Source organism: Empidonax traillii, unplaced genomic scaffold (assembly GCF_003031625.1).
Source record: "Empidonax traillii isolate 1590-97213 ecotype Southwest subspecies unplaced genomic scaffold, ASM303162v1 scaffold117:size1203958, whole genome shotgun sequence".
In the NCBI taxonomy this organism is placed as follows: domain Eukaryota; kingdom Metazoa; phylum Chordata; class Aves; order Passeriformes; family Tyrannidae; genus Empidonax; species Empidonax traillii.
In genome coordinates, this window is record NW_020955310.1 from 700,434 (window position 1) to 844,612 (window position 144,179).

Here is a 144,179-nt window from a genome sequence, read left to right on the forward strand (position 1 = left end):
CTGAGAAAAGTACTCAGATGATTTTCTATGGAACAGTTATTGAATACCTACAGGAGGAATGGGAGGGGTAAAAGGAATATTTACCAGACTGGTAAACACAGTATGTTTAAAAGTTTTTCTATCAAGAGGCAGAAGCAACAACACCCAAAGCAATTCCCACAGGGACCAGCAGAGACAGCATTCAGGAACCACCAGTTGTTTTTACAGGCCAACTAACAATGCTTTAGCGATGAGCAGCTGCCTCTAGATGACAGGCATACCTACACACTACACAGCTCCAGAACAGTCTCCCCACACTGGGCTACTGGACTGCAATGCAAAGAGCCTTTTCACACCAGATATTCTTCAAATACAATAAAAGTAGGACAGCATGTTGACACTCCAGCTTTTAAGTCCTAAATCAGCCATAGGTATGCAGAGCTGAGCTCTGTGCCTGTGGAGGAACACCCCAGAAATGAATGCATCTGGCCTAAGAAAATGCTAAATTTAGAAAATGCAATATTAGAAATTCCACCAAAAAACTCCACCTCAAAGCATGCTACTTATTTATCAGTTGGATCTCCTACTCTTCCACAAATTTCAGAGGCACGAGGTACTTAACGTGACTGAACATAAGAAAATACAGCAGCACACAGAGATATACACAGGACTTTATCCTAAGCTGCAGATTTCATCATCGTGAAGTCACTGCACTTAAAGTACTATTTGCAGTTTTAATACTGTGCAAAGTGATGAGAAGTAATTAAGATAAACACATTGTATTTTGACCCACCTTCTGCCACAAACAGGATAACACTTCTAAAAATTAAAAAAGATGAGGTCTTCATAACAATGGATTTTATCCCAAGACAAACTCTGAGGGTAAGCAGTTCTACACATCTCACAAAGCAGGAAATCAGAGCCCAGTGTGTTTCATCTTGGTATCAACTGAACTACACATCAATTCAGCGGCACTTGCCAGTAGACATAATTGGCACCACGCCTACATTACAAGAAACTCAATTTCAGCCTTTGGAGAGCCATGCCAAAGCACAGGATGTCTAGTAACGAGGCGGTTCAGAAAAACACACTAGTTCAGATTCCAGCCCTGCCTTGTGCAGGAAAAGCAAGGTAGACACGTGACCCCTAAGAAGCAAAGCCTAAGTGACTTCAGGGTACCTTATGCTTACACAGCCTAGTTGTACAGACAAGCTAAAAATAAAAATACACTTCTACTAAGCTATCCTTTCCATGAAACAAACATTTTGGATTGAGTTATTAATTTGCAGGACATAAAACCAGCAAGTGGTCTCATGCAGATGCCCTATTCCCCTTCTCCTCCTGCAGACTTACAGATGCTCAATTGCTCAGAACAAAGCTGAGGTCAGTTCTTGATGGTTGCAGTGCATGTTAAAGAGATGATTAGATATAAGACTCACATTCCTAATTTATGTATATTTTCCTTTTACTGATGTTTAAACTCAAGATTTCTTGAGCAAGAAGGACTACATAGCACACCTAGAGAAGTTGAAAGCATCAGATGCTAACAGTTCCACTACGATTTTAAAACAAACAAAAAATTTTTAAAAATCAGTGCATATCACAAAGCTGCTCAAAATTTCATAGTAAAAACTAAAACAAGAATGAATACCACCAGGTTACAAAAAGTGTACTAAAACATTTATAAAAGGCCATTACATATTCTCAACATGAAGATGGGATGAAAGAACATACCGTGCACATCAAGTATCATCACTTTGCTTTTCCTCTAGTGGATCCAAAACACTTTCTCATAGAAACTTGTTAATTCAGCGAGGCTATAATAGGAAACATCCAAAAGCAGCACAATAACAGCCAGTTATGGCTGTCTTAAGCTAAGTGAACTTAACCCCTCAATGTAAGGTGAGGTAGGTGTGTTTTAGCAGTTTGACGTTGATCTTTGCCTTCAAACTTTTCTGTTATTATCAACTTTATTAACAACTTATTATTATCCCATTTCACGTGCATAAACCAGCAACGCTGTTTCATTCCTTCACTTTTTAACATTCCTTCACTTTTTAACATTCCTTCACTTTTTAACATTCCTTCACTTTTTAACATTCTCCACACCCTGCCTGTGTCATCCAGTTGTAAGCAGTTACACGGAGTACTGCTGTTAGTATAGTTTCGGTAGTTACCCAGCTCTCTCCTCCAATTCTAGCCCTCCAGATACTTTGTTTCTCATGGCTTCTCCACAGTAAACAAAACTCCTTGGGCCATTCAAACAGCATGTCCTTCAAAAGGAAGAAGCTGCTTCCCCCTCAAAATAAAACAAAACAGAATAGTACTTTTCAGTAAAATGCAACTAAAGTGGGGAAAACTTGCATAGAAAATATGCTTGAAGACTTATTTTTAAAGAATTCTACAGCAGAGAAAAGGGATTTACCTTTCAGCAGCTTCAGTGTTGATATCCTCCTCTTTGACCCACCTGTACATTCCCAGTCCATTCTGATCTTGACAATGTTGTCCCTGTTCAGTTCCTACCAGTAGGAAACTCCTCCTCTTTTACTTCACATCACTAATATTTACTAAAGTTGTTCTCTTCTAGATGCACCTATTCTCTTCCCCTGTTCTCAGATACGACTACTTAATCAAAATTAAAAGCTCAAATAAAAAAAGAGCAAGTAAATAGGAGTCTTACTGGGCTGTGTTTTAAAGATTAAGATCTAACATGTGAAGGAAATGCACCAATACTTGTGGCTTTCAAGAAAACTGCACAGAAGAAAAGCATTAGCCCAACATACCAAAACTTCAGTCTCTGCTAACACAGAAGTTATGCCTTCAGTAAGAAGTCACCACAGACATTTACACAGATATTGCTCTTACACACCCTCTCTGCCCCCACTAAGTCTGCAAACAAAGCCTTCTACCCAACTTGCTGCCCTGCCTGGATGTCTGAGTTTGAGCCATGGTTTGTTTCACTTGCGTGCTGGGCTAGTTCCCTGGCAGGGAATCAAGGAGAACAATACCTGGCAGGGGAGAAGGGCTTCCCATTGCTCTGAAAAAAGAACGTGCTGACCACAACAGCTCTTCCTGCACCTCTCCTTCTCCTTCCCTTGTCCCTCAGAAGAAATCAGCTACCGCCCTACCACCTTCCATTGAGGAACTGACTGTACTGAGAATACAGGATAATACTTGCCATCTTCAATTTTACCAAAGTTCTCTTTCTGCCCTTCCCTCCCCCATTACAACCAACAACAAGATGATACTTGCACAGCACCCTGAGAAAGAAGTTTAATTTGTTGCAGCACAGAGAAGTGTGAAATATGCCCTAGAAATCCTGAAGGCTCATCAGTGGGCAAAAGGGATCCCTGCATACACAGCAAGCACCATTAAGAGGTTAAACTAGCATAAGCAGTTACCTGCTTATGGACTCACTAAAGTAGTTCACAATCCAAAATGGACTTACTTACCAACCCGGCTCCCGGGGATACTAATGGAAAAAAAAAAAAAAAATCACTACCTTGTGTAATGTAAAACAGATGACATGGTTCATGTGCAACCAGAGAGTCCTTATTTCAGATACATTCTCTTTTTTTAAACCTCAGAAGAAAAACCAACTTGTTTTTTTTTCCCTAGGAGAAGCCAACAGTTTTGGGAAATGCATTGATCATTTCTAGGAGAGAAGTCTAAGTGTCCCACAATTACTGGGTACTACATACCTGGACAGAGAGAGATTGCATGCCTGCCCACAAAAAGAAAAGTGGTCAAATCAAAATAAATGTCTACGAGTGGAGAAGAACTCTCCTTACTGCTCTTAAACGAAGTTGTTCAGAAGATTTCTCAGTAAGACTACTTTTTACTTTTTACTACTTTTAAAACTACTGTTTACCTTTATTCATTACAAGGATTCTTCCAATCAGCACAGACGTGAAAGTATCCTTAGTATTTCATGTCTGTGGAGTGCTTCCTTCCCAGTGTGTTCAGCTGCCTCCATTGATTCACACACAGCACTCCTCTCCAAGTTATCCCCGAGAACATCCTCATACTATCCTATTACATCTTTGCATTTTGAGTCAAGGTAATGTAGTAATACTATCCCAGATAGCACCTTTAAATAGCTCTGGTCCCAAAGGTAGCATTAAAAATCACTAGCCAAAAGAGCCAGTCAGGCCCATTTAACAAGAAGAAAATGTATTACTACAAGTGAGTTAGATTTGATTTGGTCAGAATATTTCTGAATCGTTAAGAAAAGCTGGAGAATTTTCATGATTTACAACTCAGTTATACTGTTTACAAGTAGGCTTTACAAAAGAAAAAAAATCTCTCTTCCAATCTCAGTACAGTTATGCATGGAGAGCAAGAATAGCTCACATGGCTTTGGCCACGTGCTTGTAGCTATAGTCATCCCACCCTGCTTGGGACCAGCAGAAAAAGGAATATGTAATGAAAGTGAAGTCTTCCAAAGTCCAACTACCTAGCAAGTCCAAGAGGCACTCTTCTGTATTTGCATTGATCCTTAATTGCCTACTTATACACAGAGTTTCAGTACTCGGTAGTACAAAGGTAACCATGCAATTGTACATGCACTTCTAAAACAATTTTAACTTAAAAACAGGCTTCTGCCTAAACATTAAATATAAATGACCTGCCAAGACTGAATAATTTACTATCTCCTTGTAAGACAATGATGTGGGGCCCTGAAAAATCTAAAAAACTTGGTTTATGAAGTATCACATCAGAATGGAGATAGTAATTACAGCTATATTTACAGTTAAACTGCAAGACCTTATTGATTAAAAGAATATAGTAACTGCTGGACTGTTATCCTAAACTTGTTGCTGAGAAGATAAAAAGCTATGGCTATTTCACCATCGGTAAACAGCTGCTATTAGTAGAAGTTTGTCAAAATAACAAAGAAACATTTTGTAAACAGAGAGCAAGTTCTTTTAACAAATGTCATATAGCTGGTTTGTTCTCATCAGTTACTCTGTTTTCACAGGAGATTTCTAATTTTAATAAGCAGAATTTCATTTGGCAACAAACTCTTGTCCCTCATGAGAATCTGTATTTATAAATGTTAGCTTATTTTTAAAAACATTAGGAGCTGGCAGACCTCAGATCCAATAATAGTTTCAACACTGCCCTTAACAATAAAGTCCAATCTAATACACTTTGGTCCAGGGATCTGAGCTGGCATGCCAAAGTTTCTCACTTCAGCAAGTAAAGAATATGGTCAGAAGGGTTAGTTTATATAGCCCAGGCCTATGGGCTTGGCATATCCACAAACCCCAAAATATCCACCTAAATGCCACTCCAGCAGCGTCTGTTGTAGCAACAGGAGCCCCTCCAAAGGCAAGTATGGACAACACCAGGCAAACAAAAAGAAAATGGCCAAGTTGTTACCAGTGTGGTTCTCTCTGAAAAACAGGTATGCCATGAAGAACTCTCACTGCTGAACAGCAATGAAAGCACCCTTCCAACCCAAGAGATACTTCTACTTGCTGTCAACAGTGAAGTACAAGTTGCAGAACAGGTAAGAAAGCTAACATAAGCAGGCATTTCAAACTAAAACATGATATTTTCCATTCTAAAAATTAATATACTTACTTTTTTTTTGGGGGGGAGGGAGTGTCTAACTTTTTTTAAAAATTAAACACCTAAAAGCTAAGAATTCTTCTAAGTTAAATTTTTGAGGTAAAAATGTAATAGAAGAGTTTATATTGTCATTTTTTGGGTGCAAGGACAGAGTTGCATTGAAAGCATCTAGACTATACCCTCAATTTAAAAAAAAAAAGGTTTATATTCCTGTTCACTCATACTTATGCACTGCATCTATATATTGTGTTATCAGGGCAGATCTGCTCTCCCCAAAGATTAGAGCTTGATGGCTTCACACCTTATATATGGAATCTGAGCGCAATATCCTGACCACCCGTCCGTTTGGTTGGGTTGGTTGGGTTCTTTCATCCTAAACAGTTTCAGCTCTTCTTTCTTTCAGCGAATAAGCTGAGTTTGTTTGAAAATAATCCACACGGGAAAAGCAGAGCCCCCCAGCCCTTCCTGCCTGTCAGAGGGAGCCTCCCTCCCCTCATGCCCCTTCCCGCACGTGCGGAGCGTGTTTGCCTGCACGGCTACCCCCGGGCCAGGCAGCAGCGTCACCTCCAGCTCATTAAGCACCCAACCTGCACTTACCTGTGGCAACCAAGCCCGAAGCATTGCCCAAACGCTTTTGGAGTGACAACTCCACTAAGCAGGAAGCAGCTCATTTCCAGTTTATTACTTTGTTTACTGGCTACAGCATTCCGCCATGGAAAAGTTTAAGTGCTTTGTGACATTTCACTGAGAAGAAACTATAAAATTAAAGTGTCTGTATCACAGTGCAATATAGGACACTAAAACAACACTCATTCTTTTTCAATATATATTTTCAGTTCCTAATCTGCATACTCTGTAGCACATTATTTTTGCTAAAAAGTTTTCCACAAAATCTTCCACGATTAATAAAGGGCATAAAACTAACTCTTGTTTTTAAAAACACGGGCCTTATCCAGATCTCCTAACTTAACAACCAGCTCCTCGACTGAACACACTGGTTCAACTCATTTTCCCCCAGTCCCATGCCTCCTCATCCCTCCTCCTAAGAATCTGAAGAAAAGCATTCCTTCAGCTGTTCATCTCCATTAATCTTTCCTCCATCTTTACCTACAGATATATCCTTGAATCCTTCAGCTATGTTTCCAACAGGAGGTAGCAGATAGACTTTTGCTGAAACAAGAGTTAGCTCTTTCCATACCAAATCACCAAGTAATGTGGAAGAAAGTCCCTTAATCCAGTTACTACAAACAGACCCAGAGGCACATTTCAGAGTTTGACTTGCAAAGAAGGACGGAGAAGAGAAAAAGCAATCTTCAGACTGATTGTTCCTCTCTTGTAGACAGAAAGCCATTTCTGTAAATTAGGATAATCTCAGGGAGGGAATTAATGCTTCAGAAAGTAAGAGACGACTGCTTTTTGCCTAATTTGTAAGTGAAAATAAAATAGTCTCTATACAGAGGACACGCAATAAGGAGTAAACAAAGCAAGGTAATAAAAAAGTAAGAAAAGACTAGAATACAGTGATAAAAACCAGCCAGAATGCATTTAGAGACAAACAAGCCTGTCTTCCTCCTTTAACTGATCATTCATGCAGTGAGGGGGAGGGAGAAGGAAGGAGCAGTAACTTCGAGCTATTTAGACTATAGTAAGACTTTTGATGTCTTGTAACATTCCCACAGTAAAATATGACTATACTGTAGATTCATCTAAACCACATGATTTTTTCCAGTTGTGCACCAAGTGTACTCTCAGAGTACATAACAAGCCTTCTGAGTTTGGCAGCAAGCTATCACCCTGACATTATGCAATGTTTTCATTAACTCTGATGGTGAAACAGTGTGTTTATACAGTTTATGAACAAAGCCGAGCTGGAAGAGTTTGCAAGCCCTCTGCTGCGAAGTCTAGTTCTGTCTTCCAAACTCAATAAACTGGTGAAGCGATCAGAAGTCATTAGAACGAAGTTCAATAGAAGCAAGAGCAAAGCTCTGCACTTGAGAAAGGAAACAGCAGTCCAAATATGCAGTGCGAAGCAGCTGACTAGGCAGCTGTACTGCAGAAACTAAATCGTGGTGATATCATGGATCAAAGCCAGGTAACCTGATATGTTGTTACTGCAGAAAGACAAAAAAACACCCCCAAAACGCAAACATCACTCCAAAAACACTGTATGTAAGAAAGGGAGATAAATCACTCTTCTCCCTGGCACTGGTGAAGCCTCAGCTGAAGTAACATGACCGCTGTATTTTAAGATGCTTCAATACTTTGCTTTAAGAATGGCAGCGCAGGAAAGGTAAAACCAAGCAGCAACCATCAGCATTTTAGTTCCTGCACTCTCTAGACACAGTACAGAGGTAGTTACAGGAATGTGCTCATGACTGTCCATCCACACTCACACCCCACCTGATGGGTAAGTCCTGAGTGATGCTCATGAGATACATCCTGGGAATGCCCCGTGCCTTAGAATGCCAAAGGAATAAGTCCTCATTTTGACCTGCACTTTCAAACCCCTCTTCCTGCTCTTCCTCACCTGCAAAACTGCTCTACAGGTCTGCTATGCAGAACTCCACGTTGCATCTCCTCCATATTGCTCTCACATATTACATGTTTATAACTGCAATTTTCAAACTTTCCTTACTATAAAGGCAGGTAAGTACCTTAGGGCCAAATTCCCATGTTTTCTTCAGTTCTTCTCCTCCCTCTCACCTCCTTAAATTTAAACATTCTATAGCACTTCCTACTGATAAAAGTGGTACACATTTAGATCTCCTCTTTCTTCTCTTGAACCATCCATCTTTGCTGGGGATAATAAGAATCTTATTGGTAGGATGACAAAGACTAAACCATACCTCTCCCAACATGCCTGGGCATCACAACCTGAAGTGTAGTGCTGAGTTCAATTCTAACAACACGAGCTGCATCCCTCTGCTCTGAATTGATTCTGATATAATTATTTATAAGAATGACAAACCCCAAAACATCATAAGTCTTTTTAAGTCTGTTTCTTTATGCTTCGCTTGGTCTGTGAATTTACACTCTTCTGGGGATTTTGAGGATCTATAGAGAAGTGACAAACTGAGCGCTCTGCTTCTCCTCTGTCCTTTGGTGTTAATTTGCGACGATTGGAAGCAGGTGACTGCACACTTGACTGCTTGTATCCTGTGGTACAGCTGCTATGCAGAAATCAGCACATGTAAACATTTCCATGATTCGTGCCTCCTAAGAGCCTCTGTGGGCCGCATGTGGCATTTAGGCAGCACTTTCACAACCCCCTTTGTGCATGGTATTGCTCTATTACATTAGCCCACAGTTAAGCTAAAAGGATCTACTGAAATGGTCGGAGACACCCTCCAATGTTTGGCAAAACCCATGATTTATTTCAAGATTTTTGATAATTATCTTAAAAGGATTTCAAGACATTGCTTCTGAAGGATTTTACCTAGCTTGTGGTAAACATGTTAGAATGGATAAAAATCATAATTTATTAACTGCCAGCTGGGGGGGAGGAGGGGAAACCACAAAAAAAAATACCCCAGCAAACTAATAACTTGCTTTCTGTACAAATTTGGTTCCCTGTACACCAGACTGATTAAAAAAAGGCATCTGATCACTTATCATACACCAGCTAAAAATGTCTCCAATGTTCTAACTTCTTCTGCCTGAAAGGTAAGGACAGGAATAGACAAAGGTCATATAGATGTTCTGAACTGCTAGAGCAGATAGATTTAAAGCTACAAAACTTGGGTTTCTACCTGGCTATTTTGAAATTTAATTTAATCTTGTCAGTAAACACTTAAAATTTTAGGGTCTGGTATTAAAATCTAAAGAGGTTCTAAAAACAATTATCCTTGCTGCAATCAATCGTGAAGGTTTAAGCAGTTGAGAAACAAGGAGGAAAGCAATGAGAAAAGTCTATTTCAAATCCTTAGTCTTTAAATCCCATTAATTTATGATCGTTTCTGTACTATCTGTGCTATCATCACACCATGTAATCCTCGCACCATATACTGACAAGAAATCCACCTAAGAGTGGTCATTTATGTGGTGTCGTTATTAGCAAACATGTCATTAACAAACCTAATTAATGTGTGTATGTCATGTGTTAGCATTTCATACACAGATATCTGAGCTATAGTGAAGTGTTTCTCAAAACACCAAAGTGAATCTAACATAAATAGAATGTGTTTCTAAACTGAAAGACACTACATAAATAGAATCGTCAAAACTTTAAGAAAGACAGATTACTGTTTTTAATTAACACTACGATGAGCACTCATCAGATTTGCTTAAAAAAACAGTCTTGCTCTAAGAGGAATCAATAATCACTGTTCCTGTGCATCAAAATAGAAGTCATGACATATTTCCAACTCCAGGGGCATCAGCAGCTGTTGCTATACAGCAAAAGAGCTCAAGTGTTATAAACATATACGTAGACTGCCGACTTTATTTTTCTGTAAAACCAGATGTCAGTAATCCAGATGAGATGTAACCAAATGATCGTGAAAAATGTATATTTCAGCATGCTTGTTATGCGATATCTCCATTAAAACGGGAGGGGGGGGGGAAGCATGTCAGTTTATAAAACAAGACAGATGTAAGTTATGGTTATTTTCAGGGTGGTTTTCAGCTATATTTGGACATTTCTGTACATCTGTTGGCATTGTCTGTGGATGCCCGATTTGCCTTTGACCGACTCTCGGCTCAGCACTGCAGGTCTGTGCTAACGAGCCGGCTGTGTCTGACACACAAACTGCAGCATTCCCACAGCTAAAGCAGTTCGCTACGGCGCTTGTCTCCCTTCCAATCAGCCAAGACAATGGAAAACCGAAGGGCAGCCAGGACATGGGGCTGTAACCCCCTTCGCGGGGCACCTTCCGCATCCCACTCCCACTGGCATTTCCCGAGTTGAGCCCTAGTACCTGGATCTTTCCCAGCCCTCAAAACGACAGGAGAGGGGGATAAGGAAATAGAGCGATAACACCGAAACAAAACACTGGGCTACTTCTAATCCTAGATATAAAAACAAGCAAACAAAAAGAAATATACCGATCAGCCGTTTACCTCGTTCCGGCTTCATCTTCCCTGCTGCCTCGGCGAGGTCTGGCAGGGCCGGGGTGCTGTGTCCCCGCGGGGCCGGGCTGTGGCTGCCCGGGCCGGCGGTGTGAATTATGCTCGGGGAGCGGGGACAGCGGGCGGGAGGCGGCCCCGCCACGGCAGCTGGGCCCGCCCGGCCGGGGGAGGCTGCGCGCCGGCGGCCTCTGCCCGCGCCCGGCCAGAGTGTCCTTCCGTGACACGGCGCCGCGCGGGGCTATTTATAACCTGCCGGGGAAAAAAATCCCACAACAACAGACCTCGGCTCACCCCCGGCCGCGCCGGCTCTGAGTCACCACGGCCCTGGGCGACGACAGCCCCTGCCGGAGTCCCCTCCCTCCCCGCCCCGAGGAAGGCAGCGAGCGGCCCCCCGCCCGCCCCGTCGGGGCCGCGGCCCCCGCCCCGTCACGGGCCGTGGGCTGGCGGCGGGGGGCGGCGCGGTTCCTCCATCCCCGGCCCCGCCGCTGCCGCCCGGGCTGCCGGGCCGTGCCCCCGCGCTGCGCCCCGGTCAGATAGCCCGCCCCGCGCCGCTCTCCATGGCTCTGCCCCCGGCCCTGCCTCCTCCTCCTCCTCCTCCTCCTCGCTGACTAACTCCCCTCCTTTCCGCCAGGCACTCTCCGCCTCCCGCCGCGCGGGGCACACACATCACAGCCCGGCGGCGGGCAAAGCACGGCAGGGTCGAGCAGGGCAGCTCGGCCAGGGACACCCGACCCGCCGGGCTGCCGACAGGGGGTAACGAGGCCCCCGCCCGCCAGGACCGCAGGCCCCTCTCCGCGCCCGCTCCGCCCCGCGCCGCGCTCATCCCGCCCCGGGGCGGGCCCGCTCGGCCCCCGCCCGCCACACGTGCCCACGGCGGCCAATGCCCCGCGCCCGCCGGGCAGCGCCGTTGTCACGGCAACGGAGCACGGCCCGGTCCGGCCCGGGAGCGCCCCGTGCCCTGCGCTCCAAAGGTGCTACTGGGTCTGTTGGTTCGCCCAAACGGCCTCCTGCCGTCCCTCCTAACTCCCCACCACCACTGTCAAGTGGTCGCGCCCCGTGGAGGGGAGCGGCCCTTCACTCACTCCCCCAGCTGCTCACCCGCACCTCTCCCGCACCGCCGTCAGCCGCTGCCCGGCTCCCCCTCTCCGCTCCGCACAGCTACACCGTGTGTCCTGCCACGCTGGCCCTCCGTCTGCCCGCGGGAGCCCTCACCCATGGCCGCAGGGGTTTATATGCGCGGTTATATCGGCGATTCTAGGTGTGAAGTGCCCGACCCGCGGGAGGCCGATGCTCTGCCCGCCCACACCCGCGGCTGGACCGGGGAGAAGGGCTGTGAACGTCCCTGGCCCCGGGGCAGCCCCTGCCCGCCCTGCCCGGCAGCGCCGTGCTCGGCGCTCACTTCACGCTGATAACTATATTGTGCGGAGGAACAATGGAGTCAGCTGGGCTGCGGTTACACAACCGCCTTAATCCGGCAGAAATTCAGGTTTCCCCGAAACGTCAGGCCTGCGCGGCTGCCCGGCAAAGCAGGGCAGGGCCGGGACTGCCGGGTGCGGATCTCCCCCATCGTCAGTGCCCCGCGCCCCTCCACCGCAGCAGGAGCACTGCTGATGCACCACGAGCCAGCTGCCGTGGTGATGGGGATCCCTGTTTCACCAAGGGCCCAGATGTAGGCCGGCTAACGTGGCCTCTAGACAGCAGAAGGAACTGCCGGAGACGGGAAGTTGTACTGCCAAAGAGCTGCACTGTTCACGGCTCACCTGGAGACTGTGGCACGGCCAGCAATGTTACTCGAATTTGGACTCAGTCAGAAAGACAGATGATCTAGGCTTCTCGTCCTTATATGTGATCCCCTAGCTGGGACGCAGACACTGCCACAACTCCAGTCGTTACACTGGCAATTCCCTCCACTGTGATTGTTGTTTACAAACGTCCCCATCTTACAGCCTTGAGCCCTACAGGAGGCACTCGCTCCCTACAACAAGGTAATTTATAAATACATATATCTTCTGCCCCCTGTACGTGGGCTAATCAACTCCCCATACTTTCTGGTGTGCCAGGATCCCTGCAGATGTGGGTACATGTAGGCTCTGTGTAGCCACTCTCTTTCTCACAGCTAGCTGAGCGGCCACTGAAGGTACTGCAAAGATTGTAAAATTCCAGAACAACTCAATTCTACTCTGTTCAGCTTGTATGAACTGCACCTATTTCCCTGTCTCATTTATCAGCTGTATATCATTACACTGGGAGGGTGTTTCACAGAATAAACTGTGCAGTAAACACCTCTCAGTTCAGTCATAGGCAGGTAGGAGGGTATCACACGCGGTGCTTTGATTTTACACCCATCAGTACATGAGTGTCACTTCTGTTGCTGTGTGACTGCTGTAAACGTGTTTGGTAATTACAGATCTCAGAGCTCTCTGCCGGATGCAATGTAATTGCAAATGTGGCAATCCAGAATTATAAAAGGAAGAATTTGACTGAGCAATAAATACTGTGGGTGCATGTATATGGAGTTCAGCATAACTACAGTGGGCATGATTCAGCCAGCTGTCAGATCCTCCTAGTCATCCTAATGAAAAGTCACATCCTTTAGGACACTAATTGTTGCTGTAAGACACTGCAAATTAGTTTGTACCTTGTTCTAATATTGGTTTTACAGCCAAAACCAAATCTGCCTTTCTACTATTTAACTTACGATTGTAGCTATTTAGCTGTTATGCTTCACGTAGTATTTTTCAATAGTTTTAGAAGTTTTAATCTCACTTTGGCACTTTTTTAAAAACAGCTCACCAGACAAAAATAGACACAACTTCCAAGAAAATGCTCTCTCAAAATGCTTTTTCTGTAGTGTTTTCTTAATTAATGAGCCAACTAACTTCCTGTTACCATATTGTTTTTTAGAGTTTAGGCCACTGTGAAATTAGATGCCAACTAGTTATTATTTAAAATGTTCTAGGGGATATAAAAGAGAAAGCCAGGCCTGACATGCAGTCCTACTCTACTGACCATGTAGGAGACTTCAGGTTCAGCTTCCCTCCTTGAGTTGGAGCGTTCCTGGAACCAGAGAGCCGTGGGTGTGTCTGCAATGTGTCTTTCAGGTCCTGCTTCACTTCAGATGAAGAATGTTTCTCTTTTGACCACATAGACATGTAACCGATCTGAAAAAAAAAACAATATAAAGTTTAAAATTAACAAATATATCTAATTATACAGTATTTCATGTATAATAATAAAAGCAAAATAAAGATAAACATCCCAAACAAATCTGTGGACTTTGTTTGGGTAAAATAGCTAAAAATGTCCTTGACCTCCCAGCCACCAAAAAAATGATGAGCACTGCATGAATACACAGAGAAAATATGGGATAAATGGCTTCAGCCATGGGAATTCGCTTACACATATTTGGAAATCTTATGAGAACAATGACACTACTAAAATGCATTTTTGACCTCAGAAGTTTAACATCAACTTAAAACATCTGAAAAGCACATAGCTGCATCACGCATCACACAAAAGCAGGATTAGCTTAGAAACACAAACAGAACTTTAACTGCCCTCCCACTGCCAAGCCCAGACCAACACACACTTCTGGGAGCACAAGCAGGGACAAAAACAGGTTTCTTATCAACTTCTGTCTCATAGTTGATTAACTTCAGTGTCTAGACAGGTGAGATCTTAGGCTGCAGCATCAGTGCAGACAAAGTGGCTCTGGCACATACAGCACATGAGTTTTGGTGGCAGCCTCTTTCTTGGTGGAAACTTTAATACGGCCATCCTATGTCCTTTTCCTGAAACGTCAGACGCATATTTCTCTTCTGAACAGTGACCATGTCTGAAACTTGCTTGTCTGAAACTGACCATTGGATTTAAAAATATGCTCAGTGTGGCACAGTGTTGTCATATAAGCCTTGTTCATATAGAAATGAAGTTAAAAACAAACAAACAAACAAACAAGATAAATGTATGGCTGTACTTTCTTCAGCAGTTTACACTTTTGGCATAGCCCCTGCAACTTGGAACTGAGTGTATTTTAGGTTACATCTCAAGTGCCTTTTCAGCTTTAGCTGTCAAAGAAGTGATGTCTGATGCAGCAGATCAAGATTTCTGTGAGTCCTGGAGACAATTACTGCCTGTTAAGTGATATGGCACAACTGCTTTTGACATGGCTGCCACCTCTGTGATATAAAGCCACTGCACTTGGGAGAATATTATTGTAGAAGAATGAAGACAATCAGAAATAGACTGGAAGGTACAGTACGCAGTGGAACAAATTTGAAGTGTGCTAAAAAAAACCACCTATGAAGAATCAGCTATCATTTAATTCTCACCAGCAGTAACCACTTTGGAAAGAAATGAGTTATGTGCTTATAGGAATTTATTAATCCACAAGAACTAATAAATTACTACAAGTTGTTACAGGAACAGAAAGAATTAAAATATCAGTATGTTCTAAAAAGTTTATTTTTAGGCATTATGGCCATTTTGAGTTTGGCTTTTAATTCAGCAATATATATAGATAAGTGGATCTAGTTGAATGGAAGAGAGTTTGTCATAATTCTTTCTCAAGATAGATACCTGTAAACAGCTTGATTTAAGTATTTGAATAGCATCAATGCAGTGAGATTTTAAAAATACCTAAAAGATAGTGAAACTGCATTTCCCACCCTTAGCATTTTCAGGTAATATGGCTCATTATGTCATGCAGAGATATATCAGTGGCATTAAAGCAGTGCTTCCAGAGCTCCTCGGCTTGCTTTGTTTCAGGTGGCTCTCGGAGGCAGGAAGACTTTGTCGGTGGGTGCTTCAGAGGAGGTTTTGTTCTGTTTTCATCTCCAGCCCAAGCAGAAGTTCCTCCACAAAACTTCTCACCTGCATCCTTTGGAGCAGCTATTAGGCCTCTCTTACATTTGTGTCTCGCCTCAGGATCAAAGAGAGGAAAGTGTATCCATCTAATGTTTTTGTTTTGAGTCCCCAAACACTGATTCATACCAGAATGTCTGTCAATATGGGACATACTCAAATTCTAGAATATTACATGATGAGAGCTCCATGCTTTGGGTACATGCTGATTCAGTTATACACTGAGATGGGAAATTAAAACCTTCAACCCAGGAGGTCCGACATGCCTGTAACAACATCCAGGCACAGCCTGATTTTCAAAGGAAAACTCATCTCCAACTGACTTCAGCAGAATTTATCAGCCCGCAGTGTTTTTAAAAAACAGTCCAACTCACTCAGGTTCCCAATTATGGAATTAGGCACCTAATTTTAGATACTTATTTTTTAAAATTTTGGCCTATGGACTTGATTATCATCTTACTACGTCACCTCTCCCTGGTGCAAATGGGTCAATTAAGTCAATGGAGTTACTTCTATAGGAAGCTTGTCCTGTGATTGGAAAATCAGAATCTGTGACAGAGTAGAAACAGCAACATTTTAGTTTCCTTTCTTAGAAATACACAAATTTTGGACATAGTGCTAAATGTTTTGAAAAGAGTAAACAAACATGGAAAGTGTAAACCAGGAGGTTCTCTACTGTTAGACCCTGTAGTTTTCTGACTTACAGGGATTTTTCTTTTCAAGCAGTTCCCACCAAAACCCTCTGTTGCTTAATTTCAATACTAACTGTCCCTTTCAAAGTAAAAACATATAGCTATTATCAGGTTCTTATGGACTAAATTCCCTTCTGAAATTAGTAAAATGACATCTTGGATTTTTTTGTTTTCCTCTCTGTGTTCTCTCAAAGTCCTTTGTTTTCCAAGTAGTGTTTTCTCACTGGAGGCACAGCCAAGTTAGGTTGGGAAGGAACTAGGAGAACAATAGAGAAGTAGTCGCACTTCTCTCTAAAGGAAAGCTTATCCTCCTCACCAGAAATACTTTCCTGGACTCAACACTTTGCTACTAAACCTTGTTTACATACAGAAGATTCCTTTAGTTGGAAGCAGCCTGGTCCATGTCCTGTGCTGCTCCTCAAGTTTCCCATGTCACATGGGATGCCTTGTGCTTTCTTTACTCTTCTGGCAGCAGCAACAGGAACTTAACACTTCTCAGGATGGAATCTCTTCTTCTGCAGCTCTTCCAGACTCTAAGGTCTAGCAGTCAGGCCTTCTTGCCCACAGAAATTATACCCTTCCTATAGTTCACCTTGGGAAAAGTAACTTGCATAATCTCTTCTCTATTTGGAGCAACTCCTAAACTGATATTTCATAAACTTTGCATGCTTCTTAAGTAGCTGATCTGTGGTGTGCAATTAGATACCAGCTCCTGAAGAGAATAGTGCAATCTCATCTGAAGTGGTGATTGATGGCAATGGAAATATAGAAGTATGATGATAAAACCAAAGAAAGGTTCTGCTTTACCAAAATGCTAACTACCTATCCTTTTAAAATGTCAGTCTAAGCAGACTCAGTAGATCATTAAGTTTAATTGCATCAGCACTTGATTAATCAGGCAATAATGCACTGAAAAGTGAATTATCGGCTTGTAAATAGATCATTAATTTCTGAAAGAGAGGGAAACTGTTCTCTTTTACATAGATCTCTTCTGTGGCTGTAATATTCATTCTAGACTAAAAGCAGGTTTGGGGGAATTTTTTTGGATGTTTTTTCAAGGGGATTGTGCAAGTTCACTGATGAATGCTAATGTTACACAATGTTTACCCAGGACTAAGCTTGATGAAAACATTAATCAGAAAATATATAGGTTTCCATGATAAAGTTGAAGTTTTTGTAGCAACAGCAAGGCCTGACATCCCCTGACCAGAAGCTGGAGATGTATGTTTGCCAAAAGAAACAGCAAGATGACGCTAACAGTAGAAGGTTTAGGGAAAATAGAAGCATAAGAACTGTTTCCAGTCTAGATCATCACTCTTTACTTTTGAGCAGCGACATCCAGAAGCTGTATCTTAATTACTCAGTGCAGTGATTTGTCAGGAATTCAGGCACCCCATTTGTGTTATTTCTATTAATTTCAGTGGAAAGTGAGTGCATAACACTTGGAAGGAGGTGTTTGGAGTTTTGCAATGCTGTTTTCCTATTGCTAATGACCCGATCTATCTCGCAATAATTTCCAACGCAGTTGTGTGCCAGTAATTGCACCAAATTAATTGCTGGTATAACTCCATCTAGTAGGGGTTCACAAAGTTCAACTTCTGATGCCTCCGCCAGCCCTGTTTACTTTCCCTGTCCTGCTGCAGCAGCTGGGTTGTGATTTAGCACTGTATCAACAAGTTGGTGGCACATCCCAGCCAGCTTCTCCTGCTCGGGCAGCTCCCTCATCATTTACAGCGGGACTCTCGTCCACAGCCTTTGCCCTCAAGTGCCTCCACTGCTTCTGGCTGCTCATCTGGAGCTTGTACCACAACCACAGTTTGCCAGGTTTTTCTGCATGGCTCCCATCCCATTTAGCCTGTCAGGAAGGCCTTTGGACTTTCCGTTTTCAGGAATGCTCATCTTCCATCACTTTAGTACCCATTTAATGGAAGAGGCCAGCAGTGAGCAGAGCCAGCATCCCTGCAAAGGGCCAGCTTATCATACAGCTCACCCTGCAAGCACAGCTGCTGCACCTGGGACAAAACCAACACAGTGAGCATGTTCACAGCATATTAAGAATTGCTACAGCTACACTGAGGAGAGCATTGAAATTGCAAAACAACTTTCCATGGGCCCTATAAATGAAAAGGATAATTCATTTATGTAGAGAAGCAATTACCTTGCTGGAACAACAAGTCCAGCCTATAGCTCCACCCAAGCTAAATTAAGGCCACAACTCCTACTAGATTTAGGAGAGTAGGGCAGGAAAGTAGCACGTTGTTAAATACAGGGCAATATTTAATGTAACCCCATGCCAGGTTTACAAGAGAAATTGTGTATCATTTACTAAAGTAGTCAGTGAGTTGGTGCTTATTAGGTAAATGCCAGAGCTATTGCAAAACTGCCATGGCCTTGTTCTAAAAATTTTAATTGCATAGTTACTAGCCACAGTCTTTCTAATATATTCATGACCATTTAGTGGCATATACTAAATGTTAATAGTAGATTCTGAATGGAGATGGCACTGAACAGAGTGGGTAGCACGTAGTCTCCAGGACTGATTTTTTTCAATACAGAAACATGGTATTTACCCATATTCCGGTTTAACTGGTTCCAAATTTTTGTGGGCTTACTTTTCTTCTTTTTTTTTTAGATAAAAAGTGTTCCCTAATATTCCACTCATTAGCTGTTGTCCTGTAATCAAATGTAATCAGCGAATAATGCTGTGGCTCACCTCACTTGTTGGCAAGGTCAGTTGTATCAGTCCTGGGCCCAGCTCCTCTCTCTTCATACACCAAAGTTCACTTGATACAGGCCAAGTCTATATCCCTCACCCCAAGCGTAGTGTTTGTAAGCTTTACTGTAACTAAAGCAAAACAATCACTCTTTTCAGGAGTTTGACATCCTCTGGAAGTGAGACCATGATAGCAATTATAGCAAAAATAAATGAGCATTAAATCTGAATACTGAAAGGCCTGATTGTACTTCACTCTGTAATAAACAAACAAACAAATAAATAAATACAAGATAATATGTCTATCTCCATACCTGCCAAATGTCATCAATGGTGAAATCCTTGTCCCATACACAAAGGTCAACTCCCCTTCCTACAGAAGGAGATAGGTTTTCAACTCAGGCTGTGTTGGGTAGTACTTTCTTTGCGACTTTCACTAGATCAATTATAATTTTAATCCTTACAGTAGATTTATTCTCATGTTGTATAACATTATTTGAGTAGGAAGGGAAGTTTGCATTCATTCAAGGATCTCAAAGGCAATAAAGTATGGTATGTATACTAAAAAATAAATAAAAATTGCAGAAAGTTATTAAATTGCTCACCTTTGCATGTCAATTAAAACTTGAAAATTAGAGAGATCAGTGTACATATTTATGGCAGAGTCAATCTTCCCTAGTTAGGGTAGGTATTTTTTTCAAAGTAACAATACAGTTGGAATATTGTAGCTGTATCTGTGCTTATATTGCTTTTGGCTCCTTCTAAGTTTCTTGGTTAATTTATTTTCATTTCAGTTGTTTAACTGAGTTTCTTTCTTTACACAAAACATAAGCAGCTTCACTGCCTAGAAAACACAGAGCCCAATTGTTCTTCTGCTTACACCAGTGCAAATCAGCAATGATCCCACCAGTCTATAAATTACATCAATGTAAGGTGACGTCAGAGATATAGCAATCAAAGCCTTGTTTCAAAGTTAATTTAATTGTTTCTGCTTAAGAAAAAAGAGAAGAAAATATGAGTACAGAACACATTTGTCCTTCTTCTCAACTGAAATGTCAAAGAACACTGCAGTTTTGACATCTGATCTGTGTGGGATTTGCATACATGGATCACGTTTCAAAAATAGGGCCCTGGTCACAGCCCGTCATGCTAAGGGTCCATTTCCCTGATCCAGTTTTAAGGAAGGGGAGGGTTTTTTCCTTGTTTGTTTGCTGTCATTGAGGCTGCTTATTCCCCTGTCCAGAGCTGGTAGCAAACTGCCATCAGCTATCAGCAATAAAGCTCCAACCAGGAATATGTGGTCCATTTAAAGTCATTCCTCAGCTTTGTTTTGCCAAGTCAAGCACTCTGCACATTTAATGCCTCATAATTTTCCTCGGCAAATGAAAGAAACATCATAAGACTTGCAATCATTTCCCTGTTTTAAATGCATAGATATGTTGCTTGTAAAGGTACTGAGTGGGGATTCTGGGAAGAGGATCCGTTCACATTGCTCCTGGGCTCTGGTCTGCCTTAGGAGACTGCTGTAGACCACAGCACTTTTAGGGCTGCTCTTACTTACATCAGGTACCTTCCTGCCACAAACCACGTGAAGTCGCTTTTCTCTGTGTGCTTTATGGTTCTTGTCACTGTAGCACTGAATCTTCATCCCTGCTGTGTTATCAGCCTTCTGGATTCCCCTCCCTTACCTTTAAAAATCTGGAACACAGGTCCCTGTAGCAATGGAAACTTGCCCTGGTGACAGCTGTCCGTTGCCAAAGCACTTCTAGCCATGCAGGGCAGAGGTGAGCTGGGCTGGTACGGACACTGTGGCAGCTCAGGCACAGAGGGTGCTGCCAAGGCACCTTTGAACTCACACCAGGGCCACTCACACTGTGCTGTGCACCCACTGGCTGCCTCCTGCCTTGCTGAATTCCAGTGCTGACCAGGGGTGCTGGTTCTACCTTGTGCTGGGGGACTTCCCCTTCTGATAACAGACTCCTTCAGCTGCACAATAGGCACCCAAAAGCTTTCCCTGGCAGCAGTTCCAGGTGGTTGTATAACAGTCTCGACAATGCTTGTCGGGCATTAGCAGAGATTAGGCCTGCACTTATTACACAAGTCAGAGCCCCACAACCTAATTGACATACCCTACCCCTCCATCAGCTTTCATTTGAAACTTCTGATGGAGGGCTCTGGAAATTACATCCAACTTGAGGTGCTGGCCTGATTTGCATCATTACTCAAACACCAAAAGTACTTGGGTGCTGATCAGTTCTTTACATACGTGTTATGTAGCAAAGCAGTAACTTGAAATTTATTTATAAAATACAGCACTTGAGCTGCCACATCATGTGGAGAAGCTACAGCAAATGTTGAAGAAAAAACCCAAAGATTGCATCACACTTCTTCAGAGTGAGGGAAGATATATTTTCAGTAGTATGATTAGAAAGAGAAAAATGAGCAAACCAGAGGTGAAGAAAACAAGGAGGAAACAAACTAAGTTACAGATGAGAAGAAGTTGCTGAATCTAAATGCAAGAGCAGGAGTGATTCAGCTCTGATCAGACAGTGGTGGTCCTCACTGGCCCCCAAAATTCTGGTCTTACCCACAGTTGCTTGGAATTGGCAGTGCAGCACTGCCATCATTGACCTCAGAACTGTGGAGCGGGAGAAGCCCAGGCAGTCAGGAATGCACTTCTACTCTCTTTTAATGGAAGCTTAACAGCATTTCATCCTTCTAGAGTATTTGTGTGGAACTCCCAGGCCATGTACCACACCAGCTATTGTAAAGCCAATCTTTGTTGAGCTAGAGGAAAAACAGGAATGAATACCTGCCTAGCACATATAGAAGCTACAGCTCTAGGAGGGTCCCTGAGGACATCTACATGTACAAACATGTAGTTTTGTCGTAAACTTCCTCCACCTTCATCTCCAGCCCAGCAGCCAGAGCAGGTGGTGGGCACCCACATCCCAACTGACCCCCCACCCTTTGCCCCAGGAGAGTCCTGGGAGTGACACACAGTGTGTCAGCACGTTAAGGTTTCATGCCAGAGGAGTTTGAGGAAGCTGAACTCCCAGGTGAGATCAGAGCCAGGTGTGGAACACTGGCTGCTTTATGCACAGGGGTGAGAAAGGCAGTATTTACCTACTTAAATAGCTTGGGTTCAGTTATTTATTTTTCATGGCGCACAGAGTTTCTCTTGAGTAATGAGACTCCATTGTGTGCCACTTGCAGAAGGCATAGAAGAGGAAATACTATTTCCATAAAGAGGCTGTATCCTGGAAAGGCAGAGCAGAAACACATACATGAAGAGAGAAAGTCATACTTAAACGGTCATACTTAAAAAATAAAATAATAATAAAAAAATCACTCATTCATAACTTGCTATTATTGCCTTGTCATGTGCTCTAGAAATTTGTTAAAACTAGTTTACATTGTAGGAATTTTAAAATTAATTAAACACAGAGTAAAAATAAAGAATGTCAAAGGAGGATCTATGATTCTCAATATCTCCTTTGTGGTAGCTTAAGTATCATTTGTCATTGAAAGAAGCCAAAAACAGGAAAAAAACAAAATAGGAAAAAACCTTAAGTTTAGTCAGAATATAGCATTCAGAAATATAGGCAGGAAATGAGGATTCACAGCAATTACCTATGAAGAATTTATGTTTTCAGTCATTTGTTTTTATCAGGGGAGACAATTTGGAGCAACACTTTTTCAATCACTTTTGCGAGTGTCTGTTTTTGCAGGCATTGCAGTATATTTGTATTTCAATGCATGAAAAGGCAGAGGTTAAAAATATATAAGCTGCTAGTGGTTAGCTGTAGTGATACCACTGAACCTTAAGGAAAATGTGTGTTGCCTCCAATACTCTGTCCTGAACAGTACTTTCAACATGTTTAAATGCAGAAGAACAATTAGAGGGTTAAAAAAAAAAAAAAAAAAAAAAATCCACCCTACCGTAACCTCTCCAGTTCTGGCTTCACTTGATGGCCTCTCCTTGGCAGCAGTTCCCTTGCCTTCAGTTAACTCTGGCTGCCTCTGAGGTCACATCCAGATTCTTCCCAATCCAATGATGAAAATTTGAAATAAGAGAGCAGTGTGAGAGTACAGTTTGCTAACTTACAAAAGACCAGAAAAACTGAAAAGTGACCAGTACAGGCCGTAAAGAAGAATGAGGAATAAAAAATACATTACTGGAGAAACAGCCCTTTTCCTGTCACTGCTCTGAAGTCACACGCATGCATGTTTTTGCACTAAAATGCCTTAAAACCTCTGACTTTTCCACCTTTTCAGGTTTGGATTTGTCATCAGATGTTAGCAGATTACTCGGACCACAAGCCTCCTAAACAGCCTCTTTTGGTTTATATACATTAATTGCTCCTGCTGTCAGCCAGAGGGAGATGTATCACCAGTAGGACAATATATAAAGCTAAGTGCTGTCTTGCTAGGGAGTGTAGAATAATATTCTGATTTTTATAGCACCTTTTCCCTAAGGCCCTCAAGGCACTTTACAAGTAAGACTGAATTAAGCTTGTCAGCGCTCTGTATGGGAAGTAAATATTTCTCTTCTATGTAGGAGAAGGGAAACTGAGGCATTAATATTAAGTCCTCAGCAAAGCATTTAGCTGCATGCTTTCAAGCCCTTTAAACTTCTCACATGATTTAATTAAGCACATACTCAAGTGTTTTGCTGGAATAGTGCCTAAGAAAGATGCTACAGCCACGCTGCCAATTCAGATTGCAGCTGAGAAAACAACACGAGTTCCCCATTCCTCACTCTGCAACAAGAGCTTTTTTTTTTTTTTAATCTCCTGGTTTTCCTTCAAGTCCCACCTATGGTGTGTTGTTGTCTGGGCCTGGTTGAGTCCTGGGATGTGACTTCCCAGGAGGAAGCCCAGTCTGCAGGGCTAATGAAGCACTGATCTCTGACACTGCTGCCTGTCCGTGGGCTGCAGTGGAGAAATGCACTTTACCCTGGGACAGTTTAGTGTCCACAACGCCAGGCTGTGCTGATTTGATTAAGCTCACAGATACGAAATTCTTCAACACTTTAGTACACAGTAGCATTTCTGGTCTGTGAACATTTTTGATGATTCAGGTTTCTGACCCTGGTTAAAACCTCGTGCAGCAGGACAGTAAGCACAGATCAGCTCTGTTCAGATGTAACCACAGACCTTCTCTGACTTCCCACAGCAGTTCAGAGGAGGCCACTGCGTCTCTCTTTGGTGTCTCTCTTCAATCCTGGTTCTCCCAGGTCTGCCTAGCTTGCCTCTGATCAGACAGATGTGCCTTTCCTCCTCCTGTTTGGCTGTTGAAGGTAAAAACAAGATCTAAGCTTCTCCTTAAGGCTGGTACTCGCCTGGAGGGCTAGAGGCATCTCCTTGAGGAGCAACAAACCCACTGTTGCCCCACCACACAGCGCTTCTGGGCTGAAATCCTTAAAAACCTGGCAGTAAATCTACATCCAAGTATCATATATGTTCTATCTGTTCTCACTTCCCAAAGGGTCTAATGGTTATTTGCAGGCAGCCTGGTGAGATTGTGGAGATGCAGAGTTTACAGCTGTGTATTAATGAAGACTGGAATCAGCTCTGGTTTTTTGTTACTGCACCAGGCTATGAAGAGCAGAGACTCAGGAGCAGCTACACTTGTGTGAGAAGGACAAAACTGCTGATCCATTTAAGTCACTCTGAACGTGAGTGGGAGTCCCAAGGCTCCCACACTGGGGGACAGGGCAACCACCAGTGTCACCACCCCTGCAGCTCAGTCAGCACCCAGAAGGTTCTCATTAGACACTGGATGTGCCCTTGAACTCACCACATAATTGCAGTTCTGAGCACATGTGCCCAGGCCTCCTCTCAGGGCATGGCAGACTGCAGCCCGCTCTGGAGTGCCCAGCAATGTCAGTGTGGGCAGCAAGGGAACACTCTGCACACCCTTCCTCCGCACTCACACTGGGAATACTTTCTGGAGAGCCTGGAAAGGATGGCTTTTCAGACAGGTTTTCTGGAGCCAGCCAGTATCAGCCTCCAGCTTAACATTGCTCTTGTCCTGGAAATGCCTCAAAACCCCTACTCAAGCTGGGGTTTTATTCTGCTGGCACAGGTGGGGCTGTCCCAGCCCCAAAGTACCACCTGCCGGGGATGCACCTCCTGAAGGATCTGCACTCCCTCAGCAGTGCCTGACTGGACCAGAGAGCATTTGCCTCAAGACGTGGTGAGGGGGCAGCAAACAGCTTATGAGCAACCCCAGGCTCCAAATGAATATTGAGCTTGAGAAAAACAGATCAAATGCTGAAGTGATCCTAGCTGAGGAACAGCTAGGCACATGTTCCTCAACGGAGGGAGCTCATCCTCAGATAAAGACTAAGGGTCCTCTCCAGCATTTCAGATGCTGTTACTCTCTTCCTCATCATGCCAATGACCACACTAACAGCCAAATAAAGTGACCTTGTTTCTGTCCCTTATTGCACACCACTTCCTGCAATTTAGTGTTTGCCAAGTGAGGCGTAATTTAAAAAATAAGTAAACATAAGAAAGGAGCAACCTACAGCACTTCTAAGGTCAAGTGCTTTGAAAAAAGCAGGGCTGTATAACTCTTCAGGGATTTTAAATCTCTTTTTAATGCATATCCTCATAGTGATGATCCTGCATAAGCAAACCTGACACCAAAACAACCCTATTAAATTAATATATAGATAGTACATCATTACTAACATTATATATACTCTAATTAAAGAGATAAGGAACATATAATTTCTCTTAGATGTGAATGACACTCCTTGTGAGCTAATTGCTCTAGGTAAGCCTCCTTTAGAAGCGAGTGGTGCTGAAAAAGCTGCCAACACCCAGCTGATGCAAAGCCCACTAAAGTTAGTTGAAAGCCTCATGTGTCACAGTCAGCCTTGCACTGGCCACTAATTTCTCAGAGGTGAATGGAAACCTCCATCAACTTGAGAAAACTATTATTAATCTCAGATGTTAATATCATTAAATAAACTTTAAAAGCTCACTGCATTGATTTTCAATCAGATAGAATTGCAGTTGATAGAATTTGGCATGTCTTATGTGCCTTCTGCTTCTGAAGCTTTTCTGATTTTTTCATGACATTTTTCTGATTTTCACAAACCCAACAACTCAAAGCATCATCCCAAGAGAAATTTACAGTATTCATTTGTCTGCTTCTAGCTCATGAGACTTCTGATAAAACTGGGAGCAGGCACTCATAAATCTGAAGGCAAGCTGTTCCTGTGAGCATCCAAAAAGGATTTCAGTGGAGCAGGACAGGTTTGGGAACAGACCACAGGCTGGGGTCAGCCCAGCACCTCATGGGATTGCTCTTCAGCCAGGCTTGTATTTTACAGTCTTTTAAAACCCTTTAAATAGAATGTATGTCATCATTAGGGATGTAAACTCATTGTAAAATGTTCCATAACTGAATCAGAGAAGTTTGGACCATACCAGCTGTACTCTGCAAGAGAAGCTGCTAAAATGTCTAAAAACATCCAAATCCCTTTTCTGAACTTGCTGGCAGAGCTGTGGCTGTGATTACAGCCCATCCCTTGCATCTCCCACTTGTGAGTCACCACCTATTTGAGCTGTTCCCAGAGGGATGGCTGCCCTATCTGCACTCCTGGCTTGGCAGAGCCATCTCCTCCATGCAGCCCTTTTTCCTTCTGGAAGAAGTAGGCATTGAACTGGGAAGTAAGGCTGGGAAGCAAACATTTGCCTTCCCAGTGGGGGCCTGGCTTCCACACAGCTCCCAGCACCCCAGCATGCTTATTGCCTCCACTGAGAAATGGCTTTAAGTTTAGCCATCTCCAGCCTGACTGCAAGGGGCAGGAGCCTGGCACTTGTGTACCTTTTCCCATGTGCCAAGGGCCTGATCCACAGCTTGGCATGGGAGCTCCTCTGTGGTCATAGAGACCCAACTCATTCTGCACTCATTCTGCCTAGCTCCATTAATCAGGCCCCAGAACACCTCATTTCTCCTCTAAATATTTGTGCCTTCCCCCTGCTGCCTTTCCTGCTTCTCTCTCCATTATTACCTGCACCTCCTCATCTGCAGGTTCCTATTCAAAATGAGCATGCAAAGTTTCCTTGCAGCTTCACAAAGCACAGGGGTGAGGGCTGCGCAGAAAGAAGAGATGATGGCTTTCCCTTCTTGAGTAAAGGAACACTTTCAGCCACATTTTCCCTTTGGGCTTTCATTCAGAATATTTTCTAAACAGATTTCTTGTCTCGTTTACTCACTCTGGGACTCCAGTGATCCAGACAAGCTGGGTAACTGGCAAAGTGAATCATGCTGATAACTGCACACTGCCTTACCACAGCATGTAATCCTCCAAGGACACAGGGACAGATCACCAGAAACCACTTGTACGTCAGGAAACCCAAGCCTGACTCTCAACAGAGGCCCTGAAGAACACCCCAGGGTGTAATAACCAGAGGATGAATCAACAGTTTGGGGTGCTGATACTATACACTTTTCCACTGTGACACTAACCCTCATGTGCATCATTTGAGGGCCATGTTTTTCTGCAAAAATCTGTTGACTTTTACTTTCTATATCTACCCTTTACCAGGAGTGCCTGGGCCCCATGGCTCAGGTGTGTGCTGGGCAGAGCAGCACAGACATCTGCCAAGGGTTGCTCCCAAGCACCTCAAACCCTCACCAGCAGAGCATCTGCGTGTGCCCCAGGGTGCCTGCCCACTCCCAGCCTTGCCAGGTTCCACTGGGAGTTGGCTCTTTCCAGGCTGCTGAGCTCAGCAGTGGAAATGGTTGGTGTTGTCCAATGCAAATCATAATGGCTCATTTTCTATTTTCAGCGATTGCTAAGAATATGACAAATTTTCTGTCTTATTCCTACAAATCCAGCAACCACATAGTCTTTCACTACCATAAACGGTAAAAAAATATCCAATCCGGGATTTAAATTAAATCCAGGAAACCTCTGCTGTCTTTTCCTGCATAAGAGAGGGTTTTAAAATAAAAAGCAGTTTGAACGTGGCTCTACAGTCCCAAACTGCAGCCCTAGATCTGTCATTATGAGACGTGTCAAATTTCACAGGGGTTTATTTAAAAGGGGAATTACTGAAGTTACTTGTATTTTTAGTAATACACCTACACGAAGCCAGGGTTTGTCCAGACGGGTGGGAGTGGGAGGGTTGCAGTGAGCAGGATGGCTGTGGGCTGCAGGCAGAGCTCTGCCCCTGCCCAAGGGACCAGCGGGGAGAACCAACCTCAGCAGCTGCATGACATGAAAACCGCTTGTGGGCACAGCCCTGTGTGGTGTCCAGTCACGTCATCTGGGAAGGAGACAGCCATGGGGCACCAAGTCAGTTCTGCTGGCTGGCTGCTACTACATCATCCTCCTTTTCATACCTAATTTCTTTTCCTTGGTGATGTATGAATATTTTTCTCAGATGAAATTAGGATATGGTCAGCAAGCTGGGGAACCTTCAAAACTTCTCACTCCCAGTACACTGGCAAATTCCTCCACAGTTCACTTGGCAAAAAAAAAAATCTGTTTTGCCTCAATAGATGATACTTCCCTACAGCTTGAAAAACTGGGGACTTCTGCAAACTTACCCTTGCTAAACCTGAGCCTGAAATAACACTGCAGCCTGTTCAGCCTGCTTTTGTGTTCCTGCAAATGATTTAATGTTTTGCTAACATAGTAAATCAGAAAACCTTCCTATTGTGCATGTTCATCCTAACTGGTGCTCACCTGACAGCAGCACTTGTTCTTGTTCTTAGACCTTTGCAAACCAATGATTTGCTTGTAACATTTTTCCAATACACATTTAGATATTTTAATTACTTTATTTGATACTAAATCTGTTTTACAAGTGATTGGGAAAGAAGAATTAAGCAACAGTATCTAAAATCCATATTAAAATTGCAAACTCCCTTGTAATCTCTAAAGCACTTGGAGACGACCGAAGGTTTTCAGAGTCTGCATAGCAGCATGTGCTTGTTCCTACATGGAATTTCCCTAATTCCTCAATCAATTACCTGGAAAAAGCAGCCATTTTAATCAAAACCCTAAGGGTAGATGAAATCATGAGAAAACACGAGCTTTATTGCAATGGATATTGACTGTAACTCATTAAGATGTTAAAGTATTGACATCCCATTTGATGAGAAAAATGTCTGATAGCGAGTGTACATAACTGTGTTACAGAGAATGCAGGCATCAACACATCATAATGAGTAACTAATGATGTCTGTGGCCTAACGAGGTGATTAAAGCAGTATCCTTTGATCTATGTCACTGACTTGATTTAATGCCATGCCGAGATTGAATCTCCGTGCACCACTGGGGAGATTCAAGTAATTTGAGTAATTCACTCACCTTGTCCCTGCATCACCAGGGATATTTGTGATGAACACAATTGCTTCTGTGGCTAAGCCACCCCAGGCAGCACACACTGCCAGGGGAGAGGCCACTGCTCCCTGCCTGCTGGTGGCCCCTTGCAGGACTCTCTCACTGCTGCAGAGCAGGGACCCACACAGCCTCCTGCCATGGCCACACACCTTCCTTTTGCCTCACAGTGCCCTCACGCCACTGGCAAATTTTGAAAGCATCCTCCACCAGGAGAAACTCATAGTAAAATGCTTTGTTACCTTTCACCCAACCCTGTTTGCCAAGCACAGCAGGGGAGAGTCACACTACACTAAAACACAGGGTTTTGAGCCTGCCACATGCTAAGCGTCCTGTTCAAACCACTGTGCTTGTCCAGCAGGAAAAAAGCTTAAGCACCTCTTATTTGGGACAAGAACCAGAGTGCCAGGACCCCAAACCTGCAGGTGACACCAGGGATGTAAAAGCTTTGACCATGTTCACAAAGTGACACAGCCTGGCTGGCAGCACCAGTTTAAAACCTGCTTCCACTTTCGAAGAGTGGAAAATCTTTATACCCTTGTTGGGGAAAGGAGGGGAAAGGACTTGTTAACCATGCCATTTTTACCACAGCAGCCCTTCCAAGCCTTTTTACCTTCCAAGCAGCCCTGACTACCTGTGCAGACAGACCTTGGCTAAGCAGTGTTGTCTTGGGGAGACAGTTGCTAAGTTTGGGATTGTACTTTTCTTGTGAGGGTACCAAAAGTGTGGCCACCTTCAGTCAGATCAGGTCTGTTTGCGTGACAGAGGGGACAACTGGGTACCCAGGGGAGAACACATGGGCTGGTGGACATGTGGCAATGGCACTACTTGGTACTCTTCCCACTGCCAACCATTTTCAGTAGATGTTCTGAGCTCTGTGTGGTTTGTGTATTAGCAGCCACTGTGGATTCACTTACATTAATTGTCTATACTTTGCATTGCAGTACTTCTTCCTAATGAAGCTGGTAACAAGGATTAACTTTCCCTCCCAATCATCTCTAACTTTAAGCAATAATTAGCACCAAAAGCATAACTGAGACTCAAGTTCTGGGCACCTCCCTTGGGCAGGAAATTATTTTGCTTGATGAATAGACCATTTTTAACAAAGGGCTTTTTCCTGTACATAAATAACTATACTGGCTCCCAGATGTGTGGGTGTGATACTGCCATCCCCATCCAAGCAGCAGTTGTCACCCAGGGAGAAAAATGGCCCCACAGCCCCAGCACAGGGGCCAGGCAGTGCACAGCTCCCTCTTCCCACAGCTGTGCCCTAAAAGGAAGAAGACTTCTCAGGATTCATCCAGATGCTGTCCCAGATTTCAAGAGCCCCAGCACAGCCACCCCTCCATGCCTGCTTGGGGACCTCCCTACCCCTGCTACAGAGACATGCCCTGCTGCAGGCCCCAGCCCTGCAGGCAGCACGTCCTTCCAGCTCTGTCCCCTGCCTCATTACCCACCTCCCCTCCATGACCCTGCTTTAGGCTTTTAGTGCTTATTGGTAATTTATAACGTTGACAGCCACCCTGCCCCATCCCACACAGGGCACCTGAGCCACCCCTACCGAAACACAAAACCCTAAGGAGCTCAAGTCTGAGCACAAATCAGCCCATATTTACCCCCAAATATGCCAGGCCCCCTTACCACGCGCAGCTCCTTCAGTTAGGAAGTAGGGCCCGGTTCAGGCAGCCTTTATTGCCCTGGGACCATCACATACAAATGGGCTGCAGCTGCTGCATCACCTGTGCTGCCAGTGCTGCCACCAAGAGTGGCCTCATGCCGTGGTGGGTGAAAGCAGCTCTCAGCTGCTGCTGTTGTCTTTGTCCTTGGGAAGGTCTAGGTGCAACTGAGGCAAAGAGCAACTCCCAGTTCTGGGGAGCTGGTTTCCTCTGCTTTGCTCCAGTCTCTGTGTTCCTTGCTTTCTGCCAGTGCTCAGGAAATAAAGTTTGGGATGCTCATGTTGGTGTTTGGGTTGTGGGCACCTATGGTAAGCCCAGCTGGCTCCCCTGAGCATGCTGACAGAAATGGTGCACACACCAGAGTTAAATGTATCTCAAATACAAAGTTCTAATATGATGAAGTAAATGGGAAACTGTGCACCAGGGCACCCCAGCTGTCCCTGCCTGCAACTGCCTGTTCCTACAGCACAGGCTGGGTGGCCAGGAGTGCCTAAGGACATGGGTTCCTGGTGCCTTTGTGCTTGCCCTGGCCATGGGTTCCTGGTGATGCTTTGGCTTCTGGCATTGTCTTGGGACACCAAACATGAGGGGAGCCCTCCAAAGGGGTATGCTCACTGCCTCTCAGATTAGCAGCAAAAAGAAATTGCACATCAGGGCACAGGCTGCAGGCACTTCCAGAGATAAAATATTGTCAGCAGAGTCCAGACCATCCATCAGAATAAATGTAGCTGATGCCATGATTTATGGGACAAAGATGAAGGTTTAATCCTCCTCTCAGCAGTGCAACCTGATTTGCTACAAAACCCTGTTAAATTTTGTGGCACACGCTTCATCACTTCATTAGGAGATAGAGAGAAAACGGTTCAATGCATTGCTGAATCTTTTATGGCTGGGACTCTCCTCCCACCACTCCCGAGTGATGGGTAATATCTCTGATCAGATCCCCAGGAAAAGACCCCGTGGGATTACAGAGCGCAGAGGCATTAACAACAGTGACAGGAAAGGAATACAATATCCCTTTAAACAATTAAATATTGATCCTGCAGGCCTGGGGTGGACTCCATCACACAGAAGGAAACACCTCTGTGAATTAGTTTGGTGACATCCATACCCTTAGATGATATAAAGGAAACCAAGATTATTTGCTTCACCTATTTTCTTAATGTTTTTTTTTCCTCAATTAGAGAAATGCATCTGGTATGAACCGTGCTCACCCCTCAGACACGAGGTGCTTGTCTCCCCAGAGCCCACCATGCCAGGATGGGACGGGACGGGCTGGGGAGCACAGGGTGCTTGCTGGGGGCTGCAGACCTCAGCACAGATAGAGGGAAGAAGACATAGTGCCGTGAAGCCTGAAGAGCCCTTTAGTGTTCCCCCTCCATGGATGTCCCTCCCATGACTCCACCGAATGCTGCCCGCCCCATGGGAGAGCTGGGGCTGCCCTCATCTCAGCCCAGTGCCCGGTGGCTGCACACGGAGGAACAAAAGAAGGCAAAGAAATGTCTAAATTTAAAGTGCTGGAAAATCCAACCTTTTATTTACTACATTTTTGTGACTACATAAACGCTGAAACATTGTAACGCTGAAACATTGTAACACTGAAAAGCATGATGACATCATCACTTGCTTTTTTATTTTTTTTCCTTTTTCTCTTTTTTTTTTTTTTTTTTTTTTTTTTTTTTTTTTTTTTTTTTTTTTTTTTTTTTTTTTTTTTTTTTTTCTTTTCGCTTAGCAAACACAGCAGATGATATTGCACGGCATAAAGTGAGAACAGTAGCAAAGCTTAAAAAAAGTAACTTAAGGAAATCTTAACGCAGTACAGGAGATACTCATACCCAACCCAGGGCAATGCCTAGCGCACTGCACTTGTCATCGCTACACACAAAAATACAGAAGAAGCGCTTGACTAAGAGAGAGAGTGAGGAAATATCAGCAATCAACTGTAATTAGGTACAATAATCACTTAGTCTGAAATGCAGATGCAACGCATAAACTACTGCTGCTTCCTAATGGGCGAACTAAAGATGGCAGCAAAGGGCTTTAGCAAAATCTTCGCTTTGTTTTCGTTGTGGGTTTTTTTCCTTTCTTTTTTTTTTTCCCTTTTTTTTTTTTTTTTTTTTTTTTTTTTTTTTTTTTTTTTTTTTTTTTTTTTTTTTTTTTTTTTTTTTTTTTTTTTTTTTTTTTTTTTTTTTTTTTTTTTTTTTTTTTTTTTTTTTTTTTTTTTTTTTTTTTTTTTTTTTTTTTTTTTTTTTTTTTTTTTTTTTTTTTGGTTTTGTTCCGTTGCTCTGGAAGAACTCCCGCTTGCTCTGGGAAGATTTCCTACCCCTATGGAGCTGGGACCTGTGATTGTCTCTGTCGCCCCCCCTGCGGCGGGAGCCGGGGGAGGGCGCGCCGGGCGGGGGTTCCGGGGGGTCCCGGGGGTCCCGGGCTGCGGGCGGGGGTGCGCAGACCCGAGCGAGTCAAAGACAAGGCTGTACCCTACATTCCCTGTTGTTCAGTTCAGGCTGCAAAACTAACGCGGCCCCACAGTGAGGATGCAGAAAATGCAGAACATTCCGTGAAATACCAAACTACCGGAATAGGACAGGAAACCGCGGCTCCCTAAGCACAGTTTGTCCAGGGCTCGATGGCTCATGCTGGATTCACAGACTAATACTTTGCCTCCCCCTCCACATGAAGCATAACTCATTCCACAGCATTAGCCCCTGTATTAAAAGCAGACACTGAGCCAATGCACAACAACAGACCATTTAATGATCCTGCATTTCAGAGCGTCTTTATTGCCCCATTTCAATACTTGAAGTATAAAAAATGTACCTAGAAAGTGTAACTTCTGACCAAAAGCTTAGACCCTGCCCTTGTCCTTCCCTCCCTCAACCCCTTCACTATCCCCTCAAAGGAAAATGAGGTACACCTGGGGTTCACCTACTGCACGGGAAAGGAAATATTTACAGCCATCACAAACTGTGTCAGTACACAACACTCATTTGAAACAGAACCTATTCTTTATCCAAAATAAAACACAGGCGAGTGGCATCCTATTCTCTGTGCCATGATGCCATCATCATCAGCTTTGCAGAATTACCATTGTCATTATCCTTTTCTTTTTGCTTTTCGACTCAAAACCGCCTTGTCGCCCCTCGAGCTGTGGGGGCACCGGGGCAGGGGCTGTGCCTGGGCCCCTGGGAGGAACACAGCACAGGTCCCCCTGTGCTCACCTGCCCCCGAGGCACCACAGCTCTACCTGGATGAAGCTGCAACTTCTTGGGGGACTCAGCTGCACCCCATGGACCCTGTCCCGTCCCCTGCGGGCCCTGGCTGGAGAGCAGGTGACCCGGTGGTGTCCCACCGGTGGCCCCAGCCCTGGAGAGCTCTCCAAGCCCGCGCCATCCCATCGCCCGCCACAAAGGCCTTCCCATAGCAAGGATTCCAGAGTCAAGTCAGCTTTTCTCCCAAGGCCTGCGCCCGCCGCTTGCTTGCGCTACCCGTGCGAATGGCGAAGGAAAACAAAAACTCAGCAAAATCTCTCACAAATGCCAGTGCTTTTTAAACATTAAACGACTTTTAAATTCTTTGGATGTGTGGGTCTCACCCACAAAGCAACCTTTCTAGAAAAAGACAAATAAATTAAAGGAAAAACACACTAATAATGCCTTTCTGCTTTCTAAGTGACGAAAGTACTACCTTGAAACACTCATTTTGGCATGTACAAGTTGGGGGGAAGGGAGGCCTGGAGGGGGTAACCTGGCAGTGTTTGTAACACAGGTGGAAGTGCATGCCAAGACAAGGCTGAAGATACACCCTGCAGTCAAGAGAAGCACTCTCCTTCAGTTCATCTCGGCATCAAGAATGAAAAGATTGTAACATAAAGCTTTGGCCATTTTTGAATCTACTATATACAATTTTTTTTTTTAAACTACATAGTCATAAATTAAAGCAGTGATTAAATAAGTGTATACAAAATGTAATTAAATTAAAAGTCACAGCACATTATAGAGAAAAAATAGGAACCATTTATCACAGCAGAGAATATTTTTTTTTTACCCTGTGAAAAGAACATCAACTAGCAAACACAAAGCATCCTAGTTGAAACAAAAGTAATCAAAGCCATGTTTCCCTTTCTTGCATTCATTGCAAACAGCGATCTTTACCCACTTTGAAACATTCCCAGGAATAAGACCTTCCTTGAGTATAACAGAGAAGTTATGCCCCAAAAAAAAGGAAAAAAGAAGAAACCCAAACCCAAACCAAACAATATAAAAGGAATATACAAACAAAACAACCCCTACAAAATAAATAAGAATTATAAAGCTTTTTTTTAAGTAACCTTAACAATTATCAAACTAGTAAGTTCTGCCTTATCACATAGACTCTCTATACAACATAACCCTAAAGATTTATTACTATGAGGTATTTGGAGGAATTGGTAAAAGCGATGCACGGCCTGTCTGGGCTGAGGGACTCAAGCTGCTTTGGGGGAAAGAAGAGGGAACCTTTGGTTTGTCAGCAAGAAAGTGGAAATAATCATTTTCCTTTGGTATCAAAGAAAGTTTCATTGCATGGTTGCACGGCAAAAAGCACCACGGTGAAGAATTATTCCTTTTTTTCATTAGTGGCCTTTCTAACAGGCTGAGGTATTCAAAGAGTATAAGGTGAGAGATAAAGAGGTCAACAGCGGTTTAACACTTTGGTTCAAGCAAGGCACTCGTCCTATGAGTTTACAAAGTTTGCAACATGTTTGCCTAGAGCTTTATTATTATTATTATTATTATTATCCTTATCATCGTCAGTAGTAGCAGTTGTAGCAAGAGAAGTATTCGTAAGGTTATTAGCATTACCACTAAGAATGAAGACAAGGTTACACACTGAGTGAAGGTGGGGAAGGGGGATCAGGGGAATGGGGTTAAGGAGGAGGATGAGTTCCCTTTCCAGACCAAGGCCGTGCATGAAAAATCTTTGGTATTCTTTGGTATCATCAATGTGATTAAAATCACCAATGGAAATCGAGTGAGGTAGCGTCTTTGGTTCACACTATAAATAGTAGATCTTTACACACTTTTTTTTTCTTTTTTTTTTCTTTTTTCTTTTTTTAACACGTGGAAGTAGCTATTCCTTACCTTTTGCTTCTTTGTCTTTAGCAAATAGTTACCAAATGTATTGTAAAGCTAACCACACCACAATAATAAACCAGGAGGCTAAGCAAAGTCTCAAAATTAGCCCCTGGGCCTTTGAATGCACCCAAACGCAGTGAGATAGAAAAGGGTAAGTGCTTTCTCTTTGTTTGCTAAATGCATAGTTTTCATCCCTATGTACAAAGGAGGAGGAAGAGGAGGAGGATAGGAGGAAAAGTAGTAGAAAGAAGGACTGTTTTGGGGGGTAAAAATGTCTTGTTTACAACTCAGGTGAGGAGAGGTGTCCTAAGACTCTTTGGTATAAGCTCAGCAGTGTTTCCGAGCCCTCTGGGCAGCAGCCCCTGGGGCAGCGCCCACCACCACCACGTCCTTATCCTGAAATTTCGGGAGAAGAACAGTGCCCATGGGCAGCCCTGGGGCTGGTCTCATGCCAGGGCAGCCCTGGCCACTCAGCTGCTTGGGAATTTGCTCCTGGCACTGGCTGTGCAGGAGCAACTTCTCAAGCGAAAGCCCCGTTGCTGGCTGGCTCGCTCTGGTTGGGTTTGCTTTACCTGAGTAAGGAGAGGAGGCTGCGGCCCTGGGAAGCCACGCAGGGCTAACGGAGTGGTGTGGGTCGGTCTGAATGGGAATTTTTTTGTTTGGTTTTTAGTTTTTTCCTTTTTGTTTTTGGTTTTTTTTTTTTGTTTTCCTGGAAATCTAATAATGCCATTTACAATGGGAATGGATGCGGACAGTTCACCTCTTGGCCAGCCTCCCCTTGTGGGTCACTGCGGTCAGTTTTGGATGCAGCCTGTGAGCTGAATGCATGTTCCTAATGCCCTCTTGCCCGTGGGGTCACCTTTGACTGAAGCCCCATCTCCTGATGCTCCCAAACTGTTTCAGGTTCTGCTCCCTCTCCTAACCCTTCCTGGCAGAGTTTTAGGTGCTTTTTGTTGCATTTGAAACTGATTTTCATTTAGTCAGGAATGAAATGAACCAAAAGACTGACGCTAACAGGACAGAGACAGGTTTCCTGTGCAATGTTAAATGCAGCATTAGGAGAAGCTCCCCTTCAAGGGTGCCCTGTTGAGTAATGGCACCACTCAGAGCCAGGGAGCACCAGGTAACCTGTGCATGCTTCAGTCGGTGCAGCTGGGCAGTCTGCTCAGAGGTAACACAGCTTTACAGATAGAATGAGCAGTTCCATAGTTATTTGCTTCATGTTTTGAGAGGAATCAAAGAAAAGTGTGTTCTTTGCCTATTCAGAGTATGAGGCGCATATTGCTTATGGGAAGAGTGGTTTGTTCCTAATGGCTTATAGAAAACCAAAAGGTTTATATATACTTAAATAGACATGTAAAAAACCCAAAACACTTAAAATCTATAACTTGTGCATCAGTTTTAGTGTGTGTGGACATGTGTGTGCACATGTATACATACATACACCCCACAAAAATGTGTGTGCATGTACATATACACAGTCCTACTTAGGGGCTTGCATGTGTGTGTATCAGAGATCCTGAAATTGCATATTGGGTGCAAATTTAATGCTGGTATGAAAGTTCTCTTTGGTTTCAGCAAGTAGTCTATAAAGACAATACAATGAAAATACTAAAAAATGCGGCAATGTACTTTGAATTTCCCTGCATTTTTAAATTCTCAAGTTTTAAATAAATAAGGCTTTCTTTTCTAAACTATAGGTACGTTACAAAGCAGCGTTTGCTGGAAAAAACTAAACCGTTAGTTATCACTGTCCTTTATTAACCTTGCACTAGTGAGACTGCATTCATAAGGTACTTTATAGGTGAGCTTACTAATGTTTCCATGTCAATGTGTCCGTGGGGATGGAACACTTCAAAAGAAAGCTTGCTAAAATTGAAGGTAAGCTAGAGACTCAAAAAGCTCCTAGATTAGATTCCGTTTTCCTAGACTATTGCTTTGTCAGTCTTAAAGTGGGTTTAATATACTGAAATATGGAGAAATATTCAATGCCAAAAACCTTGGTTTTATTTTACTTTATTTTAATAAAGAGATATTTCATCTGTAGTCTAAACACTTAGTGGAAATTACCTGTATATCCTGAACCTTGACTAGACCCTGTCCTCTCGGGAAGTAACTGGTGCTACAAAGTTGCTCAGCTTTGGTGTCACTGGTATTTTGAGTGGGCTTCATCCCCTAAACCAGTATCTGCTACAGTTAGTAGCGTTTGGATTCTAGTTTACCTTGAATTTTCCTTTTTCTTTTCTTGTTTTAATTAAAAAAAAAAAAAAAAGGTTGTAATTGAGATTATCTGTTTCTAGTCCTTGCATTGGGCCTATGACTGCATATTTGGTTACTTTGGAATTTAATATACCTAGCATAATTACTACAGTAATTTGAAACACCGGTTAGAAATCTAACAGGCACATGTATGGTTTTTAAAGTCTATTTTCCCCTTACACTAAAATTTAATACGCAGATGTTCCACGCTTTTCTTTTTAATTTTATCAGAGTAGGAATGGGATGATTTTTCTCCTATGGGTCTGTTAGCAACAGAGTATATAAAGCTTTTCAGCTACAAACTTTAAACTATTTCATGCATTATCCTGACTAATAGATGAGCAAGAAAGAATGCATGGGACAAAAGCTCAGCCTGCTACACACAGATACAAAGCCACAAAACATCAGGCAGTATCTCAGTATCATGGGAATTTTGCTCTTGACTTCAGAGGGATCACAATTTCTCCTTCCAAAAGCACTACTAGAGCTCCTCTTGGAGCTCTTCCCACCAACATTAACTGATGTTGTACCACTGTTTTCAACAGGAAAAGACCACAAGCCTTCAAAGCTATTACTATTCCTTTGCCTGGTAAAGTCAATAGGTAAAAAAAAGCTCACTAATGTCAATGAGTATTGATCAGACACTGAGCCCTGTGGTTTTGCATCTCTCAGTTCGTTTCATTTTTGCATACTGAGTGCCTCAGGTCTCCTGTTCGCAGGCTAGATGGCAGAGCTGAGCCACATTGAAACACAGCGCACGGTCCGCGCCGAGCTTGCAGCACCGCCAGCCTGGGAGAGCACCTGGGGATGCAGCGCGGCGGCTCCCGCAGCCTCACGCACGGCTGGAACTCGTGGCTCCTTTTTTTTTTGCTTCCGTTGAAGTCAGTGACAAAAGGGCCCACTGAGTTCAACGGAAGCAGCATCCCATCCCCAGTACCTGTGCTCTGCCAGGGGCTGCGATCTCCTCGGGTGACATTCTTTCTTGCCAATCATGGAAAGAAACGATAATGTGGTTTTACTAATTGCAAATAACAGTCTTGATTACAAGTTTTATGTGTTATACAGTTAGATTAGTTTATACCTATAACTCTACATAGTATTTTGTGTAAAAATAGCTTTGGAATATTAAAATCATTGCAATAAAATACCTGCAATATAATTATTAAATGAGTTCTTTGGTAGCTAGTCGATTTTTTTTTTTTTTATGGATGGAATAGTTTTCCTTTTTTAAATCTGAACATTCCTTAACAAACAAAGAGAATGCACTGGTTTAGGTACCATTCAAAATTTCTTTGCCTAGTTTGAACTTGTTCCTGGGCATCGCACCGGTTTAAGTTCAAACTGTGAAACAGCAAAAATCACACTACCGTTCAAAGGAATTCGGACGACTCCACGCTCTGTCAGCTGTGCCATGGCACAGCCCTTTCTGAAGACCAGCCCTGACTAAGTCCCTAACCACCGGTGTGTACGCAGTACAGATACACTATACACCTTCATGGCGATTGCTGTGGAAATGAAGAGCTGTATCCAAAGAGATGTCCGTTCAATGACAGGAAATCACTATGCTCCAAACCACTAAACAGCCAAGTACGGTGAAGATGATAATGGGCAAAGGTGTAAGACCAGTGGTCTGTTTCTCTTCTCTTTGCATTCTGTTTCGTTCCCTCCGTTTCGCTTTCTTCTTCCTCTCTGTTTTTTTGCAAGTCGTCATCCTACTAAAGTGTGTGTCTTAGAACAAAGTCATAATGCAGGTGAAATAAGTCTTTGGTTTCTTTGGACTTATAAATATTTTTTTTTTTTTCAAATAGTTCTAAGTATAAACCTGCTATTTTGAGGTCCTGGTCTGTCTTTATTTATTTATTTATTTATTTATTTATTTATTTTTAAAGCTTTTCCACCGAGGTTTAGTTCGTGGTTATTCCTTCATGCTTTGGTACAAGTGCTTGATGAAGAAGATGAGTTGCCTGAATTGGAGCTGCCCTCGTCTTGCCACTTATCCAGACTCCTCCTCCGTGCATTCATGAAAAAGTTGCTGACGGTGCTCAGCTCCAACCCGAGCTGCTGGGAAATGGTGATTTGTAATTCTTTGGACGGACGCTTATTTTCCTTGAATATTGCATGTAGAGTTCGACGCTGGACATCAGTGAAGACCAACCGAGGCTTTTTGGGTGTATTCCCTCTATCCTTCCCGTGCTCTTGTTCTTTCCTCTTGCACGCTGCAAGAAAGGGGAGGACAGTTAGAGAGGGCTGGCAGATGAGCGCACGGGCACACAGCACAGGACAAACTAGGGAAAAAGGACCATTCATGTCAGCTTCCAAATTTGAAGAGGATGTGAGACGCTGAATTTTCTAACTCATTATAAACTATAAAAAATATGAAGAATACAAGTTAGAAAATACCTTTGGTTTTGTCTGTTAAAACTCAGCAAATTCTGTTACTGAGAGCTTACATTTTGAAAGCACCCACTAGTGCTGGGAATTTAACTATTTAGTATCTCTATGAGGTAGAGTGGAAATTCACTGAACTCTAAAGTCAACCTTGTCCACATTTTTTACCTTCATTAGTTGCTTTTGATCCATTTCTGTAGCTTTTTGCTGACTAAGGAAAAAAGAACTGTGAGAAACCGGGGTACTGCAGGCCAGATGTATTCTGAACAAAATAAACATATTTTTACATGAAAAACAATGGTGTAGTAAATCTTATTTATAGAATTGCACCTTATTTCATCTCTCATCCCTCCTTTCCATTTCAGAATGTTACTTTGCTCTACATTATTGAAGGCTGCTTGCAATTTGAAATCTGCCTCACAGATCACCTGCCAGGCAGGATCTGATGGGATGTGAGAAAGACTCCCAGATCCCCCTGTCAGCCTTTGACTGTCTGCCAGCTCATCTTGTTAGCATTTTGCTAGATAAAGGCTTCCTTGGGAGGACAGACTCCTCTGTCTCACTTTCAGAAGTGTCTGAAGTTGCCTGTTTCCCCCTTTTTTTCTCTAACAATGTCCTTTAATAACAACTGAAAGATGTATTTCTGAAGGTAATATGAATGTTCTGTTTCTGTGCTTGTCTAGTCCTGGTTTCTGTCGAGACCAGTGCTGATCGTGTGAAGAATTTTGTGCAATATCTCCACCTATTCCATGGTTATTGGAATGAAAACGGCAAATTACTTTACAAAGGTTCTTCCTATAAATCCTATTGTTACCAAGTGCCAGCCTGCTCTGGGTAACAAAACTGCTCAAGGGAGAGGTGCAAAAATACTCATCCACCTTTTGTACTGAGAAATAGGAACTGCACAGATCAGGATCCAGAAGCTGCAGGGGCTCCTTCTGCTGGCCCAAGGAAACCAAGGAACCAAGACACCAGTGGCTCAGCCCCCTCTGAGGAGAAGCTTTTGAAGAGGTCCCTAACAATATATATTCCAGCTACACGTTCTTTCATAAGCAATGACACATCAATCAAATAGACTGGGATGCCAAACTCATATCTTCAAGAGTTATTTTTATCTGAAAACCTTTGAAGAGTGCTTTGAAGTTACATCCTGACCTCTAAAACTGTGGAGCTTCTGGGCTGAAAAACAGGTTTCCTCACGCACGCAAGCCCCTGCTGAAGTCAAACTGCTGAATTCACGGTGGGGATTGGTGCCTACTGAAATAATCTGCATCCCCACTGGAAGTTAACACTGGCAAATCATGAGTTAAAAATATTTTTGCAAGAATAGTCTGTCATTTACTGACAAATATTAAGAATGAGGAGCAAAGAAGATACCAACAGCATCTCAGTCTTTTATATACCTCTAACAATTTGACAATCAGAGATTCCAGGGGAAAGCAGCTGCAGGAGCTTGGCTCTGTAACGGCCTCAGCCTCCAGCTTTGACTGCCCCTTCTAACAAGCCTAGTGCTTAATTTCTGCTTATTCTGGTTTACACCTTCCTTTTTCAAAGACTAAACAAATTACATCTTCTACCTAGATACTCTGTCCAGATCATAATTTGTCACAAAATCCTAATGGCATAAATAGTGTGATCCGAGTCAGACCTGTGCAATCCTTCAGATTGAATCATCACATCCCAAATGACAGCACAGCAGTAGGTACAAAGCTAGCTCAATTAGCCATGTGAGCCTCTGTGGCTTCAATCACAAACTAGTACATGAATTCTCTGAAATAGTACAGAATAACAAAAAAACAACCATCTCTTGTGAAACTAGCTTGCATAACACAGTCTTCCTGAACTTGTGCTCATTTCCTGAAATATATTATTTCTGAACAAATATTTCCTTAGAAAATGTCCCAAGAGTTACAATATACCTTGTTTCTCAACTTCAGTTGTATCAGAGACCTCATGATTACTGCTAGAGACATCACAGAAGTAAGAAAAACGTGCTCACTGCTGAGGAGAAAAAAAATAAAACCTATCCAGTATACGATACAAGTAAGCCCATTTTAGTATTTTGTGAATAAAATTTCATTTTTCTCAAGCCCATTGGAAAGGGAGCATTGAGGTTCCCGTGGTGCTCCCCCTAAAAGCTGAGAGCCACCCCTTCCTACTGCAGACCAGAGTGAGCTTTATTTTTTTAAGAGACTGTCATGTTCGATTGTTGGTTTCCTCAGGCTTGGTTCACTGCTGGTGGGAACAGCTGGAGATACTCTCTGGCTTAGCCTCTGAAATAAGCCCGTTCTTGTCTTCACATCCAAGTTGGAGCAATTCTACTTCGGATTCAGGACCAGTGAAGCATTGGTTTAGAGAGAGAGACACTGGCTCAGTTGCAATGTGGGACTGTATCTGAGACACAGAGACCCACATGGCCTGGGTTCAGTGCTCTCTGGACAGAACACACCCACCCCAGTGGGTAAAGCTGGGGCTGCCAAGCACAGACCCCCAGCAGAGCCCAGCTTAGCCTTGATCCTCCCACCCCCTTGGTGCCTGCTGAGCCACATGCTGCACCTGTGCCTGCCCAGCACTGCTTGCAGAGCTCTCTTCCACCTCGGGGAGACTGGGAACACCTTTGGTATCTGGATCATTTTCAGGCAATGCAAAACTCTTTTGCTTCTCAGCTCTATTCCCATGAGCATTTGCCAGAGGCAGACTGAGGGCAAAAACTTTCCAATATGCTCAGTTGTTCCAAGAGCCCTTGCAGACAGTGCTGCCAGGCCTCAGGTTGAGAGCAGCAGGGGTGGATACCACCTCTCATCTTTTGCCTTGTCCAGACTCAGGAATATTAATAGCACTTAAAAATAAATAATGGTGATAATGAAAAACCATAATAGGGTTTCCTTGCGATCGTTTTCCCTGCACTGGAGCCAATCAATTTTAATAATAAATTGTAGCTTCCAGCTTGCCAGAGAACAAATGTACACCATGGGATAAAATCTGCTCCAACATGAGAGTGTATCCAGAGCAGGCACAGAGACCAGCCAGGTCACACTGCGAGGGTGGACAAACTGGGGCCATCCAGCCCGCTGACAGCAACCTGAGCCAGGTCACATTCAGGCACAGCAGCTATGCCTTCTCTGTCCAGGTCCTCCCCTCATGCCAGAGAGGGTGTCTGCTGAGGGCAGGCTCCAGAGATATCAACTGAAACAATTTTTGGAAAAGCACCAGAGCCTGTCTTCACAACAGTTTATCACACACTTCATCTCGGTTTTACTTTACGCAGGAGAAGATAATAACAGTAATTTGCATTTATGTCCTTCTATTGCCCCTGCCCTCGAGCACTGTGAACAGACCCCCTCCCACAGCACAGACACTGAATTCGAGTGCTTTGTGGGGTGCTGTGCTCCCCAGAGGGGTGCACCTCTCCCACAGCAACACCTGCTCGCAGGCTGCCCTTGCTCCCTGCTGCAGACAGCCCTGCTTTGTCTCTGGGCTGCCCTGCCTGAGCAATGCTCCATGTGGTGCCTTTTGAAAAAGCCTTTAAGAAAATCTTGTTAGGAAAAAAGCAAAGCAGAGGATAAAGTCACCCTGACTCTGGCAACACACGTGTAGATATGACAATGTAATATTATCAGTGCTAGAAGTAGCCTTATAAATCCACTCCTGAACTCTGGCCTCTTCCAGTCACTTCCATCTTCCTCTGCCCTGAGCAACAGAAATTTTTGACACTTGCAATTCTCCTGACACAGTCCATCAATCTATTTTTGTTCTCCCTTTGTTCCTTCTAAGTCACCCGAGGGATTTGGTGAAGTAAACTTGCCAAACCTTGTAAGGTCTGTACATCTCATTGAGGCCCAGCTGCCTATGCCTGGTGCAGATTTGTGGTCTCACCTCTGCAGTCTATTGAGGGTCTTCTGCAGCACCTGGCTGTGTGCAGCACAGTGGGATCAGTCCTGCTCTGCTAGAGGTATGATCAGGATTGTGTCCCCTATGAAAATGCACTAATTGCATCTTTAAGTTGAGACAGTGAAGAGGATATTTTGCCCACCTGTGAGGTGAACTACACTGTTCTGTCAAAGTCAAGATTACAGTAAGCTCAGGTGTTAACTCTGACACTTCATCTAGTCTTTCCTCCCTAAAGGGTGGATTTCTTTTTAAAATCTGAGGCAAACTCCCTGATTACCATAAATCAATTTTCAGGAACACTTGGTGTGTACACATGTGCCTAGCTGTTTCTGGCAAACACAAATTTTCCTTCCTAAAAACCAGAAGCAAAGAATGAAACTGGTAATACTCTCAATAAAACTGATATCTGCTGGTTTGGTTTGGGCATGTAATAAAGTATCACCACAAGTTCTGCTGGCTGCTCTTCTGGAAAACTGGCACTGGAGCAGGGGGAACAACAAGAGAAAATTCTACTTGGGCAAACCTTGCCCCAAGCCCTGTGGCTAGTGTTGATGGCAGAGGGCAGCTCTCCCTGTGAGAGGCACTGCTCAGGGGGTGGCCCACCGTGGTGCCATCACTGAGCGTGCAGACAGTGAGGAAAAAGGTGGATTTGGATGGTTTCAGACCTGGCAGAGCTGTGCCCTTACAGGCACACCGACAGGCACTCTGGGGGTCACAGTGCTCACCAGCTGCCCGCAGCAGTTCTAGCAGCTCCAGGACAGGTGCACACAATGGCCATGGTTGGGGTTTTGCCTGTTCAGAGTGGCTGGAAGAGGAGCAGGGATGCAGCCCAACAGGAGAGGAGTGTGCCTGCCTGAGTGCACCACAGCACGGCATCACAGCTGCTTTTGGAAGGGAAGGGTAGAGCCCCACTGGTGCCTTAGCATGAGTCTTCTCACCCTGTGGAGGAGGAAGCCAATTCACACGGTGGGTCTCTGCTTTCAGGGAGCCCTTTTCCCCTCTGTTTGCACACAGAGTGGGTCCAGACCAGCAAGGTCTGGACACCTGCACAGTGATGTCTCCAGCCATGCTGAATTCAGAGCCTGTTGACATGGAGAGGAGATGTGTGCTGGCCACCAGCAAGGGATACAGGACCTTTCACCCTGAGGTGAGGGGCCACATTTCCAGCTCTGGCCTAGGTCACTGCTGACCACAAGCCATTATTACTTGATGGCCATCGAGTGCCCTGTATGAGATGATGCAGTGGTCTTGGTTCAGCTCCCTGTGAGCAGGTTCACACCATGCTAATTTCCATCACATTTCACGCTGTTTGACACCAATTAGTGCTGTGGCTGGAAGGTTGAGCTGGACACTGTGGGGAGGAGGAGTCTGTAGGAAAACATTTCGTAGCTGAAATGTTCATTTTGGGGAACAAAGAGAATTGAGGATCACTTATGACTGTAATCTCAGATCTGTCTTGCTGAGGATGCACTTTCTGGTTGCTTCACATCAGAAGGTAAACTCAATACAGAGCCCTGGGGTCTTCACCACCACCCTCTCTTGACTGGTTTAGCTTTGAGGACTATCTCATCCTTAGCCTTCATCAGCACTATACTTGCTTCAGACAGGTAGGAATAAAAACCCAACTGCTTTATCCTTCTCTCAAAGACTCCAGTACAAGGTTCCTTGAAAGCAATGGGGAGCTTACAAGCCAACAGCTTCATTACTGTGGGTTCAGAGCAGTCGTCCTTTCTGTGAGTGGGAAAACCTCAAGAAATGATGCAGTCCAGCTCAAAGAATTGCCAGCAAAAGCCCTGCATTTCTACATGTTCCATAGAAGAGACAAGGAGACATATTTTAGGCTGACTTGAGAGTTCTCAGAAGTTCTGTGATGATCACCTTTTCCCCCTTCTCTTGCAAAACCTAGTTTTTTAGTTATCCAAACTTCATGTGTACAGGACTGTCTTAAAGACATAAAAAGCTCTTCTAGAAGTCTCTCCATATATGTATTTTCTAGTATCTCCTGTATCACGTCTATAAAGGCTGAGACTTGACTCAGCTACAGTCTGAACTGTGTCCAGACAGGAATCTCTAAATCATCTGCTTCCAGTTTTGAAACATCACACAATATCCAATAACATTCTTAGAGAGTGAAAATTCTTCACTGGTACAAACTAGGGGGTATCATGGAGAATATCCTTCTGAAGGAGATTCTAACTTGAGGTGGAAAAGGCACCAATATTTCCATAGGAGGCTGAAACTGCTTAAGGACTGTGACCACCAAAGATAGTCCTAATCACACTGGGTACAACAGCTCAGTGGAAACAAGTAGCCAAATTTTATGGTAAATTCATGGTGGCAATAATATATAATCAAGTGTGCTAAGTTCCATCCTTATCATGTGAATAACACCTCTAGAGTGTGCAGAGATACACACAAATGACAGGTAGATGAGGGTAGATGTCACTACATGAACTAAATCCAAGCAAATCTGTTTGACTTGAAGGAATAACTGCAGCTGCTGGGTGACATTCACTCTGATACGTCACCATTTGGTGGTTCCCTGCACTGCCCCATCCTTCTTGTCACTGCCCCGAGGCTTTCAAAGATGTCTGGAAAATGGAATCCCTCTGGAAAGGTGCTGCACGAGACAGTCTCCACACATGGGGGCAACCTGTGGCCATGTGCTCTTGATGTAGCAGGTAGCAGACAGCTTCAATGCTTCAAAGAGCATTCCCAAAAGCTTCAGCCCACCATGGGATAAGGCCCTTCCCACCCTTTTAGTGATGAAAGCCCAAATGGGTGACACAGGTCACTGGCTGCTTCCCAACTGATTGTTTTCCCCTTCCAACTCAAGAGAATATTGTCTATTCCGAAATGTCTGAGCCCACATTAAATTATTTCTTTTAACCCCAACATCATTCAGAATTTTGCACTTGTTTCTCTAGTGAATTGTATTTATGCCTAGTAAAAGTGCAGGTGTTTCCATATACTCAGAGATCTTTTGATTTGCGCCTCAGTTCTCTGCCATCAAATCCAGGGAATACTCTCGTTGTTTCATAACATAAAGAGAGATGAACATGTTCCTATATGGGAAGCTCACAGAATGACATCAGCCTGCCAGCATACAGATCCCAGCTGAGCCAGAATGGCAAACATCTCACTCCTGTGCACTGTATTAAAATGAGTGACCTTAATTTGCTGCCCCTGGAATAATGAAGTCAATCTGACTGAGGAGCGCTGACTCAGCATTGGGGGACCAGGGGGTTTACACAAACTTGGTGTTGATGGATCTGTAACCACTTCAGCGAGCTGACATCACTGTTATAGAAAATGTTGCTAAGTGGATCAATCACGGGAAAGCACACGATTTTCCTGCGGTATCATTTGAAGCAAATGTTAAATTTCTTTAGCTGGGTCTTTAGTTAACCATATTACTGTGACAAATATTTCTTTGTCTAGCATAAGTAATTAGAATTTAATCACTTAAACTGCATCTTAATTACCCCAAATGAATTGAAAGGACATTTAATAGCAAAGATTAAATTGCCTTAATGAACGATTTTTGCGACTACATCAATATTTTAATCGCGTCAGCCGGGTCCGGCCCCCCCCACCGCCACGCCGCAGCGGCACAGGCAGCCCCCGGCCGCTGGATGGCCCCCGCTCCCCGCCGCCCAAGGGAGGGGGCGCGCACCGCACTGTGCGCTCTGCACCGCACCGAACCGCTCCGTGCGCTCTGCACCGCACCGCACCGCGCCACGCCGCATCCCATCGCACCGCTCCGTGCGCTCCACACCGCTCAGCACCACTCCGTCCCATGCTCTCCGCACCGCATCGCTCCTCGCCTCACCGCTCCGTGCGCTCCGCGTCGTACCGCACTGCCCCGCACCCTACTGCTCCACTCCGCGCCGTGATCTGCGCAGTGCACCGCATCGCGCCGCGCCACGGGCTTCGCACCTCATCTCACCGCACCGTGGGCTCTGCACTGCATTGCACCGCACCGCACCGCATCGCATCGCACTGTGCGCTCCGCACCGCGCTGTAGGCTCCGCACCGTGGGCTCCCGCCCCGCGCCGCGAGGTCTGCATCGCACCGCGCCGTGGGCTCTGCAGCCACGCTGCCGCTCCGTACCGCACCGCTCCACGCCGCCCCGCCGGAGAGCGGCAGCCGCTCCGCAGCGTTCCGCTGCGCTCCGCACACCCCAAGCTGGAACATGCCGTCCACCCAGCACCTGCCCGCTCCGCTCCTCAGCCCGCTCCGTGCTGCCTTCACACCTCCCAGCGCCGACAGGGAGCGGCTGCCCCGCCCCTCCCCTCCCCTCCCCTCCCCTCCCCCGGGGAGCCCCCGCAGCCCCGCCCCGCCCATCTCCCGCCTGCGCGGGTTCGCGGGACAGACCCGGGCGCGGACACCGGCTCCGAGCCGTGGGACTGAATTCGCCCGCGGGCCTCCGAGGCGCCCGGGTGCGGGCTCGGCGTCAAGTTGGGTTATTCCGTCCCTTCCCGCGGTCCCAGCCCGGGGCTCTGCTGCAGCCGCCGAAAATGGAGTTTCGGAGCGATTGCAAGTCTGTTGCAGAACCTTCACTGGAACACTGAGGGTTGAACATAGTGAAAAACCTAGACTTCTTCCCTGGTTCCGTTCCTAAGGACCTGACTGCCGGCTCCCGCTTCCCCAGTTTTTAAGTTCTCGGATAATTCCAATATATTCAAAATAACGAAATATGTCTCCAGTGAAAGATAGATGTGTCAGTGATGACATAAAGGAGTTCCTCCGTTTTGAGGGGCATCGGGGCAGCCACATGGCAGCCTGTGACGGATAGGGGTTGGAAAGGGGGCTGTGGGAAACCCGTCCGCATTAACTGCACCACCTGTAGGTCCCTTCTTACCAACGGGTTTGTAATATATGCGACAACGTTTGCATTCTTCTGTATCCCAAAAATATCCAAAATCTGAGCGCGGGCTCACTTCAGCAGCTTCTGCACCCAAGCACTAAGGAAGAGTGCCCCGCACCATCTGATTTAATACTTTCTGCTGTGTGAAGCCGCAGCATTTCTAGCTCCACCAGTCAGCACCCGCACACGCCAGAGTCCCGCTCCGCATCCCGCAGCAGCTCGCGGTGCTGCCGCGGACACCAGCGGAACAGCATCCATCCATCGTGCTTTATTTGCCGTTTAGGCTGTACAGAAAATATCACAACTGAGACTTCCTATCGCCTTAAAATGGGAAAAAATGAAAACTACTGTTGAGCTAATAAATTGTTGCTATAAATTAATCTTTCAGCATCATAAAACTGACTTCTTCTTAAGCAAAACGGCTCAAGTCAGCTGCGTTTCCAAAGAGTCCGAAAGAATCGGTCACGTCTCTGTCCGTGTATGATTAATCCAGATAGATTTATGTTTGAAACGAGAATCAACATTTATCGATTTGACCGTGGAAGCACCCGACACACTGCCATGCTGGGTCCCGCTCAGTCCTCAGGAAAAACTCCCCTCGATGCCTGTAGTCTTCAGGTGAAAGTCACCAGCAAATCAGCAACAGCTCCTGCGCTTCAGCCACCTTAGGACTCACTCGAAACTAATTTGTCCCTTGTGTGGAGCTTATGCGAACCCTTCGGCTACACAGACAGGTGAAGACTACCTGAGGCAAAGCAGAACCTGTGGTTTAGTGCCAGGTACAGGCAAATCCAGATGCGTATCTGGCCTGCGCCTTTCCATATGATTTTGTCTCAATCCGACCATCGCGCTCCTTTTCGGCTGTGTAAAATGCAGACCGCATACGCCAGCACCCAGCTGCAGCACTGGCAGTGCCCATAATCCCCACCGGTGGGACCTGCGGCGGGCACAGTCCTTGTGCCACACACCCCTCCTCTCCTCCTGGGGCATCCCTACCCCTCTGCCTTGCAAACTACTGTGCTAAGGGGGAGCTCGCTTCTCCTCTGGCCACGCACCCGTTCGAAGGGACCCATCCCCAAACAGACCCCTCTCCAGCCGCCCCCGCCGCTGCAGTGCGGCCGCCCCCGCGGGCAGCCCGCCCGCTCAGCCCGCTGCGCCCCGCGGCACTAATTGCCCGCTGCGCCCCGCGGCACTAATTGCCCGCTGCCGCTGCGCATAATCGATGCGATGCTGCTCCCCGTCGGGGCCGGCAGCCAAGGGGCAGCTCACCAAGCACCTGCGCCCGGGCTGCCGGCGGCCCCGTCCATGAACTGGGAGAGGGGGCTGGCCTGTCTGCGGCCCGCCCGAGGCTCACCCGGGAGCGGGGCCGCCGGGGCGGAGGCGGGGCGGGGCCGGTCCGGAGCGCGGCCGGTCCGTGCCGGAGATCGCTGTCCGCGGTGCTGAAGCCAGGCCGGGCCGCGCTCCCGGGTAACCCGCGGACGTAGCCAGCAGCGGGCCCCCCGGCCCGGGGAGCCAACGCCGCCGCCCGGTGCAGGAGGGGTGCCCGGTCCGGTGGGGCCGCTCCCGCCCGCCGGCGGTCAGTAGATGGCGCAGAGGCCCCGGGAACAGAGGGGCGACGAGCGAGGGCTGCGGGGGACGCGATGGCCCCGGCCGGTCGGGGCGGGCATCGCCCCCACAGCTCGGCTATGTGACCCCCGGGGTGGCCCCGGCGGTGCCCACGGGCGAGAGCGGCCCCGCCTTGAGCCTGTTTCATGTAAACGGCAGCGAGGGTGGGAGGGAGGGAGGACACGGCCCCCTGGTGCCGCCCCACCACGCGGCAGGTAATTAAAACAAACAAACAAACAAACGAATGAACGCACGAACGAACAAACAGGCAGGGGCCGAGCCGCGCTGCGGGGGCGGGGGCTGCTCGGGGAAGGGTTCGGGCAGGCCCGGCCCAGTGCGGAGGAACGCGGCTCGCCCGGCCCCGCTTCTCCTCCTCCTCCCGCTGGGCAAACATTAACGAAGGGCAAACGCGGCTGTAAATCAATCCCGCCGAAGGACACGGCCAGCAAACAAGTGCGTCCCAGACTCCCCCGAGCGCGCACCGGGTGCTGCGGCGGCGGGCATAACGGCGCCGGGGACAGCACGGGGACTGTTCTCCTGCCCTCCGATCTCACCGGGACGGGGCACCTTTCCTCGGCACAAGAACCGCTCCGGCAGCGGCGGAGCTGCCGCTGTCACCGCTCAGGGTGCGCGGGGCCAGGCTCCAGCCGTCCCCGCGGCGTCCGGGCGGTCCGCAGGGCCAGGAGGGGAAGGGTCTGTCCCCCGGGCCTCGGGGGCGCTCGGAGTGTCGCCAGTGAAGGCCCCGGTCGATGCCCTCCGCCTCCCTGATGCAAGTACGTTTATGCAAAGTCCCCGCCGGGTAAATATTAAACAGCCCCTAATGAGGCCACAGGGGCCGGGGCGGCCCCGATCTTCCCGGAGAGCTCGGGGGCGGCGGCGGGCGAGAGGTGCAAACGGCGTCATTAGATTTCATACTTAATGTGGAAAACGCTCTGATTATTCCATCGATTTCTTTACAGTTAATTTGGTGAGAATTTCTCGCCGGCTTCCCAAGGCTTCAGCTTAGCCAGGATTCACATCGGGAGGGAGAAAGGATAAGAGGAGAGGAGGAAAGGAGGTGCAACGACGAAAAACACCAGTCAGGTCGCAGGCAAAGATCGAGGAGCTTTGGAGGAACGGACTAGCCCCCGCCTGAGCGTGGGTCCCTCACGGCCCCTTCCCCGCTGACACCCACCCTCTGTGGGGACCCGCCACGGAGGGGCCCTTCGGGACGAGCTCCCTCAGAGGCCTCATCTCAGCAAAGCGGCCACTCCCTGCAGCAGATCCTAAGGAGCCTTGGGGTCCCTTACACCCCTCTCGTCCGTTCCCGAAACGTGTCTTTGCAGCGTTTCTCCCTGGCCGCTGCCCTCCCTCCCGATCTGCGGGCAGCCCGTGCGGGGCCGGCGGACAGACGCGGTTCTAACAATAAATGGCTCAAAGCAAATTATTTTTCCTGAACAAGACAACTCGGTTTTTTTCCTTCTTTATCCCCTCTTGTTTCCTTTCTCTCACACACACACAAAAATAACCTGAAATAAATTCACCCTTATATTCTGGCAGGTTGCACAAGTGATGTAGTTTTTCTTTTATTTGTATTTATTTTTTTCAGCACCCTTTCACAGCCCTTCCAAATGTCAGTGAAAGAGGGGGGGAGGGAGGGAAGACTAACAGAAACGGTCAAACAGACAAATATTCAGTGATAGAGAGGAGAGAGAGAGAGTGGGACAGACAAAGGAAAAGAGAACAGAGAAGAGAAGGGAGATGGGATGAATAAGATGGAGGCTGGAAGAGGTCAGCTTTGCAATTAGCAGTTCTGCTTACATTTCAAGAGACAGCCCAGGAAGTGTCAAGACCTCAATCCTGCTTCCATGTAACTACCAATTTTTCCTCTATTTGTCGGAGCTTCTGTAATCTGGGAGGTAGGAATCCCCCAGGGATGGTTGGAAGGGGCAAGTACTCAAGATAAAGTGCTAGGCGAGACCGCGAGGCCTAAAATAAGCAGGCTCCATCCCCCGCACTGCCTCCCGGTTGTTGTCTGCAGGAAATCAGAAAAGGAAGAAATGAAGGCGGCTCTGGGTATTCATCTACCTGATAATTCTCTAAACGCCCTGGAGTGAGTTATAATTTGGACAGCGCAATTTAATTTGCGCCGGCCGCAGTAATTTATGTTATTTTGAATTGATGTTCATACATCAATATCAATCAGGGCAGATTTTTTTTTTTTTTTTACCACTTAGTAATATCATCGCACATTTAAAACCTGCACGAAAAATAAAATCGATACTTTATGCATTTACATACAGCGGATCTCCGGCAGCGCGGGGGCGCGCAGGCTGCGCGGGGAGGGGCGGGGCGGGGTCTCCCGGGCCGCTCCCATTGGCTGGGACGCAGCGTTATGCAAATATCCACGTGCTGCCTGCGCCCGGGTGGGCAGCGCCGGGCGAGGCCGCGGAGACCCCGGTACGCGGGGACAGCCCTGCGGGGCCCGGCTGCAAGCGTCCTTTCCCTCCCCCACCCGGGCTGCGAGCCCCGTTTCGCCCCGGGGAAGCCGTTTCTGCGAGGTGCCAACTTTCGGGTTTCATCGGAAAGGGAAGGCGGAATAATGAGGCTTTGTCTCTCTAACGGGATTACCGGGATCCGTTTATGCTGAGGTGGCTGGAGGAAGGGGCGGTTTGGGGGCAGAGGCGAACAATGGGACCCTCCGGACCCGGCAGCTGGGCAGAGCACGGCCACCTCCCTCCTGCCCGGCACTGCAGCAGCTGGGGCTGGCAATGCTTCCCGGCCGACAACGCCAGGGAAGGGATGCCAGCAGGCTCCAAAGCGAGGGGTTGTTTCCAGTATCGATCTATGCAAATGAGATTCAGGTCGACCGAACTGTCGTAAAAATACACTCCAAATCGAAGAAAGTTCGCCTTAGCAATCGTTACGGGGATATTGGAAACACAAAACTCCATCCTCCTCTCCGGGGTAGCACCAGCAAGACGAGGGTTTTCTCCTGGTGGGGTGGCTGCTGAGGAAGGGAAGGCGGAAAGGGTATTTTCTGAGAGCTCAGACCTTTGAAACTGACTAGCAGGAGTGGAAGCCGAAGAGAGCAACGTCCTCCCACCGGCGGGCACCGGGGAGGGTGGCCTTGCCCCGGGCCCTTACTAGCTCTGCTTTAGGTTTCAGGAACGAGGAGGTTAGCTGAAAATAGGCACGGAGCACGCTGGTGGCCCAGCCGCATCCTCGCACGCTCGGGAAACGGTTCCAAATTCCCACCGTCGTGGTAGTCGGAAGCACAAGACCAGTTGTGTTTTTGAAAGGAGAAAGATTTGGCCCTTCCCTTATTTTTGTCTGTGAAATGGATCAGTGACCTCGGCTCCAACTCGGATTGACTGTCTCGCGTTCTCCAGGGACAAATTAATGGAGACCTATCACTTAATTAACAAACCCTCACTCACAGTATATTAAACGCGAGCTCTGCACCGGGAGCGCAGACGGGCGGGTTTGGGACGGCGGAGCACAGGTACGGACCGGTACGGCCATATCCGAGCAGACAATACGGGACCCGCTCGGAACTACACCGGGCAGCAAGTGAAGAGAGGGGGATGAGGCTCTGGAGCAGCGAAGCCGCGACATGGACTGCTCGTCTCACGCAGAGACATCCACGCGAAACTCAAACGCCGCGGCCTAATGATAATTACAACCAGTTAAAAAAATTAATTAAAAAAATATAACGATTTTAACCAACAGCGGTTCTCAGCCAGCGCTCACCCGCCAGGTTCGAGTCGTTCGTGCGAAACCCCTGTCCCAGCTCACCTAACCCGAGCGGGACGCTGGCCCCGAGCCCCGCCAGCCGCTGCGACCGGAGCCCACCTCCCCTGACACAAAGCAGACACACCGAACGACTCCTCTCAGAGGGGCATTACCGGGGCTTCCCCGCACCCCGTCCGTGGGCCCGGCCCGGCTCAGCCGCCAATTCAAGCATTTCCGCCTCGCCCTCCGCGCTCCGGGCAGCGCTCCTGCCGGTGCGGCTTTCGGCGGCGCCCCATTACCGGCGGCGGATGCGCCCCGGCCGGAGAACGGACAGAGCGGGGACGCCGCAGTGCGCAGCCCGAGCCCCAGCTCGGCTTTGTCTGGCAGGCGGGAGCGCGGCGTGCAGGAACCGGACAGTGCCGGTGCGCGGAGCCGGGAGAGGGAGCGGGGAGAGGACAGAAACGGAGCGGCGGAAGAGGGGGTCGGGGCTGCTCTTCAGGGACAGAGAGGGACTGGGGCGGCCTGCCCAGGCCCGGGGCCCCGACGCCGCCGCCGTGCCCCGACCACCCCGCAGCGGGCTCACCTGCAAGCCGCAGAGCAGACATCCGCTGAAACTCCGGCTCCTGGAGCCACTTCCACATCCTGCGGAAGGTCTCCCGGCCGGATTTGAGCTTGCTCCAGGGCTTGGGGTTCCTCAGCAGGTCTGAGAGCGTCCCTTGAGAGCGGCACAGCACCCTCTGGGCGAAGATAGCCTGGGGGATGCTGTACCGTTTGAGCTCGGTGGTGATCCTCTGAGCTACTTCTTTGGTATTGATTTCTTCCATTTGCCCTGAATTACTTCCACTGTTGACCTGCGAACCAGTTACGGAAGGGTTTTGCTCCCTGGCAGAGCCTAGGATCTGCCCGTGGCTCTGGGCATTTAAGTGGGCATGAGGATGGTGTGGGATCCCGTTGATAGGCACCATGCCAGCGGAGGTGGGGGTGAGGTGTTGGTCGCCATGCCTGGCTAACATGGCAGGGTGGTGGGCTTCAAATCCATTTGGGGTGAGCATTTTCTCGGCGGGCATGGTGGCACTGGGGTGAGCATAGTGGGGCAGCCCTTGCTGGGAGTTGTGGATGCTTCCCAGGCCCGATCCAGACAACGGAGAGAGGCTCTGCCCCATGCCGGTAACATCCTTGTGGTAGGGGGTGTAGAGATTGTTCATAGACGCCAGACCCCTCTCGTCCCGCATGAGCGTGAAGCTGCCGCTCACGTTGCCCGGAATCCGCTGGTGGGGATGGTGGTGGTGGTGATGGTGGTGGTGGTGGTGAGGAAACTTGTCCGAGACCGTCGAGATGGGAGGTAGAGGCTGCAGAGGGGTTAACGTGGTGTAGGTGCTGCTCATGCTCATGCCGGGGGGTGTTTCGCAGGCCATGGTCATGGTGGGGTGCAGGGGGCCCGTCAGCGCGTGCTCGGGCGGCCGGTGGTGGTGGTGGTAGTCGCCGCCGTCGAGGATGGACGCCATGCCCATGGAGCGCGGGTGGGCCGGCAGGTGGCTGCCGCGGTGGGCCACCGCGCTCCGGTGGTGCGGGCTGCCGCTCATCAGGTCGGCGGCGGCGGGCACCGGCTCATGGCTCACCCCGTGCAGATCGCCGATGTTCTCCATCGCCAGCTGCGCGTTCATCGTCGGCCGTGCGGGCGGCGGGACCGCACATCTATCTGGTGGGCGGCGGGGCGTCCCGGAGCTCTTGGCGGCGGCCGGTGGCTCCCGCGGGCGGGCGGGCGGGCGGGCGGGCAGGCGCTGCGGGCTGGTGGCGGTGCTGCTGCTGCTGCTGTTGTCGGACTGGCTGGCTTTCCCTTTTTATTATTATTATATATATTTTTTTTTTTTAAATTTCGTGGCAATGTATTTATTTGGGTTTTTTTGGTTTGTTTTTAGTTGGTTTTCCCCCCCCCCCCTCCCCCGCTGCTGGCTGGCGCCGCCGGGCCGGTCCTAGGGCCGCCGCTCCCTCAGGCCGGGCCCCGCAGCCGCGGCCGCGGCGGGTGTGTGTCCGCGTCCCTCGCCATCCCCGGCCATGGCTCTCTGTGCGGCCGCGCTCCCGCTCCGCTCCTGCTGCTGCAGCGCCGCCGCCGCCCGCACCGCGCCTGCGCGCCGCTCGGCACCGCCCCCGTGACGTCACCACCCCTTTTAACCGCGCGGGCCGCGCGCGGCGGCGCCCAGAGCTGATGGTGCCGCTGCCCTGCGCGGGCCGGGTGGGTCCTGTACCCCCTCAGCCCTCACGGCCCCCGCAGCCCCCGCCCCGGGCACAAAGGGGCCGCCCCGCCTCCCGCCGGGCTGGCGGGGAGCAGGGACACCCGCCCCGCCCCTTCGGTGACTCCGCGTTTTTCCGTGAGCGCGGAGCCTCCTCACCTCACCCGGGAGCTTCCGGCCGCCCTGCCCCGGGGCGCCCGCGGGGGCCGTGCCCGCCGTGTCCCTCCGTGCTCCCCGCCGCGTCCGCCCGCGCTGTCCCGGGTGTCGCTCCCCTCAGGTCCCCCGCCGGGAAACTTCCCGCTGCCCGGCCTGAGAACGTTCATCGTTCCCGGGGCTGCGCCCCGAGTCCGATCGGGGTCACCCCCGCGGCTCAGCTCCCTCACCCCCTGTCCTTGGGGACCCCGCGGGGTCCGGTCGGGCGATGCGATGGGGGGGACGCCCCCCTGCAGTCCCCGCCGGGGACCCCGAGCGCGCCCGGCGATGCAAGGCGAACATATGCCCCGAGGCGCCCAGCAGCCGGACATGCCGCTGGTTTTCTTTTATTTTTTCCCCCCAAAAAGAAAGAAAAGGAGGCGGAGGAGAAAGGACAAGCGAGCCCACCCGCCGGCCCCCCTCGTTAGCTAAGGTGCCTTTATGCTGGAAGAAAGGGCAGATGTGCCTATTGTTCGCCCATTAACAATAACGAACCACGCTGGGCAGAGTGCGGCGTGTGCGCGGCGCTGAGCGGCGGGAGGGACGGGCCGAGCCGAGCGGCGGGAGAGCCGCGGGGCCGCAGCCGGGCGGCACCGGGCCGGCGGCGCACAAAGGCCGCTGCCGCTTCCCCCCGCTCCGCCGTCAGGGCCCGCGGAGCCGCCTGCCCCCTATATCGCCCTACCGAGGCCCCGGGATAGCAAGCGGGTCCCCGCAGCGCTGGGGCTCAGGCCAGGACCTGGGTGTCTTTTCCACGGAGAGAGGGATAGGGCTTGAGCACCTGCCCTGGCAAAGCCCCGGAGCGAGGGCAAACCGCTTCGCCCCGCGGGACCCTGTCTGTGACGGGAGCTGTCACGGTCCTTGCGCTCCGCCGAAAGCTCCAAGGCCCCTTCCCTGGTGAGGGGCAGGAGTCCGGGGCCAGTGAGCCACCAGCCCCACGGGGAACGCAGGCGGCAGGAACAAGGACGGGAGTTGGTCCTAGGGCAGAGTCCCCATGGGATAGAGCTGAAATCAAACCCTGGGGTTATTTTTCCCGGAGCTATTGCCCTAACTTTATGGACAAGGCCTGTGGAGATTCCCCTCAGTACGAAGGGGATGGCACTGCTCGGGCGCCCGTGGGGCCTCGCCGTTCACCGGTTTCTCGAGGCAGCGAGACTCCTCGCCCCGCGCTGTGCGCCCAAAGCACGGCAGCAGCGGCCGAAACGGGGGCCTCGGAGGGGCCTCGGCACAGAGCCCCGTCGTCCGAGCCAGGCCTGGCCCCACTCCTGCCCTGCTGCCCCTTCACAACGCCCGCGGGACGAGGTGTGTGTGGGGGGGACCGTGCCGCACCTCAAGACGTCCGGCCCGTCTTCCTCGCACTCCCGCCCCGCAGCCCAGCACGGCGAGACCCAGAGGTGAGCCGGGGCACCGTCTGCCTCCTCGCCGCTGTCTCTCGCCCAGGCACCGGGTACGTACCCTCGTGGGCTGCTCACGGCTGATCGTGCCCGGGGAGCCCTGCGTGGGGGCTGCAGCCTGGACCGACCATGTGCGTGGTTGCATATGCCCGCGGTCGGTGAGCTAAAAAAACCCACCAAACGTCGGGCAGGCTCGCAAGAAACTTCTAAAATCACAACTGTTTTCTGTGTTGTGCAAGTGTGTTGCGTGTACGGCCCTAGAAGAGAGTGTACTTTTTCCTTGTCTAAATTCAGAATTTCCAGCAGATTTATACGTTTCGCCCAGTTAACACACACACACACACACACACACACACACACACACATGTAAAAATTCAGAGTCACTGAAGCCCGTTTCCGAAATAAATCCATTGCTCAGAGCTGTTCAGGATGCTCCTTCGTATTTTATTTTTCACCAAAAATCTCCCCACATACAGATTCCGCACAGTTCCTACCGCTCCAGCCACCCCCATCCTAAACGCTTTCACAGTTCTCTGAATTTTTGTAACGTTAACAGTGTCTCCATTTCTGATAGCGAGGGATAGATAAGGAAAGGTGTATCTCCGAAAGAAGGAAAAATAGACCTGAAACAAAGACAGTGATCTCGGAAAATGTTTAGGATAAAATAAAATAAAATAAAATAAAATTATCGAGAGCATTTCGAGACCGAAATGAATGGCCATGATTGTTTCCCAAGCCAACGCGAGTTGATGTCACGGATCTAATCGAAATGTTGTCAGCTTCTTCATTATCAATATCTGTATACAATTTACAGTTTAATTAAAAATATTTCATCTCCGCACCTTTAGCGATTAGTTATCAAAGCAAACATCACAGCGAATATGCTACTCCCTCGAGTTTGTAGGAAATTGCAGCATAAAATTTTTCTTCAAGAAAGGAATACAAACCCGACCCCCAAAAACTTGGAGAGTCCTGTGACACGCCGCCCCCTCCCCGTCGGGGTTCAATCTCTAACCTTAGAAAAGGGTGTAGAAACGCACTCATCCCTCCCCAGCTATAAACACATCTTTTATTTTTAAAACATTTTTTCCCGTTGCTCTGGGGAGACCCCACGATGAAGCGGCCCTGGTGCGCAAAAGCCGCAGGCGCGGGGGACAGCGCAGGAGCCCGGGGCCGACGGCGCCCGGTCCCGTCTCAGCTGCAGAGCGCCTCGGGACCGCGCGATGGGCTGGCAGGGGCCCGGGGCCGGGAAGGAGAGGCCGGCACACCGCTCCGCAGTCTCGGCTCCCCGCCCTCGGGGGTGCCCGTCCGTGGGCTCCCCTCGGCGCAGACCCCGTCACGGTTCCCCCGCGGAGCCTCCCGCCCCACCGGCGAAAGGGGAGCACCGAAGAGAGCTCATTTCGGTGCGCTAATCAATTACTGTTTGTGCAGTCAAGTACCATATATTTAACAGAATAATCGTTACCGCCCTTAAGTCTTTATTTGATCAGCAGATACTCGGAGCGGACTTAAAACGCAACTTTGCTTGTTTGAATTGCGTGGCGTGTGTGTGCTTTTTAAATCCGAGCTAATGACACCATGAAACGGCCGTAATCTCCCGCCTGACGCCCGCAAACACCGCGCGGGCACCGGGGCCCGCCCGACGGGGCGGCCCGGCCCGGGGCAGCGATCACAGTGCGCTGCACCTGACCGGACAGAGTTGGTTTTCTTTTTAATTATTTATTTTTATTATATTTTTCCATTTTAATTTTTTTTTTTTTTAATGGCGTATGAGTGGGCTGCCGCAGCCCGCGCCCTCCCGCGCCTCCTGCGCGGTGACAGCTTGCGGCACCGGGTCCCCTCGCACGGGGAGCGTGTCAAAGGTGACGCTCGAAGGCTCCCAAAGCCAACAGCTGCCGGGGGGGATTAACTTTTCCAGACTTTCCCCTGTCGAGCTTCTTGGAAACTTGCTTGGCGACAAAAACATATACATCTGTCGGGGGCAGGCAGAGAACAGAGGGCTGCTCCGGCCGGGGCAGGCGGGGGAGGGCCCGGCTTTCAGGGGAAGCTGCTGCGCGGCGGGGGCTCGCTGCGGGTGCCCACCCGGAGGGGTCCTGGCTTTCCCCCTCCCGCAGCCCTCGCCCCCGGACCAGGACTTCTGCCCGACGGGAGCCTCGTGGAGCCTGGGGTCGGCAGCACGGTCGTTGGACTTGTTCGGTGGTGGCCCCCATCACCTGCCCAAGGGCTCTGGGCTCCCCGCTTTTTCCCTCTGGAGCTCCCCAGGGCGGAGGTCTGTCCTGCTGGGGGATGCGGGGCTGGGAGCGGGCACCGAGCGAGCCCCGCGGGCTGCAGGGCGCTGCCCGGCCGAATCGCCGCGGTCCCTCTGCAGCCGCGTTCTCCCGCACCCCCCGGTGCAAACCGCAGCGCTTGTTAATGAAGGAAACTTATGGAAGATTGCAAAACACTGTAAATAATTTAGCATTGTATTTCAGGAAAAAAATAGCTTTCTTAAATCATCTCCTCAGTATAACTTGCAGACTTACAGTATGGCCCTGGTAAGTCTAAATTTTTAAAGTAGCAATATTCAAAGAGACAGAGATGTCTGTATTAATTATTTATCCGCTGGTGCCTTCCTTCGTTTCCAACTTATTATTAATTAGGCGCCTCTAGTCTTTCGCAGAGAGCTCCACAGAGCCAGTTGCAGCTTTAAATATGAATTAAAAGCAAATCCAAGCTACTGTAATGCGAAAATTATTCCGTGTCTTCTATGGCAGAGATGAATAGCTGCGCAGATCAATACTGTGAAGCTATGCTCCAAACGACAGGGTTATTGATAGCTTATATTAATGATGTTAATGATGGAAAAAGGAAAACAAGAACCCGACCAACTTATAAACTTTTTATCTGCTGAAACCCCGCAATCAAGCGGACAGGAGCATGAATTAAGGGGGCTGGAGATAATAAGAACATTATTTATGAAACCGGATAAATGACTTCTGATAGTTTGATGCGTTTGAACTCTACACTGCCGCCTTCTCGGAGGCAGGCTGGGACCAGCAGGGCGCTGCCCCGCGCCAGGGCGGCCCCTCGGCCCCAGGGGCGTGTGCGGTCCACGCACAATCCACGCGTGACCCACGCGGTGACGGCCGCATGGGTCTGCAACACCAGAGTTGCTTTAGGTCCTGGGAAACCCTCAGGAAAACACTCCCGGGGTGCGAAGGACGTGGTCCTCGCTGGCACCGCCGCCATTCCAGCCCAGCCAGGGGCCCGCAAAAACCTTGCCCGCGACAGGGATGGCCCTGCTCCTCGGCCGGGCAGAGTTTGGGGTAACAGGAGGAAGGAGAAAGGGAAAGAGCCGCGCTCCTCCTCCCCGGGCAGCCTCCGCCCGCCACGTGCACCGGACACGAGAGGCCGGCCCGAGCTTTCCGGCCCGTGGAACGTGTGTGTGCGGGCAGTACCTGCTGCCGTCGGGGGGCGAGGCCCTTCCCGCGACGGGACGCGGCTGCCTTGACCCTCCGTTCCCGCATCGGCCCGGCCCCAGGAGGGTTGCGGGGGCTCCTGTTCTCTCCGCTGTCCCTCGCCCCCACGGACACGCCTTGGTACCCCGAGACAGAAATAATCATCGAGGTCACAGCGGCTCGGGCTGTCCAAACCCACGGACGGTAACACAATAGGGATCAAAAGCGCTTTGGTGAACACTATTCATCTGGGTTATTATTTAGGGAAAGGTGCTATTAAATCCCCGCCGGGTGCCCAGAGGTGACGCTCTGCCAGGGCCCCGGGAAGGGAACCTGCCCGCGCAGGCAGCACGTGGCCCTGAGTTAGCAATTAAGGCAGGAACACGTTTTAATCTGGCAGCGCTGCTCACAGCGCCCTGGGTTCCTCGGCTGAGGTCTTTATTAGTTACATGTATGAGCGAATATACTCGCTAACCTTTTTATTTTTTTAATTTTTTTTTTTTTTTTGCTTTTCCCCCCTTCCCCGGATCCCAGACCGAGGGCTCTGTAAACTGTTCCTCTCTGTAATTATTCGTATTCGACATTTAGCTATGCAATGCTCTCTCTGTGCCTATCTTAGCGCATTTTATAAAACTCTTTGTCTAGATGCCATCTCGGATATAGATGATCAATCCCATAGATAATTTTTTTTCATATTTTAAAAACCTGCTGCTATAGGAAGTACTTAAAAAAAATTTGTAATTATTATTTTAAAAAACAAGCTTCCGCCAGGAGAAAGTCGCACTTGTTTCCAAAAACAATTCACAGCAGATAGTGTAGATATCACTTAATTCCTACAGAAATCAATGTGAAAATTAGATTTATTGGCTACTTACATTGTTAAAAATGACAAAGTGCTCCCTTTTATTTTCATAAAACCACAGAAGACCGAAATCATTTAATAAAGAATCCACCTAGTTTAATTTCACTGTAGGTCTCTTGCATTGAAACCAATTCTTCGAGCCTTTCCCTCATAAACCTGCCTTCCATTCTAGTACTAAGGGCAAAAATAATATTCTCAAAGAGAGTTAAAATAGTAGCATTTGTTTGGTCCCTGAAAAACCTTTCACGCCGTTAGCCGAAAGAGATCGTGTAAATGAAATAGGATCCGCGGTTTTAAAGCGTTCCGTGTTCTCTATTAGCCCCAAAGGTTTGGTGATTTCCATTTGTATTTAAAAAGAAAAGAAAAGAAAAGAAAACGCCCCTTAAAAAAATATTTATTTAGTGTATTTTTAAAAAAAACGGAAGAAAGAAGAAGAGAGCGAAGGACCGCCTGGCCGCCGGCTCTGCCGGGGTAGGTGGCGGCCGAGGCGGTGCGGGGCCGGCGGTGCGGTCGCTTCTCCTCCCGCTACTTGTTGGGTTTCGCTGCGAGGGAACGAAAGCGGCGGGCAGGGCCGGCGGGCAGCCCCCCACCCGCGGGCAGCCCCCACACCGCGGCCCGGTGCGCCCTGTCGGGTGCGGGGCAAATTGGGGGTGCGCTGCCTTCCCCACACGGCTCGCTACCCTCTGCTCGCCAGGGCCAGTGCGGGGACAACGCTGCTGGCCCCGACAGCGGGCCGGGCAGGGGCCGGGACGGAGGGCAGGAGCCGCGGCCGGGCAGGGCCCGCGGGGCCCGGGCAGCGCCTGCCCTCCCGCCCCGCTACGCGGCCGCGCAGCACCGCACCTAAAGCCGCGGGGATTTAGGATCCGCGCCACGGCCTGGGAGAGAGCGTCGATAAAATTCTGCGTATCAAATGAGCAATCATTTGTTGTGGTTACGTGTTGGGTAATGAAAGATGTTAGCAGGATCAATAAAAATGAAAACACTTTTACTTACATCTTGAATTACTGTTTTAAGGAGTGAGCTGTGGTGATGCAACAAACCAGAGAAAGATCTACAGCCATCAAATGTCCTCAAATGAAATCAAAATGAACGCGTGTCACCCTGGGCTCACCCCGGCCCCCGCCCGAAAGCTCTCCTTTCTAGCACACCCCCCCAGAGGGCTGAGGGTCCCCCCGGCCGGCTCGGTGCCGGGCCCAGCTCCGCTCGGCGGAGTCATCCCACCACGTCAGTTTATTTCTATTTCGAAAGAAAAACTCTGCTATCTTCGGGGGTGTCTAAAGGTCAAATAACAGGTCGTAGCCCGAGGCAAATGGGAATTTTAGAGGGACGAGGAGCCAGCCAGTTCCACAGCATCCTAAAAGCTTTCCCTCGGCTGCCGCTAAATAATAAAATATCTACGCATCTCCATCGTTTATTCCCGCGTACAGCGGTCCGCCAGGCACATACTCGGGAATCCGTGCGACTGGGCTCCGCAGCGCCCGAACCTGCGGAGGAACCTGCTCGAAATCGATCCCCCAACCCGCCATGGCCGTCGCACCGCTGACTTATCCCAACCGAAACAAGAGCGGGGCCCTCAGTGGCAGAAAATTATCGGGGAGATCGATTTCGGGGTGAATTCACGGTGAATTTAGCAAGCAACAGCCCCAAACATGGAGGCTGGCAGAGCTCCGGGGGCCGCTCTCGCGGGCAGCGGCCGCACCCCTGCGCCGGGGCTGCTCGGCGGCGGAGCGGGCGCGGGGCTGGCGGGGCGGGCGGCGAGGCGGCTCCGAGCGGCCCCCACGCGCGGCCGCGGCCGCTGCTCCGCGGGCGCGGAGGCACCGGACGAAGCCTCTCCCTCCCCCGCACTGCGCGCACCCTTCTCCGCGGGCGCGGGGGAGGCCGCACGGCCCCCGCTCGCCGCCACCGCCGCCGCTCCGCGCCCCGCCCCGCCCCGCCCGCCGGCCCCTCCGCCCGCGCCGTGCCCCGCTGGGCACGCTTACCCCCGCCGTCCGCCGCACGCCGCCGGGACGGGCATCCGCTGCCTCCTAGATTTGCCCCCTAGGAGGAGAAAACTCAAAATAATAATAATAAAAAAATCATCTATCTGCATAATTTCAGATGAGAACGAGAGGAAGAAAAAGAAGAAGAAAAAAAAAAAGGAAAAAGGTAACGGCCGCGGCTGCCACGCCAGTCCCGTTAAAAAAAAAAAAAAATAAAGCATCAAACCCTCATAAGGTGTAGGAGAGATCTTTTATTGGACCAACTTAAACGCAAGAATTTACAGCCAGAATTACACGATCTTCATCAGCCCAACAGGCACCAGAGGCAGAGGCACAGGCAGCAATTTGAGTATTCCCTGGGTCTGCAGGAGATGAGAAGGTTTTGGTGGAGGAAGGGGGTGGGAGAGAGGAGAGACCCTCTTTCCCCCCAAAGAGCCTCAGTTTGTGGCTCAGGTAAAAATAAAAATAGGAAAAAGGAAAAAAAAAAACACAACGAAAAATCTCTTCAGAGCCCCATTTTGCTCCATCTTTAAGTCCAGTCCAGGATCAATTCTTTCCCTTACATCCCCAGTCATAAACCAACAGCTTCCAGCTAAATCTTTTAAAGGTTAAAAGGAACAAAAATAGAAATAATAATCAAGGGTTTTTTCTTCTCCTCCTGCTTGTAGGACAGCGCATTTTGGTCAGTCTAGCCTTGCATTTAGGGATGCTACTTGCATTTGAATAGCTGCCTGGCTGGTTATGGATCGGGAGGCTATGAGAGGAATCAGTATGCAAATTGTTTCAGTTACAATCGAAGGGTTCGATCTGGAGAAGGTGCCTGAGCGGAAGTCGCTGTCAGCCAGCGGTGCATTAGGCTGCCATTGCCTCCGCCGTCTGGGCCTGCTCTCCCTTTCCCTCACCCTTTTTTATGCTTGTGTACAGGTTTCTCCGGCGGTAATTAAAACATACACACAAATCAGGGGCTGCTGCATATCACGTTGGTGCCTTTTGCAGGCTGCGGGCACAGGGAGAGGGGGAGTGGAGAGAATATATCGCCATGCTGCTGGGGTTATTATTATGCAGCAAGGGTGAGGCGATCAGTGAAATAAAACATTTATAAATGGTTTCGTGCTTACAGTAGGAGAGGTGGGCCGGGGGGGCCGCCTGGGCGCTGATCACACAGTGCAGGCTGCAAATCGATAACCCTTTCCTTGTAATCCCAGTAATTGTGGGAATCACGGCTCTCTGTTAAAGGGACAGCGGGCTGCAGTGGGGGGTGCGGGGGCTGCACTTGCAAAGCCCCTGTCCCCCAAAGGCCCACCCCGGCCTCCCCAGCACTGCCTGGAAGGCAGCTGGCACGGCTGCGGGCAGGGGGCAGGGGCAGGCTCTGGCCCCACCGGGCACCATTTTCATAGCCCCCTTTACGGTTGCAGTAAAGCCCCTTCTGTCACCTGTGGCATTCTCTACCCAGGGCAGGACATGTCCAGCACCCCCAGCTGAAGGCACGGAGTGGAGAGAGAGCGGCCCACGGGGGCGCAGGCAGAGCAAGGGGCTGCTCACAGCCGTGCCTCCTCCGCCCAGGCTTCCCATGGCAGCCCCATATCCCCACGGAGCCTCGGCAGCTCAGCTCAGCTCCTTCCCTTCCTAGGTTTTGGCACTGCCAGGAGCAGCGGGAGGCCTTGAGTGTTCTGTACAGGTCAGATCTCCATGAAACCAGTGATGTTTTGTCGCGTGGCAGAGAAATGAGACAGACTGGTGAAGTCCTGGCTGGAATCAGACTGGCGTGGGCCACCCCTGGCCCTGGGGTGCCCTCAGGGCAGCACCCCAAGCCCAGCCCTGCCCCTGCCCCGTGTCCCCCAGGTGTGTGGCTGCGGGGCCGAGGTGCCCGGCAGCCTCCAAGGCGGCCGGCTAGGGGGGTGCATGGGCAGGAGGGCCGGGGGCATGGGGCCCTGCTCCTGCCCTCTCCCTGCCGCTGACCATCTGTCATTCAATTAGGGCTGGGAGGCAGCTGAGGGGCTGGGGGGAGTGGGGCTGGGGGTCAGCGACCCCGCGCACAACGGCCTGCTGCCTCGCAGACGAGAAGAAGTTCAAATGTTAAATGCTCTCCGGCCCCGGCTCATCCAGGGCACTCGCCTTTGGAGGCAGCGCAGGGGTGAAGGGCATCAGTCATTAGCACTTCGATTTCAGCTCCGAGGCTGACCCTGCCTTCTGTTGGGGGATTTTGGCCTGAAAAGCCTTAACCCTTCCAGGGCAGCCCACACTCCTCTCCGGCCCCCACGTGGGTAGTCCCAGGCTGGTGCTGCCTGGCCAGGCTGCTCCCGCAGCCTCCCCTGTAGCCTGGGGCTGCCCCCCTGCCAGGTGGGTTTGAGGGAGAGGAGGGATCCCGGCAGCTCTGCCCACAGCCGGCCTCTTCCCCGACCCTGCCAAAGGGGTGAGCCAGGGCAACAAGTCAGTGCCAGCAGGGAGCCACGCTGTGGCTCCGTGCTGGACGTAGCACACACACCCTGCCCACCCACGGCTGCATTTCCTGCAGGGCGCCCAACACCCCCTCTCCTTCTTACAAACAGACCAGAACAAATTGATGAATTGAGCTTCCACTATGCTAATTTGGACATTATAAATATTTAACTATCAACCCTAGCAGCCAGCCAGAGAGGGCTGCTCTCTCCTTTACATGCCACTTAATCTAAAGTAAATGTTTGCCCCAGAAGTGGCTAGGGCAATCTGAGCATCTCATTCCCTGCCCCTTCCTCCCTCAGGGGAGCCATGTGGATCCAAAAGAGGATCTTGTCACATTTGACTCATTTTACAGAGTCTCCCTGCTGTCCTGCCTCCGTGTTTTGGGTGTGTTAAGAAGCTAACCTGGGGCAGAGATCGAACTGAGGCACTGTTCTGGCTAGGAGGATTCTGACACTGTGCCTCAAATCAGAGAGGTCTCTGGCCACATCACCCAACACTGGGGCTGCTCTGCCTGGAGCAGATTTCACATGTGCCTGGAGATGGAGAGACTCCTGACTCAGGATCAAGGCAAAGAAGAATGAGTTTCCATGCTCTTTCAACAGAAACGCTCCTCTGTGTCATGCAAACCCACAACATCTATAATTTCAGTAGGATGACACCTATCAAGAGAACCCCATGGCCTTCATTTTGAGGACAGATTATATACCCCTCATGACATCAGCATTTGATAGTTTGATAGATTTTCATGTTTGATACACTTACCATTTGCTGCTGAAGGGGAGTAATTTTCTCTTTCAACGTGGGAGCACATCACAAGTGTTTGTTAATGATTTCAGAGCTTTGTTTTTCTGAAGGGCTTGAGCAGCTGTTTGAAACTCTTGGCTGTAACAGTTTTGCCTTAGTTATTCACCTTAGAGGCAAAAGAAAATGTCACTCAGAGTGGTGCAGGGGTCTGTGGGGCTTCAAACAGCTCAGCTGGGGCTTGGTCTGGTATTTTTACAGCATTTGTGTGGCAGCTGTGCCACTCACACCAAGAGGCAGGTCTTGGGAAGCTGCCTTTCTGCTTCTGAGCTCTGTCAATTTGCTAATGAGAAGCTTATGATATCTGTTACTTATGCTGACTCTGTCTCTCACCTGCTGGCAAAAAGTGAAGTTCTGCTCTAAGAAGGAGTGCCCTGGTTCTTTGGTACACCGCTGGGGTGGACGCCGTGTGCCCCTGCACAGCCAGGGCTCACAGTCCCTTGTGACAACCCCTGACCAAGCACGATGAAATGAAGGCTTGAACTGTGCCAGGTGTGTCAAGAAAATATGGGAATATGGGTTGTCATTACCTGAATACACACAGTGATTTGACATCAATCCCTACATTAAAATACACACAAAATCAGGAACCAATATCTTGCCTGTAAATTTGTGTGGCTTCCCTCACACCCTCATCCCCCAATTATTTGGAAACACAGGGAATGTTGGTGTTTTTTTGTGCTATCTTGCTCTCCTTTGCCTGGAACAGGCTGGCAGCAGGCTGGTATGGTCCTGGTAGAAGGGAAGGTCCAGCCCATCAGGCTGCAAAAGCAGGGTAGGTGCTGCACTGGAGATGTGAAACACTAGTTACTTTGCTATAGGGTCAGATATTGGATTATCAGCAAAAGTTGATCCCAGTCACATGGCACATCTTACATTTGCTGTCATAAAATCTATCATTATTTAATAGGCATGGAAATCAAATTCTTCTGTGGACTATGAAGCAGGAATCTTTTAAAAATGTCTGTTTACCACAACAGACAACATATTGATCATCAGTTTTGAGATTTCTCAGACAATGCGGAGGTATGTGTGAACACAAGCTGGCAGCTTGCTTTTCTGTGTTCACTGCCCAAAATCAAACCCCACCAAATGCACACACTCATCTTTCCAATCAGGTAGACTTTGAATTCTTTAAAGACAAATAAAAAGGAAATTACATAGTACCAACCTGCCTCTAGTGATGCTGCTGTTTACAGTCATACTCACAGGTACACACAGTGAGGAGATACACGTTTCTGCCTTGTGATCCCTGGATGGGAGCCGTGGGATAAAATGGAAAGGAAAAGTTGCAAAGCTGGTGTGGGGAATGTAGGAGTTCCAGAGGGTTACAGCACCATCCCAGAACCCAGGCTCCTCCAGGTGGTGACAGAGGCGTGCCTGTCCCTCCTCTGTGCCCTGGTAAGGTAGTTCAAGTCATGACAAAGGGCTATCCTGGGTAAGGACTATTAACTGCAGGTGACTTGTGATTGGCACCAGATTACCTGATAGAGACAGTAACTCATTTCACATGGACTGCAATAGAGTATTTGTAGATGTGTTTTTCCATGTTCGTGTTTATGGACACCCCAGGGCATTCCATGAGCTGCCACAGCTTCATGGTCCCCAGGCTGAGCCTGCTCTGTCCCTGCCAGCCAGTGGCACATCTGTGACACCCAGCACTGAGGAGAGAGGAGGGGGAGTGAGCACCCTAAAGCCCTTTAGCTTTAGAACTAGCACGGTCTTTAATCTGTGCATATTTTAAGGTGTGGGGATCCCATAAATCCTTCCACATCTGGGATCGCTTGTAATGGCCAGTGTCAGGAGTTTACAGAAGAGCTTTCCTAAGATCTAGCGCCCAGAATCAATAGCAGCTGCAATTCCAGGCAGGAGGATAGGCCGAATCCCGATTTGATTCTCAGGTGTTTTCAATTGTATTTCCAGCAAAAAATTATTGTTGTTAAGTGATTCCTCTGGTCTGGTTGTGCCTTTTGAAGTTGCCTTTATTTCTTTGAGCTCAGATTCCTTGAGATCCTCTAGGTGCTCCGTCCCCAAACCCGCATGTATCTAATAAACCTGACAGCTTCCCAGCAGATGTCTCCATCTTCTCCATTTTCTCCTTTATTGAGGAGACAGACTTCACTGGAGAGTGCATCTTAGCTAGTGTGGCCAAGCCAGGCTCTTTAGAGAGCTTGCTGAGGCCCAAGTCATCTAGTCCAGCCATGGAGGAGCAAGGGGACCTTGCTGGCAAGGCAGGGTTTGAAACGCCCTGCAGCTCACACTCCATTCTCCATTTTCTGCTTTGCCCTTGCTTTGTTCATCTGACACCATCAGCTCCCATCTCCCTGGAAGCATTCATGCTGCTCTGGGGTGAATTTTTTGAGGTTTCAGCCACTCCACCTTCCCAGGGGAATGCCCCTCCTCATTAACATCGTTACCATTCCTGTTTGTGCAAGCGCTGCCTGGGAGCACCAGGAAAATGGAACCCGGAGAAAAGGGCTCTGTTGTGCAGTGTTTGGCCCGGGTCACAGCACGCTGGCCAGGATTGCTGGCTGGACTCTGCCATCTCCATGAAGCCCTTCTGGGTCTGTGCTAAATCACAAGCAAGTTGAGGCCAGACTTCCCTTGGCTGTCCCAGTTTGCTCTGAAATGCCTACATCTGAATTCCTTGTGGGTGGAAGAAAGGAACATGGAGGTGATGGGCAGCATCTGTAATAGGAAATTGCTGTCTGCAGATGTGTGTGTGAAGGAAAGCCTGTGTCAGACAACGGTATCAAGGGATAAATTCCACAAGTGAGTGAATCCATCTGAGTGTAAGACACAGGTTGTGCATTTTCCTCAAGAAGGAGCTGAACAGCTTCAAGAATATCAATCCACTTTATGAATGACTTGGTTTCCCTACCACTGTCCCTGCTTACTCAGTAGGAGAGAAGACAACAGGCAAATAAACAGATGTTTGGCTCATCTTGGACTAGGTTTTGACCTTATTCCCTTTGCATTTAGGTGGAGCTATACTGGCAGTTTTGCTTGAGTAAAGAGTTTGATTACATTCCTCTTTCGAAGGAACAATGTGAGAGTGTCCAAGCTGAAACACCTTCTACAAAATGCAGCCTTCTGTCCTGGCTGGCTCTTCAGGTGGGTGGTGTGCAGTGGGAGATGCTCCAGCTCTTTTAAAAGAATACTTTGCCCATGGAATACAATGGGGAGAAGCTTGTTACCACCTCTAAGTATAGAAATTTCTCCCGCCTTTGCTTCGCACAAATGGAAATCTGACTGTTCCTTCTAATCTTCCCCTGTACACCTGGTGTTGCAGTGACCAGTGACAACGTGGCCCTGATAAAGACTTCAAGAGTGGACCTATTATCTATATCCCAGAAACGCTCTGATCATGTGGGAATAGTTAAAGGTAAGAAAATATATAACAGGTCATCTGTCTTTCAGCTCTAGTCAGCTCAGAGGTGGAAACAGATTGACACAGCTGGGTGCAGCCATCCCACTGGAGCCTGCAAATGCCGGCCAGCGGAGCTGCAGCAGGCACAGAGCGCAGCCTGTGCAGTTCCCTGGGAGGCTGTTTGTCCGCAGGGGGTTGGCTGCCAGCTTCGGGGCAGCCAAAGCACTGAAGCTGCTTTCTTGCCAAGCCCCCTCCGATGAGATAGTGAGACTCAAAGCTGGGTTTGGTTCTCTGTCCTGTAGGCACGTGGGGTGACTTGACCTTTTGCTGATCCAGCAGTCCCTGCAGCCCCAGCATTGTGCTGAGATCAGTGCTTGCTGGCAGAGGCAGGGAGCTGGCTGGCACCTGGGAGCAAGGGATCTTTGGCACATGAGGTAATGCAGACCCTCTCTGCCACCTGGCCCTGATGCTGGGGAAGCAGCTGGATGCTGAGAGCTGCAAGCCGGTACACTGCTCTCTGGGTATTTGCTCGTACACACTATTGTTGTGGGCAGGCTGTAACCTCTGCCCTCCAGTGCAGATGGTTGCATGAAAACAATTAATCTTTTGGAGAGCAGTGAATGGAAACATTAGTGCCTCGACCCCTAACACAGGTGAGCATCACTGCCCAACGTGAAGGCCTGTGTGCACAGGGAGCTTTTGCTGACTGAGAGCTTTTGGAGGCTTGTGAGTCTCTAAGAAAATGCAGAGAAGGATGGAGAAATGGAGTAAGGGATGCAGAGAAGCACTGCATTCTCCTGGACAAGCACTGGGGTAGGAGCCTTGAGAAAAGCCAGTGAGCCCTGATGGGTGTGGGCTGGCCAAGGGGCTGCGGGGTGGGCAGCAAATACCCCTTGCTCTTATTTGTGCCGTGGAAAAGGCAGCATGATGTGGCTCTTTGCTCCTGGCAGATAACCTGGAAGCCATCTAACAAATACCCTAGCTTCACCTATTTCTTATCCCAGGGGGAATCAACCATCTGCAGTTTTGCTGGCTGTGCTGGACAGGAAGGCATAGTTCATTAGCAATTTATACGTTCAGTTTGTCTCCTAAAATGGATCTTTCCAGCAGCAGGGATGTGTCATTTCCCCGTTGAGATGCTCCTGCTTTCACAGTGGTGACTCCCAAGCCAATCACTCTCAGTTTGAGCTGGAGTTACCAGTGTATGTAAATGACATAAATAAGCTGCAGGAGCAGGGTCACATAACTGTTTTGTTAGGTTCTGCCCTGTCAGTCCTATGTCATGGATCCTGACAGAATATTAACGTTTGCATATGTAAATGTGTTAAAGAGAGCATCAGCTGAGGGAATACATTAAACCCAGTCGTCCTTCCAAGTTGATTTAATCTGACAGCACCTCCATTAAAAAAATAAAAAGCATCAGTTTTCCCTTTGTGACTTGATGTACAGTAATTAGCTTGTTAGAGCAGGAAACACCTCCTTTCATAATTGATTTTGCACCCCTTTTACTTGGATATCTCTGACAAGCTGTTTCTTTCTCCCCAAGGACACCATCAGTACTTCCCATGTGTTTGGAATTTCATGAATGTGAATAATGAATATGATTTATCCCTCCCACACTCCCATGCACGGATAATATATGTAGCCAATTTGTGAACTGAACCTCGCATCAGAAGGATGGGTGTCAAAGTATTAATAGTGCAGTGACCAACTGTGCACAGGAATTGGGGCCCAGCTAAGCAGAGATTTTCTGGGCATCAGCGAGGTGGGAACAGGTTGCGCACGTGTTTGTCACCGGGGAGGAAAAAAAAAAAGAATGAAGATTTTCTGAATGGTCCTGTGTATCTAAGTTAGCATGCCAAATTGGTTGCTTATTACAGCTGGCACAGTGCCTTAGCAGGCTAATGTGTTAATAATGTGTAATGTTTCTCTTAGGCAGTGGCACCACTCTTCATTAGCGCGTCTCAAGCCCTGTCACTGTTGCTTAGCTCGACATTTTGTTTCTGATGTTCGAGTGAGGGTATTTGAAATCAGGGTTTCAGATCTGCTAATACATGTCACACACTCTTTAAAAATGGATTTTAAAAGGGCCTCAATAATTTTATGGCTACTAATAACATTTGTAGCTATGTGAGCTAAGCTAATGATAAGAGTAATCAAATTTCATGTTTCACGGCATAAAATGAGCAACTGTAGGGGTCAGGAAGGTATTCACTCCCTGCCCTCCTCCCCTGGGAACCACTGTCTTTTCCGGTTGGTTCAGTAGATGAGCAGTGTTTGGGATGTGAAATAGCACGGTGCTGCAGGGAAGTTCAGGGTCTCGCACTGTACATGGCAGGGGTCTTATTTATAAGCATCAGAATTCTGGTTTCGGTTGGCAAACGGAGCAAAACATTTGAATGATTGATTTGTTTTACACTAATTATATTCCACGTTGGCGTCAAATACACGAGGCTGAGTTTCCCCTTTTTTGTGGCTGTTTGCTCGAGTCCCCTAAATTGGACATATGAGCCTCATACATCTGAGTGGCCCCAGCACGGCCACATAACCTACATCCTAATTTTTCAATCAAATAGGGTGCTCGTTTAGGCTCTCCTCTATGTTTTCATTCTCTGTATTAGCAAGTTTGTTTAGAGCATTGCTTTAACACTGAGAATAACTGCGAGAGGCATCCGAGAGAGCCTGGAGTCATCAGCAAACACCTTCCTTTGCAGGTACCACCAGAAGACCACAGTGGGATTTGGCAAGGCAATAACCTGTTTAACTAATGTCTGGTTTTGATAATGACTTTCAGTCCCTTGTTTTGCCAAATAGTGCCTAGAGCACTTTCCAGCACCCATACTTTTAGTGTGATGTGTTTTCTAAAACCTTTTAGTGCATTGTGCCAGTGATGCAGTGATGAGCCTAAAAGGCCTCACTTAACACAATGTGTAATAAACCAGATAGGGATGTGCTGAATAAAAAAATCCAGCAGGGACAGTCAAAAAGCTCTCTGTGGTTTTTTAAGCAGAAAAACTGCTTTAATTAAAAAAAATTAAAACAAGAAAAAAAAAAGGAAAAAGAAAAGGAAAAAAAAAAAAGATATTTTCCAGAAAACCTTGGCATCAGGCTTTGCCAAAGAGCATTTCTTTGAGGCTTGGAGTAGATTGCCATGAGGAGGGGGCTTCCTGGTACATCAGGGAACATAATGAGAAAGGCTGAAGTTAAAGACCCTTTAATTGAGGCCTTCAGAATGGTAAGTATAACACTTCATTGCTCTGTTTAGGGGATTTTGAGTATCTCTACCATCAAGGCTACATTTGTCTGTAGGATTAATCACTTTTTGATCCAGAGGGTTTAAGACAGACAGCTTACTAGGAATGTGCTGCATGGCTCTCCCAGGCTGGCAATTAGCTTTGTTTCTTCATATTGTCTTGTTTATTATGCCCTTCTCCATCTCTCCATCTTTTTTTTTTTTTTTTTCCCTGACCATCATGTTAATATACTAATTAATTTTTATTCCATTTTTAGCTGTGCTTTTTGGGGATTTTTTAACAGAGGACTTTTATTAAAATCTCTGTGTCAAATACAGAACAAGAAAAACTACTGCTGAGCAGGGAACAGGTTTGTATGTAGATGACACTGTAAAGAAATCCTTGGAGAAACTCAAAGACATAATTTCGCTCTATTTAAGGGCTTTAACTCTTGAAGCTCTGAGGTTCTCCTACTTGCTGGAAAATCATCAAGAATCTGAACAATGCCCATTACCACTTAACTTGAACACGAACAGGCTTCTTTGGGACATTGTACCTCACAGAAAGAAAAAATATGTCCTGGAGCTGTGTGTGTGTGTCCACTCAGGAAGCTGTTCCCTGTTCTCAACAGGCTGTTTTCTCCTACATATCACTGGCCCTGAATGGCAGAGAAAACACATGCTCTTATGCCCATACTCCTAGTCCTCTATGGGCTAGCACAGAAGATGGAGGATGCCTTTATTTCCTTCTCATGTGTTCTGTTTGAATGGAGGGGTCAAGCATGGAGGGGTTTCTGAGCTCTAGACCAAAAATATCCATCAAGACCATGGCTAGGAGGTATCCATGTGCAGTTCTCACATGGGATTACACATGTATGGGACCTGTGAGCTGTCAGCAAATAACACAGCACTTGGCAAAGTCCCCCCAGACCTGGCAGCTTGCTTTGTGGCTGGAACCAACCCAAATGTCCTTGAACACAACGTAAGGGCTCGGATCTTTTCTGTTTCCAGATGAGCCTCTGCCCTGAATCTACTGGGTGGCCTTGGTTAAGCAAGTTCACTGCTCTGCATCCATTTCCCGCTTGGGAACCCGCAGGAATGATGCTGACCACTTTTATACAGCATTTTTTTATACCCTGAGGACAAGCACAATCTCAGGACTGCATATTGTTGTGTAGAACAGCGCTCAGTTGATGTAACTACAGCATACCAAGCCAAAGCTTATTGAAATACATGGGACTGCAATGAAATTACTTCGGTCAGTTTTGGATCAGATGCTCAAAGCTGTAAAATTTTTTTTGACCTTCTGACATCCCCAGTGTGAAGTTACTAGCACAGTCAGAGCTGGATGCAGCACGAGCCACGCTTTTCTGTCACAGGCAGTTTGTCTTCCTTTTTCCTGGCTCTTCTTTTAATAAATGTAACTTTTTCTCCTATGGCTCAGGCATTGTGTTGAACCGCCCCGACAAATGTTCTCAGGTTTTTAAAATATTCGGTATTAAAGAGATCAGGCCAGATGTGTTCTGCTGCCTTCATCACTCTAGGTTGTGTACTCTGTGTTGAAATGATTATTGTCATCACCCGGTGAAAGGCAGCTGATGAAAGACTCTCTCTCCCTCTGATGAGCTATCTCTCTGCCCCTGCCCAGTGCAGAGTGCACAGGTTTTGTTTTTGAATGATATATTGCTGTGTCAAAGTGGCTTATGTGCTGCTTAAACTTACGCTGGTGAATGATAGAGAGTATGCATTAAACAATCTCACTGCAATGGGAGCTGTATTTTCTCATCTCCATCTTTGGGGGCCAATCCCCGCTCTGTGAGCCCAGCAGGGACTCCCCGACAGGATGTCTGGGTATATCTGCCTTCACACTGGACATTTTCAAAGGAATACGATTGGATACCAACCATTTTAAGTCTTTCTAGACGACAAGATTGTCCTTTTTTTCCCCACTTTATTCTGTTGATGAAGCAAACTGCTCTACATAACACATTTTGAATGTTTTGGGTTTGAGTACCTTTCTCATAGAACATTTTCTGTTCTCAGGTAGTGTAGCTTTGCTTTTCCCACTTGTCCCCCTTTTACTCCACTATATTCCTATTTTTTCCAATTCTTTGCAAGGTTCATCAACAATAGCTAAGAAGGGATAGAAGAAGGGGAAGCTGTAATATTTCCATTTTGGGTCTATTGCCAGACTCCTAAATCATCTCCCAAGGAAAGGTTTGATGAACAAAACATATTAAAAACACCACTTTGCCTTGAAAATCTTTCGAATGGAAAACTCAGTTCTCAAAGCATTCCACACTTCCACAGTCCTCCAGTGTTTCTGGTAAATTCCAGCCTTGCTGAGCAGAGCTCATAACATGAATAAGACCTTTCCAAACAACTGAGAATAATTAAAAAACCCAAGGCGCAGACATTTTCCCCATGTAGTGACACAATCAAATACTTAACCAAAAATAATGTAATGAAAAGTCTAGGTCACAAAATGGAGTACTGCAGCCTGGAAAAATAGTTTTCTGACCTTCTGGATTTCCTCTATTAGAGCACTACAGTGCAGTGAGCAAACCCTATTTCTTACAACAAAGAAATTTAGCAATCTGCGAGGCTGTGTCACCTTGCTGGCAGAAACACTGAGCGGCAATAGTGCTGAAAGTCAACACTAATAGCTGACACCAAATTAAACTGCCAGAGTTTGTGTGATGTAGTTCTGTCACCCTTTGACACATTTGATGTGAATTCAGAGGCTTCTGCTGTAAACTCATCAGCAGAGCTCATGACGCATCATCTTTACATATCTGTCCATCCACATTTGTCAGCAAACCGTGAGCCTCAAATGACTCCAGCCATTGGGATATAGATTGCTTTACCTTCACGTATAGTAAATAGAGTGTTTTAACACTTGTGATACCCTCAGCTCCAGCTTTTAACTGACACAGTCTTGTTAGCTGCGCTTCAGCCTTTCTGTGTCCACGCTGAACATGGTGATTGATGAGGGCTGATTATGGCAGTGGGGTGGCCCATCCCTTCTTAACCTGTGGCTCAAATCATCTCCAGTTTGCCCATGCAGAAGAGCAGCAGGCACACTCCTAAGTGTCTTCATGAAGTGCCTGATTGAAAGGCCACAGCCAATTAGGTTGAGCTGAAATGGACACTTGCAGGATGTCTTTGCCTCTCAATTTGCCGCGTGGTGCCTGCAGAGAGCAGGCACTAAAAAAGTGCTGATAGCCCTCACGTCTGCTTCACCCAACAGCTCTCAAACCTGGGGCTGGTGTTTCAGCCCAGGAAACATGGCAGGGTGGCTGTGCCCTCACTGCGCAGTCTTGGACTAGAGTTGGCCCCAGCAATCTGGGGGTCAGATCCTGATGCAGCACACGGTGCTCACAATGCATGTCATGGTGTTGAGGCAGTTGTTCACTAATGACAAATAAATAACCTCCCCCCAGAATAACATTGCATTTCAAAACACAAACAGCCCCCCTTGTGTGTTTCTCTCTGGGCGATCTGAAAGGGATTTCTAATGTTTATTTTTCTGTAAACCATCTAGGGTTTTTGTAGTTCCAGACTGATGTCTTTTGGTTAAGAGTTCTAGTTTTTCAACTAATTTTGGACTTACTGAGGTCTCCTCAGAAGACGGGGGGGTCTCCTCAGGTGATAGTGTCTGTGTGAGCACTGGACTTGAAGTGATGGTCTGAGCAAATGCTGAAGAGACTCACCAGATCTGTGCCATACTTGTGTCTTCCCTATGTACCAGAAAGGAAAAGGAACTGCACTTTCTGTTTATGTCTCAATGGTATTTAACATACTTGCAAACTTCAATAGCATCTTATTTGCCACATATTGCCCTGGCATGTTTAATATCATGAGTAATTTTCTTCCACTGACTAGCTTTGCCATCAGTGTGAATTACCATGGTGAAAAAACTGTGCTGAGACTCACAGGAGGAACAAACACACCAAGAACAATAAATCTGATTTTTCTTTTTATAAGTCTATTTTAACATACAGTTTAAAATACTAGCTTCATAAAGTAGTATGCATGCAACCATTCTTATTCAAGTATGAGCTGTAACAGAATGGGAATAGAAGCATGATACACTACAATAAAAACCACTCTATTTTCACCCAGTGTCTCCAAATCTCCTGCTAGTGTAAAAACATTGCATAGTGTCCCATATTCTAATAACCCTTTGCACCACTAAAATTATTTCCAAAATATGGTAGTAGAAGATTACATTTGCTCTGGAAAATTCTAAACTCCATGAATTTGTAAAAAAAAATGAGAAACAAGTAAGAGCTTTACAAATATTTCCCATCAACTGCTATTGCTGCTTTGTGACCTGCTCCATTTGGACACTGCCGTGGAGTGCCACTCTGTGTGGTGGAAGCAGTTTGAGATCTCAGACCCAGCATCTGAGATTTAATTTGACGCCTTGAACATCATACTCTTGTCCTCTGGAAATGTCTTTCCTTGTTAGGATTCGTCTGCAAGAACTGAGTACTGCATCAAAACCCAACTTGGAAACAGACAGTTCTTTCCTTGGTGTGGAGTTGCTCCCATTCCAGGTTCCTCAGGAATACCTGGGTGGTCAGGAAGGGTCTGAGTGGCCAAACTGATGCAGCTGAGAGACAGAGCCACAACCAGCACAAGCCTTGAGCCCACTCTATCTTGGGGCATCTGGGGCTCACTCCACATGCAAAGGGGATTGCAATGGAAATGCTGACAGCTCTTCATAACTATATTACCCAGACACCTCTGTAACTACTGTACAGAGGCTTCTAGCATGCAAACAATATTAGGGTGCCTGACTTTGATCTGCCTGTGTGGCAAAGCTCCCAAGGACAGGAAATCATCGCTTCTCTTCACACATTTTAAAACAATTAGTTTTACTTTCAGCAGTTTGCAGTTACTTACAAACAGCAGCACCAATCAGACTAATTCAGTGCTTATTTTAATTTTCAGATTTCCTGTTTATAGACTGTAGCATCCTGATGCCCAGTGACTAGAGCTGTCTCTGCAGTGTCCCAGGGAGGAGAAACATTAAACCTTCACCTACAGAAACTATTTATAAATGCACCTGACTTGGGCTTTTGTGTCATGTCATCACTGGGACCAGGGCTGTTTGTCCTTTCTTGCACCTTCCAGGTCGCCAGCAGGGAAATGTAATTCCCTGTCTGCAAAGGGACTTGTTCCACCTGCTGTATTTGGCACCCTCTGAAGTAATAACAGTGTAAGTCTTATGAGTACATTTTATGGCACTCTTAATCAGGTGAATGTTTAAATCAGATGAGTTAAAATGGATCATGAGATGCAAAGCAGCCATCTCTGACATCACTTGGACTTGGCCAGTACACCACAGCATCCCTGCAACTGCACTGCTTGTATGAGCAGTAACTACTTGGAGATAACACTACATGACAAGCAAAAACACAGCAATTAGAAACAGTCCTCTACTCCCCCTAAACCTCACCTCCAAATGCTAAACCATGGGAGCAGTAAAGGGCACAACTCGTGTGAGGCAGGCAGTGGTGACCAGGGAAGTGATGAGGCCCAGGGAGGTGTTCTCCACTCAGCCTTCAGCTCTCAGTGTGGTAACTCTACCCTGCATTTTCTCCCCCTTGGATGCAGTCTCCAACCCAGTGTGCAGCAGCCCAGTAACAGTTGTCTCACACCCAGCCACGAGGTAACTGAATTCAGGGTGGTTGCCTGTCCAGGACCAGTTGGGTTGTGTGCATGGCAGATGGAGGGCTTCACAGCCTTGTCAGAGAAATATTTTAAAAAAGTAATTTAAATAAGTTTTCTGGATAATTAGATATCGTAGCACCCTCTTCTGGCTTTCTGCACTCCCTGGATTGTGGCCGCCTCTCTCCTTTGAGACCATTTGGCTCACCTGGGTTTGCTGTTCACGGTTTTGGAGTTGCATCTGTCCCGGTCCTCTCCCAGTTTCTATAACCACATGACTTTCTAGGAGAACCACTCCTCAAACGTGTGTTTCTCACACCGAGTCCCTTCACAATTAACCTTTTTGTGCAACCTTTTTAGAGCAAAATCTCCTTTCTTATTTTTTCAGTTGGTGACCACGGAAAAAAAAACCCCTTACTTGGCACATTTTGTACAGTTCTGACTGTACTGCTGTGGAGAGAGTAACTGTAAACCCACAAAACCAGAAGGAGGGATCCTGTGTGAGGAGCAGGGACTGCCACAGCTGGCAGAGTGGCCTCAGAGAGCAGCAGAGTAGGGAGGGCCCCACCACCCTCAGTGCTGCCACTAAGTAGTTGGGGGCCTTCACACTGGTTTTGGGGGGTGCTTCTCCCTCTCCTATGTCCTCGCTGTGAACCCAAAACCAAGCAATTATAATTCATGATATGGGTGTGCAAAATTTTCTCTAAGAGCTAATTAACTGTGAGGGCTAATATTTCTGGTTTAGGGTCCACACATGCCATTATATCATTATAAAATAAACTCTAGAAAAATAATGCACTTTTAAAATAAAACATTGCTTTCCTTTTACCCAGTAGGTTAAGGTACTTTGTTGCTTGTTACCAGCTTTAAATTTTTTATGTCAGGGTGAAAAGCAATTTTTTAATTATAATTTTAATGCATTTGACCATATTTCATTATGATACATTTTAAAACCAACTTGTAAAGGTATCACAAGAAAATATGTCTATTCCATAGGAATATCTGAACCATAAGAACACAGTTGAAATAACATAGTGCTTTTAAAAGAGCCAATTGTTTATTTCAACTGGGATATTACATCTGTCATTAGCACGTGTGAAATATTTGTTGTATTATTAGGAAAGTTTTGAATTAACCGGTTTCAAAGATCTCAGAATTTACAGGAACACAAGGTACCAGGTTACAGCTCCTCTGCTGCAGGTCTGGTGGCAAAAATCATTCTTAAATCCATTTTAACTACTTTCCCTTGCTTTCTGCCTTCAGGTGACAAAGCCACCCCCCTGCCCCGCACCACCCCACATCCTTCACTTTATTCCCTCGGGGTATTGGACAGGTCAAACACTTTGTAAGTGGAAAGGGGATTATCTTTGCTTTGCAGGCTTAACAGATGAAGAGTAGAAATCATCACCACATCCCACTAGCAGCCAGCTGGGAGAGGAGCTGGGAGGTGCAGGAGGAAGGTGCTGTCAACACTCAGGGTAGCAGAGGGGCTGGTTGAGGGTCCCTGCTTGCATGGGGGCATCGTGGCCTCCCTGGGACACACAAAGCAGCTGTTTGCTTGGGTGCTGCTGCTGTGGCTTTGTGTGCTCTGAGCCCAGCCAGGTTACAGACACTGGGCCTTGGGTTCATGGACTGTCATTTGACTATCATTTTTAGTGCCAAGACTGTGTGTGGGCAGAGAACACAGCAGCCAGGCTGAGGAGTTTTCCAAAGACCGCTGATGTGACTGGCTGCTCTGCAGCATTGCCCCTGTCAGCATGCACCTCTCATGATTGCGGGCTGCAGGTTGAGCTGCCTACTTGGAGCTGAAATCACTTGGCAGATGTTACCTGTACTAAACTCTGTGGATTTGTTGAGGCTGCAGCTTTGCTTTGTCTTTCCTGGCCTCAATCCTATAGAATGACCCATATCTGTCCTCACTCTCTCCTTGCAAAGGCAGCAAAACTGTTGAAGTTATTTTTTTCCATTTTGGCTGCCTGGCTCAATCTATGGGGCTTAAAAACCCGCTTAAGCCACAGCATACTCATAGATCAGTGATGGCAGCACGGCTGCTCTGACAGCAACAGGAGATCACAGTGAGTGTACTGAGGCGACACACATGCAGCACCCAAGAAAAATGTTTTTCTACCAAGGGGATGCTCTGAAGCTGTGAATGAAAACACAGCTTCATCACCCTCCTGAGCACAGAGTTAGTGGGAAAAACTGCTTAGATGCTTGGCAGTCGGACAGGAGAGCCTCTTGAAGAGCAAAAGAAGAAAGGACCGGGATGGATATAATGAGGTTTTGATCAGCACAAGTAAAGCATTATCAGTAGCTTCTTCAGCTATGAGGAAAAAAGAGGATTGCAGAGGATATTACAGATTTAGATCTTCCTTTGTTATTTATACCATGAAACTTGGACCTCCCTCAACCCTAAGCCAAATAAGAAGTCTCTGACACTTTGTATTTCCTTAACAGCGTCTGTGCCAAGCTCCTCAAGACTCTTAAAAACATCTCTTTGAAGCAGGACTCAGAGGTAGTACTTACTCAGACCTTTGGCTTGGTACTGATGCTCACTCAGCCCAAATCACTCCTCAGCCCCTTTTGGTGGCTGCTTTTTGGCATATCTTGCTGATAACTCAGTATAGCTTATACACCTAATATGTCTAATCAGGTGCTTTTCTCAACTGTCTCCCTTTAAAATGGTTTAGAGCAGGCATTTTTTGATATTTCTGCCTCAGATTTTCCTCCACCTTTATACCACTCAGCTAACCTCCCTGCTGAGTGTGTGAGCCCCAGAAGCCAGTGCTGGGGGAGCACAGCTGACAGGAGGCTGCTGCCTTAATAGAAGCAGCAACAGCCTCCAGGAGCATGACACTTTCTCCCTTTCAGACAAACATCTCTTTCCCCATTTATGGTGGACCAAAGGTCGAAGATAGCAGCTCTACCACTTCCAGGGCTCTGCTGAAATTTTATGCCCTGGAATTGCTGTCAAGTTTAATGTTCACATTTTATATAATGAAATAGCAATTGTTCCAGCTCTGCAACCTGCATGAATTCACACTGAAAAGATCAAAAATTTCAGGTGAATTTTCACAAACTTCTCAGACCTTCAGCCAGTGGCCTTACATTGGATTAAAAGCAGAGGTAAGCAGTATTTACTTGGGAAATGGAGCACCAGACCTACCTGGAGAATTCTTTCTGAACCTAATATCAATGTATTTGAAAGGAAACCATCAGAATATTTACGCTTTTGTACAGCTTCATCGACCTTTTCTTACAACCTCTTGTTAGCTTTTCCCTCTACAGGTTTTTGGTATAGATCCTTGGGTTATAAGTCTGCGGTTCTCTGACACGTTACTGCTTTGTAGAAAAGAAGGTCTCTCTGTTTTACACTTTTAAAATACAAAACCTCAAAGTAATTGCCTCTTCAGTAGTATTTTTACATAAGCATGGTCTCATTGACAAAACTCCCACTGACTTTGATGGTTACAAAAACCATGTTTGAACTTTGAGGAGAAAACATTATTATGCTTAAAGGTGACAGTCTGATGTTCCCAGTACCTTCAAATCTGGCAGAGGCAGTGGTTTACCTAAATGCCAAACATATGTCTCTAACGGTGAGGGAGTCATAACTTGGGGCTGCCTGGAGGCCCCTCCGAAACACCTGAGGACAATTTCCAGTATTTACAAAGCCAACTGAGAGCTGATGGGTTGCTTCACAGTTTTTATGCATAGTTCATTTTATAATTGCTGTGAGCAGTTTCAGTGGAGCCTACTCTTCACTCCGGTGGGGGAAGATGCACCCTAAGGTGTGGCTACATTTGCAGATCCTAACATTTTAATTCATTGCTCTCCTAGCAAGTGGAAAGTGGGATAAGCCTGAAGGCACAGGGTGTAGCTGTGATGCTGAAGCAGAGGTGATGAGCAGAAGATGCAGAGCCGCAGAGTTACCTTTGGTCCCTCTGAATTCACTTGCATGCCCACAGCAGTGCTGGGGGTCACAGGTCCACCAAACCTACTGCAGAGCTGTGCCTAAGCCTGTCCCTGGGGTGTCAAAGTAGCTTATGCTGCACTAGGAAGAGACGAAGAAAAATGTCTCCGTGACTAGTAAGTCTAAAATCTGTATTATTGTCAAAGAAACAATAGCAGCATCAGCTGCTGCTGCTGCCCAGAGCAGCATCATTAGTGGTGCAGGGCAGGGCACCTCCGGGGCAGGCAGTGCTCCTGCAGGCACCACATCCCTTCTCCTCCACAGCCTGGGGGACAGTGGCAGCAGCAGCTGAGCTTGGGAGCAGAGGCATGGGAGAAATTTGCCAGTGGGGAATGCTTCTCTTCTCCAAAGGACATTATAACATAACTTGTAACTGGCCACTCTGGAAAACACGGAGAGCTGTGGTGCTCCTCTAGTTCTTATTTAGCTGGCAATTTGCCTTATGCTTTTCAAAAGACTGTTAGTGGCCATATTTCCAAGTGGCCCTGTGCTGCTGATTGCTGCTGCCATGCTTCAGACATGTTTGAAATGTCCTTATTTGAATTATGACTCGCAACAGCTGTATTTAAAATCATATACTTCACCTTCACTTTCCACAATCAATATTGTTAACAGGGATAAAGCTATGGAGGGATAATAGAAAATATTTACTCATGTCTCTCTGTTCAGTATTCCCAGCCCTCCAGTACTACATCCCTGGTCTCACTCACCCTCCACCAAGGGGTGCATCTCATTGCTGGCCGTGGGCAGTGTGTTGGTGCTGCCTCTGGCACCATGAGCGCAGCAGCAGAGGGATGTGCTTTCAAAGCAGCTGGGAGAGGTGTTTCCAAAGGACCAGGATCTTCCCCATGCATGCAGCCCCTGGTCATGGGGCCTCTCAGGGTCTTTTACACCGTGCAGGGGATCTCTCCAGACATGACCACTGATCTTCCTGCAGGTCTGGATGCCAGTGGACATTGCTGCGAGGGCCAAGGGGCAAGCAGGGGCTCACCCATGGAGAGGTGCCGCTCGCTGGGCTGATGCTTGTGTCACCTTCTCTCCCAGGTGCCAGCTCTGCCCACTGCATTTCTGGCTGCACCAAGGACCACTCTGCCCACTTCATGTCCTACTGCACCGCCCCATAAAACTATGCTTTGCAAAGGCCATTAGAGTCCTTTCCAGATATTCTGGTAAGGCTTTTAATACCAGACTTATCTGATGTAAACTGATGCAGTTCCATCAATTCAAAGGAGTGATGTTGTTGTATAGTAGCTAAAGCCTTCATTTGTTAGTTTTTATAATTGAATATACAACTCTTCCAATTTCAGGTAACAGACACCTTCATTTCCACATTGGCAAGGGGTTGATTTACTCCAATAAATATTGACCTGCTGTGATGAAGCGTTCTTATTATCAGGATGTATTGGTATAGCACAGATATATCGATAGATTTTCAGGTCAATGTTGTATAAACATTTTACAATGACATATTTTGAACTTATGCTGACATGCTTCTGAAAATATTTGTGCTGGCAAGGAAGCTCTGAGCTCACTCAGTTATCTCTGACATGGTGAGTGCTGGGAGGATGACCAAAGATTCACCAGGGCTGGGAGGATGACCAAAGATTTACTCGTTTCAGGCTCTTATCAGTTGTTTTGCATGTACAAGCCCAAGCACAGGTCAGGAGTCTGTTTGCAGTGGGGACCCTCTTTCAAAATTTGCCCCATAAATCATCCTTTGTTCTGTCCATCAATAAATAAAGAATTACTGAAGTCCAAAATTTTAACACTAATTTGTACAGAAAGGTTGGTTAATTTGCTTTTCAGAAATTTCCATATTTGCATTTTGCTCCTCCCAAGGGCTGTGTGGTGGAGCTGGGGACTCACAGCCCCTGCCTATGAGCAGTCTGGTAATTCAGCTCCAAAGCACGCTACTAAGACAGCCTTCTTCCCATGGTATTTGTGAAACAAAATCCATGAAGCTGCAGTACAAAAGCACTCTGAGATGACAAGCAGAATGGTGTGTGGAGTAAAATATGGCACCTAAACTGTTTTAAGCATTTTTTTCCCCTAGAGCAAGACACGCTTCTCTTTCTTTAAGTGACCAACTGAGCAGGGGCGCTTTCACAAGAGTCCCCAGCCTGGGCAAGGTTGAACCTCTTGCTCTGTCTGTCCCGCTATGCAAGTGCACTGAACACTGGAGGAGGAACAGCCTGTTTTTAATCGCTGTAATGGGTGAATTTTAGCTGCTCATTGGCGAGAGGCAGTTCTCTAATCCCAGAAGAACCAGTATCATTTGAGCTGTCAGCAACTGGCAGGGGGGATGGATTGTGCCTCTGGCTGTCAGGCAGCATTGCAAACCTCGCGGTGGACTTTGCTCCGTGACGGCGCATTGGCATGCAGGGTCCCCAAACTTTTCTGAACTTGTTTGGTTTATCTTGATGAATAAGCTCAAGTATTCGTAAAGCTGAGGCCTGCCATTAGGGAGGCGATAAGCCATAATTCGTAATAAAAGAGCTACCTTTTCCAATTGTCTTCAGCTGAAGCGGAGAGTCCCCCGTAATGATTTATTGCCTTACTGCCAGGCTCTTGATAAGTGGACACCAAATGGCTCCTCATTACTCAAAAGCTTCTCTGATTTCTTGAACCAAAGTCCTTACCAAGCTGTGCTTACTCCACTTTCTTTCTGAAGAAAATGAATCAAGGCCCTTCCCTCAGTATTCTACAAACTATTTTAGCATAAAAAAATATCATAAATGAGAAAGGAGAAAATCTTGTTTGCTAAAGGGCTGCTGGATGAACTGCCTCTTGCCCTTTTGATAGCATCTTTGAAATGGAAATGGCCAGCTGCCTGACCTTCTGTTCAATGACCCTTTTTGTACAAAGTCAAATTGCAGTGGCTTCACAGCAGCAATTCACCTATGGACATAAACTAGATTTCAGGGGGGTATGGAAGAGGAGGCTTCTATCTGCAGTTTCTTTAGAATATTTCTTCCATCTTAGTATTTCCTATGTACACATCAAGAATCAAGCTTATTAAATAAATTACTGGTCATAAAAGCTGTTTAGAATTATATGCCAGTAGCTTACATCTCTCTACTTTTTTACATTATGGATGTAACAAGCCTTCTGTAAAAATCATTTATCAAAAAGATTTAGTATGTGAACAGTGCTACATGTAATTTTGAAAAAAATTCTATAATCAGTTATTGGATTGTGGCATTAATTATTTAACTCATTTTATTAGAACTCAAGGAAAAATATAATTCTAAGTAGAATGAAAGATCAGCAAAAAACAAAACAAACAAACAAACAAACAAAAAAAAAACAGAAAAAAAAATCATATTTTTAAATGTGTTCAGACTCAGGTGCCCAAATTTAGAAACTGGCTGCCAATGTGAGAGGTCCAAATACTTGAGAACCACATTCACTGTCCAGTTTATGCCCTCGCAGCTTCATTTATCTTGTGATACAATTGCTCTTTAAGAGCAGTCATTTGTTGTTAAATATATTTGCCAAATTCAAACCCGTTCTTCCAGCTGGGGTAAATCACTCATGATCCATTATACCAGCTGAGAAGTTGTCCAAGGAGGTTTCCCAGATATTTATAGAAACATCAGAGTCAGGGTGCAGGTTGGCAGGAGCCAGGACTGGTGTGGGACACAGTGGGGTTTCCCCGGCTGGAAATCCGGGCTTTGCCTTGCACCACCGTCACAGCAATGCATCCTTTATCTCCCAGCCCCACGTCTGTCTCTCTGCCAACTGCCAAAAATCATCCAGCCAAGAAGAAAAAGAGCGGGATGTGTTTGTTTTTTTAAGCAGTACACTTTAACAGCATTTCAATTTCATCTAAAATTATGCCTGGATCATGTATGCATAAGAAATCACTCATAGCTGTCATAAAAATTAGACCCTTAAGGTAGCTAGTACATCTTCTGATTAAAGAGCAACCCTGATTGTTGTTTAAAAGCTAACAGCTGGTATGTTAAATCTAAAATCTGAGTGTCAATTAATTCTGTATCAGATCAGCTCAGAAAGACAACTGTGTGCAAACATATGGTCATTGCGGGAATAAGGCTGCTGAAAGCTGAGGGTGTTTGATGGTTTCAGCCTGTCGCTCTTCACTTATGATATTGTAAATGAGGATAAAACAGTTTAATTCGTGTAACTGGCAGTCAGAAGGAGTGTTTAATTGAGGGAGAGGGGAGGGCTGGCAGCACTGTCAGGTTCTCCTGCGGTTGCTTGATGCACAGTGGATTGTGCCCAGTGGCAAGCTGCCCAGTCCTGTAGCACACACAAAAACAGTTCATAATTACACCATAATTCAATCTGAAGTCTTGTTTCCAATAAATCCCTCATGAAATTAGTATTCTACCCGGCGTCAACCCAGGCAGCTGCCAGCTCTGCCACCCTGGGATGTGGCATGGAGGGAACCTCCAGTCCGAAGGAGTACTCATCACTCCTGGCAAGGGCATGGTGGTGGCCAAGGTTCCTTTTGGCCACTGGCTGGAGCCTCAATATGTTGTCACTGCCCTCTCCTCCCACTCCTTGGCAATGTGTAGACATGGCTTTCCTATTTAGGATACACTAATGGCTTGGAAATTTTCTACTTGATTGGACACAATGCAACCTCAAAGGAGTAGGAAAGCATCACTCAAAATGAATAGAGAGAATACAGCATAAGAGATGACCCTCCTTCTGTTCCTGCTGGCACAGGTCAAGCCAGGGGAAGTTTCAAGACATACTCATGGCCCCCCAGGTTCAAAGGAGCACCTGTGCATTTGCTTAAGTTTTAAACATGTACTTATGCCCATTCCTACACAACAGTGTTCTCAAATAGTGTGGAAACTCTGTCAAATCATAAAGAACAGTTTTACCATGTTTTGTAGAAACTGTCAAAGGCTTGATCCAAAAAGAGGTTTAGGTGAAATTCAGGTTCCTGATTTCAGAAATACCATCCTCAGAAATACCACCTGGCTGTATTTTGATTTCTGAGTCAAAAGCTGAAAGTTCAAGTGTGCACAGGTCCATGCTGCCAGAAGATCCTCCAGCACGACCAGGTTCAGTGGGTTGGTGCCTCTTGAGGTCCAAGAAAGGGATGATCTTCCATCTGCTGTGCTTTTCATCATATCTGCCAGCTTTTTCTGTGCTGTCTGGTCTCTCCTTTTCACATAGCTGGGGGAAGAGGTGCTGTTGTTCTCTTGTTGGTGTTTTTTGTTTGTTTGTTTGTTTGTTTTTCCCCAGAGAAACCCCATGGTTAAGGGAGAGGGAGACCCGGGTTTCTCCTCTTCTGCCTGAGAGGTTTGTGTACAGGGTGTTGTGGCTACTGAACTGTACCCTTCTACGGCAAAAGCTTGTGAGGAGACCAGGAGAGAAATTGCTCTTCACCCCTCCTGTTGAGAAATGCAATTTGGAAAGGTCCCTGGAGGCAGTGAGAGCAGCCATGAGCCTGACCATCTCTCTGAGAGAGTAAGGCACTCACCTAGCAGGCAAGACAGGCCGTGTGCTTCATTCAAGGACTGATGTAATTAAAAAAGACACAAGCAAATAGTCGTCTGATGTTACTCCTTGTATAAAAGCATCTGAAATACTACTGACAGAGAAGGAAGTGTCTTTTCAAGTCCCCTATGTGAAGGACTCTAAAACGTCCAAGAAGTATTTCAAAGATGTTTAGAGGAAAATAAAAATCCCTCTCTAAGCTGAGAACAAGGATGAAACATTTAGACCAAAGGTTAGTGTCCTCCCATATATATAAACCTCCTGGGTCACTGGCTGTTAAGATAAAAATGGTTCCTCTGTATTGGAGCCCTACAAAGCTATAGGACTGATGCATTTACAGGAAAAATAGCCAAGTGTTACTGAATGAGTCAAAACACAGAGTTATGTGGAGAGCAGAACATGAACCCGGGCTCAGGTGTGTGTGCATGGCGTGGCTGGCTCGGAGTGGCCCCAGGAAGGGGCCCATTGTTCCAAGATGAAAAGAATGTTTAGAAATTTTTCCAGAGAAAGAGAGTGATTTTTTCCCCATCTGAGGTTGTCCCTATAACCACTGCATGTGAGCAGCAAAAAGGAAGTGCCCAGCAGCCCACCTTATGTGACCTACACAGATGTGGGGAGCCTCCCCAAAGGGACACTACCCCCTCGAGCTGTCCCCACGATCCAGAATCCAAGGACAGACTTGCCAGGAGCTACCAACCATTACCTCTATAGCTACAAAACAAAATGCTTATGCTTCCTTTTCATCCATACTGTACCAGTGAACATGAAACCAAAATAACCACAGCAGTGCCTTGTTTGAAATGAAAATGGCAGCACTTTTTCATCGGGAAAGTCTTTTATCATCTCCCTTTTCACCAGTGGCACTGTGACAGTGGGAATCAGTTAATGCAATCCTCACAAATCAGCACTAACCCCACAGATGCTGGGAACCTTTGACAGAAGAACTTCATACCCTGGAGGAAGTTACCTAATTCCTAAAGGTCTTTGCAAGTTCGGCGCTCCCTGTTGTTTCTGCACAGTAGCGGAGCAGGATTAGGGGCATGACACAGACACCACTGCAGATAGAAGTGCTGTGCTAATACCCCTCTGAAAATTATCTGTTTGGCTCTGCTTAAAATCCAGGGATCCCAGGTTAAGGAGTGAATGCTGTTGTACACAGATTAAATATCTTTATCTCCCCAAAAGAAATAATTATGGAATACCAGATTAATTAAATTATTTTACTTAAAATAACAAGTTGAATCCTGCAGTGCAGCTTAACCAGACTAATGAGCACAACAGTGAGGCTGAGCAGAACGCAAGCTAGGAGAAGAGAAAAAGTGGTTCAAAAACCAGTGTGAGAACAGGCAAATAAAACACCTCCCAGGTTTTATGCCTTGCCCTTATAATCACTGCCTTTGCTTTGAAGGACTCTGCAAAGGACGATTGCTAGTGTACCCTTATTTTCTCCTAAACAGTGGATTATTTATTTTTAATGGCAGAAGTATCATGCAGATCATAGTATATGAATTCAAGATGCTATATCTATATCTGCTTGTTGCTATTATTCCTGACTTGTGAATATTTTAAAGCACATGCCAACTCTTTGCCTCTGAAAATCAATGGGATTTTGGCCGTTGACTTTAACAGAGCTGGATCAGAACTGAAGGTCTGTACTCCCACCCCCTTTTTAAATAAGTGGGCATTTTATAGGATAATGGTCCTGGAGCGTATTGATTGGCCTCAGCCAGGCTGTACATCGCCCTCACTGGAAACTGTAAAACCTGTAATGTGCTGCACACAATGGGGATGTGACTGATGTGTGCCGAGGGCGTTTTGGGGCTCAGGGCTGCACTCTGCTCAGGGTGCTGCAGTGGAGGGGGTGTCATGGGAGACACCTGACGGGCCTGGCATGACAGCACAGCGTGGAGCACAAACATCCACAAACCTGCATCTGCTCTGCAGGAACAGAACCTCAGTGCCATGGGGTTTAATGCAGCTCTGCGAGGGTGGCACAGGAGGCTGCCTATCCCTGCCCATGCTGAGGGGACACTGCCTGGTGCCAGGGGGACAGACAGTGCACTGCACAAAATGCTGCAGGACGGAGCAAAGCGGTGATGTGGAAAAATGTCAACACCATTTTGTCTTACTACCTTCTTGATGTATCAGTAACATAGAATAAGGTAAGTATAGAGAGACCTTTGGGGCTATGCAGAGATGGTGTGAGCCCTAGGAAGTGCTGATGAACATGTCAGCCATGTGCCAGCCTCATCACCACATTAAATGAGCCCCTGCCTCATCTGGTGGCTGGGTATCTGTATTTGTTGCTCTGTGCAAAGAACATTCAAATCAGAAGCACTGTCCTGGAAAAAAAATCTTTCCGATATAACAACTGATGATGTGAGTCCACGTCAGTAGTAGCCTCTTATTGACCAGTGGGGGTTTTGGATCAGGCCCTCCCCTGTGGTCATTTCCAGAGGCAATTATTCTGATAGCTCCTGCTTTGCCTTCTGTCACGTAGTGCGATTGCTCTGGGGCTGGCCAGGCTACTGTGCTCTCCTGGAAGCCATTTCCCTTCACTGAACTTTGATTGTGAGGAATAGGTTATTGTCTGGGGTTTGAAAAGGAGAACTGTGCAGAACCCTCATCAGACCCAGGTACCCACTCTTTTCATCATCAAAATCAAAACAAAACGCAGTTATCTCCCAACAGCCACATATGATTTCAAAACAATCTACATGTGTGCCCTCTCTTCTGAATATGGGAATATCCTGTGCGAGACTATTTGCTGAAAAACATCATGTGTTGTCTGCTGCTTCCAAGATTTCAGGGTGCACACAGAGGAAACAAAATCTTAGTTTTGCAGAAATCAGAGGATCTTTTTTTTTTTTAGCCTGACTTCATCCCGCTTAAAATAACGTTTTAGGTACAGTATTAATGAAAAGCTACTGTGATATAAAAGCAGGAACACGGGTGTCAGCCAGTGCAATAAAGGTAATGTAAAAATCATAGAAAGTTGATGTGGGACATGTACTAGCCCTATTACACAGGCTGTGCACGCACGTGCATGATATTCAGGACACCCTCTTATCAGGTTTAATTATATTAGTACCCGCTGCTCATCTATATCCTGTGTAAAAGCAGCAAGGCAATCATTAGAAATAAGCATTGCAAGGTAGAGCAGAGAACAGAGCACAGCAGCGGCGTCTCTCTTGCGGTTTGATTTGACATGCTTGCATAAACACGTACAGGATGACTCGTCATTGTTTTATTTTCGGTAACAAACAAACAAAAAAACTCCAAACCTGAAATAATTTGGGGACAATTTTCCATAAAGGAAGAAGCTGAACTACTTATGGCTACAAAGACAGAGGAGATTGTATTAAAGGACTGTGAATCTAGACCTCTTTGTTGTGTTCGCAGGGATTTTCAGGGTGATTTAGTGTGGATTGATTTGCAGTTTATTCTGCAGCCATTGTTTGTAATGTGCTTTGCAAGCTCATGTACTCTGAACCTTAATTGTTCTAAATTAAACTATGGGGACCAGACAGAACACATTTCAATCAGAATTACAAAATATTGCACCAAATTCCTTTGGGATACATAATCTCTCGCTATGTCTGCAGCGCTTGTATACATGAAGGAGGAGTGAGAAAGCATATTTAGGAAGACATTTTACTATAATTTAATTTACCCCTTTCCATTGGAAAGCAAACAAGGACAGAGATATTGGCAGAAACAAGAAAGAGAAGTCCTTCTGCAGCTTCCTCACGGTGGTATCTTTCACACCCTGTGTCAGCAGCTGCTTGTGCACAATGCTCTGTGCAGGGCACGGCAGAGAGGAAAACGCTGCCAGCAGTGAGCAGCTGGGCACTGGCTGGGATCACAGACTTTGGCAGGGTAAAGAAGGTAATAAAAGCTTACTTTGGCTGGCATGGGAGAAAAGAGCGATATAACTTGCATTGATTTGAGCGATTCTGGGTGAAAGAAGCTTGGATATCAGTAGGGTTGGAGGGAGCCCCTTTAAGCCAATATACCTTTACTGAAAGAGTTCTGTAATATTTGCTTGAAAAATGCCTTTGTGTATTCTTGCTAGGACTGCCCTGGCTCCTGGAAATTTGGCAGACAAGCAAACCCCCTTTTTTTCCCCTCTGTTACTTTTCTTCTGATAATTGCTTCTACAGCTGAAGCTTTTCTGATAAAGAAGTTATACAGGAAGACATAATTTGTGAGGAAAACACTTAGAGAGAATGAGAAAGAGTGTGAGAATGCAGGAGGGGTGGCAAAAGCCAGAAGGGATTTTGGGGAAGAGCAGGTGGTACCAGCATAAAACCCATGGCCATAGGGAAATGAGGGCTCAGGACAGCTGCACAAAACTCTTCTGCTCAGAGTATCAAAGCTCTAAAAGAAGTTTCTCTTCCTATTCAGCAATAGACTGGGTCAGAATTATAAAAGAACATTATTTTTGGAGTTTACCATAATAAAATTCTTTCTACACCCCTGTCCCAGCAAGGCAGAGAGCGGCTGCTCTGGAGCCCCATAGGTGCCTCAGCATCCCATGCCTGGAATGTGGTCATCATAATTTTAGGCTGTATTCTGCATTGCTATTTGGGTGATTTGAGCTGGGACCTCCCAGCAGTGGTCTATCTCAGCAGCTTTGGGGGCAGAAACAATGCCAGGATTCTAATCTGCCAGAGGCTGCACTTCAAGGAGATCACCTGAGCATCCCTGGGGTGGGCAGAGAGGGAAAGAGGGTTCTCCCCAGCTCGTGGGGCAGATGGTGTAAGGTCTGCTGAGATGGTCCCTGAACAACAGCAAACTTTTGTAGCAGAAGTAAGGAAGGAGATGTGGTGAAGGACAGAGACCAACAAGCCTTGGCCTCAGCCGAGGGGTCAGGAGGTGTTTACATGTCCAGTCCTCAGAAAGTGCCATGATTTTGGGATAGGAATTGAAGTCTTTTTTAAGCTCACAAGTATCAGTGCCTCCTCCTGTCACTTCCAGTCTAGAGAAATACGGATCAACTGAACAGCAGCTCGACAAGCTCTGGAAAGTCACAAGTGATTTGTCAGAGGTTTTTTGCTGGGAGGTCACAACGACAGAGAGAGAGTATTTAGGCACCGTATGTGTCCCTATTTATCGACTGCACCTGTGCTTCCATGCCGAGCCTGAAACAAACCCGCTCATACTCAATTTAGCATAGCAGTCTGAATTAGTTAATTTTAGTCAGTCGGTGATTGTTATTGCCAAGATCCACCACTGTTCTGCATTGCACCAGCATTAAAATTAGTGTGGAGATTGACAGCCTTTTCCCAGAAAGAATAAAAGTATCTGCACATTCATGATGAATATAAACAGAAAGGTCAAGACTCAAAACCCAGCAGTCACCTATATAGTCTCCAAACAGTAGACTGTCTCGTAAGGTCACAACTCATTTAAGCCCAATGCTTCCTATGAATGCTCTGGCAGATGTACGTAAGTGAATGGCTTATTTATCATGAAAGACTGAGCTCAAATATAACTTTATTGAAAATACTAAATTTTTACTCCTGTTTTAATTTAGACTACCAAATAAAATTCAATAGTATTAGAAGAATGGACTGAGATAACACTGACTGAATATACTGTTCTCAGTGCCTGCAGTGGTCTGACTGCCTCTGTATGTTAGTGATTTGCAATCTCTTCAATGTTTATGCACTTAAACTCTTCTGCTGGAGGTAGGGACCCTTATATTGAAAATTTAAGCTAACTGACAAGGGACTTGCTATCCTGGGTTATCTTTTATAGTACTCTCATTCACAGCCCATGGACCCCAGGCAAAAAAACACCAACTGAGGTATTTACATAGCCCTCCTTCCCTCGGCACCTGAATACCCACGTCACCGTGGATTTATTTTTACTGAAACAACATAAATTAGTAGAATGCTATTTTTCTCATTCCATCTGCACAAACAGCAGAAAGATTTTTAAAAGCAAAAGAAAGATTTTTTTAAAAATTCAGCAATGGCTTTTTTTTGCAATATTCATGGGATGACCAGGACTCTCAGTCCCATTTATCCTTTCCACCAGTGATAAGATCTGCTAGATCCTTATTTACACGTTATTATTTAGTCAGGTTTGAGATTTGGTTTCTCAGCATTTCAGAGTGCAAATGAAGACAGACAAGAAGCAAATTGTAGGGGCAAAAATGAGGCAAGAGTAGTCATTTATAGCAGTAATAAGGTTATCTCATCCAGAGATTTTAGTTTTGGTGCTAAGTTACAAAATAAAACTATATATTCAAAAGTCTTTGCTTACAACTATTGAATATGAGTGTTTAGAATATATTATTTTGAGCCCAGTGTTAGTCACTGCTTTTTATAAAATATAATAATGGTTCCAAGGTTTCAGTGTTAGTTTACAACTAAAAGCACCCTATGCATCCACCTAGCTGGTCTTCATGGGATCTCTATCGCAACACTGCTTCAAAAAGGTTAACTCCTTTTTGTTACCACTGGCTTGTTTAGAGGGAGACATGAATAAAGCCAACTGCACTGAGAGACCTGCTGTGTGCCCTGCTGGTAACCAAATGAGGTGGTGCTTTAGTGACTTAAAAAAAGAGATTTCAGTGGGTCCATCACAGTGTACTTTCTATGTGAAAAAACAACAACAACAACAACAACAACAACAAAAACCAACAAAAAACCACCACAGTATCACAACTGGCAGCCTTGGCAAAAGGGAGAAGGCCTGGTAAGCACAGACATGGATTTACCCATTCTAAATGCTGTGAAATCCCACTTTCAAAGGACATTCCTTGTGTTCAGAATGTCAATCCCACCCCCACTGCAAGATGCACAGGACAATCTGTGGGTAAATAAAACATATGCTGATTAGAGAACTGCTTCCTTTTCTTTCCTCTAGTATTGCCATTAAGACAAAAAGTGAAAAATATTTTTGTGGAAAGCAACTCAGCAGCTACAGTTTCTAAGTCAAGCTTATTATTTGTACAGCAAAAATCAAAACAACCTTTTATTTGTCACTGCAGGGAGAAGAAGAAATATGATTCCTGTCTCCTGGCTCTGTAATGTCCTCTTCTTCAGCTGTGCATTTTGTCCAGTTGTGCCTTATCATGTTAGTGAAAGGAAGGTTTCTGCTTCTTTCTTTTTCCTTCCTTTCTTCCTTCCCTTTCCCCAATCTTTCTTTCTTTCTTTCTCTCTCTACCTCTTTTTTTGTTATACCTCCCTGTTCTTGACCTGACCTCTTGCTCATGTAACGTCTCAGTTTTTAAATGGTCATTCACTATCACCATTTCTTTTGGGAAACACGTTTCTAAGCCTAAGCATACAAGATTATAGCAGATTTCTTAGCTTACTGTGTAGTGTGTTTCCCATGTGATAGCTTCTCCTCAGGAAAGCTATTCTTTCATGCAGCCATAGCACCAGCATTGATCAGTGGAAAAGTTCAAGGCAGCAACTCATCAAGCACAGCTTCAATACTAGATTCCAGACAAGGTCTGCAATAAATAAGACCAGTAACAAAGCATCATATTTCCTCCTTACACAGAAAACCAACAGTGACACAGTTCTAAATTTCAGAATATAAGGACAGTTTCTTCTCTACATTGGAGCAAGATGAAAGCTGGAGGTATACTCCCTTATAATATAAACTATCTTTAAGTAATCATGAATTTTTAGGATGCTAGTCTTTGATGTGTGCTAGCATATCATTTTAAATGCACAGGTTCTTACTGTAGGAGATTTTTCAGTGCCTTCATTGACTAGGACTTTGCTGTCTGAACACTGTGATATTATTGAATATAAGTGTTTAGAATATATTATTTTGACCCCAGTGTTCGTTACTGCTTTTTATAAAATATAATAATGGCTCCAAGATTTCAATGTTAGCTAACAAAAAAAGAACAATCTAGTGCTGTAAGCAGATAGGAAAAAAATTCCAAATAGCAGTGCGATAAAAAAATATACACCCTATGAGGCCCTCACAGATTATTGCTATTGATTTCTTTCCTGGAGACGTGGAAATGTTACCAGATGGGGTGTTAGGCAGTAAGTGTGTGGGTGCAAACGCAGTTTATTGCTTGCTGTCTAGAAATCACTGAAAACCTTCACAATTCTGTTTGGCTCTGTCACATAAAAAGGTAAATTTTTTGCCCTACACCAGTCCTTACAAAAAGCTACATGACATGCTATAACAATGGGCATACAGTAAATTTGTCTCTAAGGAAAGAAAGATCAACAAGGGAATTAAACGCGCACAGATACATGCACACGCTTCCTGGGGACCGTAAAATACCTTGCACATATTTGTGTATTTGTCCTCATCTTGGTCATATTCTTGCACTATGTTGATTTAAATTCATCTGAAAGACTAAATTGACTTATTTCATGGTTTCTCTCCTTTACCTCTGCCTGGAACATTGCGCTCTGTCCTGTATTTTATGCTTATGGGAGTGCTAATAAGATTTGCTGTAGGTTTCTAAAAGTCAGGTACTGGAGCTGGAGTATAATGCACAACTGTGTCTGACCCCCTCGGGGATGCACCCATTAAAAAAAAAAAGGCTGACCTTCTGTCACTTTCTTCCTCCTCCCTTTTAATGATTCCTTCTATATCCTTTTGAGAAGATCTTTACAGCCCTTTGACCCCTGTTAGAACAGGAAGACTTAAACAGCTAAAAGTACCCTCAATATCAGCGGTTGCCAACAGGAGCTCAAGAGGCTTTTTAGGAAATGCCAGAAGACAATAACCTACATTTTCAATGCATTTAGAGACAGGCCCACATTCAATATCGTATAATTCCCCTTTCGTTTGCTTTAGCGCAGCACACGCCTGTGCTGAGCTGAGGCCTGACAGTACAAACAGACAGTCCCCGGCAGCAAAGCTGCTGTTTTGGCAGCAAACCCATTTTTAATGACAAAGCAGCAAATCTGTGCTAATTCTACACATTATGTCCCTTCTTACTCAGCCTTCAGAAAAACAAGATTGTGTGCTTTGGTAGGATCAGGTGGTTCTGGCTTCGCTCTGGCAGTGATGCCCACCTCCACCTCCCCTCTTTTACTGGTAAAATCCTCCAGCACCCCTGAGCCCAGCCAGGTCACCGTGTACTGTGACGGGAAGATGCTCAGCAGAACCAACTTATGCCAAACTAAAACCAGGCTTTGCCTGCTCTCTGTGGATGTTTCTCAGGTGGCGGGGAACAATCTGGCAATGCGCAGAAAAGCAGATCAGTGCTCACAGCTGGAGAACAGCTTGTTACTGAGCTCAGGCACCACGAGCATCCGGTGGGAGGAAGCCTGTACGGGCCGGCTAAAACAAGAGCGAGATGAACCCAAGAAGCAACAGTGCCTTTGCAAACCACTGCTTAAGGAGGCTGGATCAGAGAATGCAAAGGAGTCTTTGTGCCTTTCTGTACTATTGTAGGTTCTTCTCTCCTCCTAGAAGAGCATCCTCTAATTCTGCTGAGCCTCTGCTCAGCAGGAGGACTCATCAGAGCAGGGCAGTGCTGAGCTGAAGAGTTCTAAAGAGCAATGAAATAGTTACATGGACGATTGCCATGGTATCATATGATATCAGGAACATGTCATGTGTGTCATCAAATAAAATGTAATCAAAACACCAATTAAACAGCTGATGTAGCCCATCAGCTTTAAAATTCAGGGAAGAGTGTTTTGGGGTAACATAATTTACCAGAAAATGAATCGAACACGCTTAAGTCTCCCATTCTTATGTCCATCTGTTCTTTGGGGACATCAACCACAGGAGAAGAGGTGGAGCTGTGCTAAAATCAACCTGAGCCATCTCATGAAGGGTTTGTAAAATGTTCCCTTGATACAACCAAGCCCCTGGGCTGCCAGTGCATTGAAATGAAGAAAGTCAAACCTGAGTTAAACTGAGAAAATGAAGTGAGCAGTGGGGATGCGTCATAAAAAGGTATTTCAGGAAGGACAATTAAACGCAGACTCTGAGGTTTCTTTCAGTATCTCCCGAGGCTCTGGCTAATGTTCATTGCTTGCAGTGCATACTAACTTTGATAGCCTGAGCAGTTTTCCGCTGAAGTGACTTAAAAGAATTTATCTTGATGCAAGTGTGCCTGTGCACTACAGTGGAGTTCAGCCCCTTTTGCTGTAGAGAATGAAGACACTCTTGTAAGCATACAAAACAGCTGCCTATGGTCTGTTAGGGTATTTACAATATGGACACTGAGCTGCCATGAATGACCTTATTGGGTCACTTGGAGACCTGTAGGCTTGGAAAATTGATGAAACTAGCCTTCGTGGTAGAGGTTTCAAAGACAGTAACAAGGAGATCCCCATATGAGTGATGTTCAAGCCCTACAGAATGAATGGCCATGAATATAATTGGGCAATATCCCACATAAGGCGTGATCCTCCAGACAATGAAACATTTTTGTATACAATTCACTCTAAAGGGAAGAAAGCCTTCTGTCACATGTTTGCATGGCCTAGTGGACAACGCAATAATAACCAGGTGGCCTTGGAATCACACTGACAAAGGATGAAACTTAGTGTAATATTTTTCATAAGGGCAATAATTTTACAATTTCCAGTGAAAAAAATAGCAGCCCCAAAGAAGTAGAAAAAAGAAAAAGGCAAATTTTTCCTGCAAGCTTCTTGCTGCAGATGAAAAATGAATCACAACATGGATTTGATAAGCCTTGTAGGCCAAAACAAAGCACAGCCGAGTCCCCAGCTCTTTCTTTGTCCTCTCTGAGGCACCGTGTCCCTGGGGGACCAATTGTGCAGCTCAGAGAGTCCTTTTGCCTGGTGGCCTGTCATGGAGTCTGTTAGACTATAACTCACAGCTGCTCTTTCAGAAACATTTATTTTTGTTTGTTTTAATTTATTTCATACACATGCATGTGTGTGCACACAGATACACACAAGAGCCTGGCCCTGCTTTTTCAAGAGGCCTGGAGTGCCCAGGCATTTTATTGTTTTTCATGCATTAGCTTCAGAGGACTTCAGGAGTAGAGTATTTATTTATGGATTAGATTGACAGAGTGCTCCCTACAAGTGCTCCAGATTCAGCCCTATTGAACTCAGTGCACTTACTCCAAGGTCCTGATCCTGCAGAGCAGAGGGAACCCACCCCAGCGATGTTCTCAGTCCAGATGTTAAAGCTAAGAATATGTTTAAAGTGTTTGGGGACTGGAGCTCCAACCTCTAAATATCACATGAAAATAAATGGCCTATGATTCTCACCAGCTCCTGAAGCTGTAAATCTTTTAAGTTTATCATGAAATATTAAATAAGTAAGGCCAACACTACAGTCAAGAATGAATCTGACACTCAAGTCAGACCTTCCAGCTGGCAATCTTCACGGGGTGCGTATTTACAAAACTCTTATTAGAAATTATTGGAATTTAGGCATATTATAAAGACCTTGATAGCATTAAAGGGCAAGAATGTTGTCTCAGTTTGCATCACTACTTAACTAAGAGCCACCAAATCTTAAATTTCAACTAAGTACATAAATTTCACCTATCAGACAGAATAGGCCACATGTTAGCAAAAAGCCCCCGGTAGAAGCAGTTGGTACCATGTAATGGCACTTGCTTATTAATGAAATCCATCCTTCGAAGGAGTGGTTTTAGAATTCTGCAATAGCCAATGAAAATTACATGCAAACATTATGGTCATTTGTTATCATTATAAATTGTGATAATGTCATGGCTGACTTACAAAGATGATGACCTGAAAGGCCATGACATTATGACATTACATTTTATCAATAATGAAAAATTGCTTCTTTTGCATGATTGTACCGGAGGTGAGCCAGGACCTCGGAAGACTGCTGGCTCCTGCTGACCAGCCTCAGCTCTAGAGAGGAAAACAGACCAATAAAGAAATATATGGGGAAAACAAACTAACCAACCAACTATAGCAAGACTAGAGAATATATTTACCTCACAGTACTTAATTTGAATTTCTGAAGGCCTGCATGACATATGTCTTCAAGACAGCACAGAGGAGATTCACCCAAGGCAAGAAGATTACAAATGGCTCTCTCTAGTACTTGGTTGGCACCATGAAAGCCTTGGGGACAAACGAAACCCTTAAAGAGGAGTTTAATGTTTTCAATGGCATTAACTGACTGTTCTGATTTAGTTGTTTTCTAATCTAGCTTCTCTCTCCAGTGCCTAGCGTGCCCCTCTGCCACGTAGCTCTGACAATCGCCTTTAAGTTGGATCTTAGTGTTACTCAGGACCCTGAACTGTCTGCCAGGAAGAGCTGGGGTGAGCAGGGATAACGGCTCAGCTCAGCTCAACTATCACCACTGGTACAGGTGCTGTAATTTAACAGGTACTCTAAGACCAGAAAAACTGGAGTATTGCAGGACATGCAGTTCTGCCATGCACAGACATGTAATTTCTCCTAACAGTACAGAATCCTCAGCTCTCAGGTGCCTGAGCCTGGGTGGGTATTTACACCTGAAAGAATGTGTGAAGTCAAACCTCCAGTCTCATCATTGCTGGGGCATGACAGAGCTAGACCCCCTGAAGAATTACAGGAGATGTAGTGACTTCCCCTTACTTTCCAGCACACTAGGAGGCCCCAACCACTTATGGGTACAGCATGATCCCTTCTGCATGCTTCCCCCACACCATTTCCAGCCTCCACTCCTGCAGCACAATAAATATCTATGCAGCACTATACAGAGACCCTCTCCTCAGATACACTCAGCCTTGACACGTTCTGAAGGGGGACAGTGCTGTGCAGCCCAGCACGGCCATGTGCTCCTTTCCAGGACCAGAGAACAAATCAGTGACTCTCACATACTCACTAAGCTGCTAAAATCCTCTGTGCAACTGGCTCCCGCACTCCTGCCTGCTGTTGCTTCACTGTAAGAGCACTCAGTCCACAGCAGGATCTTCTACCAGCTACCCCACGTCCCACCACCGCTGCCCCAGGCAAAGCCCTGAGCAAACAGATGGGCTTTGCCCTGTGCCTGCTGCTCCCGCTGGTGTGGGTCCTGCAGCCAACAAAGGCAGAGGCCGCACGCTCCTCAGTTTGAAGTGAATAGGGGCTATAACCTGAGCTTAGACCTAGCCCTAAATTCCTCAAGCTCCTGGAGTGACAGCAGGGAGCACTTTTAACAAGCAGGGCTGCCTGCCTCGCAGCATCCCCTCTGCCAGCCCCACTGTGCCTACCAGGAGGACATTAATGGTACAGAGATGCTTGTGTGTAAAAATGTGTGCTCATTGTAATTGTTTTCAGAACATCAGCCAAAAAGCCATTGTGTATTTGCAGTAATATTTATGAGGACAGTTTTATGGTGAATATCAAAAGAAATGCCCGTAGTGGTTCTCTTACATGCTATGATATGAAAATCAAAGAAAGGAAAGCTGATCATTTTATTTGCTGGTTTGCCAAGGCTGTACTGTCCCCAGCAGCTCTGTGTGGGGATGGTTTCTCAGTAAATCAACACATAGTATTTTTTTTTTTTTACCTTTGTAGAGCTTGAAAAATATAATTTAAAAAAGTTGAAAGCACTATGGCACCTTGCCTGTTTTCAGATGCACTTATTCTCTCACATGGCAGTTAAGAGGCAAATACTGTCCTATAGGTATTTACCACAGGCTGAAATTCCTAAAATAAAGACTAGAAGATATCTAAAATCTTGGTATTTGGGGCACAGAGTCCATTTTGTTTTGTTTTATCTTTTATGCAGGTATTTCATGGCAGGAATGTAAAAGACGTATTTATCTGATGCCATTACCTCTCAGTAATGGCTCCTGTACATGTTCTCTTGATGACACCTTTTTGAGTGATCTATGTGGAAATTAAAAGCAGTAGCACCTTATACCTGAAAATTACAGAAACTGCCTTAATTCTAGCAGAAAGGATGGTGGCAGCAGCAGTGCAGGACAGCTGCTTGCCAGCACACAGTACAGAAACAGAGAAAGGCTTGACCAGTTTTCACCTAAGAGGTTCACTTTTTGTGTGCATATGGGCTTCTGCTGGTGGTGTGAAATCCCAGGGCATCTGCCAAGATGTATTGCTTAATGTTCTCTGCTTTTCAAAGGTTCAGTAAGCAAAAGGGGTTATCCTGAGCAAGCTGCTATGACCATGACAGGAGCAAAACACCTCTGTGTATAAATTTGAAACCTTTAACCTCCTAACTGTCAAATTTCAATATTTCTGGTCACAGTGTTAAATGCACCCTAGCATTTTTATGGAAAGAGTTTTCAGTGTATCCGGATGGAAAAATCAAAGTTTCCTTTTATATTTACACACTGTTAGTAAGTTGTTAAAAGAAGAATAAAACAAGGTGACTGCCAGCAATATTTTGTATTAGTGTAAGCTTTATAGCCTCAGCATAATAAAATAGCATCCCTATTTTCTTTGTAACCTGTGACGTACACTCTAAATGACTTACTGTTATTGCTGCTCTAATATACACTACATCTTACTAATGATAAACAGACTGCTCTGTGTCGAGGCTGCAGTGCAAACTAGACAGAAAGGAATACAGGAAAAGATGAGATGGGATAAGAAAACCCCACAACTTTATTCAAATCTAGTTTCCAAGTCCTTCAAATATCAGTGCTTATCTTACCTATTTATTTTCAGTTGGTATTTTTTGCCTTTACATATACAAAGAGTGTGGCCACCACTGTGATCTTCCACTGCCCTACCTAGAGATACCCTTATCTTTTGGTATCGTTTCCTGCTCTTTTTGTGTGGATGAATCCTCTATCATTCCATCACAAAGACCTTTATGATAGCAGAGGGGAGAAAGAAATAATGGCCTCAGAAAGCCATTTTCCTTTCAAACAGTAAGTAAATATTTTCAGAGATATGTGTGACAGTGATGGAGAAACCCGACATGGGGCCGTCCCTTCCAGGGGAATCACTTGGCTCCACCAGCAGCTTCAGGAGGGAGCGTTGAGGATGACATTTATGAAGCCTCTACAAGGTAAAACCTTCTGAAATGTCACCACTGGCAGTTCTGACTGCAGGGGCTGATCTCCGTGAGCCCCTGGCAGCAGTCCAGCCTGGTCCCTGCATGGCCCTGGGGATGGTCCCTGCCCAGACAGCCATGGAATGTGGAGCAGCCCTCCCAGGGCTGCCTGTCTCATGCTCCTAAGCCACGTACGAGGTAGGATTGAACACTTATCATTAAGCTCTGCCTGCCAAGAAGAGAATTTATTTTGGGGCAATGAGAGGATTACAACCCAGCTTTTGATCTGCCACGATCCCATTTACACTGGGGTGACTGTTGGCTCGAGTTAAGTTACTGTGCCTTATGTGGAGTAGATGTAATCAGAACAAGGCTTTAACATTTGATTCTTCTGCAGAAGGGTTTCTGGCTCACAAGGACAACAGGGCAGCAGTACCAGCATCTCTTTTGGGATCAGAGGGCACAAACCTGTTGCTAAATGGCCTAGATGTTTCAGAGGTGGAAGCAGCAGCACTCAGCACTTTTGGAGGGGAACGTTTTCTTGGATGGATGATACTGACATTTTGTGGGTAGTGGATGCAGAAAGTCCTAAGGGCCACAGTGCCACATACACAGAGTTGGGCACATGTTCCTCCTCTCATCCTGACTAAACCATTGTGGGCACTTCTGCCTACAAGCTGCGACAGGAGCACCTGTATGCTCTGCCTGCCTAAAGCTTGGTCCTCCCCTCAGCTCTGTATGATACAACACTGGCATGAGCGGTCAGGGGCTTCCTGCAGCCTCACTTCAAAACTTATTCCCAGGAGTCAGACTTTTAAATTTTGATTTATTTCAAGGAGGCACATCACTGGCAGCCGGGGAAAGGTGTCTTGCTGCCCTTTGACCTGTGACTCGGCTTGAAGAAAATGGGATGTCAAAGTGCTCCTGGCTCTGAAGATGCAGTCAGCAGCAGCTACTGGAGTCAAGATGTTTAAATTCACTTGTTAAACTGGTGGTGATTTCCATGGCATTGATAGAAAAAGGTAAAAACGTGGCAGTTGCACCTACATTCACCCCGTTAACAACTCAGGTACCTCCTGCTTCAACTTCTCTACCTGACCTTGATGGTGCCCAGAGTTTTGCTAGGAAATTCTTGTAGCCTTATTGGATTTCACTCAGCTCAAAATGTCAACACAACTTGAAAATCAACAATTCTGCCATTCTGCTGAGAAAAGAAAGGATGGTGAGTTATACCCTTTGTTTCATAAAATACAGAGAGGTCTCATACTAAAAAAAGTAAAACAAAGTGCCAGGAAAAGGTGGTTCTATTCACATCATGCACTAGGGCTGTTTAGTCCTAACAGTCCTTTGAAACACTTTATTCAAAAAGATATTTGGAGTTCTTATCACATTTAGGAACTTGCTTAAAACATTTCTGGATTTATCTAAAATCCATTGCTAATTGTGATTGGTTTAGTCTGTTGAAAAGCAGGAACCAGAGAGTGCAGGAAGTCCTTGGGTTCAGCAACATTTTCGAAATATATTGTGACAATGAAAAATAAACTTCATAAATGGTTGTCCAGTACCTACTTGTTTTCTATGAGTTATAATGAAATCCAGGCTTTTGGTCCTAAAAGTGTCTTCACCACAAAACACATCCCCTGACTACAGGAAACACTGCCAACAGGAATGAGCATTTCCCAGACAGGAAAATGGGTGCCAGTAGTGAGGGCCCTGGCTGGGAGGAAGGACCCTTGAGATCTATCCCACACTTTGCCACGATATATGGGGTGACATTGGAAAGGTCACTGAGGCTCTGTGTGCCGCCTTCTTGTTGCCTGGAAAGGGGCAGCACTGAGAAGGGTTTTTGCAGAGCGCTGCAGCATCACAGGAGAAGTAGGGCTGTTTAGCAGTTCCTAACTTTCTACTTTTCTAGGGACATGACTTCTACTGTTGCTGCTCTTGTTTTCAAAACATACAATAATCTCAGTTTGGTCAAATAACAATCAAATACTATAATTTTAACCGTGAAATCAATAGTCATGAAAATGGTCCTGGCTCATTATAGCTCTCTTGGGAAGTTTTCAAATAGATAAAGATAACAACAGAACATTGAAGCTAGACTGGATCAAACACTAATTGCAAAAATTATAGAGGACAATTTTTGCATCTAAATGCAGGCATATTGCTCAGTTATGACTCTGAAGTTACAGTCTCTGTTTGCAAGGACTTAGGCAGATTCTTGTGTATTTCTCAAACTGTTTCTGTATTTCAAAACGGGATCCTCAGTTTCAACTCAAATTATTGCTTGATGTTCATCTGCTGTGTTGTGGCTAAAATCTTCTTTGTACAGTGGGAAGCAGGGAACAAAACCATGTTCGTGTTGTGTAACAAACACAGCCTAAGCCAAACCCGCATATCCAGCAGGCATTGGGTCAAAGCCATAACCAATAAAAAAACAGCTGGAGCAAGAAACCCAGGGACAAGCTGTGGCTGAAATTTGTATAAACCATTAAGAAAACATTTAGAAATAATCACTCCCAATTTGTATATTTACAAAGATGCTGGTCAGGTTACAGTTTCTATAGCAAGGAAACACTACATTAAAGAACATTACATGTTCCATACCATTAAAGCCACCTGAACTTTGAAGAGGAAGAGTGCCTGCCTTTGCAGAGGCCTTGTGACTGCTGGGAGTTCCTTCAGCATCCCCTTAAATTGCTGGCATTTGGCTCATTTGTGCTGCTTCTATTCAATTGTTGACTGTGTGATTCAATTTACCATTTAGAGCCATTACTGTGTGTCATGAACTTTCTTAATCTGAAATGCGAGAATCTTCTCTTAAATACAGGGCTGCTGAGAGGGAGGTGTCATGGGGGCAGGTCCCACAGGACCCAGTGAGGGGAAGGAGGTGGAGAGACCTGAGGAGCTCTCTCAGCATCACTTCCTTCTCTTCCTCCTTCCCACCTCACTGTTGTCTTCTGCCTTCCCTGCCCCACTTTGTGTCATTCCTCTCCTGTCCACATATGGAGCTCAGTGACATCCAGCATAGAGATAGGGACTTACAGGGCATACAAGTAGCTTTCCACACAAGGATGGATAAAAATGATGTCTATCATCAGCTACAGTATTCTCGTTTGAAGCTGGAATGTGGAAAAATGAAGAATATTACTCCACTCCTTCCATGATCTGTGTCCCTGCTCTGTAGCAACATTAGCAATGACCAACAAGAAAAACATATCTGCAGAGGAAATTTCTGGGCTTGATTAATGCTGTTTGTCAGTTCAGCTGGGCAGAGCAGGGCTGTGTGGCAGCAAGTCTCGGAGCACAATCCTTCAGGCAAGGCTGAAGGGGCTGTAAACAAGCTATGAAAGTTTAATGACATTCAAATATCTGAATGACTCCTCAAATGGTATAGTGGTTAGGAATTGTCCTGTATGGCTTTTGTAAAGAATTCACAGGGTTAATGACTAAAGAATGGAGTTCTGGTAATCAATATAGTCCTCTGGCTCTATTGATTGGAATCGCCTGCTTATTTTGCAGCTAAGATTTTTTAGCCCATTCAGAACAAAGACACCCTAGGGGACTGTTAAGTAAATAGGCATTTAAGACTTTTTCGTTTCTAAGAAAGTAGTTAATTATTATTAGTGCTTAAAAGTCTCAATTTGGACAGAACATCCCAATGAACATCATAATTTCAATAGTTTTCTGTATGTTTTATGTAAATCATGTTTATTGGCAGCTGTTTAGAAGTGTGCACCTATTGGGCTGGACAAGGTGCTGAGGGAAGTTTCAAACCAGGAAGGGCTGGAAGTATTGAATAGCTTTGTAGGGACCTTTACACAGGAAAGGATCAGGTTCCCCAGACAGTTTCAGTATTTGTAGGGCAAGGACCACTAAACATGAATATGCCAGAGAATCCTTGTTGACCTTCTGCCGAAGGAAGACTTTCACAGAGGTTGAGGAAGATGAGCGCCTCAAAAGGGACCTGGGCTTTACATATACAATGTTCTTCCAAAGAAAAAGTGTTTCACAAAATGAACAACTTTCTATTTTGCCACACGTGGAGAATTTCTGCTGCTGCCATGGGTTTTGCAGGCCAAATTCGCAGAGGACCATCAAGTCACCTAAGGCAGCACAGTACAGAGGACACTGTGGCAGAGGTGAGCAAAACACAAGTGAATGCTTCTTACTTGGTGAGCAGCATTGTCGCAGCTTCTGAAAGCAGCTGGGACCCGACTGCGTTCCCCTTAGCAGATTTCAAATAGAGGAAGTGCAGGTTACATTTTAATGAAGGATGTGAACTGTACAGTCAAACTGAGCATACCCTGCCCTGGCCCTGTACTCCAGCTCAGGTGCCTCCTGCAGAACCAGTTGCAAACTCAGCCCCACACCTGGCTCCCCAACCAACCAAAGCTTACAGCTCCTGCCAGGTCTCCACTATTTTTACAGTAGAGTTGGAATCATTATTACTAACATTATTTTCTTATAGTCACACAAATCTTAAATTCTTTTTGACCTTTTGTCATTTTAAACCAGAAACTGCTCTTGCTGAGAGCAGAATGGTGCTTCCCCACTTAAAAGAAGATTATGGTGGAGCTGCTTTGCATTTTGATGCCACTCTAGCTTCCCTTGCTCTTTGCTTGTTACACTTAAAGCTGTGAACCCAGTGGATCAGAGAAAAGACATCCATTTGGGACTCAAGCATGGCTGATCTTTTTCATCCCCCTTAAAAATTAATTATCATAGCTGCTTGCTAGTGTGGGCATTTGATAAAAACACAGAGATCAGGCACCAGTCAACAAGCACTTATGCACCAGCTGAGACATTAAGAAAACATTACATTTCATATATGAGCCAATTAACAGCTTTTCCCCCCTGACAATTATTTCCTACATACTTAGGCTATTATATACAATTTGGTAATATGTGGAAGTATTCATCACGCTTGCATTCCTTGACACTAATCCTGTTTGTAGATTCTCCTCGCTTTCCCCTTCCTAGAATTTAGAGTGGGGATCCCTGATTGCAGCCTGTACAGAGCAATGGTTGGATTTTAGCCATAAGCGATGTCACAAATCCATAAAGTGATAGAAAGAGGCAGAAGGGCAGCTGTGTTCCTAGTTTTACACACATCTTAATGTTGTTCCTCCCTTGTGCAACTGCACCTCCAGTACCTTTGCAAGTGTGATTCTCCGTCCGCGGTCACCTGCTTACCAACACTTGGAAACCTCCACTCCTTATCTCATCCAGCTTCTAATGGAGATACTGCCCAGAATAGAAGCCCTGAATCTGAATTTAAATCTCCATGTAAATCTGCTGTCAAAAATCCCAGCAAGTGAATTTTGAAGGTTTCAACACACCCAACTAGCAGTCTTGGTTACTGCTGAGATGTATCCCTCACCCGCATCAGAAACATCAGTGAGGAAAAGATCTGAGTTAATCTGTCCAGAAAAGGCTAATTTAGAAAGAAACAGTTATGGTAACTGTATAATGATATCCACGATGGGTGCAGGATCTGAAAATCACTGCAGGTCTAATACAGAGGATCCTTAGACAGATCCACACTTGCCAGGATTTGAGCTGGTTTGCAGCTGATTTCAGATCAGCTGGCAGAGCCTTCCCTCCTTAGGTATAGCTTTATATATTCCTGAGCACCATGAGGCTGGAGTGGGACAAAACAGGAGGTTTTGGAACCTTATGGAAGAGTAAACTTGGGAAGACAAATGGGAGGAAGATGGCCCTGATTTTGTTTCCGCTGTGGAGCTTTCTCGAAAACTACAAATGAAAGCCACATAGCACTTGGTCATATAGCACAACACAGTCTTTTACAGTCAGTAACCCTGTAACCTTTTGAGAAATTTTGTAGAGAAAATTACTGCATAATTTGGGATAGAGAAAGGAGTTCTTAGTAGTCTTTTGATTTAAAAAAAATAGTTCAGAAACATTTATGGATGAATAAGACACTGAATTTGACTTTTTGTTTGTTTGTTTTTAAATTTCTTTGGATCACCAGTGAAGAAAAATAGTCTGATTTGTTTTGCAGTGTAAAGATCTACTGTGCATTGCTAGGAACACGATGGTGAAGAAATATCTGTAAACCAGTGCATATTGATATTGAATGTGTAGTCATTAAGAAAGGAGAAAAAGGAAGGTCCTAAGCTAGGGAATTAATGCAATGTTGCCCCAGGGCTATGTTCAAATATATTTATTTTTTGAATTTGTAGTTTTAACTTTGCTGAATCCATCTGTTATTTTCACTTATAAATGCTCCTCTCCTCCAGTCCTTCTATCCTCTCAGTACTCTTTCCTTCTCTCTCTCTCCCCCATGTTTTTTTTTCCACACTAACTTCTCATGGAAACATTTAGGATCTCCCTGAATTGTGGGGCCAGAGAACATTTTGGATTGCCAGGTAAGGTGACTTTTACTCTGGGACTCTGTAGAAGTTGAGGCCACAGAGGGAACTGTCCTGGGAAGGAGAGGACATAAGAATCCTCTGCTCAGTCTTTCTGCCCAACTTATTATGAACTTGCAAAAATCTGAGGGATGTTTTCTGGACTGCATGAAATATATGACACCTGTAATTATCTAATGTGGTAAAAAAAAAAAAAATCATACCCCTTCTCACCACTATATTTAAAAGGCATCCTTGTTTTTTCAAGGATGAAAGTATTGATGTCCTTGATGGTGAGTTGGGTTAAATTTGTAACGGCCACATACACCAGATGTTGTAATGAGCCTTGATAATACAGAAAAACAAAGAAAAAGAACCCCCCAAAATATTAGGAAATCTTTACTACATGGTTCTGTTTTCTGTTTTCCAAGATTGCAGGTTTGGGTTCCTTAATTAACTTTATGTTATGGGAAATGGTATTTGCCTAAAAATTAGTCAAGGTGCTCCCTTTCTACAGAAAGCTGAAGTCCTGTGCCAGCACAGCCAGCCATGCAGACTGGGGCCACCTCTGGTTTCTAACAGCCTGTGCTGGGAAGACTGTCATAGGGAATGACCCCTTCTAACAGATGTCATGAAAATTATGGCTATTTTTATTTTGCATTAAAAATGGTGTTAAGCTTTTGAGGATCAAAGTTCTCTTCCAGGCCCTGCTGGATATTCACTCTGTGACTTCACTCTGTCCCAATAGACTCTTTTTACTTCCGGATCTCCATCTGTATAATAGGAACGACAACACCAGTCTATCTAAAAAAACTCCCAAGCCTTCAAAATCCCTTCCAAAAAAGCAAAAATACTCATCATTGAGATGTAGGTGATATAGGGTGATTTTTTTCTTCCACCGGAAATATCTCCCTCCAGTAGATATTCAAAATGTATCTTTATGGTTTGGTTATTTACCATGTTGTATATGAGTTATAGAGAAGTCATCTTATACCTTGGTATTCAGAGTAATGCATACTTACTAGAAATCCACCTAAGCAATTACTTTTCTTATCTATTGCCAGATTCCTTTCATATCACCTGCAGCGGCTCGCAAAACCTAACAAATAACATTTTACATAGGCTTGTAGTCTATATTCAGTTTTATCTGATTATTTTTAGCACAGTGATTTGAGAATCCAAATTACAGCTAAGAAAATGGAAAATTCATTTTCCAACAATGCCTTAAGCTTCACTAGCATTTTAGAGTAGAACATTTCTGTGATGGCCTTTGATTCAATCCAGGCTGAACGAAAGACATTTCATCACCACAGAATGCATTTCTTTATTTGCCTTGGATCTATGATTCTGTCAGTATTGAGAGAAAAGAAAAATCAATGCTGCACTATAAACCTCGGGCAGCCCCTGGCCAACGTGGTCAGCATGGTGTGAGCAAAGGAAATGGCAGGGGAAAAAAATTGACCGCTCAGCAATAGTGTGGCACAGTAACGGACAAAGCTCTGGGCTAATAACAGCTTGCAATTACACATGGAAAGCCAGAGCTTGTAGGGCATTCAGTACGAAGGGGATGTAATACAATTTATTGAACCACCGGTTAGAGTTCTGCAGCTTCTCAATAAAAAATAATAATAAAAAAAAAAGGGCTGTGGACCTGTACTGCTTAAAAGACAGACTTATATGGTGCCAGCAGGGGAAGGAGACTCAAAGAAAGCAGAAAGCCCTTCCTTTTTATGTCTCCGATAGTGAGCAAGTGGGAGAATGCAGCCTATTTATGCTTTCTAAAAATACACCAGCCAGGTTTAAAGGGACAGCCCCCTCTGCCAGTGCCCTGGCTGCTGCCACGGCCACCTACACACACAGGCACCCCGTGCACAGGAGCGGCCACACGTACCCAGGCACTGCATTTTAATTCCTTACACATACTGCATCTACGCTGACAGCACACTGCACGTCCTGCTGCTCTGGAAAAGCAGCATGACAAAAATCTTTGCTTGGATACAGTTATTTATCTTACAAAAGCAGGAGAGAGAATAGCAGTAAAATAGTAGTTAAGCAGAAGTAAAAATCTTGAACTAAAAGAAGAAATCCTTGATAACCAGGTTCTTGAACAGACAGAAATAAAACCTTTCAACTAAAAGCCCATGTTTTACAGTGATCAGAGGTGGAAGCATGTTTGGGGAGGTCTGACTGCAGTAGTGAAGGTCAGCACTGCACACTGAGGCCAAATCCCTCCTGCCCACCCACAGTGCCCTTTGCCAGGTGGGACAGCTGGGGACACTGTGGCCACAGGCAGGACACAGACTCAATCCCAGCCACCCTCTCCAGCGGGGTTTGCGCACCCACCAAGAAGGAGCAGGGTGTGTTAGGGGTAAGGGGTTATGCAGCTGTCTTGGGGAACTACTGCAACCTGCACACCATGTGTTCGCATTTATTTGTGCTTTCCGGGATAAATTATGCTCTGCAGATGGTGATGAAAAGTTTTGTCACTTGATTGCGTGAAGACAAGATGAATTCTACAGTAGAGGTGCCAAAGCCCTGATGCTGGCAGTGTTGGGCTTAGCAGAGAGCTTGCCTTGGGAAAACCTCTGCCTTGTCCCAGACTTGGACCTCTTTCTGCCCGTGTTTACATGCACATTTATGAGAGAACAGACTGTCTCTGAGCATCAGTTTTTGGCATTTGATGTAAGTGCTGCCAGTTGCTGCCAAACCAAGAGCAGACTGCTCAAAGCCCTGGTTTAGAGTTAGGATCCATCTTTCCTCCAGAGTTAGCAGGATACAGCACGAATTTTAATACCCAACATCAGATCTTGCACTGCCTGGGGGACGCTGATCTTTGCAGGGCCACGCGGGTCTTGCAATTGCCTGACCTCATTTGCATGTATTGCTAAGAAACATTGTTTCTTAAATTTTTGGCAGACGTTGAATTCCTAAGTACTACAGCGATGTGGTGAAGTGTGCACTGAAAACAGCTGAAACCAGTCACAATGTGTCTAGTTATTTTGCGTTCTTAATTGAAGACATCAAACTCTCATCACAGTGCAATGCACCTACAAGATTCCTTATCCTTAATAATAAGTCCCAGAGCCAGATTTTCCTTTATTGTATTATTTCCTTGTTGACCAGAGGAACCAGACAACATGTACAACCCTGGGATGCTATCCCAGCCAGAATCTGGCCTGGAATAAACTTTTGTTCATTCTGAAATGTAATTTCTAGAATCCCAGTCTAAGTATTTCACCCCTTCATATTTCCATATCATCCCCTTCTCACAGTGCAATTTATTGCTGTGATGCCACACTGTGGGTTGCTCCTCTCGGCTTCCCTTGCAGAGGAGGCAGTTTGCTGCCTGCACATCACCTTCAACAACAAAACTCAAGAATTACTGCATGAGACGATACAGTGCATCTCTTGTGACAATTATGGCAAGGTCCCCGGCAACTCCATTCCCTGTGCAATAAAAGCAGCCTCGCGCCAAGCACTGCAGTCACTCAGCAAATCCCTCGCCCCTTATTGTAATTAAGTCCTTCTACATGACACGGCGCAAGAGATAAGGGATTAGTATTTGAGACGTGAGGAACTCGCCGGAGTGAGCTGGTGCCGAGCGTGGGGACCGGCATCCCCGACACCGAGGGAGCCCCTCGTCAGGGACTTCTCTTTGCAGTCGCAGGGATGGGGGAGGAGGATGCGAGTGTTGACCATTCCCAATGTCACCTGCAGAGAGCCATTAGCCCGCTCAGCCCTCTATTCCTACATGCTGAATCAAATTAATCTAACAAAAACAGATGACCTGTGAGCTCAGCCTGCCTTACAGCAAAGTCAAACGGGAGCGAGGGGCAGCGGCAGCGAGAGAGGCAGGGAGGGACCGCGCTGTCCCTGCAGCCCCTCGCTGTGGCCTCCCGCAGATCTCCCTCCATCGCCGGCTGTCACATCCACGCACCTCAACACCTCTCCCTCTGCAGCCGCACTAACCCTCTCTTGTCTACCTTGGTCTGGCTCTGTGCTACCCCCTCCATTACACACGTCCACACACACACACACACACACACACACAGAGCTGCTGACCTAGAGGTGTTAGCCACTCCGCAGCTGCCGTTCTTCTCACATTAATCTATAGGAATCAATGGACATTTCATTAGAGTAATCAAGTGTGGATGCATCCCGCATTTATATCCCGCACCTCCCTCCTCCCCCCAGCTGCTTTCACAGGCTAATTGGTCCTACAGCAAAGACTATGTGGATATTTTTCCCTGCAGATGAGTGTCAAGAGCAGTTTTTTACTGCTGGTTGAAATACCTATCAATAGAGAGGTAGTATAAAAGCCTTCACCCATCAGGCTGTGTTGCTGATGCTAATACATTATGCACTCTCTATTCTCACACAGTCAACTCCCTCCTTTACACTTTTTTCCCATACAACTGAGTCATTTATGTTGACTTCCATAAGCGAATTAATCCATTACATTTTCCTTTTTTTAAAAAAAGAAAGATTTCAAGAATTAATAATTGTCTATCAGTTTACAATAAATTGTGGGAATTTCTCACATATTCTATTTCACCAGCAACCCCTTTAGTTTCAGTCAAGTCTCTTCATCTTGCTTACTACGGTATCTTATTTTTTCTCCAGGTATTTTGTGGTCTATATGCATATTGGTATACAATGACCCCTCGTGAAAGGTACCAGCAACAGCACTGTGTTCAGCACACTGCTGGGAGGGGATGCTCTCCTCTCTGCTCACCTCAGCAAAGACAGCAGACCTTTAGCAGGGCTTAGGGGGTGCTGAGAAAGGTCATAAGAGTTGCTGTCCCTAAAATGTGTATGTGACAGGAGGCTGGTGACCGAGTGGTGTCCTTACAGTTGGGGGACCAGTGGCTCCATTCAGATCATCTTGTGGAGATCATGAGAAAAATATGATGATACTTGTTTCAACAAAAAGTTTGAAAGTGAAATTTTTCATAAGATCACAGACTTTTCATTAAAAACTTTTGAAGGGCTCCTGGGGCACTGGGGGCAAGAGCATCTTCATGGGTACCCTCCTTTGGGGCAACACTGCAGAGGGGCAGGGCCACCTGACAGCCCTTCTCCAGAACAGCCCTTCTCCAGCTGGCTGCAGGTCTGGACACTGGGCAAGGTGAAAGAGCACAACTTGATAAGGGAAAAAGTCAGTTTGTTTCAGCCCTTTTGGGTGTTGTGGAAGAATGCAGACTGACAAAACTAGAAACCACTCACTGGTGCTGACAATGATGCTGCAGCAAAGATGAGGGTTATGGGGAAATTCATCATGCTGCACCATCACCCTACACAATGCTTGGCCTGAGGAACCTCCAAGGAGGAGAACAGGAGCTCAGGAAGCAACAGGGATGGGGGCTTTGGCTTCCCTTGCAGTTGCAACTAAACTTTTTCTCTCTTTGTAATAGTATTTGATAATCAGAAAGATGAGTGGAGCTAAAAAAAAAAAATCACTGACTTTTCAATAAAGTTGATAATCCTTATATGTTATTATTCATCTTTCAAGTCATGCCAGACCCAAAAAACATCCCCACATTTTCTAGGCAGAAAGGTACTTGGGTACAAGAGTTTCAAGTAAAAGTCATTCTTTGTCCTGTTTTTAGAGCTACTAGCATGAGTTACATGGGTTTACCCCAGGTGAGAGCATGGCCTGGCCCCACTGGGTGCTCATGCTACAGAACAGTGCAATATGTCTGGATATATTGCAAGGATGTGAAATTCCTTCTACCTTCCTGACTTTTCCAATATGGCATGCAACTCTCAGTTTTGTTTAATGAATACTATATAGGACTTTTTTTTTTTTTTTTTTTTTTTAACTAAATCCTGCTTTTTGCTTATGGCCAAATTCATGAAACTGCAATGAAGAAAAATGAACCTGCTGAAGGGGATTGACCCCGAATGCTCAAGACCAGGTCTTTCAAGACTAACGAGAGAGTTTGCATTTGCTTTTTCTGCCAGATCTCTTTCCTGAGGGCACACTGCATAATGCAAAAAGAGCTATGTGAAGTTCGGCACAGAGGATGAAAACAGGACCATTCGGCTGTTTTACAGAGAGATGAGGTTCCCTTCCCCTTCCCCCTCCACACGTTTTTCACTGTAAGCGAAAATGAAACTTGTGCTTTTCTGAGGAAATGGCTGCTAAAGGTTAAAGGGTAAGTCTTCCTTGCTGCAAGCATACATTTTTGCAAGCTCAATCTTATCCATGTGGCCAGCAGCACTCACACTGCAGAGAGCTTGGAAGAAGAGTAGAGAAATAGAGGGCAAGAGCATCAAAAGAATATCCCCAAATCGATTCATCTGCTCTTTTTTATTCCTTTATTTGAGTTCTGGCCACCTCCATTCCCCTATTATGCATTCCACTTTAGAAACAGGATCATTATTCGGAGGTGGAGGGCATGCAGCTGCACCAAGAAAGGGCAGTTGTGCAGGGAAGGAAGAGCATCTCTCCAGGGCTGCTATGTGGGCTTCCCTACCACAAGGGCAGGTGAATTTGGGGCAACAGGTAACTGAAGCCTTGACTCCTTGCCCTGCCATGCCAACCAATGACCATATTTGTGCAGCTGATGTACCCACATAGAAACATAATGTCACACATCACAAGTCACTGGGAAAAGAGCAGAGGGAGGAAGGAGGCAGCTGTTGCCTCCTTCAGCTCACCTCTCTGCCTGCTTTTGTGGTGAGAGTGGTCATCATTTGGCTCTTGGGTTTTTTTCCTGGTGAAGGAAGCCACAGTGACACAGTATCTGAATGGTCCTGAAAGTAACTTCTTGGGCATTTAGATCTGTTCTGTTTAGTGCTACACTCCTAGGAAATTTTTGACCCCAAGCAAATACATTCATTAGTATTCATGTGGAACTGAGAATATTCCTGGTAACAGTCTACTAAATACAAAATAAGATGAACAGAAGTCCAATCAAAAACACACCTTCCAGCAGCATATAGTTTGCAGAATATAAATGTGGGCAAGATTGACTGTATTGACACAGGACATAAATGGAGAGCAATAGAGCACAAATGTATCCATAAAAAATTACAACATTTTAGGTTTAAATGAAGATATTTAAAGTTGTTATAAGATAGCAAATCCAGACTTGAGAAAGAGTCAGCATTTTCATCTTATTCCTTCTCTCCTACTTATCCCTTAAAACCAAATACTGAATAAACACGTGGGGAGGTGGTGATGGGGATTGGTATGTTTAGCCAAGGAAAGCTGAAGTCTCAGTGAAGCACTTTTCCAAAGGATGCAGGGTGGGACAGAGAGAGGGATGGCTGGGAAATGGCTGTGACCAAGATCAATTTACAGAAGGCTGCAGGTGCCAGCTCTCCTCTGAAGAGGTCCCCCAGCGACCCCAGGGCAACAAAATGTCCAGCAGCTGCACCTGTTCCTTTGGGGCTGCAGACCTGCCTCCCTGAGCAGCCCCCACGCCTCAAAATTGTGCAATAGAAATGAAACATCACAGGATTGGTTGTTGCTGGTTTGAGATTACTCCTACTCAAGAAAGCCTATTTTAATTTCCTCCTAAGAAAGCTGAAATGGCCCAAGCTTAAGAAGCTCCCTGTGCTTGTTCTGTGAAGCACCTCCTTTTGAATACATTTTGGTTTTGTGGTATATCAATAAGCTCAAGTCAGGGAACAAAAAAGCAACTAAAAGGTTTTTCTGAGTCCAGACTTTCTGTTACCCAAGTCAGTTAATGGGCTATGTGGGCCCAGGTTCAGCTTTCCCTGACACTGCTGTGCCTTTTTGCCTCTGACCTCGGTGGAGCTTGCTTTGATTTACCAGCCACTGCCAGGTGAGAATGAACCTGCAGATACACACTCATCATTTCTCCACTTTGCTGTGGCCATAGGTACACGTCCACTTTCTCTTAGCATTGTAACGTACACTTTGAATTTGTTATGTGAATTTTCACTGAACTTTACGCCTCAACCATCGCAGATGTGATTTCAAAGATTTCAACCTCTTGATGATATGCAAAAAAACCCACCACCTAGTAGGAATATCAAGAACTTAAATTCCAACTTATCCCATGAAGCCAAGATATTTCTGATAAGGCCAGAAACATGTCTGAGTTAGCCTACATTAAATATGAAGTTGTGTTTGATATTGGACATTCTTAACATGCGCCATCTTGATGTAGCCTCCTGAATGTTTTAGATAAGTTTCTTGGGTATGTTGAAATATCTGAAGGGGACGTTAAGATCTGCCCAAAGTCATTGGATGATGTGCCCTAAAGGGTTAGAAACAGGATTTTTTTTCTCCATGACAAAAGGAAGTATTGCATAGCCTTTTTTGATACTACAGGTTCCCTTTCTTCCTACAAAGATCTAATGAAGGTCAATTATTTGCATTCAGTCTGCTGCATAAAAATTGTGTGTGGGATAAACAACTTTTCCCCTTAAAAGTAACCAAACCACCAGTCAAAAGATGAGGACACAGAAATGGTGGTCTCTTTCATACTTTTCTGTTAGCTGTGCTCAAATATGAGAGCTGTGCCAAGAAGTTTTGAAGACAGATACTCATATGCTGTGTCTGTGCAGTGTGTAGAGCACACAAGTCTTAGCCTGTCCCTTTGGTTTCTGAGTGCAAGTGGAAAGCAACAGCAAACAGGTGAATGAAATGTGACCTCAGCCAGGGCTCTTGTTTTAGAAGGAAATTTGAAGATGGCACATCAGCCTTTGCCCTGACTGTACTGATGGGTGTCTGGATATCAGTGGCATCAGTCACTAGTGAAACACCAAAATGTCCATGCTTCATCTGAAATTTCCCTCCATGACAAATCTCTGCCTTTTTTGCTGCATATTTGAGTTTCTTCAATTTTTCTCAGAACAGAGCTTCCATCAAGGCAGTCCTAGGCAGTATGCAGCCAGCAAGGCGGCTGAAGGCTGCCCAGACTTCTTACTCTTCTCTACTTGTTTCCGGTTGTTTAGACTCAGTCTTGTCTCTCCACTCATTTGTTGTTTCTGTGCAAGTTAAATTGAGTGGCCTATCTTATAACTTCCCAGATTCAGTTTTGCCCTTTTTTAACAGTTTCCCTGCCTGATGAAGCCTCTGCTTACAGAAGTACCTTTTTCCAGAGCCCCTTTCCCATAGAGTAACTCTAAGGGGCAATGTACATACTGTAATTGGAATAAACACATTTCCAAAAATATATACACTTCCAAGAAAAGCGTGAAGTTCTTGACAAAAATTTCATATAGAGTATTAGAAAATATATATCAAGGTCTACTTCTATAAAGAAGAAAAATAAATGCACTATGAAAACTACACTGGGATCTCTACTGAGATCTCTAGCAATTCCTCTTTTTTCCCTTTACCTCCAAAGGCAGATGAAGAGCCAGTCCAGGAGAAAGACATTCTAGGAAAAAACAGTTTTGTCCAAAGGCCAGGGCTGTACATTATTTATAATGTGTAAAAAGCCTATACACTTGGTTATCACTAGAACCCGTCTGTTTGGAGATGGGGATTAGACAGCATCATCATCTATGGCTTTATAAGCTAACTGATGGTCTTCCTTGCATTTTAATAGCTGCAGCTGATGTATAACTGAAGGGATCACAAATGTCTTCATTTTCTGCCCTGTGAATCACCTGTACAGAGGAATAACAAAAAATACCTCTATGTGGTAGTCCCAGACACCAACCACAGTTACCAATGTAAAGGCTTGAAAGTAAGTACTAAATTTTCTGTTAAGTTATATGCCACTCTTTACGTACAGAAGATATACCACAATGCATTGTTTTTCAAAAACAAGAGCATAAAGCTCTACGTTACTCTTGCAGCTCTTTTGTGACAGAAAAATGTAATCCTCTGGGAAAGAGCAAAGCTGTTCAGAACCCGTACAGGGAGTAAGGGGGTCAGGCTGACAGCAGAGGATGGGAGCAGATAAGAATCCCTCCAGGAGAGGTTCTAGACGGGGCAGGGGAAGGGATTACATTAATCCCTGTCCCACTTACAGGCCCCACTGGCCTTCAAAAGGTATTCTTGAGCTGAAGAGATGAAAATATGCCTAGTGTTGGATCTGCTAAGAGGCTCTTCATAAAATGTCACAGAGCCGGTTTAGAGAAAATGGATCCACTTCCTTTCATCTGTCTTGAGGGTTTTGGCAGTTGTTGGGGCTTGAGAGTTTGCAAATGGCAAGAAGAAAGGCTCTAAAGTGGTAGAAGTGGGAAACAAATGCTGCTGATGCTGCTATGCTTGCAGCCAGCCCTGCACTAAGGTTTCATTTCTGTGACAGAAGTCTTGCAAAGGCCAGTCAGTGAAGATGAACACAAAAGCCAAGACGTTCCACTAGCTGCTCTCCTCAGTATCACAGACATCTTTAACCATAAACCAAAACCTTTTGCTATGATGAGCATCCACTGTGCAGAGCAGTTTCCATGTCTTCCCCTTTGCCCAGGAGTGACAGAATGATCCCTTGGTATGACATCTTGGTCAAACTTTATTTTGGCATTCCTAAACCCACTTCCTTTAAAAAAAACTCCAAAAATTTCAAAGTACAAATGTGGGTAATCATTTATTTAAGGGGCCAGATTTTAAGGCAGATCATCTTAAAGAAAAAAAAAAAAAAGCTCCAAAAAAACTCCCCAGACAAAAACCAAACAAAACTTCAGAACTTGCAGTGTGGTTATTGCTTTACAAAGTGTTGCTGGCACAAGTTATTTTAATACGCAGCAATAAAGGAGGAGGTGTGAGAACTATTGCACTATGATTTGCAGATGGCTGCTTGGCCACAGGTTGCTGCAGGGAAGGTGTTCTGTGAACAGCCTCCCCCTGGTTATTTGGAGCTGGGGCTGAAGGCAATGCTTTGCCAGGTAGGCCCTGAGTTACAACAGAGCTCTGGGCCACATGGTATCATCTCTATTTAAAGAAGTTGGTGGACTTTCCTCCACAGCTAAATAGGCTGACAGCCTCAGAGATTGGCTTTGAGTTTTTGGTTTGGACAAATCAATGAACTACAAGGAAAACTACAAAAACAACTACAAAAGAAATGGTTTCTGAATGTTACCTGAAAAACCACACAGTTTCAAAAGAAAAATCTCTAACAAAAAGGATACCAGGAGCAAGACAAGGGAAGAAGCTCCTCCTGCAGTACACAGATCACTGCAAAACCACAAAACACTCTGATAATGAGTGGCTATTTATTGCATACTGGCATATATCTATTCGGGACAAAAAGAAAGACTTGCTGAGAGTCACTTTTAGGTTGTTTCAGTCCCTCAATAGAGCTGCCAAATAATTTCTAATGAAACTCAGACTGTGGTTTTTAAAGCTGTTTTGTGACCCATATGTGTGCTAACTCCAGAGGAAGAGGATGGCCTGAGCACTTCCTAAGTGAAGTAAAATGTCTGTAGGAAGATGCAGAGGGAACTTCAGTTTTCACCATCAACCTTTCAACCTAATTACATTTAACTCATATGTGACCAACCCTGCCCCATGGAGGGCTACTGCAGAGAGGGGGCAGAGGAGAAAAATATGAAGGTGATTAAACATCAACAAACAAATGTTAATTACTAATGATAATGATTCCTACTTCTTACGCAACACAGAAAATAGAGAGCACTGTACAAGCATTGACTCATCAGTGATCTAATTAATGATTCAAGATCCCAAATCAACAACCAGAATATGGCAAGGACCCCACTGGAGCCTTGCTACTGCAGAGGGGCCCTGTGAGCCCATAGGGCATTGCCCCCCACACAGAAGCTTGAGGAGCAGCATCCAAACCTGTCCTGCCTACCAGCACTGGGCATTGTACGTGCACGGTGCCACCACATCCTTTGATAACATTTGGGTGGCAAGTTGATGAGACAGACCAGGTTCTGAGAAGCACCTTTGGTGGGTTTTCAAAGGGTGAAAGTAGCACGTGGCGAAAAACCACAAACAAAACAACTCCTATCTTAAGGATAATGTGTAAGACATTTGCTTAAATTCTCATTTATCTGGAAAGCTGCTTAATGCTGCATTGGCATTGCTGCTCAGTGAACACTGGAGGTTCACAAACCAAGTAGACAGATGGAGTATAAACATCAGATGCTTGGCTGAGCATGTGTGCTGGGAGAAAGTTCCATCAGGTCCCTGAGAGAGCATTTCTCTGCTTATCCCTGCCCAGCACTGATACCTGGAACTGAGACCAGTGCTACCCCAGGGAGGGGGCCAGGGCTGATCGATACAAAGGGAATTAACTTGCTGAGCTGATTACAGATCCTGCCACAGGTTTCTGAGGGTTCTGGCCTATATCCAGCCCAGTGAGAAATGCTTTGCCTAGTTTCACTTGGGTACAGCAGGTTTGAATCCAGGCTGAGCTGGAGCCACAGCAGAAGGGGCTGTGAGATACAGAGCTGTAAAGCAGCTGCTGGTGGACTTGGCTCTCTATTGCCACAGCTGCAGGGAGGAAGGAGGTCAGCACAGCTCTGCCACATGCAGCCCTGACACTCTCCTGCTTTCACCTCATGCCCAGGGCAGCTCCTGCAGCTGTCTGAGCCTGGCTCTTGGCTAAGCTTCCCAGCTGCAAAGTGTTTGGTTGGTACAAAAGGTGATCCCGGATCACTTTGTTCAGGACTCACAACAGAAGGGTCATCAGTTTGACTAATTGACAGAGTATACAAATTCAAGCTATGCAAGGATAAAGAGTTTCTTTATTTTACAATAATTAGAAAAGTTGTGGTGTTATATAACCTAATACCGGGCACCTTGAAAAGTGAACACTTCCTACAGTAGTATTATTTTAAATTATATTTTCATGTATTTTGAGATGGTTAAGTCTGGTTTGCATGGAGGTGCAGGTACTTCAGGTTTTTTGAAGGGTTTGTTGTGCATTTTCACACATTGAAAAATAGGCTAAGTTTGTATGTCAAAATGAAGTCATATACATCAAAGAGTATTTTGAGTTTTCAAGTCTGAGGTCCAAATTCATTATTGGTGTAACTGCTGTAGAGGTAACCAATAATCTGACCCAGATTCTGGACTTTAGACAAAGTTTATCATCCCTGAGGATTATGTAGAGTTTACTTATCAGGAGGAAAACCCAATCACCTTTCTCTGCCCCTTGCCTAAGGAGTGGACTTTGCAGCCACATTTAGCAGTGGATACCTTGCCTGGGAAATGTCTAAGCATGACGTATAATAAATGGGACTTGCTAGATCTGAGTGCTGGGAAGCAATTGAGCTGCTTTGCTTCTCTGTGTAGAGGCATATGTGAACAGGCTGAGTGTCACTGAGATTTGTAGAAAACCAGAGATTTAAACTGTGTGGTTTATAGTTTACTGATGCGAGTTCCTGCTTTTCATTGATCTTCATTCACTAAATCTGGACATTTGACTATTAAAAGAACCAAATAGCTTTTAACCCCATCTTTCACCTCTCTCTGCAGTGCCTATGAAGTACATTGTTTTGTTTTAAAGAAGTAATGCAACTGAAGGAGAACCCCTACTTTAAAAGCATCTCAAATATTTGGGGAATTTAAAACCCAGGCTGAACTTGGGTTACATTTGTATGTTGGGCTTTCCTTTATATTTTATAGGGAAGAAACTGTTGCCTGTGAAGCGCTTCCATCTCATACTGAGAGTGGTAACATGTAGTGCCTCAATATTTCCTATGAACAATTCCTGTTCATCTTATCTGATGCTTCTGAGGGTCCAAAGCAGGACTGATACTATTATTTCCAAACACAAGGAAAGAGAAATAAAATCTTCAGTGAACTGTTAAAGAAAAATACACTTCTTGGGTTCAAGAGATTTAGACCTTCTTTCAAGCTTAGACCTTCTCTCTTCATACAGAAAGTTCTAGACGTGAAATGAAAACAACTTGTCTGCTGTGTTTCTATGAAAGGATCTAGTCAATCTGCAATGGCATTTTTCTTTTATACTCAGGTATTTTATGTACATTATTCTATTTTTTGGCTTAACAACTTTCCTGTTTAAAGCACTGAAACACAACAGCTAAGCAAAACTGCATTTTGCAGATCCACGAACCAAGTGTTAACATATTGTGGTTGCAGAAAGTATAAAAAGACAGACTAGAGGAAAGGGAAGAATTTTCATTAAGGGATTAATTAGACAAAACAAGGCAATAAAAGAGACTCCAAAAGGCTTGCTCTTTAGAGATTTCCATAACTGTGCTCTTTACAAATGAGTTTAATCACCCAAAGGAAGAACCAACAGGCAGATGAGGAAGTGGTCGATAAGTAACAATAACTGACCACTGCATTACTGGGGTATCTCAAACACATCAGGCCCAATATCCGGACTGCTAAAGTAATGCAATAATGAATCCTGACCCATGTCTGTGTCACTGTGGTGAGTTCCTGAGATCTTGTTCTATTCTGGGGAAAAAACAGTTCCGCTTAGATTTTTCCCTGCCATCTAGGGGCTGCTAACATATATATAGGATGTATATTTTGGAGGTCAAATAAATCAATAAAAATCAAAACAAATCAGAGATATGGTAAACAAACAGTCTAATGTTATTAACTGAGTGATTTCCCTTTTTTTCTTCAATGCCTGTTCTTCAAAAGCTTTAGTGGCATAAACAATAGAAGAAAAGAAAACGAATATGTAAAGTATCTCATCTCTTCCCACATGTAATAAAATGAAAACAAATGTTCTCCCTTCTACAAACTCTACCACATCAAATTAATAATGGAAAACATCGCATCAAAGCACTCTTTGTGCTCAATAGCCTGTGGCACATTTGGACTCATCAATAGATGTTCAACAATATTACAACTTGTTTAAATCTTGGTAAAGTAGTGTTATGTACTATTGTTATTGACTTTCTTTTTCTAATTATCACCCAAAGGTGACAGATGATACAGCACTAATGATCCGACTGTTTAAGAGCTGAATCAGCTTAGAATCCCAACTCATTAAATCCCAGCAGGACTAAAAGATTCCTTGTACTTTAAGGCTAAAACCTTCACACCATTAACAACATTTTGGTCAGCTATCCAGGGGACCCAAACAGGGGATTTTTAGGTATTTTTCACTGGGAGCATGTTTGGAGCTTTTAAGGATTCTAGTACACATAAATGCCTAAATACTTAGAAGTATCTGAAATGTATACAGCTGTCTTGATAAAGCAAATATCTGCAGAACCTCTTTTGTAATGCTAAACTTCCCCTTGAATCTATTTAACCTAATAGTAAAACTGTTCTTGATTTTAATAGAAGCTGAAGCCAGTAGGAGTTGCAGAGCCATGGCATTTATTTGAAGCCATTTCTCTCAGTCCACTCAAGGGTGGGGATGCCAGTGGTATCTTTGTGGTGTGTACCAGTTTATCTAAACCTTACACCAAATTCATTACTTTTTTAGCCGGTTTGACAAAAAAAACCCAGTGCTATTCTGACATCTGTTTTAGGAATATACTAGTTTAAACAAGCCTTCTTTCTGTTGCTTCATTGAATATAGGTTGGGAATGATATTCATGATGTTATGCTGAAGTATGAGAAATGATGGCCGTGCCATTGGGAAGTGAAGGAGATGCAGTGTGACATCCATTTGACTGTTTGCTCTGGCTTGTCTCAAGTAACCAGACCCTTCCAACACCCATGGGTGTTTTTAACAGGCCCTAAGTACAATAGCATCTTCAATCTCTTACTGATGTACTCTACTATTGATATACCTGGACTAAAAACTCAAAGACCCACAAAATCTGACCCAACTTTCTCACAAACTGATCATCTAAGACAGCAAGGAGCATCATTATCAAATCTCTATCACAAAAGCTTGTTTGCAGTTTAAGAATGGTTTAGGTGGAAGAATATTAGCAGAAAACCATAAATAAGAATTAGTACAATTCTGATGCCAGGACAGTGGTAAAGCCTGTTTGTTTCCCACAAATGCTGTAGTACCTCTTGCTCAACAATTATCTGTGCTGGAGGTTTCAGGATGCTTGTGAGATCTTTATTCTCACTCTCACATGTTTTTATAGCCCGTTTGGGACCTTTGTAGACTTATGCTCATTAATCCCCTCATAAAAGGCTCGGGTATCAGGTGCCTCCACGACCAGCATTCAGACCATTTGTGCAATTAGAGAGAAAGGCCACAGATTACTCTTATTCTCTGTAAAGAAAAGTTGGACTATAAACCTGCAACTCTGACAGCCCATTCCAATAGTGAAGCCACAGTGCAAGCACTCCACCCTACAAGTTTTCTACCAAGTCTTAGGCAAGGTATTGCAAAACTGAAGTCCAGCAGAACCTCAGTCCCAAGTGTTAGCATGGGAAAATACCACCCCTTTGTCTACAAGGAGACTTTTTGCTTCAGTTATACTTATTCAGAAACCACTTTGCAGTACAGGCTCCTCATATGAAAATACTCTCATGCAACTGAAAAAATGAAAAAAACATTTTTCGGTGTTTTGCATTGTGTGACGGTTTGGACTCAAAGCTTACCAAGCTTTAAGTTAGCTTGGTAAGAAATAAACTAAGGCAAAATGAGTGAGGAATTAACACCAGAAACAGAGCATCCAAATAAGGAATTCACACAAACTTCAGTCATAACAGAGCTACTTTTTTCTTGAGATGATCTAACAGTTCAAAAGTTTTCACTCTACAAATATTTATCACGTTCTCTAACAACAACAGTTGAATCAGATTTCTCAAGCTAAAAGTAAAATTGATGAAGGTCAAACTAAGGGATGAGGACACTCTAAACTCACATCTTTTGTTACTGCCTTGAGGAATGAGCTGTAACACTCCTTGAGTGCTAGTTTGATACTGCTGTCTACTCTGCAGATGCTTGTCCAGAGCAGTGACCAGAACTGGCATCACTGGCCTCCATACCTAGCACTAAAAGCCCAAATGTTTTAGCTCAGTGTGCTATCCCTCGATGATACATTTCCCAGTGAGCTGTTACTTCTGCATGCAGAGCTACAAGAACTAACTTTTAAAATAGGGCAGTAGTCACTCTGATCTCTGTATCTAATTTGTCCCATTTAATCCTCATAAATCAGGTTATTAGTTACACAATTTGCCAGCTCACATTCCTACAAACAAAGTAAATGAAACTATTAGGTGTTACTGCAAGGGCAGGATTAGCAACTGAAAGATTCCCTGCAAATTGCTATCTAATAATTTATGACAGTTTTGATATTTCCTGGCAACTGAACAGATTAATAAGTCCATAGTCCACCTCTGATATTCCCTTTCCCCCTATCGCAAACTTTTGGACCTTGCAACGTTTATTTTCACTTTGGTGAAATTCACTGTGTCTGAGTCAGTCCTGGACTGGCAGTGGTAGACCAGTTATAGCCCAGGAAAGATTTTACCTTAGAGTTAGATGAACCCCATGTGTCAGAGTGACACAGCAGTAAAGTGCAGGGAGAGTTGTCCTGCCTGATGTGCTGATAGAATGAATACACAAGTTCACATTTGGAAAGAATATTCCCATATTAACTGCTTTAGTGGCATGAGCTTCCCCTGCTGTATTCTGAAAATATCTTGAATCAACAAATGATGCCTTGTTAATTTTTCTACTTCTTCTTAGGACTACCCACAAGATAATCTGGTGACAGACACCACACTGCAAGACACTGAGCAGTTTGATGAATGTTGTAAATCCCAAATTACACAGGATTATATTTTGGGAAATTGTTTTTTCCTTTTTTTCCTCAGAGTTGGTTGAGGCTGAACCTTCTGTTTATTTTGGGTGGGTTTGAGTCTAAGTCCAAATGATACATCTAGCTTTAGCTTTGATAAGGGCAAAACTAAACCCCAGGCTCGATCCTCCAAGTCCTGGCCATGCAGTCCCCAAAGAGTGCCTGGTACACAGCTTCTGAACCTCTTGAGCAACCAGAGATATTTACTCTGGAGTCACAAACTATAAGGACTAAGGATTCTTTTTCAATATTGACATTCAGTGGAAAGGTTACTTATTTTTGACAGTCCTTCAAAACAGATCCCCAACGATTCCCCCATTTCTCCTTCTCTGTGTATCTCACCCCCGAAGCCTCCGGCTGCAAGCACCATTCCTCTTTGCTGCCTGTCAACATGAGCAATTAATGGCTCCAAAGGGTTGCTTTGAATGACCTGTGTAGTCCCACCCACAGGAACTGGCTCCAAGATATCAGTGCCAAGTAGTTTCATGGGAATCCATTGCAGAGCAGTAGTTTTACCCAGAGGTCATAATGTTTTGGATAAAATTGTGAATCAGTTTTTAGCTGTGCGCTATGAGCTTCAGGCTACTTTTTAAATTCTCCCCCAAAGCTTACTGTTTTTTACATGAAGAGGCCATATGTCATAATAAACATCAGGCTTAGGAACGGCTCACACTCTAAATGTCAGGCTACAAAGCTACCTTTAAAGATTAAATCTCTGCCCTCTTCAAAAGAGAGGTTGAAGGGAGGGATGAAGAAATCCCAAATACAGAGAACCTTACAAATAAAGCTAAGTTTACTACTAACAAAACATATCTTGCAAAACCAGACTTGGTGCTTTTCTGTTGGAGCTGCCCTCGATAAAATGTGGGTGTCATTTGAAAAGGACATCATTTCCAATGAATTCTGAAAGTGTCACACAGAGTATTGATCGATCGAGTCTTGCCGTCAGCGTGACCGGGGCCGGCAAAGAGCTATCCCTGTGATCCAATTTTCAGAGCTCACAGACACCTCCAGTCCCAGGCAAATGGCGTCAGCAAGTGGCAGGAGGGGTCTGGGGGAGGGGAGGTAGAGGGAAATGTGGGGGGGAGAGGCGTTGCACTGCCGTCTGCTTGTCTAAGCATTAAATGTTATTAGCCACAAGCATGGCACCCCCATTGTGTGGGGAGCCTGCTGTATTTCTGGCTTTTGTGTCACCAGCAATGCTGAACCATTTTTACATCAAAAGTAGGTCCTTATCAGCAAGCTATACCCTGATAAGATCACTGTTTTTTTATGATTACATCAGTGTTCAGCCAGTTTCCTGCTTTTGCACAGAGCTGGGCAAGGACGGTGCGTGATCCAAAGCCACTGTTGGCCCAACACGGCTCGAGCACCCGCAAGCCCCCAAGCTGTGGTGGGCTCTGCCTGCTTGCCCGTGTAGCACCCCATCAGGGCTGTGGGAAGCAGGTGTGCCCTGTGCACAACCCAGAGCCAGTCTTGGGCTCTGCTTTGGGCCCACTGCTTACAGGGGTTCAGGTACCAAACCGACTAATCCTTTAGGAGAGCCTGGAGAGGGAAGTTATTGACGTCCATTATGAAGCTGGGCAACCTCAGAAGGAAACTGTTGTCTCAGCCTGAATGACTCCTGGCTTGAATCTGAAAGTGTTGGAGAGGTGTGCATGGGGGATGCTCCCTGCCACTGAACAATTAGGGATGTGCCTTGGTTTTTCTCAGGTTAAGCAGGGAAAATTATTGTGTGGGATCCTAGCACAACAAATCCTTTGCTGGACTTCCAGGCACCACACATGAGTAAAATAGCAGGAAAGGGAGAGCTGCCAGGTAAGAGAAACAGGGTGATTTGCTGCTTGTATGAAGCTGGTGGGGAACTGCAGCAGGTGAGGAAAGAAAGATTAAGTGGAATGAGTGAATTACAAACACCTCCTTATTATACACCCGATAACTGTATGCTGACTCATTGTTACTCAATACGTGAAATATTTGCTCCTTGTGTATTGTTTCCTCTTTGTACTAAGTGACACAAAATCTCTTTTGTTACTTTTGCAAGGAAATTGCTTCCTTTCCTAAGAATTATTTATGTATTAAAAATAAAACTAGCCCCTGAAATGTTATATTAGTAATTTCTAGTGTTGAAAAGAGTGTTATTTCTAAAAAAAAAAAATAGAAGTGTTTGACAGAAACTGAGTTTTACTGAGTATATGGATAGCATATATAAAATAGAAGCTCAAAAGTGTAAACAGTAATTTAAACTAACCTACACGGCTTTCATTTTAATTAAAAAAAAAAAAAAGCACATCTAATGAGATTTTGCAGATGACTCCAACTCTGACATGGAACTATTTACTCTTAGTGGCACTCGACTTCTCAGGCTTATTTCCAAATCAGTGTCTAAATCTAAAATATTTCTGATAAATCCAAGGAACTCTCATGTCTGAGTGAGTACGGCAAAACAAAGCAAGGCTCTGCAACTAACAATTCAAATAATTTAATGCTAAATTTTTGTTTTTGTTGTTTCCTATAAATTAAATATTTTACTTTAAAAAGCACCTATGGAACTGAAATTCTCACAAATCACCCATGCTCTATGGTTTGCACTGCAAATTCACCACACATAATAATTACCAAGGACAGCAGATGCAGTGAAGATACATAGTAAAGCCTGTACAGGATAAACTGTGTTTGCACAGAGAGCATAGCACCTCTTCAAGCCACAAACAAATCAATCAAACTCAACATCTATTTCCAAGTGATTTAAAAACAGAAAAAAAAGTAACTAATTCAATGAATCTTTCATTATAGGTTCTGTACTTTACCACAGATGAACTAAAAAAGTCTGCAAAACACACAATGCTTGAAAAAGACCAAATTCTCCTTACCTCAGAAACAGCTCCTGCCACCTCCTCAGAACTAGGTTAAACCCAAGTAATGTGCTCAAGCTGAACCCCCCCCTCCCCTTTAAACCTCTGATTATTTTAGGCTGCCTGTGCAGGTGTGTGTGTCTCCTAATAGCTAGACCTGAACTTTCAGGTGCCTGCCATTTGCCCAACAAGAGCCTTTCCACCCATGATTTATATCTTTGATAAGACACTTAATTGCAGAGGTCTGAATTTCTCATAACTGGCTGCAGCTGAATTTTGTTTCCAGCAAGTCCTGGTGGGAGTGTGCATATTTGAAAAAAAGCCCCAAACTGATATCAGGGCTTAGCAATACACACAAAATCTGTCATGGTCCACTTCATCAAATACATTTTTTTTGAACACAACCTGCTCCGTTTCTTAATATAATATCGAAGTGTTCAGTGGGTGAGTACAGAACGAGCTCATGTAAAGTGAAGGACTCCGAAGTTCAGTGACTGACTAAGGTATCACTAATTGCTGATGTATCTGCTGTTGCTTCAGATGGAAGGGATCAGTATTGAAGTGTCTATGTGGATTGCACTGGCAGTAGGAAAGGGAGAATGCTCAGATAGAAAATTCTGACTTTTCTCATCAGTGGTGGACTCTAGTCCAGAAGTAAAAAATACAATTATAATAAAATGCATCTGTTGTTCTGAGTGCTAATACATGAGCAGTTAAAAAGAACAATCCTGGAGTTTGATTCTGAAGATACCAAGATACCAAGTCAAAGTCCATTCATGGCTAAAGTGGTGTGCAGTTATGGTCCAAATAGTGCAAATGATTTCGGCAGAGGTTCATCTGGGCAACCTACTCTGCTGCAACAGCAGCACTCGGCCGTCCAACAGAGATTATGCAGATTTTCCCCCTTGATTTAAGACGTTTTCTCATTTCCTACAGCAAGTGGGCATTTTACAGCAAATCACACAGCCTAAATCCGAGAACTAACAGAAAATTAAAGGAGAACAAACCTCCTTCCCTTTCACCACTGCAAGCACTATATATTAACTAACTTACTTCACTGTCTTTTATTTTAGCTCTTTTTAATTTTTACTAGCAAGATGAGAGTTTGGTTTTTTTTTTTTCTTTTCATGGTTCTCTGATAACCCTAACTAGTGCATCTAGATCTGCCTTTTGGACCCCAAATTTCAAGCTCTGTTGGGGAAGGCATACATGCACCTTCCCATAAACACTCCTGCAATAAATCACAGCATTTGTGGAGCCAGCTAGTCTGCCTGTAAACATAACCTGCAGCAGAGGGTAGTGCCAGCACTTGTTTCTTCAGAGTCTTTTCCATTTCTTTAGTCTCGTGTTGCGATGCCCCCCGTCTCTCCTTGAGAGCAAGGCTCTGCGATGGAAACTTAGGTCAGTGCAGCCGAAGATGACAGATGTGTATGTCCAGAGCCATGATACTGATTTCCAGATTTCTTGTTTCTCACTGTGTGGGCAAGTAGACAAAATCCATTCCCAGTCGGTTTCTATTGTGTGAAACAAGCCCCATTTTGGGCCCTGCCTAACTCCCCAACCGGCATCTCTCTGACTTTCCTATCCAAAATCATTCCCTAGACTTCTTCTTGCACTCTGAGTGCCCAATTTCAGACTTGCAGGAACCAGATCAGGGTTGCCAATAGAGTTTCACCATAGGCCTTAGTGAGTCTGAACGAAATAAAGATTCAGAAAACAGTTTAGGAAACTGAATTCTCGCTTACTTGACTGACATTGCAAAAAATGTGACTATGTCTAACTTCATGGGAGCATTTAGAGAATATACAAGGTTCCATTTCACCATATTAGAGATTTGTATTCTATTATAGTGTAAGTAGAATCCCCATATATTTTCTTGCTTAAATTCTGCTTAAAAGTGAGCAGATTGTTGGCCTACCAGAGTGAACAAAAGAAAAACCTCATAAAATAAATTCACATTTCTTGGGTGCAAGAAGTTAATAATCTGACTTCCCTGAAGTCAGATTATTAACACCAAAGCATACAGCTCCAATATACATATTTAGTTGTCAACATTGAAGTATGTGAACTTAAGTTACCAAATGCAAGTAAAGAAATTGTGAGTCTTTAGATTTCAGCTGTGAATGCTGATGAAGCTGAATGCTGTTCTGGAAAACCTGCTGATAAATGTAAAGAAGCAATCTTGGGCAGTGCCAACCAACTTTGGGCAGCAATCCCCCCTGCTGCTTTGCTTCGGGCTGTGGCCAGCATGGCCCAGGGCCACCTTTGACCAGAGCAGGGCATAAGCAATAGTAATTGTAACATATGGGTAGCAATTACAGCCTTGCAAAGTGTCTTATTTGGTGAGAGCAAGAAGCTGGCCCCAAATCTACTGCTTCTGAGAACTATGAGAAGGAGAGTCTCGGTTACAAGAGGTTAAAAAGGTCCATCTATTCTCAAAGAGCAGAGTAAGCAGCAGTTCATGGAGACTGAAAGAAATGTAAGTCCTGGAGTCTGTGGAAGTGAGGAAGCCTGAAGCCAGATTGCTTGCCTGGCTCTGCAGGAGCTGTACCACAGTGAAGATCATCTCTGCATTTGAAAAGTACTGATTGTAGAGTAGCCCCTCCCTGAACCCGAATGGGCACACAGAGACACACAGCGAGGCTTCTGCAAGTCCATCTGTTCCACCCCCTGCAAATACTTTGCCTTCAAAAGAAAAGAAGGATGCCAGCTTTCCCTAAGCATCTTTGGCACTGCTTCATGTCCCTGTGCTTGCCTCATTAAGGAAAGAATGAAGGTGCGATGCTCTGAATAAGAATCTCTGCCCACATTATGTCAAATCCTTTATAGAAAGGAAAAAAACAAAAAAAAAATCCAACTGTGGGGTAGAAAACCCCTGCCCATCTTCAATCAATCCTCACTACCACCAGGCATCTAGTCAATTTTTATTCAGTCTTCTGTAGCCTCGACTTCAATGAAGTGGCACAGCAGGGCCAGCGCCAGCAGCTGCTCGTCCCCGGCTGCCAGCACACCGGTGCCGCCGAGGAGCAGAGCCAGCCAAGCCCGGGGAGCGCTGAGCAGGGGACACAGGAGTATTTCAATCTGTGCCCCAGCCCTTAATCATAAACTCGAGGTTCAAAGCCTTGCTGGGCTGCTGGCCGCTGATCCCATCTCAAGGTGATAGTCACCTCTAGCCTTTCTGCAAACTGCAAACCTACTGTCCATCCATCTTAGAGCAGCTTGACACTGGCTTCTCTACCCATTTTACAGCCAGCGAACATTTCCTATTGATTTATTGATTTCTGTCTGCCTGTGGAAGGAGCTCAGAACAGACTCTATGTGCTCTTGCAGCCTCCTGAATAGATTTTTTTCTCCCTTTTTCCCTTTTTATCCAAGCTGTGTTAGCAGTCTGTGGTGAAGCAGGAATTAGACCATGCGGGAGCCCAATTTGCTACTGGCGAATGTGCCAGGCTTTTCTTCCTCTCCCTACCCGGCATGTACACCTCCACTCCCACTTTCTGCCTCCTGTCTCCTTTCCCTCCAGGAAAGCTGGCAGGTCCCTGCCTATTCAACCGGTTCATCTCAGCTAAAAACCTCTGCTGCTTGCCTTCAGATCTTTTCCCTATCATTAGGAGGTGTTTGATGTGCATGTAAACACTGCTTGTAACTGCAATGCCTTGATTTCTACTGGGTCAGAGAAATTTCTTCTTTTCTGAGTCACTCAAGGAAAGGGCACACTTTCCAGCTGCACATGTATCTGCCTGAGTGCAAACCTCTGCATGTTTTAATAGACATGTGTTTTATGAACTTCATAGTCCCATGGGGGTCTGGATGGCTCCAAAGATTTGAATCAAGGAAGGGGTATAGTATGTTTTCCACCTCCGAGTTGCCAGACCAAATGCAGCCCAGGTCAGCAGTGACTGAAAGTTATTCCTGGCTGATGGAGGATCGGGGCCTTACCTGAAATTAGTATGGTTGCAAGACAGCTCCCAGTAGACACACGTCCAGATCACAAAAAGCAATCTGGCTTATCATTCTTCACAGAGAGGCAAGCACTGGGTGAGAGAGGGACTACTCCTTCTCTCTGGTCTTTAAGGTGGTGCCTTTAAATTCCATTTCAGCCATGATGGTGGGAAACTTTTCCTCCTGGTGAGCACAGTCTTCCTCAGCTGGGGAGTGATGTCCCATGGGCTGCCTCATGCTGGCTCCAGGGCCAGCCCCAATGGGGAGTGATGCTCATGGTTAGCCCTAGTTCAGCCCCTGGGTCCATACTTTAGGTGAGTTTGGGTTCACCACCTCACTCTTCTTCATCCCCCTCATCCTCCTCTCACCTCAGGCTGCCAGAGCAGCAATGGCACTCAGTCAGAGAGCAAACACAATGACATGGCAGGTGAAAAAAGGATATCAGCAGGTACAGGACTGATGCCCATAAGTACAATCTCACTTTCTCATGCATAAGACTGATTGAGGTTTGACTACAGGCAACTTGTACGGAAAACACCTTTATAAGTTATTTGATACCTGCTTCTCAGCTTCCCCTCAAAGTGCACACACTTGAGCAGGAGAGACAAAATCAAAGAGCAGTCTACAAAGCTAGCAAGCAAAACATGCAGCCTTGCTGTCCTTTCAAGAGATCACAACATCTCAAATCAGTATCTCTGCACTCACGTGTGCAAACCTCCCCTTTGCCACTCCCTGAGGGAATACATACAGGCAAATTCCCACTCAGACAAAAAGGGAGGAGGAGGAGCCCATTGGAAATCACTCCTCTCTGCCCTCAGAAGATCTGTGGGGGTTAATCATATTTCCAGGCTGTGGGGGCTGCGCGGGCTGACCTGGGCACAGAGACTGAACGCTCACCAGCTCTGCTTGGACTGAGAAACTGCAATTTGTTTATGTTCTCCTTATCCTCCTTTTACAACAGTCCTTTGGCTGAACTTGGATTCACAGGAATTTTTACTCCTTTATCTCCTTAGAGACTGCCTGCTTTGTGGGAAAATGCCTTTTGCAGGCCCTAACCTGACTCTCTGAGTACCCAGAGGATGGGTGGACTCAGCACTCCTGGCTGGCCTCAACTGAGTCTTCCTACACACCTCTCCACAGAGCACCCGTCACAGCCATTCCAGTTTAGTTACCATCCATTAGCATTTGTTGTCTTGATTAGAATTTATTTCATCACAGAAAATGCACAGAAATTATTCTCTGATTATATGAGCTTATATAAAGCACCAAGGACATACTTTTGAGAGATGGTGAGAAGTGTCTGCATTGAAGCTGTATGTGCCTTCCTTTGAAAAAGATGGATTTGTGGGTAGGGAGGTGGTATTTTCTCCAGAATAACTATGCAATGCTTTGTAAGAGACCTTTTGGACATGGGAGTTGAAAAATATATGGACGTTTGAAAACCAACCCCCACATTTGTATTTCCTATTCCGATTTGTTGGAAATACAGCCCTGATGAGCTACTGGGGACTCAGAAGTCCTTTTCAAGCCTGAATTAGGCATGTGTGAAAACAGCAAGCTACAGGCAGAGTGAAAGGTTGTGTGGCCAGCAGGAATCGGTGGCTGAAGCCCACTCTTGTTTAAACTGATGAATTTCCAGTGGTGTCAATGAATGATGCAGATTTACAGCAGCACAGAATCTTGTCTCAAGTCTGCTCTCTGCCCCACACACAGGAGAAAATGTTTATAGTGCTGTTCTTTTAGGAAACTGCATCTGCTCATTTTTACATTGGGCCTATCCATATGTAACTACATGCATTTCAATGGGTTACTTCTGATTTACACTGCAGGCATCGTGCATTTCCCTAGACCAACATTAACTATTTATTGATCTTCCCAGTACCCCTGTGAGGAAGGCTATTATTCCCATCATATAGACAAACAAGGATTACATTTTGGAGAGTGTCTGGATCTGGTGCACACATTTGGTCCTCTTTTGCCATCAATTACACTTCTTACAGCTTTTATTTCCCCCCCGCTCCCTTCTCCCTCCCGTTGCCACCATATGTGTTCAGGAGAATGGAGAGGAAAAACAGCACAAACCAAAGTCCAGGTCTAAATGTAAGGTAAGTCTCTCAGGCTTATTTCACTCCATTTCTCTCTCTCTCTCTCTTTTTTTTTTTTTTTTTTTTTTTTTTTTAGACAACAACAACAAATATTTCAGACCTCTTAAATTTACAGAAAGCTATTTCTAAGCCTTGCTGGTTTACTGGTTGATCTGCTGCTGTTTCAAACCCTGCATGGAGACAGGGTGAATTTTTGTGGGTGCTTGGAGAATGCAGGAGGCAGGGGAGCAGCCCTGCAGCAGTGAACTTGGAGGGGCAGCAGGCTGTTGCAAGCAATATGAGCTGATGTTGGTGTGTATTTGGTGTGGAAAAGAAATGTGATAGATCTGAAATAGTGAGCAGGATGTTAAAACTTGAACCAAAGCACACTTGAGTGCAACATTACGTCTCCCCTGGACTTCGGTGTACCTTGCATCAGGTCTTTAATAACATAATTCATCAGTAGAAGGTGAAGAAATCTCTCAACAACACAGCTCATATTTCTGGATATGTTCCAAGATGCCTAGATCTCCTGCTCTGCCATGTGCCAACCAGAAGTACCAGCACTGCACTGTCAGTAATAGCTGACCTAGCCAACAGCTCCAGGAAACCCCTAGCCTGAGAGCCTGTCCTTTTTCCTTGGGCACTAGGGTGTGACTTATTTGTCCCTGGCAAGCAGCTCCCTGCACCCTGCTTGGGCGTTTCATGGACCCCTGCATCCCATGCGTGGGATTTCCCGTTGTTGTCTTCCTTCCAAATTCCCCTCCCTCTGGAAGAAAGTGATGGAGCTGCAGTTCTCTGAGCTGCCAAACAGCAAACCCTAACTCAGCACTGGGAATGTGAGAGGTGCAGCAAAGACACCACAAGCCCTCGGCACTGGCCCGGGCACTCCAGAGTGGAGAGCAAGTTGACATATTGAATAAATACAATTGGCACATGATTTATCGATTACACTCCTTCTGAAGACAGGTTCTCTACTGAGATGAGATTCGTAGCGCATCACATCACTTAATTGAGCCCTGAAGCATGTCCTTCACCATGTTTTCACCACTGGTGTTTTCACAAGGCACCAACATTTTAGGTTTCCTATGCATCAGATCCAACCCTTGGAATGAGCCAATGCACTCTGTGGGAATGGTATCAGAGTTCATCAAAAGGCAGAGTTTATGATCTGCAAAAATCCAGGTATTTCAATACTGTGATTCGTGTCCACTTTATTGGGACTGCCTGACAATTCAGGGTCTCAGAGCTGAGCTCTACTTTGTGACAAGCTCTAGTAAAGTGTTCAGCTTGCTTTGATCATGCTTCTTCACCCCACACTGGAAGATGCAGCACAGATTTTAGGAAAGCACTGAAAATCAAAGTTTGAATCTGCAGTGCCAGGATATTTTAGAAATATTTACAAGACAGGCAGAATTTTACCACTGTCACTTTGAAAACACTCATGTATCGGGATAAACTCCAGTTGCAAAGAATGTCAGGCAGATTCTTTTATGCATAAAGTGATCTTTTGTCAAATGACTTCAGCTCATTTACTGAGTCACTCTCTTTTACCCATCTTGCTTTGAGAAGGCATTAGCTTGATTTGGTTTTGTTGCCAATGATATATCTTCTCTTCCTCCTGGTTTTGCTGATCTTTCTCCTATCACTCTTGTTCTGTCACCTGCAGTGCCTCTCTTTACCGCTCAGTTACTCTCCCTGCAACCTATTTCATCCTATGAGGTGGACAGCTACAATTGGTGATGTGGCCCAGACAGATTTTCTTGTTTCTGATAATAAATGGAGTGTTCAGTTGTGTAACTCTGACCTTGTGTATAATTTTCAAAGATAAGTTTTGGGGAAAGAAATGGGTTAGTTGTTATAGAAATATCGTAAGGCTTGACAGAAAATAACATGGCAGAAAATTATGACAGAAATAGCAGAAAGCCACTATGAGGCTCTACAGTATCTAAATTATCTTTTTATATCCCAGGATTGATAGTTCTACAATTATTCTCTAAGTTTCAAAACTTCATCTCCCTTGGGTCTCCCACTGGTATTGTATTTCCTATTTTCCTGCAAGGACTCCACTTAGGTCTATATCTCTTTTAATAATTTTTTTAAAAAACTTGCAAAATGTTTAGTCTATTTCTTATGCTATTTCCAACTAAAAATATATATTTTGTTCTCAGAAATTTTTCAGCGTTTCCCAGTCTCATCTCATTGTAGACAGTAATGATCAGGAGGGATCCAAGAGAGTAGCATGATCTGCTCCAGATAATGAAGCACAGACCTGTGAGCAATTGCAATAGGTAGTAGGAAGAAAGTAGCAGAAGATAGAGGTGCTGAGGACCGTGAAGGAGGCAGGTGAGGACAGATCTTCCTGAGTTGGCAGACCAGTCTACTTGGACTGGTCCTAGTCTCCTTTTGTCCTGTTAGAGCAACAACAGCCCCATAGCAAAGGCTGACACACACTCCAGCATGCTGGTGGGGAAAAGCACAGTGTTCAGAGAAAAATTACAGGGCAGTGCATCTCAAAGCAAAGCCAGAGATGTACGCCATCACCAGCATTGATGTTTGTCAGAAATCAAATGCTAACAAGAGAACAAGCACATATATTAAGGAAGCTTGTTTTTGTCCTGTCCTACACAGTACCGACTGCAATGGTACATAATCGTCCAGTCCTACTTACCCCTGTTGCTGACTCGTGAATGTCTAGGGACACTTTGGGGTATTTGAGATACATTCCTATTGATAGGAGTGCTTGTTGACTGTGCAGAGGTGATGAGAATTCTTCCATGTCAAAGGTAAGGCTGCTGAATTTCTGTGTGCAAATTTTTGGATTTTTTTTGCCTCTTGCTGTTTTAAGCAGGGCATCTTGGCCATCCTGTGACCACTGTCTGCAGTGCACTGGCCTTGTCTTGCCTCAGCAGCCCCTGGTATTGTAGGAGGTCTCCTACCTGCGTTATTTGCCATGCTGAGTCTACCTTGTTGCAGCACCCGAACACCTTCAGGTCATTGTGGCTTGACTGCTTGTCTGCTGTTTATGAACTGCACTTATTTGTGTGTTGCATGAGGAGAACAACCCTGTAGCTCGTGTGAACTGCTGAAACTCTCTGCAGCCGATTCTGCTGAAGTTGCTAAAAAGGAAAACAGAATTTGCTCTGTTGGGGGGCCAAGGGGTGGATTTGTGCACAACAGGGAGTAAAATAGTTTGACCCCAGGAGCCTTCCTGACAGCCCTGTGGTTATCCCCTTGATGGCTAAAGTCATGGTCTTTTTCTCTCTCCATTCCTTCCCTTCCTGAATCCTTACATGCTACTGGATTTTTTTCTGGGATTTGCAGTAAATTCTAATTTATGTACTTAAATTCTGTTATGTAGCACCATGAATGTCATACAAACTTGATTGCTGTCTCCAAAGGCACATGGCATATCTGTAGATCTGGGAGGGGGCTGTTCCCCCCGGCCCACTTTGGGCTCTGTGTCTGATTGGAGTGAGAATCACCAAGCATTTTTCTGGTATGGCAGAGGGACCTGATATCCCTGACAACTTCACTGTATCAAGTGATAGGTCTTTGCTCAGTGCAGCCCTATTGAGAAGACAACTTTGCTCAGCTTTACCTGAAAGAGTGAAAGCCCATGATATGCTTAGCAGCAGAAAGTGTCTCCCCTGGCTTTCTCCCAGGGGGCAGGATGACCCCAGGACACTGCACAGGGAAGTTGCCAGTGGCCCTTTAGAAATGATTGCTGAACAAGGAGACAGCACCTTTTCTGCTGACACCAAGGACAGCGGCAAAGAGTGGGACAGCTTCTGGAAGAGGTAACCCTTCAGCAACAGGGCAGAGGCTCACCAGCATTTCCACTGCCATCTCTGGCTTTTTATATCACTTTCTGCCTGTCCTTGAAAAAGTTGAGCAGGGACACGTTACCAACAGAGCATCCTTGGGAGGTGAGGGAAGATTGTGTTACGCTGGAAAGTATTAACAGTTGCATCAATCACAAGCCTGGTCAAAGCAAATAGATGTCCTACTCACCCTTTATCCAGGCTGAATAGAAGATGCAATTAAATGGCTCTCATATAGTGATAGTGGGAACAGCAAAAGCCATTATCCAAAGCCTGATCAGACAAGTGTGGGCTAAAGCACCATAATCCTCAGCAGAAGAGGGACAGGCAGAGAGGTGAGAGGGGACTGGCCAGAGGGACTGGCTTAGAAAGGCAGCAGGTGAGAGCATGGAGAGCACTGGGGAGAAAGGGAGACATGGAGCCTCCAGGTGTGAGCAGAGGCAGTGCTCCCTGTGTCCCAGGGCTGCTGGGCAGGCTGCCCTGAAAAATTGCCTCTATCTGTGTCAGGAAAACAGGTTTTGACCAAAGGAATAATCTTTTAATATAACTGATTTAACTTTTTGGGAGGGTGAAAAGCTCAGAAGAATATTGGCTAATTTGGGACAAAAAAGGTCTCATTAAGCTGATCCAATGTGGAAGAAATATTATCAAATGTGCTAGGGGGGTGGGATGCACCACAGGTAGATAGCACAGTGTACAGCTCTGTACCCAACTGAATGGCCTATATTGTCCTTAAGACACTACAGAGAAATGGGCAGTTTTAGTGAAAGCTTCTTCTTTTCCTGAAGAAGGTGTCTAAAACAGGTCAGATGAATGAGGCTTAGAACTGCCTGCTTCTCTCTATTGACATTCACAAGAGTCTAGACATCAAGCTGAGATAGAGATATCCACACTATATATGTCTAAAGTTAGGAAAGATGAATCCCATCCAATAAGTCTCCGTGCCTCTACCTGCAGGCAAGGAAAGGAATGTGAATAGTGATGGATGAGAGGAGCATTGAATTTCCTGCAAACATTCATCCACTCTTTCTGTGACTGGGCTTTGGCTGCATTCTCATGTATTTGTGCTTTCCATTAACGCTGTATGACAGCACAAATGCTGGTGGAAGGTGAGTTTCATGCTTGCACACACAAAACTTGTGGGAAGAAGATTGTCAATTTTGTCTCGCAGGCTTTTTGCACCAAAACTGATGGCCATATTTACATTCAGCCAGGCTATCTACACAAACTGCTCTGAACTTCTGACCTCTTTAGGCACAATGAAAGATAACAAAGATGAAGGCTGTATATTTTCTTTGACAGAATTATGAAGGCCAGGACATAAGTCATTTAAGCAGAAAGGATTGAACAGGCCACGGGGTGTATTGGCTGCTGCAGAGAGAAGAGCATTCAAACTCATTCTGTCACAGAGCCGGTGGATGCTGATGATGGAAACACAGGTATAATCTGCATAGGAACAGAAGCAAGATATTTTCTTGTTGGAGCTGGTGTGTGAGCCAGGGCCAAGTCACCCTCCTAATTCTTCCTGTCGTTTCTGAAAGATTCATTTCCCATTGCCTCTGGTGGAGAAATGGGCTCCGTATCCCAGGTCTCACCTTGTCCATGAATGTATCAGGAGCCGTCTCAGGGGTCAAATTCTTCTCCTGGTCACAATCCAGGCAAGCCCATCATCTTTAAGGGTCTCACAGAAACATTAATAATAAGAAAAATGTGGCCACTATTGTGTTATTCTGCTTTTATTTTTATGGGTGACCAAAGTGTTCTTTTTGATGTATTTTAGGTATACTTACATCTCAGCTGCTAGTCATGTTTCAAACCCTACCATCAACTACCTGTATGTAATGGTTTTTCTTTAAATAACTCTTGGCAAATGCTTGACATCTGTTTTCTCTAATTAATTCTAGCAGTCATCATACTTCACTGCATATGCTGAAAGCTTTCAAGGATGAAAAGGGCTACCTACAGCATTTCAATCATGGAGTTTGTAAACACTACTCCATGAAAGCTTCAGGATAGTTCATTCTGAAATGTCAGTGAGAGAAAACCAAGATGAAACACCTGCTGAATGTGAATATAATTACCACATGAATTAGGGACAAGCATTTCAGAATGCTGGCTTTTGATTTTCTTGCAATCATATTTTGGATTAAAATGAATAGTTAGGAATAAGGGGCCTAGCAAGCACTCTTTCCTGTGAACCTATGAAACAAAAAAGTTCTGGCCTAAAGGATGTTCAAAGCGAAAGGTAGTTACTGATGGAAGAGCACAAGGAAATTAGAAGGAAATAATGTCATCCCTACATATTCCTAGGCCTGACCCCCACTGCCACCCCCTCAAATGCACTATGGCCATCATACTCTGAGATGAGGAAGTGCTCCAGAAAAGCAAATGTCAAAGAGTGTACCCGTGTCAGTGCTGATCAGACCCATCCCTGCTCCTATTTCTGCAGAGTGGATCTGGTTGTTGTCCCCTTATTTCCACCCACATGCTTGTCTGCCATTTGCCATTGTGCTCTTGCAGCCTGGAGGTTCCCAGTGACCTGGGATTGACAGCAAACTGTGGGCTCTGCCAGAGGCAACAATAATCACTCTAACTGACAAAACAACATAAAAATCAGCATTCATAAAAAAATCTGTTGCTGTTCTCTGAAGAGGAGCATACCCTTCAACATCACCTTTCACTTGCCTGTAATCACCCCTCGTAGGTTTTGTAAACAGAACAATAGAGAGCTCTTAGATAATATGTTAATGAGTAATG

General features: G+C 45.6%; 2 protein-coding genes and 1 long non-coding RNA gene across 7 annotated transcripts in view; all 3 read right to left on the reverse strand.

The window, feature by feature from the left end:
* FAM214A (family with sequence similarity 214 member A) overlaps window positions 1-10,945 on the reverse strand; it is a 48,509-nt gene extending 37,564 nt beyond the window's left edge. Inside the window, exon 1 of the mRNA XM_027883028.1 lies at window positions 10,615-10,945. Coding sequence (XP_027738829.1) covers window positions 10,615-10,630 — 16 coding nt within the window. The 5' untranslated portion in view covers window positions 10,631-10,945. The remainder of the gene's footprint in view (window positions 1-10,614) is intronic.
* Window positions 10,946-35,963: 25,018 nt separating this feature from the next.
* ONECUT1 (one cut homeobox 1) lies at window positions 35,964-56,583 on the reverse strand. Of its 4 annotated transcripts, XR_003571137.1 has the most exons (3): window positions 55,361-56,579; window positions 54,483-54,711; window positions 53,969-54,052 (listed from the first exon to the last, which is right to left on the reverse strand). XR_003571137.1 is itself a non-coding variant. In XM_027883062.1 (2 exons), the coding sequence occupies exons 1-2, from the start codon at window positions 56,439-56,441 to the stop codon at window positions 40,233-40,235; spliced, it is 1,374 nt and encodes a 457-aa protein (XP_027738863.1). In that variant the 5' UTR covers window positions 56,442-56,572; the 3' UTR covers window positions 35,964-40,232. The 4 variants fall into 4 exon arrangements, 3 of the variants coding, with proteins under 3 accessions (XP_027738863.1, XP_027738862.1, XP_027738861.1); XM_027883062.1 differs by lacking the exons at window positions 53,969-54,052; window positions 54,483-54,711 and adding an exon at window positions 35,964-40,525 and having other exon boundaries at window positions 55,361-56,572; XM_027883061.1 differs by lacking the exon at window positions 54,483-54,711 and having other exon boundaries at window positions 53,545-54,049; window positions 55,361-56,583.
* Window positions 56,584-59,028: 2,445 nt separating this feature from the next.
* LOC114057157 lies at window positions 59,029-102,174 on the reverse strand. 2 transcript variants are annotated; one of them, XR_003571139.1, is made up of 6 exons: window positions 102,162-102,174; window positions 94,320-94,323; window positions 78,328-78,454; window positions 68,074-68,221; window positions 64,870-64,927; window positions 59,029-59,191 (listed from the first exon to the last, which is right to left on the reverse strand). It is a non-coding gene; the product is annotated as an uncharacterized LOC114057157 (long non-coding RNA). The 2 variants fall into 2 exon arrangements; XR_003571138.1 differs by lacking the exons at window positions 59,029-59,191; window positions 64,870-64,927 and adding an exon at window positions 65,119-65,231.
* Window positions 102,175-144,179: the final 42,005 nt, after the last annotated feature.

Coding starts and splice junctions, on each gene's coding strand:
- ONECUT1 (XM_027883060.1), bottom strand. CDS start 56,441: ATGAACGCGCAGCTGGCGATGGAGAACATCGGCGATCTGCACGGGGTG. Junction 54,053..55,360: donor GTCTGCTCTGCGGCTTGCAG/GTGAGCCCGCTG, acceptor TCCCTTCCTCAG/CAGCCACCCCACCAGGAGAA.